This window comes from Carcharhinus amblyrhynchos, chromosome 9 (genome assembly GCF_965287045.1).
Source record: "Carcharhinus amblyrhynchos chromosome 9, sCarAmb.v2.hapA, whole genome shotgun sequence".
Taxonomy (NCBI): domain Eukaryota; kingdom Metazoa; phylum Chordata; class Chondrichthyes; order Carcharhiniformes; family Carcharhinidae; genus Carcharhinus; species Carcharhinus amblyrhynchos.
Window position 1 is genome coordinate 16,025,533 of NC_137332.1, and position 144,179 is coordinate 16,169,711.

A 144,179-nucleotide genomic window follows, 5' to 3' on the forward strand; every position below is an offset into this window, starting at 1 on the left:
TGATGGATCATCTGTGTTTCTCCCCTTCTGTGGGGAATACTTCCTGCTGGTGACACAACCAAGGAGGAAGAAGCAGCCAATGTGTGGGGGAGCCACGAGACTATATTCTTTCAGATGGTATATGCTGGAAATGCTCAGCAGATCAGGCAGCATCTGTGGGGAGATAAATTATTTCAGAAGCTGCCTGACCTATGGAGTATTTCCAGTACTTTTTGTTACATATACTTTTAGCTTGTGATGTAAAAAGTAAGTAGCTATTGTACATGACATAGGTTAGTAGCTCCTGTGGCAGCACCTTCCAAGCTCATGACTTCTACAACCTAGAACATCAAGAGCAGCATGGGAATACAAGTTTCCCTCCAAAACTGCGCGCTATCCCACTTGGAGTTATATGGCCACTCCTTCACTCTTGCTGGGTCAAAATCCTGGAACTCCCTTCTTAAAAGTACTGCGGGTGTACCTACAACATATGGATTGCACTAGTTCATAAAGGCAACTCAACACCATTTTAGAATCTTTGAGGGGAATTTTCCCATCCTACCTACCACAAGCATCATTGTGGGTGGGACATTGACCATGGATTTTCTAGTTTTGGGGCAAGTGCGGCCAGAAAATCCCACAGATAAAACTGTACAGTACAGGAAGAGGCATCTTCAGCACATCATGTCTACACTAGGCATCAAGCACCTATCTATTCTAATCTATTTTCCAGCACTTGGCCTGTAACTTTATTTGCTATGACATTTCAAGTGCTCATCTAAATCCTTTGGAAATGTTGTGAAGGTTCCCGCCTCAACCACCCTTTCAGGCAGTGAGTTCCAGATTCCCACCACCCTCTGAGCGAAAACGTTTTCCCTCAAATTCCCTCCAAATCTCCTGCATCTTACCTTAATCTATGCCCCGTGGTTGTTAAACCCTCCACGAAGGGGAAACATTTCTTACTATCTACCCTAGCTATGTCCCTCATATAACTATACCTCAATCAGATCCTCCCTGAAACTTCTCTGTTCTAAGGAAAAGAACTCCAGCCTAATCAGCCTTTCTGCATAGCTGAAATGCTCCAGCCCAGGCAACATCATGGTGAACCTCCTCTGCACCTACTCTAGTGCAATTGCATCCTCCCCATAGTTTGATGACCAGAACTGCACACCAGTATTCTAGCTGTGGCTGAACGAGTGTTTTTCAGAGAGCCATCATAATCTCACTGCTATTGAATATAAAAGTAGGGAGGTCTTGCTGCAGCTGTATAGGGCATTGGTGAGGCCGCAGCTGGAGTACTGTGTGCAGTTTTGGGCGCCGCACCTGCGCAAGGATATTTTGGCCCTGGAGGGAGTGCAGAGGAGGTTTATTAGGCTGATACCGGAGTTGAGGGGATTGAGCTATGAGGAGAGGCTGAATAAACTAGGCTTGTACTCGTTAGAGTTTAGAAGAATGAGGGGAGATCTCATTGAGACGTATAAGATGATGAATGGGATGGATAGGATAGAGGTGGAGAGACTCTTCCCGCTCAAAAAAGACAGTAGGACTAGGGGGCACAGCCTCAAGATAAAGGGGAGGCGGTTTAGAACGGAGTTGAGGAGGAACTTCTTCACTCAAAGGGTGGTGAATCTCTGGAATTCTCTGCCCGTTGAAGTGGTGGAGGCTGCCTCGCTAAATATTTTTAAGAAGCGGGTTGATGGGTTCTTGATAAGAGAGGGGATTAAGGGTTATGGGGAAAGTGGAACTGAGCCACGACAGATCAGCCATGATCTTATTGAATGGCGGGGCAGGCTCGAAGGGCTAGATGGCCTACTCCTGCTCCTATTTCTTATGTTCTTATGTTCTTATTCGTAAAGCACATCAATGATTTAAATGAGGAAACTAAATGTAATAGCTCCAAATTAGCAGATGATACAAAGCCAGGTACGAGGGTGAGCTGTGAGGAAGAACTCAAAAATGCTTCAGAGTGATTTGGACAAGGTGAGTGAATGGGCAAATATATGGCAGGTGCACCTTAATGTAGATAAATATGAGATTATCCACATTGGCAGCAAAATCAGGAAGACAGATTACTATGTGAATGGCTCTGGATTGAGAGGAGAGTGTGCAACAAGACTCCTGGTCTCCTTGTATATAGTCATTGAAAGCAAGCATACAGGTGCAGCGGGTAGTAAAGAAGGAAAATGGTATTGGCTTTCATAGCGAGAGAATTCAAATACAGGAGCAGGGATGTCTTGCTGCAGTTATACAGGACCTTGGTGAGACCACACCTGGAATACTGTGTGCAATTTTGGTCTCCTTATCTGAGGAAGAATGTTCTATGCTATGGAGAGTGTGCAACAACAGTTTATCAGACTGATTCCTAGGATGACGAGACTGATATAAGAAGAGTGATTGAGTCGGTCAGGATTATATTTGCCGAAGTTTAGAAGAATGAGGGAAGAACATAAGAACATAAGAAATAGGAGCAGGAGTAGGCCATCTAGCCCTTCGAGCCTGCCCCGCCATTCAATAAGATCATGGCTGATCTGTTGTGGCTCAGTTCCACTTTCCCGCCCTCTCCCCATAACCCTTAATCCCCTCTCTTATCAAGAACCCATCAACCCGCTTCTTAAAAATATTTAGCGAGGCAGCCTCCACCACTTCAACGGGCAGAGAATTCCAGAGATTCACCACCCTTTGAGTGAAGAAGTTCCTCCTCAACTCCGTTCTAAACCGCCTCCCCTTTATCTTGAGGCTGTGCCCCCTAGTCCTACTGTCTTTTTTGAGCGGGAAGAGTCTCTCCACCTCTATCCTATCCATCCCATTCATCATCTTATACGTCTCAATGAGATCTCCCCTCATTCTTCTAAACTCTAACGAGTACAAGCCTAGTTTATTCAGCCTCTCCTCATAGCTCAATCCCCCCAACTCCGGTATCAGCCTAGTAAACCTCCTCTGCACTCCCTCCAGGGCCAAAATATCCTTGCGCAGGTGCGGCGCCCAAAACTGCACACAGTACTCCAGCCGCGGCCTCACCAATGCCCTATACAGCTGCAGCAAGACCTCCCTACTTTTATATTCAATCCCCCTCGCTATGAAGGCCAGCATCCCATTCGCCTTCCTGACCACCTGCTGCACCTGCAAGCTGGGTTTTTGCGACTCATGCACAAGGACCCCGAGGTCCCTCTGCACCGTCGCCTGCTGCAGTTTTTCGCCACGTAAGTAATAGTCCTTCCTACCATTCTTCCTACCAAAGTGGACCACCTCACACTTGCCAACATTAAATTCCATTTGCAATTTCCTGGCCCATTCGCCCAGCCTATCTAGATCCTTCTGCAGACTCTCCACACCCTCCGCACAATTTGCCTTTCCCCCAATCTTGGTGTCATCAGCAAATTTCGACACCCTGCACTCGGTTCCCTCCTCCAGATCATCTATATAAATGGTAAATAGCTGAGGCCCCAGCACCGACCCCTGGGGCACCCCACTAGTCACCAACCGCCAATCCGAATAGCACCCATTGACCCCCACTCTCTGCCTCCTATTTGACAACCAATCCTCTATCCACGCTAACACCCTACCCCCAACTCCATGTCCCCTGACCTTCTGCAATAACCTCTTGTGAGGTACCTTGTCAAACGCCTTCTGAAAATCCAGAAAGACCACATCCACCGGCTCTCCTCTATCCACTGCCCTAGACACATCCTCATAGAGAGTTCATAGAAGCTTGTAAAATTCTAACAATACCAGCCTAGATAGATGCAGGAAAGACATTCCTGATGGCAGGGGAGTCCAGAAGCAGGGGTCACAGTTTGAGGCTACAGGGTAAACCATTTAGAACTGAGATGAGGAGAGATGTATTCACTCGGAGTGGTGAGCCTGGGAAATTCTCTACTACAGAAAGCAGTGAGGCCAAAACATTGACGTTTTCAGGAAAGAGTTAGATATAGCTACTGAGCTAAAGGGATCAAAGGATGTGAGAGGAAAGTGGGAACATGAGTTGGATAATCAGCCATGATCATAATGGACAGTGGAGCAGGTTCAAAGGACCAAATGGCTTACTCCTGCTTCTAATTTCTATGTTTCTATATTCTATTCTTAGGGTACTGGACCAGAAGCCCAAGTTACTTTAGGATGACAGACTAGACCCCAATAGTTTTTCCATTTAGGTATCAATGTGAAGGTAGGATGTTTCACTTTAGGAGTAATTACACTGACAAATTAGGGATCTTTTATAATAAAGCAAATGTTATTTAATAATACAGTTTAAATATAACTCTAACAAATTAAACAACCATGTTGTTTTTCTATGTTTAACAGTTGAGCAATATTTACTAATGAAAAGGAAACTGGAGGGTCTCAATGACATTATTGTTACTAGAGAGGCGGTGCTCGACAGACTGGAGGGACTGATTGTGGACAAGTCCCCAGGACCGGATGGAATGCATCCGAGGGTTCTGAAAGAAATGGCAGAGGTGATAGTGGATGCCTTGGTGGTTATTTTCCAAACGTCGCTGGATTCTGGGGAAGTGCCGGAAGATTGGAAAACGGCTAATGTTACGCCGTTGTTTAAGAAGGGTGCCAGGTAAAAGGCAGGGAATTATAAGCCGGTTAGTTTAACGTCAGTTGTAGGTAAAATGTTAGAATCCGTCATCAAGGGGGAAATAGCGAGGCTTCTTGAGGGGAATTGCTTGATAGAGCAGATGCAGCACGGTTTCGTTAAGGGGAAGTCGTGTCTGACAAATTTATTGGAGTTCTCTGAGGATGTGTCTAGGGCGGTGGATACAGGAGAGCCGGTGGATGTGGTCTGTCTTGATTTTCAGAAGACGTTTGACAAGGTACCTCACAAGAGGTTATTGCAGAAGGTAAGGGGGCATGGAGTTGGGGGTAGGGTGTTAGCGTGGATAGAGGATTGGTTGTCAAATAGGAGGCAGAGAATGGGGGTTAATGGGTGCTATTCGGATTGGTGGTTGGTGACTAGTGGAGGGCCCCGGGGTCAGTGCTGTGGCCTCAGCTATTTACCATTTATATAGATGATCTGGAGGCGGGAACCGAGTGTATGGTGTCGAAATTTGCTGATGACACCAAGATTGGTGGAACAGCAAATTGCGCGGAGGGTGTGGAGAGTCTGCAGAAGGATCTAGATAGGCTGGGCGAATGGGCCAGGAACTGGCAAATGGAATTTAATGTTGGCAAATGCGAAGTGGTCCACTTTGGTAGGAATAATGGTAGGAAGGACTCTTACTTACATGGCAAAAAACTGCAGCAGGCGACGGTGCAGAGGGACCTCGGGGTCCTTGTGCATGAGTCGCAAAAAACCCAGCCTGCAGGTGCAGCAAGTGGTCAGGAAGGCTAATGGGATGCTGGCCTTCATAGCGAGGGGGATTGAATATAAAAGTAGGGAGGTCTTGCTGCAGCTGTATAGGACATTGGTGAGGCCGCAGCTGGAGTACTGTGTGCAGTTTTGGTCGCCGCACTTACGCAAGGATATTTTGGCCTTGGAGGGAGTGCAGAGAAGGTTTACTAGGCTGATACCGGAATTGAGGGGGTTGAGCTATGAGGAGACTAGGCTTGTACTCGTTAGAGTTTAGAAGAATGAGGGGAGATCTCATTGAGACATATAAGATGATGAATGGGATGGATAGGATAGAGGTGGAGAGACTCTTCCCGCTCAGAAAGGACAGTAGGACTAGGGGGCACAGCCTCAAGATAAAGGGGGGGCAGTTTAGAATGGATTTGAGGAGGAACTTCTTCACTCAAAGGGTGATGAATCTCTGGAATTCTCTGCCCGTTGAGGTGGTGGATGCTGCCTTGCTAAATATTTTTAAGACATGGGTTGATGGGTTTTTGATAAGCGAGGGGATTAAGGGTTATGGGGAGAGGGCGAGAATGTGGAACTGAGCCACGACAGATCAGCCATGATCTTATTGAATGGCGGGGCAGGCTCGAAGGGCTGGATGCCTACTCCTGCTCCTATTTCTTATGTTCTTATGAAACAACTTTAATTTCTAACTTATCACTGTTTCAATTCCAAATAAGCATTATTCCTCTTACAGACCTAATGCCACTTTAATTACAGTTAACAACCATAAATATACTTGCTACAATAAGTGTAGACAGTCTTGAAGCTGTCAGAAAGAAAATCAGTCTCAGAGCAGCTTACAAAAGCCTCTGTCTTCAAACAATTCCAAAATAGAACCAACTGCTTTCTGCAAAAGTTTTTTGCTTTCTGCTACTGACCCAGGTCGGCACATAAACTACATCATCACTTTTCATTTGATTTGATTTATTATTCTCACATGAATTAGTATACAGTGGAAAGTATTGTTTCTTGCATGCTATACAGACAAAACATACCGTTCACAGAGAAGGAAAGGAAAGGGTATAGAATGTAGTGTTATAGCCATAATTATGGTGAAGAGAAAGATCAACTTATTACGAGGTAGGTGCATTTCCTTTTCTATGAACAATATGCTTTGTCTATATAGTGCACAAGAAACAATACTTTTCACTGTATACTAACACATGGAACTTAATTTAAATAAATGCAAGGTGAATCATTTTGGTAGACTGAACCAGGGCAGGACTTATTCAGTCAATGGTAGGATGGGGAGAGTTACAGAACAGAGAAATCTAGGGGTACATGTTCATACATCCTTGAAAGTGGAGTCACACGTGGACAGAGTGGCGAAGAAGGCATTCGGCATGCTTGGTTTCATTAGTCAGAACATTGAATACAGGAGTTGGGATGTCTTGTTGAAGTTGTACAAGATACTGGTAAGGCCACACTTAGAATATTGAGTATAGGTCTGGTCACCCTATTTTAGAAAGGGTATTAGAGTGCAGAAAAAAGATTTACTAGGATGCTAACAGGATTTGATAGTTTCAGTTATGAGAGGTTGGATTGACTCGGACTTTTTTTTCTCTGGAGCACAGAAGGCTGAGGGGTGATCTTATAGAGGTCTACAAAATAATGAGAGGCACAGATCAACTAGATAGTCAATATTTTTGTAGGGGAATCTAAAACTAGACAGCATAGGTTTAAGGTGAGAGGGGAGATATACAGAAGTGTCCAGAGGGGCAATTTTTTCACACAGAGAGTGGTCAGTGTTTGGAATAAGCTGCCAGAGGTAGTAGTAGAGGCGGATACAATTCTGTCTTTTAAAAAGCATTTAGACAGTTACATGGGTAAGATGGGTATGGAGGGATAAGGGCCAAATGCGGGCAATTGGGACTAAATTCGGGGTTTAATAAAAAAGGGCGGCATGGACAAGTTGGGCCAAAGGGCCTGTTTCCAGGCTGTAAACCTCTATGACTCAATGTGACAATAATAAATCAAATCAAATAAACATTAACATGTCGTCTCTTGCAGGCACTAGTTGATATTTCTCTTATTTTTAGCATTCATTAGAAATGATACCTCTTCTTCAAGCAACGTATGACTGGAAGTTTAAAACGTCCCCTAAATCAGAAATAACTGAAGGCAATCGCCAAATGCAGTGAACTGAAAAGTGAATGGAGTGAATATTGAACTGTCAACAGCTCCTTCTCTGCGGTATACAGCTTGGAGCTGGCTGCTGCCGTACGGGAGGTCAGAGGGTTGTCATGGCAACTGCCGTACGGCTGTTAGATGGCTGTCATGGCGGCTGCCGTACGGGAGGTCAGAGGTAAGTGGCGCTGTCATGGCAGCTACAGTGCAGAGGTCGGAGGTCAGTGGTACTGTCATGGCGGCGGAGCGAGAGCGGAGTGCGAGGCAATCAAAGAGCCGGCGACGGGAGGGCTCGAGCCGGACCGGCTGTCCTTCACCGGCCAGTGTCAGCGGCAAGAGCCGGGCGGCGGACACTGAATGGATCCTCCAAAGGTGAGTGTTAGTGTCCGACCCGGAGATCACGGCAGCAGAGATAGGCAGAGAGCAGGAGGCAGGATAGAGGGAGAAAGGGGAAGGATGGGGAGAGGATAGAGGGGGAGAAAAGGGGAAGGTAAAGGGAGGATGGGAACATCAATCATAACTTCATGATGAACTGCTTTGCAGAACAGTATTATTCTCACATGAATGTCGTAGTTGTTGCCGTGTACTCTAGGGAACTCGGCATGGAAGTAACACTGGATGTTCGAGCATAGGTCATTGAGATGAGTGTGCTGTACATCCATAAACCAATTCCAGTTTTTTTAAAGGTCGGCTTCTTTGGGGTTCCAAACTGTTGCTGCATTCTCCCATTTGGGTCGTGGCAGAGCCTCATATGTAACAATCTTGACCATTCTTTCACGTTTCATTAAATTTCTCCTTATAGATCCAGGAATTTTCTTTGAGCACTTACATTGTAGTTTAAGCAGTGGACCCATTCACTTGATAGGAAAGCAGCAGCAGATTAACTCTGTGTGAAAGTGAATTCTAATCATCCTGTATATGAAGGTTCCATGATGTGGAGATGCTGACATTGGACTGGAGTGGGCACTGTAAGAGCTCTCAGCACCAGGTTTATCTGGAATTATGAGCCTTTGGAATGCTGCTCCTTCCTTGATGAGTGGAGAGTTGGGTTCACAAACACATATGTAGACAGAGATGCAATTGCTAGAAGGTTGCTGCCCTAGATTTGACATGTATGTTCAAGCCATCAGGGGACACATCAATGCCAGATTCATCAGCTGCTCTCACAAGACAGCTCCACCTCACCCAAGTATAACGCAATGCTATCCGTGCTCACAAGACCAGCCACAACATTGTCTGCTGGTTTGATGACAAAGAAGGGACCACCATCATTGTGAACAGAACCGATTACTGCAAAGAAGTGCTGAACAACCAGAAACACTACAGACAGACAGTTACAGACAGATCCGACCAAAGAACACACCTGCTAATTCAACAGACTAATCAAGACCTTTGATCCGGACCTTCAGAGCACCTACATGCTCTCATTCCACGTACTCCCCACGTTGGAAATCTCCATTGCCTCCCAAAGATACACAAGGCCAACACATCCAGCTGTTCCGTTGTATCAGACAATGGGACCCTATGTGAGAACCTCTCTGGCCACGTCAAGGGCACCCTGAAACCCATCGTACAAGGAACCTCAGCTTCTGTCGTGACACTATGGGCTTCTTACAGAAACTCAGCACCCGTGGACTAGTTGAACCCTTGTCACAATGGATGTCTTGGCACTCCACACCAGCATCCCCCACGACAACGGCATTGCTGCAACAGCCTCAGTACTCAATGCCAACTGCTAATCTCCAAATGCACCTCAAAACGCCAACATCTTCATACACAAGTTCAAACAAGACTTTGTCACCGCACAGGACCTTCAACCGACGCTATGCACTCGATACGTTGATGACATTTTCTTCCTTTTGAATCACTGAAACAACTACATGATAACATCAAGTTTCAGACACACCATGGACTACTCTCCAGAATCAGTTGCATTCTTGGACACATGCATCTCCATCAAGGATGGTCACCTCAGCTCCTCACTGTACCGCAAGCCCACAGATAACCTCACGTTGTTCCATTTCTCCAGCTTCCACCCTAAAAATGTTAAAGAAGCCATTCCCTTCATATACACAGGATCTGCTCAGATGTGGAGGAATGCAACAGACACCTAGAGACACTGAAAGATGACCTTCTAAGAACGAGATATGGCACTCGAGTCATTGGTTGATAATTCCGATGCGTACAGCAAAAACCCGCACTGACCTCCTCAGAGGTCAAACATGGAACACAACCGACGGTATCCTTTGTCATCCAGTACTTCCCTTGAGCGGAGAAACTACGATACATTCTTCAGAGCTTTCAATATGTTGTCAGTGAAGACAAACATCTCGCCAAGGCCATCCCCAAGCCCCACTGACTTGCCTTCAAACAACCATGCAACCTCAAACAGACCATTGTTTGCAGCAATCTACCCAGCCTTCAAGAGAACAGTGACCCTGACTCCACACAACCCTAGTCATGGCAACCTCTGCAAGATATACCAGATCATCGACATGGATACCACCATCACACATGAGAACACCACCCATCTGATATATGGTTTATACTTATGCGATTTGGCCAAAGTTGTCTACCTTGTATGTTGCATGAAAGAGAATGTTCTGAAGCATGATACATCAGTGAGACCATGCAGATGCTATGACAACGGATGAACGAACAACACGATAATCACCAGGCAGGAGTGTTCCCTTCCTGTTGGGGAACACTTCAAGGGCATTCAGCCTCCGATCTTCGGGTAAGCACTCTCCAAGGTGGCCTTCAAGACACACAACAACACAGAATCACAAAAACTGATACCCAAGTTCTGCATGCATGAGGACGGCCTCAACCAGGATCTTGGGTTCATGTCACACGATGTGTAACCCCCACCATTTAGTCTAGGCTTGCAAAATCCTACTAACTGTCCTGGCTTGAGACAATTCACACTTTTCTAACCTGTGACTATCCCTCTTGCCACTTGCATTGTCTGTACCTGTAAAGACTTGATTACCTGTAAAGACTCGCATTCAACCATTGTCTTGCAATTGCATCTCTCTCTATTTTTGCCGTGTTTGTCAACCTAACTCTCCACTCACCTGATGAAGGCACATGATTCTAAATAACCCTGTTGGACTTTAACCTGCTGCTGTGAGACTTATTACTATGAAGGTTCCAAGCTGTCTGCATCTTCTTGCACACACAGCATGACACTTTGAGTTGAAAGTCAATTTGCTATTTGTTCAGTCCAACTAAGTTCTACAGCCGTACTCAGTCTTCCTGTCCTGTTTCCCTTATATTGGTATTCTTGCGACTTGTTGCGGATGAGATGAAAGACGTTGACAGCTTGTTTTTTCACAGAAATATTTAAATTCTTTACTAGCAAACAACAATCATATATTATGATTGAGTTTCACATGTAGTTTGAGGGAAAAAGGAGAGAATTTAAGGCTAGTGTTCTTAACTTAACCCCTGTGTCTGCATGGGTTTCCTCCAGGGGCTCCGGTTTCCTCCCACACACCAAGATGTGCAGGTTAAGTTGATTGGTTATGTTAAATTGCCCATTAGTGTCAGGGGGACTAGAAGGGTAAATTCATGAGGTTAAGGGGATAGGGCCTGGGTGGGATTGTTGTCGATGCATCCCTGATGGGCCAAATGGCCTCCTGCTGCACTGTAGGAATTCTGTGATTAAACAAGGACAATTATGAAGGCATGAAGACAGCTGGCCAAAGTGATCTGGAAAATTAGGTTAAGGATGACAGCAGTGGAGATATAGAGGCAGAAATTTAGGAAGTATTTCAGAATACACTGAAAATTTGCATTCCACTGAGGAAGAGAGAGACACTTCAGGAAACGGTCCACCATCTGTGGTTAATTAAGGAAGTTAAAAGATAATATCAAATTGGAACAAAAGTATATAATTCTACAAAAATGAGTGGTGGTCAGAACATTAGACATAATATAAAGAACAGCAAAGAATGACTAAAAGATTAATGAGGCAGAAACAAAGAGTTTCTACAACTATTAAGAAAGGAAAAGAGTAAGCAAAGTGATTGTTGATCTTCTAGCAAGTGAATCTGGGGAATTAATAATGGAAAATAACAAAATGGCACATTAATTGAATGGGTATTTTGCATCCATCTTCACCGTAAAGGAAACAAACAACATTCCACAAATAATTGGGTATCAAGAGGTGAAGAGGAGGGAAGAATTTTAAACCATTAAAACCACAGGGGAAAGGGTACTTTCTCCTCTCTCTGCTGAGCGCACCGCTCAGAGGGACTCTAAACTATCAGATAAATTAACCTGAGCTGAATGAAATTTTTTCTGTTGGACACGATTGAAAGAGCAAGGGGCACAGTTTAATGCCAAGGATCTCAAAAATAGGAAATGCAATGAATTTTAATTTTTTTCAAAGACTAATAAAATTATGGCACAGATTCCCAAGCGGAGGTGAAACAGAAAACAAGTTGTGTTTAAAAGTGGATTGAATGAATTCTTGATTAGGATGGGAAGGCAGCGTTATTAATTCTGGAATTACATCGGGAATAGATGGGAGGTTTGGAAGAGTAGACTAATTGAATCAATGATTTTTCTCCTAAAGTATTACCATGCAGCTACCATTTCTCACTGCCCCTATAATCATCATTAATACTGTGGAGAAATTTTGGAGATTCTCAATAATTTCACTGGGGACTTTGGGAGTATTGTCAGTGGATTGGTGCCCTGCGATGTCAAAGTGAACATTGGCAGCTGTCTCTAATCTATTCACCTCGAATACCCATCTCGCCAGTCACAAATCATTTTCTAAATGTCAAGTTATTGCTGCCCATTGGTTACAAATCTGACCTACCTTTGGTGAAGAATAGAGATGTACAGACACTACAGAGAAAAAAAAACTTGCATCATTCTCAGGGTAAATACACACCGGCAAATAAACATTATCCTGAAATAAGTAATTTGACTTGTTCTAACATGATTTTCCCTTTGTCTAAATATCATCTGTAGGAAAGCTACATTGCAGGCGGCTTTGAAGAAGAAACGTGAATGTGAGGCAAAAGCTCTTCATGTTGTTGAACAACTGCTTGAAACAAACATAACAGAGGAATTTCTGTTGGATTGTGTAAGTGAGTTTTTTTTCAGACTATCATATTGATGATGGAGATTTGCTTTCAAAGTTTCTAAATGTGGAAAGGTCACAAAACTATTCTGAATGTAACATCTTCCTTCACTTACAGGGTTGTACTTAGAGTTTAAGATTATATGGTGACCATACTACCCACAGGATTTTTGAAAGATCTGCACAGCCAGTGTAATCACTGTTGTTATGTAGGCCAAAAATTAAGATTCCACAAACGTCAGTTAAATGGAATTGTAGTACAAGACAGTTTGGAAGGAGACTGTTAATCTAATTGTGTCTATGCCAGCTTTTTAATTAGTTCCACTCACCATCCATTTGTAAATAGTCCTGAAAACTTTTATCTTGAAAATTATTGAATTTGGCTTCTGTTTAGGGAGTGCATTCTAGATCATGTATTGCGCGCTGAATTTTTAAAAAATCTCTGGTTCTTTTATCTTAACTCAGTGTCCTCTGAAATCCTCCTGATTTACTCTATCAAAACTCTTCATAATTTTGAACATCTCTATTAAATCTCCCTTTAACTTTTGCTCTAAGGTGGTCAACCCCAATTACTCTAGTTTCTCCACATAACTGAAGTTTCTAATCCCCAGTATCATTTTCGTAAATTTCTTCTGCATTCTCTGTAAGGCAGTGTTGCCCAAACATTTTCCCAATGTCACCCTATTTTAGTGTCAGACTTTGAGAGACTGAAAATCTGGGAGGCGGAATGGAGCTGCTAGAGAATTAGAAGTTTGTTGAAGGAATGGTGCACGGATAACCAGAGAAGCATGGGCAGTATGATGGCGCAGTGGTTAGCATTGTTGCCTGACAGCACCATGGACGTGGGTTTGATTCCCTGTGTGGGTCAATGTCTTTGTGGAATCTGCATGTTCTTACTGTGTGTGCGTGGGTTTCCCCCTACAGTCTGAAAGACGTGCTGGTTAGTTGCATTGGCCATGCTAAATTTTCCTTCTGTGTACCTGAACAGGTGCTGGAGTGTGGCAGCCAGAGGATTTTCATTGCAATGTTAATGTAAGCTGACTTGTGACTAATAAATTAACTTTAAAAACTACTGGGTTTGCTTTGAAAAAACAAAGACCTACGTTTATACAGACTATGGTTGTAGCAGCAATCAGGCCCCAGAGAGCAGTCTATTAAGCCACGCCCACTGACAACATAAGAACATAAGAAATAGGAGCAGGAGTAGGCCATGGATGCGCCTAGTTTGGGGGCGTTTAAGAGATCCGTGGATAGGTTTATGGATGGAAAGGGTTTGGTTTAGGTTAGAGGGTCATTGTTTTTTAACTGGTCAGCGCAACATCGTGGGCCGAAGGGCCTGTTCTGCACTGTAATGTTCTATGTTCTATCTAGCCCTTCGAGCCTGCCCTGCCATTCAATAAGATCATGGCTGATCTGAAGTGGATCAGTTCCATTTTCCTGCTTTCTCCCCGTAACCCTTAATTCCCTTGTCTATCAGATATCTATCTACCCATGACTTAAATATATTCAACAAGGTAGCCTCCACCACTTCAATGGGCAGAGAATTCCAGAGATTCACCACTCTTTGAGTGAAGAAGTTCCTCCTCAACTCCGTTCTAAATTGCCCCCCCTTACTTTGAGGCTGTGCCCTCTAGTTCTGTTTTCCTTTCTAAGCGGGAAGAATCTCTCTACCTCTACCCTATCCATCCCCTTCATTATCTTATACGTCTCTATAGGATCCCCCCTCAGCCTTCTAAACTCTTAACGAGTACAGGCCCAGTCTATTCAATCTCTCTTCATAAGCTAACCGCCTCATCTCCGGTATCAGCCTGGTGAACCTTCTCTGTATTCCCCCCAAGGCCAATATATCCTTTCGCAAATAAGGGGACCAAAAGAGCACACAGTATTCCAGTTGCGGCCTCACCAGTGCCCTGTACAGTTGCAGCAAGACCTCCCTGCTTTTATATATTCTATACCCCACGCTATAAAGGCCGACATTCCATTCGCCTTCTTGATCACCTGCAGACTGAGTTTTTTGCGATTTGTGCGCAAGGACCCCCAGGGCCCTCTCCACTGTAGCATGCTGCAGTTTTTCACCCTTTAAATAATAATCCCTCCTACAAGAGGGGAATTTTTTTTAAAGGGGCATTGCAGCTATCAGAACTCAGTTCAAGCTTCTCAGCTATCATGGCTGCCTTTGAGCTCAAACCCCCAGTTTGGGAACCCATGCTATGAAGTCTTGACATTTTACCTAAAATGCAATTTGTAGAATTAGAAACAATCCAACAGCAAATGGCTTATAACCAGTGATTTATAAAGGGTTTGCACAACTTCCTTACTTTTATGTTTTATGTCTTGTTTATACAACCAAGTATCCCTAGGCTTCTTTAACAGCGTTTTCAATCTATGCTTTCACCCTTAACTGTTCAAGAAGGGGGCTCATCTCTATCTTCTTGAGGGCAATTGGGGATGGGTGCTGAATACTGACCTTGCCAGCGATGCTGTCATCCCACAAGTTACTAAAAGATGTGCCCAATCCAGACCTGGTGACTTATAAGTAGTTTTTATCTGTTTTCATCTTTTCTGATTTCTGTACAACACCTTTCTTAACTGGAACATTGGCAGCACCTTCTCCTTTAGTGGTGGATGCAAAATACTCATTCTAGTGCCTCAGACATGCTACCTGCTTTTACAAGAAGATCACCCTTTTTATTCCTTTGACTACTGTTTCTCACTGTGTTTATGTCTTTGATTTAATTTAACACAGCCAATGTTATCACTATAATTTGCTTACTTCTAACTCAAATATCCCTGTGGCTTTTCTTTTTCCTTTTTCTGTTCTTGCATGAACTTAATTATTTTGCAGTCATTATTTCCTATACCACTTTGTGGTTTCCTTGATCCATTTACCAAGATTGGTGGAACGGCAAATTGCGCGGAGGGTGTGGAGAGTCTGCAGAAGGATCTAGATAGGCTGGGCGAATGGGCCAGGAACTGGCAAATGGAATTTAATGTTGGCAAGTGCGAGGTGGTCCACTTTGGTAGGAATAATGGTAGGAAGGACTATTACTTACGTGGCGAAAAACTGCAGCAGGCGACGGTGCAGAGGGACCTCAGGGTCCTTGTGCATGAGTCGCAAAAACCCAGCCTGCAGGTGCAGCAGGTGGTCAGGAAGGCGAATGGGATGCTGGCCTTCGTAGCGAGGGGGATTGAATATAAAAGTAGGGAGGTCTTGCTGCAGCTGTATAGGGCATTGGTGAGGCCGCAGCTGGAGTACTGTGTGCAGTTTTGGTCGCCGCACTTACGCAAGGATATTTTGGCCTTGGAGGGAGTGCAGAGGAGGTTTACTAGGCTGATACCGGAGTTGAGGGGGTTGAGCTATGAGGAGAGGCTGAATAAACTAGGCTTGTACTCGTTAGAGTTTAGAAGAATGAGGGGAGATCTCATTGACACATATAAGATGATGAATGGGATGGATAGGATAGAGATGGAGAGGCTCTTCCCACTCAGAAAGGACAGTAGGACTAGGGGGCACAGCCTCAAGATAAAGGGGGGGCGGTTTAGAACAGAGTTGAGGAGGAACTTCTTCACTCAAAGGGTGGTGAATCTCTGGAATTCTCTGCCTGTTGAAGTGGTGGATGCTGCCTCGCTAAATATTTTTAAGACGCGGGTTGATGGGTTTTTGATAAGCGAGGGAAATAAGGGTTATGGGGAGAGGGCGGGAATGTGGAACTGAGCCACGACAGATCAGCCATGATCTTGTTGAATGGCGGGGCAGGATCGAAGGGCTAGATGGCCTACTCCTGCTCCTATTTCTTATGTTCTTATTTATTACCCAAAACCAGGTGAGTAAAAATACACACTGAAGGAGTGCATTAGGTTTACTAAAACCACTGGGTTTGCATAGCAAAATATCTTGGGTCAGTTGTCTAAGTGAAATATTTGTTATTTGATTTAAATTGCAGATGTAAATTTTCTCCTCGTAACCTAGGATCTAACTTCCTCTAGGGCTCGCTGTAATCTGAAATTTAATAATTTTTTAATGATTGTGTTAGAAATATAATGCACTTTTTTGTATGCGTTTGCAGAAATGTTTGTGTAATTTATCCCCATTTCTGTTCCAATTAAGGTAAAGTTTATTACTCCAGTCCATTATCAGGATATTGTGGAAGAACGTTCCATAATCCAACAGTGTGGCTATCCTGTTTGCCAAAATAAACTTGAGAATGTAAGTCTGTTGTACGTCTTTTGAATTAATTCAGGGAATTGTTTGCTTTGCTCTTGTGAAGACTTATTTCACCTATTTTGTATGATCTTATCAAAAGATTAATAAATTCCACATATAGTCATTGCACTTCTGACAAAATTATGTGTTTGAGGGTCAGACACCCTGATTGGAACTGATGGCACAATTTGGGGAATAGTTTGCAAGATTAGAGACAATTGAAAAAATAAGTGGGACCTTTTGGGCTGACCAAGACACTTTTTAAAAAATTTAACTGTTAGATCAGATAGGTGTGCGTAATGCTAACTTGGAATCATTTGCTCTGGTTAAAAAGGTATAGACTACTTTTCTCTTTAGTCGAAGCACTATCATATAATTGTGCAATGCAGAGGGAGGCTGTATGGTCCATCATATAGGATCTATCAAAATTAGTCCCATTCTGCTCTATAAATAGTACATTTTTCCTACTGTATGTATTCAATTTCCTTTTGAAAGTTACAGTCGATTCTACTTCACTCCTAGGGCAGAACAGTGGCAGGGACCTGGGTTCAATTCCGAACTTGGGAGACCATCTGTGTTGCACGATTATATGATAGTGCTTTGCACATTCTCCCATGTCTGTGAGAATTTCCTCAGGTGCTCTGGTTTCCTCCCACAGTTCAAAGATGTGCAGGTTAGGTTGATTGGCCACGCTAAATTGTTCCTTGGTATTGGGGGATTAGCAGGGTAAATACATTTTGTTGAGGCTACAGGGTCTGAGTGGGATTGTTGGTGCACCTCGATGGGTCTAATGGCCTCCTTCTGCACTTGAGGAATTCTATAAATCTTTTAGGCAGTGTATTCTTACAGCTCTGTAATTTTTAAACTGAAAATTCTCATCTCCCCTCTAGTTACTGAGCCCCTTCAAGTCCAGATGGGTTCTCCTGATTTACCCTTTCAAAACCCTTTAGAATCTTGAACTGATCTAATCGATCTCCCCTGGAAGATGTAAAGTTTGTTGCAAATAGACCATTTACACCTGAACTAATCCTGCTATTATCTTACATCTGTCTGTTTCCAGTTGAAATTTCTAATTAGCAGTTGAGAATTTTTGTTGCGCTCCCCACATCTCCCTCTGCACCCCCGTCCCCCGTCCCCTGCCCCCCCCGTAATGCTGTAAAAGAACATTTACAGCATTACCTGAGGTACAGACAGAGAATTGAACCCGAGACCTCCTTGAACTCTATAACGTGGTTCTTATTTGTATTCAACAACTAAGCTATTTGGCAGTCCTATTGCTGATTTTCATGTAACACATTGAATTTTTAAAAATGTACATTTATTCCTTTATTCCTTTTAGGTACCCAAACAGCAATACAAAATATCGACCAATACCAATCGGGTTTATGACATTACTGAAAGAAAGGCAAGAATTGTTTCAATTTTTTAAAAAGTTTCATTTAAAGAATTTAATATTTGTGTTGAGGGAATGTATTTTTATACTCCGAGTTTTATGCGTGAAAGTTGAGCTTGCACCTTACCATGGAATCAACACTGCTGTGAAATTTTTTCCAGCATTGTTTCAGCTACACCAAAGTGAAAAGTAATGTATGTATTTAATACAGCTAAAAAGAAACATGTTAAATATTACCCTTCCTAAGAAAGTTAATTGTAATAAATATTGCCGTTATTGTCACAAGGGGTGGCACAGTGGTTAGCACTGCTGCCTCACAGTGCCAGGGACCCGGGTTCAATTCTCAGCTTGGGTTACTATCTGTGTGGAGGCTGCACGTTCTCCCTGTGTCTGTGTGGGTTTCCTCTAGTTGCTCCGGTTTCCTCCCACAGTCCAAAGATGTGCATTGGCCATGCTAAATTCTCCCTCCGTGTACCCGAACAGGCACTGGAGTGTGGCAACTAGGGGTTTTTCGCAGTAACTTCATTGCAGTGTTAATGTAAGCCTATTTGTGACAAATAAACTACTTTGAATACTATTATCACTGAATAAACATTTCAGCTGTTATTAATAATCCAGAGACTGAGCTGATTATTCATAAGAAGTGTGCTCAAATCCATCATGGGAGCTTGAGAATTTGAATTCAATATTAAAAAATTCTGGAAGTATAAAGTTAGTTTTTTTTTAAGCTGAACGCAAAGTTGTCATAAAACCCCAATTTGTTCACTAATTTCCTTTAACAATGGAAATCTGCTTGTTTTAGTCTGTACATGACTTCAATTCCACACAAACGTGGCTGACCCTTAACTTTCTGAAGGGCAGATAGGAAGAGTACCAATTGCTAATAGGGTATAGAATTGATCCACAACCATTCAAGTTATGTTTTCCTTTAAAAGCCGGTTGAATTAATGACTGATGTTCTTAAACACAGATAAAGATATTGGTTTTTGATCTGGGGAGTCCATATTGGATGTTTCAATGCAATCAAATTCTTTATAGTATTTGCCTATTGCAGAATTGGCTCAGTCAATAAACTACAGTAATTGTGATTGCTTTTGTCTTAAGTCTTTTGGTTTTGGCAGTCATGATTTCTAACCTCAGTTCAGTGTTGTCTTGTAATGAGTCCACAAGACATGAACCACTTGATTGTAGAGTTGAATATTCTAGAGAAAGAAATCTTAATTGTTCCCATCATTCTGCAGTTGATGACCTTTCAATTATGGTCAAACTCATGTACCAAGCTTGTTCACTGGTCTATAACTGCTGGGAAATTTTTGAATGAAGGAATAAAGGATGACAAGCCCTATTGAATGACTTTAAAATTTGTGAAGCAATAAGGCGGGACATCATGGTCAATTTTTAACCATCCACTGACTAGCAAAAAGGGTTGTTGCTTTAGGTCTGCTGCTCTCAATAACTTGCTCATACCTGGGCAAGGTCCAAGCTGAAAGTTGGTGCCTGTAAAATCATATTAAATAGCCAGTTGTGAACCAGAAAAATAACCAGAAAACCACAAATAAAGGAAGAAGTGTCATATAATTTAGAAAAGGCCTACTGTCATGTGCTTAAGTTAAGGAAAGATGATTTCTGTAAATACAAACACAATTTAAATTCTTCTACTATTTTAACAGTGTTTTTGCAGCAATTTTTGTTACAAAGCTTCCAAATATTTAGAAGCTCAGATTCCAAAGAACCCATTATGGTCACGAGAAGAAGAAAGGTGAATACTTATTCTAAATTTATGATTTATATTTACTATATATGTTTTTTTTCATTGAACTTTTAGTACAGGTTTTTAGGAAGTGTAATAATGGAAGTATGGCTAATCTGCATTTAAAATTTGCCATTTAATAATAAAGTTGTGAATGTGACTGGTCAGTAAAAAGAAGACATGGATGGCCAGGTGAGGCTGTGGATTATCTCTGTCCTTTTTTCCCTTGGAATATTGGTTGAAATCCAGCTTTAATTAAGAGAATGATGATCTTTTCTGTGGTGAGTTTGGGCATTGCTGTTATTGTAGAGGCTGAAGTGTGGCTGGTGTAAGAAATCAGAAAAATTCTGAGAATATTTATTTTATGTATGAAAATTATTGTCTTTTGTTTTGTAGATCTTCATGTCGGTTATTAAAGGAACAAGGGTAAGCAATGATTTAATTCGTTTTGTGGAAAACAGTGGATGTTTTCTTAGGTTTTGCACTTGATATGAAGAGAGTATTTTCGGGAAAGCTCTTGTACATGACCTGCTGCATTTCTTGCAGTCCATTCTTAAAATGGTTTCACTAGAGAATTTATCAACCAATAACTTGTGTCAAAATTCAATCAGTCCTTGAGCTGTGATGAAAATACATAGCAATAGCACAAGTGGTGCAACTTGTTTATCCTCTGAACATAAGAACATAAGGAATAGGAGCAGGAGTAGGCCATCTAGCCCTTTGACCCTGCCCCGCCATTCAATAAGATCATGGCTGATCTGAAGTGGATCAGTTCCACTTTCTCCCCATAACCCTTAATTCCCCCATCAAAAACCTATCTACCCGTGACTTAAATATATTTAGTGAGGTAGCCTCCACCACTTCAACGGGCAGAGAATTCCAGAGATTCACCACCCTTTGAGTGAAGAAGTTCCTCCTCAACTCTGATCTAAACTGCTCCCCCCCTTATCTTGAGGCTGTGTCCTCTAGTCCTGCTGTCCTTTCTGAGCAGGAAGAATCTCTCTACCTTTACCCTATCTATCCCCTTCATTATCTTATACGTCTCTATAAGATCCCCCTTCATCCTTCTAAACTCCAATGAGTACAGACCCAGTCTATTTAGTCTCTCTTCATAGGCCAACCCCCTCATCTCCGGTATCAGCCTAGTGAACTTCTGTTGCTCAATGTTGTTATGTTTTCATTTACCTGTACTCCATACTTTGTTATACATCGGTGGCACAGTGGTTAGCACTAATGCATCACAGCTCCAGGGACCCAGATTCAATTCCTGGCTTGGGTCACTCTCTGTGTGGAGGAGGAATCTCTTCAGCCAGAGAGTGGTGAATCTGTGGAATTCTTTGCCACAGAGGGTTGTGGAGGCCAGGTCGTTGAATGTCTTTAAGGCAGAGAAAGGTTCTTGATTAATAAGGGAATCAGGGGTTATGGGGAAAAGGCAGGAGAATGGGTGTGAGAAAATATTAGTTATGATTGAATGGCGGAGCAGATTTGATGGACCATGTGGCCTAATTCTCTGTCCTGTGTCTTATGGAGTCTGCATGGATTTCATCTCGATGCTCCAGTTTCCTCCCACAGTCCGAAAGATGTGCTGCTTAGATGCATTGGCCACAGTAAATTCTCCTTCTGTGTATCCTCAGTGAGGTGACTGGGGATTTTCACAGTAACTTCATTGCAATGTTAATGTGGCATTAATAATTAAACTTCAAAACTTTATATCTTAAAATTGATCGTTGCTAATTAATTGTGCTGCCATTTGTTTAGGAGATTTGGGCATTGATCTTGTATTTAATTTCCTACCTTTGTACCTTCTATGCATGAAAGTGAGAGATAAAACGAAAAAATGCATTTATGTGCATCTTTTTTGCAGAAAAGTGATGAGAGATACTTGCAATCCTTACCATTGACCAGGAGATGGCGCATTTGTTTGTATATTTAGAATTATTATTTTCAAATCGCTTAATCCCCTCCAGCTATACAGCCCCATGAGATATCTATGCCTCTCCAATTCGTGCCTCTTACATATCTCTAATTTAAATTATTTCATTGTGAGTAGCAATATCCTCATCTGCCAAGGCCCAAAGCTCTGGAATTCACTCCCTCACTTTCTGGCCTCTTTTTTTCAGGTGTTCTGTAAATACCTTCCTCTGAGTGCAAACCCTCTAATCCACCATGGCTCAGAGTCACATTTTCTTTGACGACTCTCCTGTGAAGCACCTTGGGATGTTTTACTACATGAAAAGCATAAATTAAGTAGTTTTTGGAGACCTTCTGGCTACTGTTTTTGGATAGAGGCCAAGAAGGTACAACTAATGCAGATGCAAGCAACTGTCTTCCTCTATTTTCAGGATCTAGTTGTTCGAGAGGTGGGGCTACAGCCAGATGAATGATTGAGGTGATACTCTGTTCAGAATCCCTCCGCATCCATCTCAAGAGAAGCTATTGGCCCAGATAGGCAATTAACCATCTTAAAGCCTCCAAAACATGTAAACCACCAGTAGATTGAGCCAGGAGTTACCATAAGGCTTCCAACAAAAGTTGGATAAGATTTATAGATAGCTTCAGAGACCTGAAGAAATGCGTGGAGATTCACAAACCAGTTGGGAAGTGGAATAAAGAGTAAACTCATTACACAACGTTATATTCAATTCAGTCAGCCTTGCTTACTTAAAGCAGAAGCTAATGTTAAAGTTGTAATTTTATGATATCGGACTGGCAAAGTATGGCCAGAAAATCTTTGCTGTAAATGTCAACGTGTAATTTGCTTTTTCTGTCATGATTTACAATAATTTATCCCCCTCTTGCAGAGGTAGTGCTGGAGAAGAGGTGAGATTTCAAAGTTCAAGCTTCCAGGTTTCAGATATTGATAATCCTGCCTTTATGGAAGATCAGCATGTGTCTACCTCCTCCTCAAGTGAAAACGATAGCAGCGACTCAGACCAAGAGTTTGTTTCTACCATCCTTTTTGATGAAAAGTGTAATTTAAAAACTACGGAGCAGAAACTGTTCAAAAAACAGCAACAAGCTACAAAACCTAAGAAAATGGTACCTGTGCCAAAACATTTAGAAATGGATCATGAAGTAGAACATATTGCACATCAGTTGAAGAAATGTCATGTTAACAATACTGAGACATCGAGTCCTGGATTGTCCCAAAGTGTGGAAACTGAACAATTGACCGTTGCGCCAAAAGAAAAGTGTTCTCTGACATCAGAGAGAAACCTGTCTCCAGTCACTGCATTGACAGAATTAAAAGATAATGAAAAAGTTGTGGCAGACAAAAACTTTACAACACAGGGTCTAAGCAAGAAGGGCGCTGAATCACTGAAGATGATGATAGAAAAAATAAAACAATCGAGCCATTCTAATTCAGGGAGATATGTTTCAGGAGCTGAACTGTCTGCTGTTAAAAGTAGTGCACTGGAATTATTAAGACAAACACTAAGTGAATGGAATACAGAAGAAACCTTAAGATTTCTTTATGGTTCTAATTTTAAATGCACAGAGGTACCAACTAATTGGCCAAGTCAAGCGTCTTGCGTAACTGAGCAAGAAGAACTTGATGAAGATGATCTGGACAGCGTGGAAGTGGTTGAAATCTCCAACTCTAATGAAAGTGTTGGAAACAATAAAAATGGCTTGAGCAAAGTTGTTCAAGTTGGAAGGCCAGAGGCCCCTGCAAGACCTTTACCAAATTTTGAAGAAATAAATCAGGAATCTGAATTTCTTCATTTGAAGGTCAGAGAGTTTTATAAGGGGCAGTATGTTTTGCCTGAGGAAGTTGAAAGCAAGTGTGATGAAAATTCTCAATCCATAAGTTATGTGCAGGTACGTCTCACACTCTGAAGTTGGTAATATTTTTGTATAAAATGACACTGCCTGAAATTATCAGTTTTTTTTGGCTAAGCTATCCTTACTTTTCTCTTAAGAGCCCATTGCTGTGGAAGCCTGAAATCCTCGTTCTGGTTGCCTGCAGAAACCTTCTGGCCTTCTCACAGCTTCCAAGCTAACTCTGCTGTCTCCTTTCTGCCACAAGACTCAGTGAGGACCATTGTAGATATCTTCCTCTGGCTGCAAAACAGCTGCTTTTTTCTCCTCAAAATACAAACTGAGCTGCAGCCTTGCCTTCATTCCACGCAGTGGACAATTAAAATTAATATTTTCTCTGCTAAAGTGCGGACCTGGTTAACAGTGATCTCCTGTCAGTTCTCTCAAACCAAAACCGAGAGAATTAAACAAAATAACTTCATACCTTCATGGCGAAAAACCTTACATGGTGAAAAACTGCAGCATGCGATGGTGCAGAGGGACCTCGGGGTCCTTGTGCGTGAGTCGCAAAAACCCACCCTGCAGGTGCAGCAGGTGGTCAGGAAGGCAAATGGGATGCTGGCCTTCATAGCGAGGGGGATTGAATATAAAAGTAGGGAGGTCTTGCTGCAACTGTACCAGGCACTGGTGAGGCCGCAGCTGGAGTACCGTGTGCAGTTTTGGTTGCCGCACTTACACAAGGATATTTTGGCCTTGGAGGGAGTGCAGAGGAGGTTTACTAGGCTGATACCGGAGTTGAGGGGGTTGAACTCTGAGGAGAGGCTAAATAAACTAGGCTTGTACTCGTTAGAGTTTAGAAGAATGAGGGGAGATCTCATTGAGACATATAAGATGATGAATGGGATGGATAGGATAGAGGTGGAGACACTCTTCCCGCTCAGAAAGGACAGTAGGACTAGAGGGCACAGCCTCAAGATAAAGGGGGGGGGGGCGGTTTAGAACGGAGTTGAGGAAGAACTTCTTCACTCAAAGGGTGGTGAATCTCTGGAATTCTCTGCCCGTTGAAGTGGTGGAGGCTGCCTCGCTAAATATATTTAAGACGCGGGTTGATAGGTTTTTGATGGGCAAGGGGATTAAGGGTTATGGGGAGAGGGCGGGAATGTGGAACTGAGACACGACAGATCAGCCATGATCTTATTGAATGGCGGGGCAGGCTCGAGGGGCTAGATGGCCTACTCCTGCTCCTATTTCTTATGTTTGCAACTCATCTATGTGACAATGTGGCATCCATGATGTGGAGCTGCTGGCATTGGACTAGGGCGGGCATAGTAAGAAGTCTAGACAAATGGAATGACATCCGATGAAGGGGCAGCACTTAAAGTTCGTGATTCCAAATAAACCTGTTGGGCTTCTGACAATGTGGCATGCTTTGAACATAAGAAATAGGAGCAGGAGTAGGCCATCTAGCCCCTCGAGCCTGCCCCGCCATTCAATAAGATCATGGCTGATCTGAAGTGGATCAGTTCCACTTTCCCGCTTTCTCCCCATAACCCTTAATTCCCTTGTCTGTCAAAAACCTATCTACCCGTGACTTAAATACATTTAGCGAGGTAGCCTCCACCAGTTCAACGGGCAGAGAATTCCAGAGATTCACCGCCCTTTGGGTGAAGAAGTTCCTCCTCAACTCCAATCTAAACCGTACCTCCCCCCTGCCCTTATCTTGATGCTGTGCCCTCTAGTCCTGCCATCCTTTCTAAGCGGGAAGACTCTCTCTACCTCTACCCTATCTATCCCCTTCATTATCTTATATGTCTCTATAAGATCCCCCCCTCATCCTACTAAACTCCAACGAGCACAGGCCCAGTCTATTCAGTCTGTCTTCATAGGCTAACCCCCTCATCTCCAGTATCAGCCTAGTGAATCTTCTCTGCACTCCCTCCAAGGCCAATATACCCTTCCGCAAGTGCGGCGACCAAAACTGCACACAGTACTCCAGCTGCCGCCTCAGCAGTACATAAGAACATAAGAAATAGGAGCAGGAGTAGGCCATCTAGCCCTTCGAGCCTGCCCCGCCATTCAATAAGATCATGGCTGATCTGTCATGGCTCAGTTCCACTTTCCCGCCCTCTCCCCATAATCCCCTCTCTTATCAAGAACCCATCAACCCGCTTCTTAAAAATATTTAGCGAGGCAGCCTCCACCACTTCAACGGGCAGAGAATTCCAGAGATTCACCACCCTTTGAGTGAAGAAGTTCCTCCTCAACTCTGTTCTAAACCGCCTCCCCTTTATCTTGAGGCTGTGCCCCCTAGTCCTACTGTCTTTTTTGAGCGGGAAGAGTGTCTCCACCTCTATCCTATCCATCCCATTCATCATCTTATACGTCTCAATGAGATCTCCCCTCATTCTTCTAAACTCTAACGAGTACAAGCCTAGTTTATTCAGCCTCTCCTCATAGCTCAACCCCCTCAACTCCGGTATCAGCCTAGTAAACCTCCTCTGCACTCCCTCCAAGGCCAAAATATCCTTGCGCAGGTGCGGCGCCCAAAACTGCACACAGTACTCCAGCTGTGGCCTCACCAATGCCCTATACAGCTGCAGCAAGACCTCCCTACTTTTATATTCAATCCCCCTCGCTATGAAGGCCAGCATCCCATTCGCCTTCCTGACCACCTGCTGCACCTGCAAGCTGGGTTTTTGCGACTCATGCACAAGGACCCCGAGGTCCCTCTGCACCGTCGCCTGCTGCAGTTTTTCGCCACTTAAGTAATAATCCTTCCTACCATTATTCCTACCAAAGTGGACCACCTCACACTTGCCAACATTAAATTCCATTTGCCATTTCCTGGCCCATTCGCCCAGCCTATCTAGATCCTTCTGCAGACTCTCCACACCCTCCGCACAATTTGCCTTTCCCCCAATCTTGGTGTCATCAGCAAATTTCGACACCCTACACTCGGTTCCCTCCTCCAGATCATCTATATAAATGGTAAATAGCTGAGGCCCCAGCACCGACCCCTGGGGCACCCCACTAGTCACCAACCGCCAATCCGAATAGCACCCATTGACCCCCACTCTCTGCCTCCTATTTGACAACCAATCCTCTATCCACGCTAACACCCTACCCCCAACTCCATGTCCCCTGACCTTCTGCAATAACCTCTTGTGAGGTACCTTGTCAAACGCCTTCTGAAAATCCAGAAAGACCACATCCGCCGGCTCTCCTCTATCCACTGCCCTAGACACATCCTCATAGAACTCCAGTAAATTTGTCAGACACGACTTCCCTTTAATGAAACCGTGTTGCATCTGCCCTATCAAGCAATTCCCTTCAAAATGCCTCGCAATTTCCTCCTTAATGACGGATTCTAACATTTTACCTACCACAGACGTTAAACTAACCGGCCTATAGTACCCTGTCCGGTTGCAGCAAGACCTCCCTGCTTTTATATTCTATCCCCCTCGCTATAACGGCCAACATTCCATTCACCTTCTTGATCATAAGAACATAAGAAATAGGAGCAGGAGTAGGCCATCTGGCCCTTCGAGCCTGCCCCGCCATTCAATAAGATCATGGCTGATCTGTCGTGGCTCAGTTCCACATTCCCACCCTCTCCACCTGCTGCACCTGCAGACTGGGCTTTTGTGATTCGTGCTCAAGGACCCCCAGGTCTCTCTGCACCATAGCACGCTGCAGCTTTTCGCCTTTTAAATAATAATTGGATGGTCTCAAGTAGAAATGCAAAGCAATTATTTTACCTTCACCACAACCCTCTGATTCTGTGACACAATTTATGTCTTTAATGAGGTTTTGCAACCCTCTTTCCAAGAATTTCAGGATTTTGGTTACTTCTGTGGAGATCATGACGCACTCTGTCTCTACCAAGAGGCCCAGAAATGGGTCATTCATTGTCAGTATTCACATTTCTAACACTCTGATCCTGAAAATAAACATAGGTTAGCTTTTAACCATAATTCACTCCAGCTTATTTGAGTTGCATTTATAATAGAGTTGTGTTTACTAGTTTCTCAAACAGATCCCCCAATTTATCTACAGTTAAAGCTTTTAATTCCCAAAGCTAAAAGTTATATTCTAAAACATGAATTGTGCAGTAGGTATTTGTGACAACTGTTTCTATTTGTGGTCCAGTAGCCCACATTTGATCACATTTTCTTCTGAACATCCAAACCTAATTTTGAGTTACACCTTCCTCTAACATTGGTATAATTATGAATAGCTATGCAGTGCAGAAAAGTTTGAACATATAATTGAGCCTTTAAGTTTTTTTAAAAAGTCATTCCATTTATCTAGACTGGATTTGAAATCTGATTTCAAAAGTGGAAGAGCGTGTGTTGATTTGATTTGTTATTGTCACATGTATTAACATACAGTGAAAAGTATTGTTTCTTGCGCTCTATACAGACAGAGCATACCATTCATAGAGAAGGAAACGAGAGAGTGGAGAATGTAATGATACAGTCATAGCTAGGGTGTAGAGAAAGATCAACTTAATGCAAGGTAAGTCCATTCAAAAGTCTGACAGCAGTAGGGAAGAAGCTGTTTTTGAGTTGGTTGGTACGTGACCTCAGACTTTTGTATCTTTTTCCCGACGGAAGAAGGCGGAAGAGAGAATGTCCGGGGTGCGTGGGGTCAACTGATTTGTCGGAACTTTGACTAAATTAATTCAACACTAAAATAGACTAAGTGATATTTTTATTTGGAATCTAGGGAAATGAAGAGAAGGATCCAGTTCTTCCATTGTTGGATTTTGCCGCACAGCATCAGATCCGCAAACGGATTGTGTTGGACAGGCTTAAAAAAATGTAAGTACAATATTATTGGTAGATGTTTATTAATATCCACCTAGATTCCTCTTCTTATTAGCTACATTAACATAAAATAGTTATTTGCAAGTTAACATTCTAATCTCGTATTTTTCGGAAAGTTACTTTTTGGGGGGGGAAACACAGGCTGGATGTGAATGAAAATACATCAGTGAATAACATTTAATACTTGTCACTTGAGTTTTCTATTTGAATCTCTACATATAAATTTTCAAGATTCTATTGCATCACTTGACTGGTGTTTTCACAGGCACATCATACAATATTGAACTTTTTATATGCACTAAAATGAATAATATGCATAAATGTGTCACTTAATAAAAAGTTTACATTAAATCTTAGATCTTTCCTATAACAGATCCTAACCTGCAAATTTTCTTTCATAAGAACATCTTATGTTCTTTTTGTCTGAACACTCTTCTGAAATTCATGGCTTTCCTGTGTATAAAGGTGCAAAAGCCTGGAATTGCTTCTTGTTGATGCTGTTTTTTCAGTATGATAAGGCAGAAGTTCATATAAAGATGTGAAAGATCATTAATATTTTAAGCATCTTTTCCAGGCAAGTTACGTTCAATGTGATTCATGTTTTCATGTTTCCACAACCTTTTGAGCTTGTTTATTTTTAACATGTGGACTGCAGTGGTTGAAGAAGGTAGCCCACCACCACCTTCTGAAGGACAACTGGAGATGGGCAATAAATGCCTTAGTCACTGATGCCCACATCCCAAGAATTAATTTTTAAAAATGATCGTGAATTAAAGGAGACAGTTTTAAACAATATTATCTTCTAAATCCTAGCAATCCTAACAAATTGTCCAGGTGGTCTTGCTCTCTTCTCATTCAGTCTATGCATAGTAACCTAATGGCAAGCTGCTTGTGCTCTCTTTACTGTTGCTTCCTACAAATTCAGGGTCCATTGCTTTGTGCTTTCTCAAGATGATCAGGTTACCACATCGCTAAAGATAAGAAAGCAAATTTTAGCATTCAAAGTGTTTTGTTTTCTGTTTTAGTTGCCTGCATTCTACCACAGTCAGAAAATGATTGAAAATTGTGAATTTTAGATTCTACCACCGCAGTTTGGTTTCTTTGGACAGGCAGCATTCCCTGCCAGGTTAAAATTAGATGCAACTTTTGAAGTAAAACTATGCACAAACACGATTGTGGTTATCATTCCCAAAGTAGAGATAACGTCTTCCGTCCCAAAGATGAGTTACATTGATTGGACTTGAAACATTTGCAGGGGGGTTTTATGGCCTCGCTTGAGCGAGACCAAAACTACCCGCTCGTGGTCGGACGTTTCTGTTGTTCGTACCTCACCTGCTCTGATTCTGTGGCAGGCGAGGCGGTAGAATTTCGGTGATTCATTCTGTTTCTCTCTCCACAGATGCTGAGTGTTACCATCATGCATTGTAGTAAAATCAGTTGCATTAATCTGGATCATCCAAAGAAAATGGTTAATATATTCTAAAAGCTTAATGTATTTTTAATTCCTAGTTTACCTGAATTACTGGGCCCTTTTCAACTTGGGATGTCTGATATATCTTCTGATCTAAGTAGTCTTGTAAAAACATTCAGGTGAGTGATTCAACTTGCAAATTGTTTTTGTGTGTGTCTGATGTATGCGTTCTGTCTTGCCAACCATTGTCAGATCTGACTCGATCACAAAAAGCGTGGGCCTTGCTCGCCTCTGTCAAAAGCAGTCACAATTCCAAAGATGTGGAAGGCCCTCATCTTCACTACTAGTTTCTCCTTGGATTTGTCCCTCTAAAAACAATTAAACTAGTTTATGGGCTTTTATATCACTAAGACTAAGACCAAAGCAGTTGTCTCAGGCTCCTACCGCAGACTCCTTATTCTTATTAATTCCATCCCCCACGTTCCCAGAGCCATTGCCTCAAACCATATGGTTTGCAATCTCAGTGCTCTATTTGACATCAAGTTGTTTCCTACCCCAAGCCCTCTTCTTCACAATGGTTGCCTAATTCCACCTCCTTGTGTTGCCCATCTCCATCCCTGTCTTGCACACCTGCTTCAAAATGCTATCTACGCATTTGTCCTCTCTGGACTCTACTGCCAGCATCCTCCTAGCCAGGCTTCAATCCTCCACTGTTTGTAAACGTGAGCTGTGAAATGTTGGTGCTATTGTTGTCATATCTCAGCTCCCATCTCCTGGTTGCCTAATGTCTTGAATTTGAAATGTTTATTCTCAATTTGAATCCCATCATATCTTCACTTCTTTCCCTACGTCTGTAACCTTCTCTGTTCTGAATTATTCCTGCATTTCTTCAGTTTTTTTTTCCCTTTGCATTTCCCTAGCCCTTTGTCCCATCATTGGTGACAATTCCTGCAGCCAAATAAACTATATTTCTTTCCCATGATCTTCTGTCTCCTTACCTTTTTCAACTTTTAAATGCAGCTTAGAACCCCAAGCTCAAACCAAGTTTTTGGTCACAAATCTAATAATCTTTATGGCTGTCTATTTTTGTCTGATTATGTTTCTATGAAGCACTTTGAGTTTTTTGTTCTTACACTGAAGATGCTATTTGGTTGCATTGTTGTTGAAGGAATTAATCTTGGACGTTTCTTGGAGGATTGCAAGCTGTAAGAATTAGAAGTAATTATAGTAATTACCACTAAGAAATAATTTCTATCTCCAAAATAGAAACTTACCATGTCTGTTAAAATAAAATTATTCAGTGCATTTCATTGGGCACACTATTGACTAAGATGTTTTGGCTTAATTATGAGAACTTATAAAATGTAGCAACAAATGCACTAATTGCATTTGCATGTGTCACTGTGTTTTTGTGTATTTCTATGTCCAAGACATAGAAATCATTTGACCCCGTATTAGTTCTTCCAACGCGAAGCACTTGGGGATCAACCCTCTCCCTCATTGTGACATCTAAATTGTTTCTGAAACGTATCGATGTTTGCCTCTGTCACTCTTCCAGCAAGTCAATTTCATACGGATTAGGAGCAGGAGTGGGGCAATCGGCCCATTGAGCCTGCTGCACCATTCAGTATGACCCTGGTTGATCTGATTGTGGTCTCAACTCCACGTTTCGCCTGTCCCCGAGACTCTTTCACTCCCTTGTTAGTCAAGAATTTATTTCCCTCTGCCTTAAAAATATTTGATGACCCTGCCTCCACCCTACCTATCGTTGTGTCATTAGCAATTTAGCAACCATACATTTGGCTCCTTAATCCAAGTCATTGATACAAATTGTAAAAAATAAAAGCAAGTTATTGCGGGTGCTGGAATCTGTAACCAAAAGAGAAAATGCTGGAAAATTTTAACAGGTCTGGCAGCATCTGTAAGGAGAGAAAAGAGCTGATGTTTTGAGTCCAGGTGGCACTTTGTCAAAGCTAAAAAGCAGAGAAGCTGTAATCAGAGGGTAAGCTGTGACAGTTGAAGATGTAGGGGGAGGGGTGAGAGATGGTTAGGAGAGAGATAAAATTGAGAGAAAGTGGGAGCAAAAGGGGAGAAAAAGTAAGGATAGGAGGAAAGACTAGGGGGGAGAAGAAAAATAAAGGTAGAGAATAGTTACAAATGAAAAGAAATAAAAACAAGGAGGTCGAGGTGGGGTAGAGTCAGTCATCTGAAGTTGTTAAATTCGATGTTGAGAGCAGAAAGCTGTAAAGGTGAGATGCTGTTCCTCCAGTTTGTGTTGCGCTTCACTGGAACATTGCAGCACGCCAAGGACAGACAGCTGGGCATGGCAGCAGGATTGTGTGTTTAAAATGGCAAGTTGTACAAATTGTACATATTGTAATACAATACAAATTGTAAATATTTGAGGTGTCAGCACTGATCCTTGTGGCACTCCACTCGTCACGTCTTACCAACCTAGAAAAGTCCCATTTATGCCCAGTGTTTGAAGGGCCGAAGGGCGTATTCCTGTGCTGTGCTGTTCTTTGTCTGTTTTCTGTTGGCTAATTAATCTCTATCCATGCTTATATGTTAGCCCCTCCACTGTCAGTTCTTTTATGTAGTAACCTTGGATGTGGCACTTTGTCAAATGCCTGCTGAAAATCTAAATGCAGCACATCCACAGGTTCCCCTTTATCCACATTGTTACTTTCTCAAAAAATTCCAACAAATTAATCAAGCATGATTTGCCTTTCACAAAACAGTGTTGAGTCTCTTCAAGTGTTGATTGTGTGAAAAATAATTTATCGATACCCAGTCATTTTCTTCTGGAACATGAAAACTGAGAGCATGGTTTGTACTATGGGTGTTTAGTGGCACACTGGTAATGTACCTACATTGGAGCCAGAAGCTCAAGGTTCAATTCGCACTCTGAGATTTGATAGCCTGGTGCATTCATAAGGTAGTCAAACAGATTGATTACCAACCAGCAAGTCCTTCTAATATTTTGTGTCAGGCGGTAAGAGGAGGGGAGTGTCTGTACCTGCAGAAGGCGGCAACAACAAACTACTGCAATACTTGCCAAACCATAGACCAACACATGATTGACAATGCCCTCTCAGGGAGGAGAGAGAGTTTGTAGTCCAAGAAAGTTCAATGAATTGACTAGATTTAATTTTAGGCAGCCATGTCAATCAGTTGTGTACTTTTTTTAGTTTAATAATGTCGATTCCTTGGTTATATACAGTTAACAAGAGCACGTTAACAATTCACTTTTTTCAACAACATCAAACCTACATTTTTTATTATTCTTTCATGGTAAGCAAGCATTGCTGGCAAGGCCAGCATTAATTACTCTTGAGAAGGTGGAGGTGAGCCGCCATCTTGGACTGCAACCATCAGTGGGGTTTTGTATATCTGGGTGCTCTTGGGTAGAAAGTTCAAAGATTTTACCCCAATGGCAGTATATCTCTATGTCAAAATGATGTGTGGAGGTTAGCCTCCAGGCCTTTGTGTGGCTTTGCCTTTGCCCTTTTTGGTAGTAGAGGATCATGGGTTTGGAAGATGTTGTCAAAGAAACCTTGGTGAGTTGCTGCAGTGCATTTTATAGTGATTAGGCAGTACAGTGGTTCACATTACTGCCTCACAGCGCCAGGCACCTGGGTTTGATTCCCAGCTTGGGTCATTCTGTGCGGAGTCTGCACATTCTCCCCATGTCTGCATGGGTTTCCTCCAGGTGGTCCGGTTTCCTCCCACATTCTGAAAGACGTGTTGGTTAGGTGCATTGACCCGAATAGGCGCTGGAATGTGGCGGCTCGGGGAATTTCACAGTAACTTTATTGCCATGGATTAATGTAAGCCTTGTGACTAATAAATAAACTTTAACTTCATGCACAACTGCAGCCAGTGGTGGAAAGTGAATATTTGAAGTGGAGAATGGGGTGTTAATCTAACAAATGCCTCACTTGTAGCTTTGGGGGTTCAGGAGGTGAGTTACTTGCTGCAGAATACACAGTCTCTGACCATTTGTAGCCAGTGTATTTGTGACTCACCCAGTTAAGTTTCTAATTATATCCATGAGTAAATTAACAGTTCACGATCTTCCAGTGTGGTTGGCCAATTTATTTGAGGAAATCAGCATGGGTTCATTTTTAGTGTAAATTTATTTTTATGAAATACTTTTTTTTAGAACAATGTAGCCTTTTGAACCACTGTTCAGCCAAATACTGTTTAAAAATTAAGGTAATTAACAGCGACAACTGTTTCTCTCCAGGAAATACTCTCTTATCCTTTTGGTAGAAAATAATTTCCACGGCTTTAATGGGCTTATTTAAACAAAATAAAAACTCACCAGATGGTTTCACCAATTTTCTTCTTCACTGCTTTGGAAAGAAGCGCACACAATCCAACTGTTTTCAGTTAACAGTTTTCAGTCAGTGCAGCTGAGAAATGGACTGGAGATACTCTGGAGACCCCTGTACAGCAACAAATCTTTATCAAGAAAATCTCCAGGTGTCTGCTAGCAGTTGTTAAGAAATACTGAAATGTTGAGTTATTCTCCAGAGTTAGCAGAGATCAAGAGCTGGGGGTTAGTGAATGGCCATCAGGCTGAATTTAATTTAAAGTGGATTTTGAAAATTAGACTATGATAAGGAAGTCACAATAGAAATTGTATTCAAGAGTTTGATGTAAATTACATGACGATTAAGTACATCATCAACATTGGAACAGTGTTTAAATATCTGTGCAATCAGTGTTGTCAAAATCTTCCCAAACTCCCTTAGTTTATTTGTAAAAATAAAATTAATGTGCTGCTTACAAAATTCAAGTTTTCAGGTCTAATACTTTAAAGGTTAATTGATGCTGGTGAGTGATGTAAGTTAACATGCAAGATAATTGAAATAATTGCAGAGTAGGATGTGAGGGTTAGGTTGATTGCTAAATTGACGCTAGTATCAGGGGGATTAGCAGGGTGAACGTGTGGGGCTACGGGAATCGGGCCTGGGTGGGATTGTGGTCAGTGCAGACTTGATGGGCCAAATGGCCGCCTCCTGCGCCACAGGGATCGTGTGATTCTATGAAGCAGATTAATTTGTCCATTGTGCCTGTTGTAATCCTATTCATCTCACCGCTGGCATTCAGCTCTTTTATCTATGTTTAAACCAAGGCTCTAAAGAGGCAGGAGCTGAGTGACCCTGGCAAAACCCAAACTGAGGGTCCGTGACCTGGTTACTGCTGAGTATGTGATAGCGCTGTTGATGATCCCTTCCATAACTTTGCTTATGATTGAGAGTAGATTGATAGGGTGATATTTGGCTGGGTTGAAGTTGTCTTATTTCTTGTGCTCGGGACTTACCTGGGTAATTTTTCACCTTGCCGAGCAGGTGCCAGTGTTGTAGCTGTACTGGAATAGCTTGGCTAAGGGCTTAGTCTTCAGGGCTACTGCCAGAATATTGTCAGGGGCCAAAGCTGTTGCAGTATCCAGTGCCTTCAGCATTTTCTTGATGTCGTGCAGAATCGAATTGGCTGAAGACTGACATTTGTGATGCTGGAGACCACTGGAGGAGGCTAGTATAGATCATCCACTCAGCACTTCTGGCTGAAAATTGTTGCTAATGCTTCCGCCTAATCTTTTGCACAAATGTGCTGGGCTCATCTCATCTGTCATTGAGAATGGGGATATTTGTGGAGTCACCACCTCCAGTGAATTGTTCAATTTTGATTTTATTTATTATCAGTGTGGATTGGGATACAGTGAAAAGTATTGGTTCTTGCACAGTATACAAAGCAGACCATTCAGTGAGTAGAGAAGGAAAGCAGAGGGTGCAGAATGTAATGTTACAGTCATAGCTAGGGTGTAGAGAAAGATCAACTTAACATAAGGTGGGTCTATTCTAAAGTCTGATGGCAGCAGAGGAGAAGCTGTTCTTGAGTCAATTGGTACATGACCTCAGACTTTTGTTTCTTTTCCCCGACGGAAGAAGGTGGAAGAAAAATGTCTGGGTTGTGTGGGGTCCTTAATTATGCTGACTGTTTTTCTGAGGCAGTAGCAAGTGTAGACAGAGTCAGTGGATGGGAGGCTAGTTTGCACGATGGATTGAGCTATATTCACAACGCTTTGTAGTTTCTTGCGGCCTTGGTCGGAGCAGGAGCCATAGTAAGCTATGATACATCCAGATAGGATGCTTTCTATGGTGCATCTGGAGAAGTTGGGGAGAGTCATAGCTTACATGCCAAATTTCTTTAGTCTCTTGAGAAAGTAGAGGCATTGGTGGGCTTTCTTAACTAGTGTCGGTGCAGAGGGACCAGGACAGGTTGTTGGTGATCTGGACACCTAGAAACTTGAAGCTTTCAACCATTTCCACTTCACCTCTGTTGATATAGACAGGCGCATGTCCTCTATTATGGTTGCTGAAGTCGGTGACTATATCCCTCATCTTACTGACATTGTGGGAGAGATTATTGTCGTCGCACCATTTCACCAGATTCTCTATCTCTTTCCTGTACTCTGTCTTGTCATTGCTTGCAATGCATCCCACTATGGTGGTGTCATCAGCAAACTTGAAAATAGGGTCAGAGCAGGAGTTTGGTGTCACGATCATGAGTGTGTAAGGAGTATAGTAAGAGGCTGAGGACACAGTGTTGCGAGGCACTGGCGTTGAGGATAGTAGTGGAGGTGGCGTTGTTTGTCCAGCACTATTCACGACTGAATGTGGTCGAACTGCAGGGCTTAGTGCTGATCCATTGATCACATAACCTTTCCCAGAGTGCTTCCGTTCTTGCCTTTGCCAGTTTCTGACTTGTGGCCTTAATCTCTGAGATCTGTTAGTCAGCCACTTCTCTTCTGGCCCTGGCTCCTGTTTTGAACTCAATTATGTCCTGGCCTCCATCTAGTGGCAGAAAATGGTCAGTGCAGATAGTCCTGAGATTTTAGCTGCCACCTGCATTGGCCAGTGTCTGCCACTAGATGGAAGCTGGTTGATTTTATTGTCCTGAAGGAAGGAATAATTTTTAAACACAATTTACATTGTTTTATGTACTATATTCAGTGATGTACTTTATTTTGCAAGTTTTTATTGCTAGGAATGTACAAATGTATTTGCAAATGTATTTTAAGTTTGTTAGTGTCACAAGTTGGCTTACGTTAACACTGCAATGAAGTTACTGTGAAAATCCAATAGTTGCCACACTCTGGTGCCTGTTCAGGTACACTGAGGGAGAACTTAGCATGACTAATGCACCTAGCCGGCACGTCTTTCGGACTGTGGGAGGAAACAGGAGCACCCAGAGGAAAGTTATGCAGACACGGGGAGAACATGCAGACTCCGCACAGTCACACAAGCAAATAATCGAACCTGAGTCCCTGGAGCTGTTAGGCAGCAGTGCTAACCACTGTGCCATATTCCAACGTGCAGTGTTTTTTCTCAGCAGGAAATGTCTGAAGGAACCTTTAAAATTTAAGGCATTAATATTGATTCCAGTGGCAACCTATGATTCATTTAAACTCATTTACTTAAAGTTGTGATTTTTCTGGATCATAATTGCAACTTTAAATCAGGAATATTTTGCATTATTTGATATAATGTGATCCTTAAGACTATTACTGCCTTAACATGAAGAATATCATTGGTAGTTTTGCCATGTTAAAAATGGTGTGTCCAAATGCATGCAGACATATCACTTGTTGCAAATATGAAACAGTCTTACAATTGTTTCTCAGCTGCAGTCTAGAAGTGATCCTGAAGCGAAAAACAATCATGCCCTGGATCACCTGGACTATTGCTTAATGACTAGACTTCTTCAGCCAGTCTTACCAAAAAGATCAGCCTTCTACCACGTAATGTGCAACAGACCCTACAAATATCACCCGATTTGCCAAGAGCATGACAATGAAAGACCTGCTAAAATTAAATCTAGTGCACAAGCAAATTCTACAAAACTTTCAAAAGGGAATTGGAAAATACTTGAAGGCAAAAAAGATAGTGCTCTGAGACAAGCAGGGGAGTAGGGCTAATTGGATATTTGTGGGAGTGGCTGGAATGAGACACGATGAGCTGCTGTGTCATTCTTAGAATGTGTTGTCATTTTGCTGAAGATTAGCAAACTTCACGTCATGAATTTCAAAACATTTATGGAAAACTAACTGATGGAAGCAAGTTTAGATTAATGCGATTAAAAATAGAAATGCAGGGAAGACTCAACAGGTCTGGCAGCATCTGTGAAGAGAAACCGAGTTAACGTTTTGAATCTGTTTGACTTCTTCAGAGCTTTTATTTAGATTATTGAGGTTCTGCCGCCGCCCCCCCCCCTCCCCCGCCATGTTGCACAAGCATTTTAACAAGACACTTGAAGTGAAAGGTAATGGAATTTTGTGATGGTATTTTTAATATAAGCCACCAGGGTGATTATCATCTCAATAAGCACATAATAATGCTTGTCTCATGATTGCCTTCACTTTTTCTACATTAATGTTGGCCTTTTCTTCAGGTGACAACTTTAATACTTTCATTGCTAACCACAGCTGAAAACTAGAATTAATGGACCACTTTTGCTCATGATTCTGTGCTTGTCCCTGAATTGAAAGCTTTGTTCATCTGAGGACCTGGCCCTGGGGTGCAGCTTGCTTTAAAAGTGATTGGCCTTTGTCTGCTCCTGCGTACATAAATGTGCCACACCTATAGGTTGTGTGCTTTCAGCCCTCCTTTTAATATAGTCACAATAAGATGATTACACTGTGGAATGTGGTTTCTTTGGGACTGGTGATTGAGCAAAAGGTTTTTGTTTGGAGAAGCTTGACTGCATAATCATTGAGCAGCCTGGTGATAATGCACCAAGAGACCAAAAGAATGTACTTGAGCAAGTCACCAACTCCCTCACACTGCTTGATTTGAACACTGCTTCTTGATAGTGATGTATTGGGTGTTAGGTTGCTGCCAATCCATATGGAGAGAGATTCAATTAATTTAGGTGTGTATCTACATCCTTTTGTTATGAGGCTCCCTGAAACTGACCAACAAAAGATCCTTGTAGCGTACAAGAATAAAGATTCTTTGACTAGTATTTTGCATAATTACCCCAGTTGAATTTAAGCTGTCTTTTCCACTGTATCTCGTGGCAGATTAGCTAGGATGTTACATTTGAGCAGTCTTGTCAAGATGATTCCATCATCCATCTGGCTTAAGGTTACCAGTGGAGCCTCAGACTGGGCTGAGAACCAAATACTTGTTTTGATTTGAAATTTCCATCAAAAACACCCAAATGTCATGGAAGTAGCGTGAAATTCAAGTGTTACCCAAACCAGGAAGATTTAAAGTTTCAATTAACATTCTGCATTTGGTATTCTTGGATTCTCATTGTTGTTAGGTCATGACATATGACCAGTTACATATATGAAGGGAGGCGTCACCTACATCTGTATGTTGTTAAATTCTTAAAGGCGCAGTGCCCTTGCACCAGATTGATCATGAATGAAATTACGAATCATGCTTTGAAGGTGAAAGTTAGCATGATGATAAAACCCATACCAATAATGCAAAAAATTGACATTTTTTGTCTAGAACATTATTGACTTCTTGCCGCTTGCATCTCCTAAATTATTTTCTGTTAACTGTGTTTTTTTGCTTTATAATCCACCGGTCATTTACTCTAGAATAATTCATGATTCCATGATGGTTTTTTGCATCCACACATCCAATGTAATCAGAGACACCAAACTGAATAAGCTACTCCCTTTAATTTGTGGGGTTTTTTTAAAAGAAAATATTTGTGTGGGAGGCTATAACTTAATATGGCATTTGGATCAGTTCACTGTTAATGTTTTTGACGTTCTTTTAAGCCTCAATCAGTTTTTTAATTGAATTTAAGGTCTTTACTTTCTACGCTGATTTATTAAATTGTTAAAGAATAAGAGACTTTATTCATTGTCCATTGGATGAAATTCATTCTCCCTTCAATCGCAGTAGTCAAGTTTGTTAGTTGGTGTGAGAGCTATCCATGATTTGGTAATCTGATGAGACATATAATGTGCTGTATGGGAAATTTAAATGTTATACTGTCAGTAAGCAATTAATTTCTGAAATTGGAGTTAAGCTAAATTAATGCAGTTTAGAGAGATATTTTGCTTGCCAGTGATTCATTTTACAGCTGTAATAAGAGTGATGATAGTAAGTGTAGTTTGCATTTCAGCACCTATTCGTAGCATCTACAATCTCAGTATCAGAGCTTAATCCATCTGAAGCACTTCAGAAAAAGTAGTAATTGTCCCTGAAATCTGGACAGCTACAAAACAAGAATGCTGTGGTCCACCTAAAGAGAATGCAGAAGAAAAATTAACAGGGAATAAATTCCCTCTCTAAGTACACTATTTCCTCTCCCTTTCCCACCTGTCTTGACGTTATATTCTTTTTAAACTATAAGCCAACTTGTTTGTGGGGAAAGAATCTGGTCAGGTGCTGAGTAGATTGAGGTCTTTTGGGCAAGGGCAGAAGGTCAGCAGCAGCTGAATCCTGGTGGGAGAGGGCTAGAGGGATTTTATCTGTCAAGGGCTATCGAGCAGCTTTTGAATCACTGCTTGGATATGGGAATAGATCTGCTCAGAGCCAAAGGCTGACGAGGAAAATATTGTAGGGGTTGTGCATAGTGGCACCTTTTTTTAGGAGGACCTTGAACCTTAAAAACTAATACCCAAAAGTCAAGTAGCTTGGAATTCAGCTATGACATCAGGAAGATTTAAATGTTTTAATGTATTTACAAACCAGATTCCAGGATTCTTGTGGTTGCTTCTGAGGTTGGAGAATGTGACTATTTAGGTCTGGGAAGGGCAAAGCAGCATGAGTGTGTACATTATGAAATTCTTCAAAGGATAATGTACCTAGTTCTCAAGTAAAAATTGTGAATGATCTTTTGGATGTAGAAGTTAGTATTATAATGAAGCAATAAGATTCTCAGACAGTAATTTGACATTTTAAGAGTAAGCTACTTATTAGTTATTCTAATAGTAGCAATCCAATGCAGTAATGTCAGATTTCATAATCCGAAAGCTTATGATTTGAGCCTAGCTTCTGCAGAAGGGAAAATACTTACTCAAAGGTTCATCCTTTAGCAGAACTTGGTTTTATATCGTTCGAGTGATTCTAATTAACTTTTAATTTTGTGTTGGGTGCAGAGGATTGCTGAATGGAATTAGGGTAATATTTGAATACAGAACAAGCTTCTTTTTAATGGATAAAGAAACTATAATAGGATTCTTATTTTTGGTTATAATGTAATTTTGCTTCCTATGTGGTATTTTTGATATTAATGAAATGAAATATGATACTAGTTTGCTCAGCTCTTGTTCAGGTTTGTGGTTCCTGGTAGTATTCATTACTTTTTTTTAGAAATAAGGAGTAGTGTTGATGAGATGACACTTTGCAGCGTTTTGGCAAAACATTACACTAAGCTATCAAATGGTAGGATGTTACTTTATTGCTGCAATGTTCCAAATCTTAAGGTGGTAGAGATAAACATCTTATTAACCACCCTAAGATGCCCTCATGCACCTGTAGGCAGTTAGAGGACAATGTAGGCAGTGAGTGTTAACCTGGCTACAACCATGTGTCCATGCTTAGTCTTGGTCAGGGATCATGTGGTGTACAGGCTCTTAAAAATTCAAAAAATTAAAAACTTAAGTGTTTACTGGATAATGGAAGCTAAAAAAAATGAGTGTGAGATGCCTTTGAACTCCACCTCTTCTAGCTGATGACTTATTCTCTCCAATTATGTTTTTCAGGCTAACTAACACAAATATCATTCACAAAACTCCAGAATGGACCTTAATTGCAGTTGTGCTTCTTTCAGTGTAAGTATTGTAACTTTATTTTTGCTCAGAGATTAAAATAACTGATACTGGGTAAATTAGGAGACTGTGATTAGTAAATCAAAATACTTGCCAAGAAAATGGACAATGACATGAATAAGGAAGTTGAGAGGTAACTGTTTGAGGCGCTGGAAAAGAAGAATGAGTCTTGATCTCAACAGTAGGAATTTAGAAGAAAGAATGTACTTGGGGAAAATGTGGTCAGGGAGGGAAATGCACAAACACAAAGTACTTCTTTAATAGGTAGTTTTACAATATATATTTTTCAGTCACGATTAATTGCTAGATTATACCTGCTTTACTCTCGTTGCCTCACATTTGTTCAAAGAACAGGATCATTCTTGTGATGCAGTTCTATAGTGCTAACATGAAGCATCATAGGATTATTTAATCATGGGTATTGTAGCCAAACATGACCTTGTCCTCATCTGGTATTAACCCCAACATCTATTTTACAGCAAAGACACTTGTTTGTTATTAGCTATACGTCATAGGGGAAAGTTGCAAATCCTTAGTTCTTTTCTGTGTCGTTCAATGTAAGCGTGCTCTCATAACTCTATTCTCCACGAAAATTTGCAGCAAGACTTGGTTGAACAAACGTCTTACCCAATATGCCTTTAATTTCTTTAACCTTAGGGCAGCACGGTGGCACAGTGGTTAGCGCTGCTGCCTCACAGTGCCAGAGACGTGGGTTCAATTCCCAGCTTGGCTCACTGTCTATGTGGAGTCTGCACGTTCTCCCTGTGTCTGCGTAGGTTTCCTCTTGGTGCTGCAGCTCCCCCCCATAGTCCGAGAGATGTGTCGGTTAGGTGCGTTGACCATACTAAATTTTCCCTCAGTGTACCCGAACAGGTGCCAGATTGTGGCGACTAGGGGATTTTCACAGTAACTTAGTTGCATAATTGTCAACTTAATGTAAGCCTACTTGTGACACAAATAAATAAATAAACAAACATGATCTTGGTCAGGGATCATGTGGTGTACAGACCCTTAAAAATTCAAAAAATTAAAAACTTGCTTGTTTACTGGACAATGGAAGTCCAATTCTAGGAGTTATGTGTTGGATACAAGTTCTTTTTCAAAAAATATGTTGTTCACAATGCCGGCAGTAGTGATACTTGTGAGTTTTGTAAATACATAAAGAATATGAGGGAAAACTAAGGAAAGAGAAAAGTTGATTGGAGACAAAGGTAAATTGCATGTGGAAGCAGATGTATGGCATAATTCTCAATGAATACTTTTTATCTGTCTTCACAAAAGGGGGATGGTGCAGATATTATAGTTAAGAAGAAGGAATGGGATAAACCGTAGAAACAGAAGATAGGAGCTGGAGGAGGCCTTTTGGCCCTTCAAGCATGCTCCGCCATTCATCACTATCATCCAACTCAATAGCCCAGTCGTGCTTTTTCCTCATAACCTTTGATCCCGTTTGCCCCAAGTGCTATATCCACCTGCCTGTTGAATACATTCAATGTTTTGGCATCAACTACTTCCTGTGGCAATGAATTCCATAGGCTCACCACTCTTTGGGTGATGAAATGTCCCCTCACCTCCGTCCTAAGTGGTCTACCCTGAATTCTCAGACTGACCCCTGGTTCTGGACTCCCCCACCATTGGGAACATCCACCCTGCATCTACCCTGTCTAGTCCTGTTAGAATTTTATAAGTTTCTATGAGATCCCCCCCCCTCATTTGTCCAAACTCAGTGAAAACAATCCTAACCTAGTCAATTTCTCTTCATACATCGGTCCCACCAGCCCCGGAATCAGCCTGATAAACCTATGCTGTACTCCCTCGAGAGCAAAAACATCCTTCCTCAGAAAAGGAGACCAAAACTGCTTACAATATTCTAAGTGTGGCCTCACCAAGGCCCTGTATAATTGTAATAACACATTTCTGCTCCTGTACTCGAAATCTTTTGCCTTCTTTACCACCTGCTGCGCCTGCATGCTTATCTTCAGTGGCAAGGACAACCAGGTCTCATTGTTCTCTCTCCTCTAGTAGTAATCTTTCTTGTTTTTGTTTCCAAAGTAAATAATGTCACACTTATCCAAACTTCACAGTAACTTCATTGCAGTGTTAATGTAAGCCTTATCTGTGACTAATAAATAAATAAAATTAATCTACATGTGCCATTGATTAACCCATTCACCCAACCTGCCTAGATCATTCTGAAGAGTCTCTGCATCCTTGTCACAGTTCACCCTCCCACCCAACTTGGTATCATCTGCAAAATTTGAGACGTTACATTTTGTTCCTTTATCAAATCATTAAAAGATATTGTGAAAAACTGGAGTCCCAGCATCGATGCCTGTGGCACCCCACTAGTTACTGTCTGCCAATTTGAAAAGCACCCAATCCCATGTGCTTTAACCTTGCACGATAATCTCTTGTGTGGAACTTTGTCAAAAGCTTTCGGGAAGTCCAAATAAATCGACTGGGTCCCTTCGTCAACTCTACTAGTTACATCTTCAAAGAATTCCAACAGATTTGTCAAGCGTGATTTCTCCTTCATAAGTCCATGTTGACTCTGATCCTGCCACTGCTTTCTAAATGCTCTGCTATAAAGTCCTTGATAATGGATTTGAGAATTTTCCCCACTACTGACACTAAGCTTACTGATCTATAATTCCCTGTTTTCTTTCTATCTCCCTTTTTGAATGTTGGAGTGACATTCGCTACCCTCCAATCTACAGGGACACAGTGAGAGAAGAAATGTTAGCTGGATGAAATGTATCTCACCTGCAAAGAAAGCAAGGGTGGAAATAGATAAGCTGCTGATCATCATCTTCTCTGGCTACAAAGGACTACTAGCATAGCATTGATGCTTGCGAGGAAGGGAATTACAAGCCAGCCTAATCTTGGTGGTAGACAAATTGTTTGAAAACTTTAAAGGAGAATGTAAGTCATCATTTTAGAAAGGCATGGATTAATCAGAGGAAGTCAGGCATGGATCTGTAATGTGAAAATCATGTGTGGCTAATTTTGAGGAGGAATAATAGCAGCTGGCAGGTTTGATGTAGTTTATGTAGATTTTGACCAGTTTCTAGATGATAGGAAGACTGATCAAACATTTAAGAGCTCATAGGATCCCAGGACAAATGGTAAATTTGATTTGTTTCTCGAAGGCTGTTTGCAGTGGGGGTTCTGAAAGGCTCAGTATTAGGCTTCCTGCTTTTTGTGGTTTATATCCATGATTTAGACTTAAATGTCGGGTGTATGATTATGACATTTTCAGATGATACAAAATTTGGCTGTGTGGTTGATGATTAGGAAGAAAGCTATAGACTGTGGGAATGCGGCGAGAGATACCTTCTAAATGTTAGAGTTCTGAGAAATTTAGAGGTACAGAGGAATCTTGAAATGCTCTGAGCCAAAATCTCAGCTGTCTGATGCCCTTATCACCCCATTATTGGTTTGCAGTTCCACTAAATTATGGTACAGAAATGTTAATGCTGAAGGGTGCAGAAAAATGTCTAATGGTGTATGTGGAATGCCCCAGTCCAACATCCAGCCCAATTTATACACCATAATGACATTGTTCTTGAACTAGTTAGATCACATGGAGTATGCTGTTTTGATTTGGTCACTGCACAAAATAAAGATGCATGTGTTAAGGGTTTAAGGAAGGATTCAGGAGATTGAACCAACTGTAAGGAGAATGAACCATGAGGAAAGATTTTAGAAACTCAAGTTCTGCAGAAGACAGTACGAGTGAGCATTAATAGCAAGTCCCTTTGATGTTAAAACAAATTATTCTGCATTATCATTTTGAGGCACAAATGGAAACTGGCACCAGCAAAATCTGAATTATATTGTGAACCATGAATCGCCTTCTCTAATGAAAATGCTCTCTAACCGTCTAAAGTCTGTGTGCACAGTTCCATGTTTTTTTAAAGTTGAAAGAGCATGGGTAACATTGGCTTGCTTTTTCGTGCATTTCATGTATACACTACAAATGTTAAATTAGTAATAGCAGTATATGTGCAGTCTTAGACCATTGCTTCAGAGTTTGAAGTTTTAACAGTGCTACCTACCATCTAATTGAAGGAAAATATCTACAAATATAATTTTTAAGCAAATTTTCAATTTTAAGTTTTTGTACTACATGAAGCATTCAACTTGAAACTTTTGCCTTTTAGAGAAATCACTGGTGGTTCAGTGTAGTGTCACAGTAATAAGTTCCATCAGGGTTGAAGTCATCAACAATCCTATTTCGCGTTTTCAGCTTCAATTGTAATATTTTAGAATTCTTACGACAAGCTGTTCAGCTGCAAATGCTTTTCTTTCGGCCTGCCAGGTCAGTGGGACCTCTGGGGCAGAGAAGTACTTACTAGACATTTGCAGGTCAAATATGCCACAGGCTAACTTCATAGCACCCTCAGCATTATGTACCCTTATCTTGATATTGCTTCAGTCTGACACATTGTTTTAGCTTTACTGTCCCAGGGAAGTGTACACAAGCAAGTATTAGTGAAGGCTTCAGTGAGCCTTATGTCTGCGTCATAAAGTCAGCTAGTGCTCAAATGTTTCATTAAATCAGAACACAGAAAGTAACTTTAGTTGAATGCTTTGGTATAAATTTTTAATCAACTGTAAGAACAAATCTTTTGTCATTTCTACTACTTAGTCATATGGGTGACCGACTAATTTGTGAAACAGATCTTATGAATTTTTTAGAAAGTTTCCTGGCATAAATCTCTGAGTTAAGAGATAACCATTTATTGTAATTAAACAATGACATTTTAATTTCAATGTTTGTTGTATTGAATGTCTTTATAAATTTTGTATAGATTTTATAACACATCAGCTAATAGAAGTTTGGTCACCTTGGTGTTTGTCTTCACTGCTCGGATTTCAGCCATGATTAATCACAAAATAATGTTAATAAATTTATCCACAAGCTTCAAAAACATACAGTCCCTTGTACTTTCCAATTTTTTCACATTGATTTTTTTATGATGTTACCTCTTGATGCCTACAGACTTTAGTTATGAACTTATATGTTGTGCTGGGTAATTCTCAATTATCTGAATCAATGTAGCTTAGACTTCACAATCCCCATGGAATTTGCACTTGTGTTTAAGATGGCTGAGCAATAGATGATACTAAATGATACAGATAAACACATCTTTAAATATGCTGGTAGTATGAAATGCATGCTTGTTTTTTATTTAGGTGCTCAGTATTACTGGGACTCTTGCCACTTATGAATGATATACCCTGGGTGAAAACTAATGGAAAGCTTTCAGTGCTTATGTTAGAAAAATGTCTTGGCTAATGTTTTGTCTGAACTGGCTGATGGTACTGCATTGTGGTCAATTTTGCCAACAGACCTTGGGTTTAATCCTCTAAGATTTTCACCTAAAAGCTTGAGCGTAGTTTTGCTGTTCTGGGAGTAGAGTGTTAGCTTTGGGACACACCATTTAAACATACTTCAACTGATGTGGATCACAGGACAAAAACCATCAGTCATTTCAGTTAACTCTGCTGTTGAGAGATATACACAAGAGGCTACATTTAGCTGACATTCACAGCTTCAGAATAGATTCCAAGTGGTCTCAGTCCCAGTATGTTCTTCATTTAATGTAATTATTTTCTATATGACATGTAAGATGAAAGTTAAATAATTTTGAGAAGGAAAGTTTAACTATGATTTGGTTTGAAGAAATGGAAGACTTATCCTCATTGGATATTTTTGAAGTAGCTGTTTTTTTGTATATACTAGCAGACCATTTAATACACTGACCCATGCTTTCCAGGAACGATGGGATCAGTGGCTGACACTGTAAATTTTACCATCCAGCATGCCTGTCTAACTGTTGATAACTTATTCCATAAATTCCTGAATTTCTAATTTGAATGCACGTACAGCGGGCATGGTCATATGTCAGGAGCGACAAGGCATTTTTTTTTCCCAGCAATTTGATGAATGCATTCGATGTGAAATATTTCAAATTTGTTTGGAGGGGGTAGGGAGTGCAGTGATATTTAGGGTTGGTGCAGTGTGACAAGAATAGCGGTTGGCCACTGGAAGTAGTGCCAGAAATCTTCAAAATCATAATTTTCACAATGATTAATCCAAAAAAGGTTAGAACTGAAACAGGTTGATGTTACAGTTTCTCATGTCTCCATTCCTTCTTTTGCCAGTTACCTTAAATCTGTGCTGTCTCAGATTCTTGATCCTTCCACCAAGGGGAACAGTTTCTCCCTTATCTACTCTGACTCTGTCCACCTCCCGCCCCTTTGATTTGAACATCTCTGCATTATCAAATTTCCTTCCAAACTCTTCGTCAGGAAGATTCTCTAGTCTGTCTACATAACTGAAGTTCCTCACCTCTGGAACCATTCTTGTGAATCTTCTCTGGACTTCCTCCAATTCCTTCAAACCCTTTCTAAATACCCAGAAATGGATGCAATGCTCCAGTTGAGGCCAAACAAATTTTTTACAAGTTTAACATAACCTCGTCCTTGTAGTTTTTGCCCCAATCGATAAACCTACAGTATTCTTTATGTTAATTTCATGGCAACATCTGACCAATTGTCATTGTATGATTTTATTAGAAATCATCTGCTTTCTTTTAAAGATGGCAATCTGAACAGTAAATAGTGTGTTTTCTAAAGCCTGATATTTGTATAATTGAAGTGGATGTATTGTCGTGATCTTATCCTTGCTATTTATGGATGTCGTATCTGTCCGTGACAGTATAGAAACAGAGGCAGGAGGCCATTCAGCCCTTCGAGCCTGCTCCGCAATTCATTTTGATCATGGCTGATCATCAAATTCAACATCCTGATTCCCTCTCCCCCATATCCCTTGATCCCTAAGAGCTGTACCTAATTTCATCTTGAAATCAGACAGTGTTTTGGACTCAACTACATTCTGTGGTAGTGAATTCCACACATTCACCACTCTCTGGATGAAGAAATTTCTCCTCACCTCAGTTCTAAAAGGTTTATTCCTTATTCTCAAACTATGACCTGTAGCTGTGGACTCCCCCATCATTGGAAACATTAGATTCAGAAAGAATGTTTCCAATGATGGGGGAGTCCAGAGCTACAGGTCATAGTTTGAGATGGGGAGTAAAAATACTGGTTTGGTCAACAACACCCATATCCTGTGAAATAATTTTTTAATATGTAATGTATGGCCTAATATGAAAATTCAGGATGAATTCTGCAAACTCGTTTGATCTATGAGTTGTAATTTATTTATAGAATCCCTATAGTACAGAAGGAAGCCATTCAGCCCAGAGAGCCTGTCCTGCCCAGGCCCTTTTCCCATAGTCCCACACATTTTAGCCTGTTAATCCCCCTGACACTAGGGTCAATTTGTGTGGGTCAGGTTGATTGGCCATGCTAAATTGACCCTAGTGTCAGGGGGATTAACAGGCTAAAATGTGTGGGACTATGGGAGAAGGGCCTGGGTGGGATTGTGGTCAGGACAGGCTGTCTGGGCTGAATGGCTTCCTTCTGTAGTATAGGGATTCTATAATAAATTACAACTCATAGATCAAACTAGTTTGCAGGATTCATCCTGAATTTTCATATTAGGCCATACATTACATTTTAAAAAATTATTTCACAGGCTACGGGTGTTAACTGTGTGGGTTAGGTTGATTGGCCATGCTAGTCTTTGGACTGTAGGAGGAAACCGGAGCACTTGGAGGAAACCCACGCAGACATGGGGAGAATGTGCAAGTTCCACGCAGACAGTGATCCGAGGCCAGAATTGAACCTGGAATCCTGGTGCTGTGAGACAACAGTGCTAACTACTACTTTCCTTCTGTCATGTGGAATATTTGACAAATGTCAATTTCTAATTGCAGTATTAATCACACCTATAGATGATTGATTCTCATTGTAAATGGGTCACTGACTTTAGATAGTAGATGGTTCTTGCAAAGTTAAAATCATTTTAATTGTAATCATCTGTACTCTATCTGTATTCTATCACACTGACCACTTGATGGCTCTGCAAAAGCAATATAAAACATGAAACCCTAAAACTATATGTAAGTCACATTGTTCCTCTGAAATGAGGCAAATTTGGTGTTTTGCTCCTTCTTATTAGTCAGTCTAACATAGCTTTCTACCCTGATTGAAATCAACATTCAATTTTTCCACCTGAACTAGCTATACTCTTCCTTGTAAAGGCTTAAATCCAGCACCATCTTACTTGATACAGAGACCTTTGTACAAAATAAAGTTAATAACCACTGCAGCCACACATGGAAAATCACACATTTTCATGTGGACAAGAAACTAGACTTTACAGCCCCAGTAAGACAAAAATAGAAAATAAATACTTGCATTTATGTAGTGCCTTTCATGATCGCAGGATGTTCCAAAAAGCATTCATTTTGAAGTGCATTCACTGTTGTAGTGCAGGAGATGTGGCATCTAATTTGCATACAACAAGCTCCCACAAAACAGCAATGGGGCAATGACCAGATTTATTTTTAATTGTATTGGTGAGGTAAAAATTTTGCACAAGATATCTGGAGACCAGCACCCCACTCTTCAGAATAATGCCATGAGACATTTTACATCTATCCAAGAGGGAAGATGGGGCCTTCTCATGAAAAAACAGCACCTCTGATAGTGCAACAGTCTCTCGTACCTGTACTGGCGTTGAAATAAGAGGCAAGAATGTTGGTGCCACGTGTTGAGAGTGCTATGTCGATATTGTAGAGGAATGCCAGCTAAGAAACCTTCCCCTTAGCGCTTGCAACCTGATAACCTTTAATTGACCAAAGTCATCCATGGCTCAGTTGGCAGCACACTTGTCTCTAAATCACTAAGATTCCAGGTTCATGTTCCACCTCAGGACTTTAGCACAAAAATCAAGGCTGACATTCCAGTGCAGTATCCTGTCGGAGGTGCCAAATTTAGCATGAGACGCCAAACCAAGGCCCCAGATGAGTGATTGTGTGAACGGTAAAAATTCCATGACACTATTTCGAACAAGAACGGGGGTTGCGTGGGGGTGGGGGCAGGACATTTGTCCTGCAATCAACAGCACAGTAAATAGATCACCTGGTCATTATTGCTTCACTGTTTGTGGGAGTTTCCTGAGTGCAAAGCTGGTTGCCTTGTTTTCTGCAGTGTAACAATTATTATAGTTTCAAATTATAATAGACTGGAAGCCTTAAAGTGTTAGCTGATCTGAGAGAGCCAGAATGGATTTGTAAAGGGTAAGCTGACGAACCTGATTTAATTTTATTTGGGAAAGGTGGCTGAAGTACCATACATAGATTTTTATCTCTAGGGACTTCCAGAAGACATTTGATCAAGTCTCGTAAGAAACTGCTAGCTAAAGTTGAAGCCCGTGGAATTGAAAGCAAATTATTGACCGGGTTAGGAAATTGGCAGAATGACAGGAGTCAGAGTAGAGATAATTGGCAGGCACTCTTAATTGGCAAGGTGTGACTAGTGGTGTCCTGCACCAATCTGCATTGGTCTCCAATTATTCACCGTATTTCTTAACCCTTAGGTGATCAGGGTAAGAAGTGGTGTAGTGTTATTATTGCTAGTAATCCAGAGATCCAAGGTAATGCACTGGAGATACGGGTTTGATGATAGTGAAATTTGAATTCAATAAAAAAAATCTGGAATTAAAAGTCCAATGATGAGTGTGAAACTATTTTTGATTGTTGTAAAAACCCATCTGGTTCATTAATGCTCTTTAGGGAAGGGAATCTGCCACCCTTACCTGGTCTAACCTAAATATGTCTCCAGATCCACAGCAATGTGGTTGCCTCTTAAGTGCCATCAGGGATGGATAATAAATGCTGGCCCACGTCCCATGAACGAATAAAAAAAAAGATAAAGAGCCACATATCCAAACTTGCTACTGACAAGAACAGTGGCGTTGTAAACATTGTAAATGGAAGTATAGAATTACAGAACTAATGGTAGGAAGTTTCTGGACAGAACTTTGGCAAATGGATTTCATTGTAGGCAAGTGTGAGGTCATCTACTGTGGACCTAATCAGGATAGATCAGCAAATAAAAGTTAAATATTGCGGATGTGGGAAACCTGAAATAAAAACTGAAAATGCTGGAAAAACTCAGCAGGTCTGACAGCATCTGTGGAGAGAGGAACAGAGTCAATGTTTCAAGTCCATATGACTCTTCAGAACCTTTTTTCCTCAACTCTTCTCTTTCAACTCCAAATTCTTTTCCAACTCCAGGAATATGTCCTTAACCCTGCAAAGCCTTTGGGCATCTCACTCTCACCTCTGAAGTTTTCCTCTTCTCTTTCTCTCTCCCCTGCCCTGACCCTCGTTCATTTGTTTGTTGTCCTTGACCTTAGAACATGCATTTTAAATTCAACTTGTATTTTTTGTGATCTCCTAGCAAATAAACGTAGCAGATATATTTAACCTAGAATGGATGAGGGGAACTTTGGTACATGTTTGGAGTGAGAGAGGATTTGAAAGCTGATGTACGATGTGAGTATTAGGAGGGCACAAATGCATGGTTTAAAAAGGTGCCACAATTTGAAGCAGTTTGCTTGTTTTGTTTTTGAACTATTTAAGCTGCTGATATAGTGACAATAAATGGAGCTTAAACAGCAATAAAATGTTGTTGATCATTTATAGCATTTTTTGAAGTGGGCACTCTTTCAGGAGTGAAGATGTGAGTGCGTTATCAAGCAATAATAGCTCATATTACAATCTTGTTGTACTGTCCTAGCCAGCCATATTATCCACTTATCTGCCTGTTCAGTTTGTTAGTTTCAAGGGTTAGCCTTCATCCAGCTGCTGAGAGAAAGCGCATGTGTTTATGTAGCTAAATATTATTCACTTGATTATTGCACGGGAAAGTATTAAAACTACAATCAATTTTATGAACATTATCTTGAGTAGTTTGTACAGGTGAGTATCTTTTCACAGGTGAAACGAGCTAGTTATCACTGGCTGCAGTTGATTCTCACCTGTCATTGTATAGTCGTCAGCTCTGAAAATGCAAATTTCAAAGTTGTTGCCACTATACTGCCAAATGGACATGGATTATTTATCAACTTGGACATCAACGGTGGAAGAGAAAATGTAGTTTGTTTATTTGATTATGCTTGACAAACTTTCCATAAGTATGTAATCTTTATTCATCATTAGTTTTGGTTTTTCATTCATGTCTGAGACATTTACAGAATATTTTTCTGTACTTTTATTTTGATGTTTTCTTTTCAGTAATGGAGCAAATTTAAGAAAAGTTCAATTCCAGGCTGCAATGCCATTGTTCACAGAAGGATTACATTGCAAGTTTACTTGGGCAGTTTGCATTTTAAAAATGCAGGCAATTGATCAGTATAAAACAAATATAAAAATAAGAATTGAAATTCCTTTGGAATAGAGGCTGAATAATGTCTGCATCCGCGGTCCCTAATTTCACTTCATCCGAAGACCACACTTGGTCTTGACTTACCATAGGAGATGGAGTACTTACCTTTATAAATTTGTTAAAATCCTGGATTAGAAATAAATACAAGAATACAGAAAGCTGAAATAATTCTAATATTGTACTCTTACTAGGATTAGACTTAAATTCATGGGTAAGCCTGTATCTGACTTGGGAGATGTTTCCAATAAAAGAAGGGGGGATTCCCAATGGAGTTTGTTGTAGTAAGCCGTGTCTCATTGCAAAGATGAACGAAAAGTAAAGAATCTATGAAACAGCATAAATCTTTTAAAGTTTCATTGAGTTGATCATTAAAATTCTTAGTTCAGTGTTTGCAAGCGCTCAGGGTGTTCGGCTATCAGTGGTTTATAGGTCAGTGATGATGTTGAAATTGTATGAGACTATACTGAGACCACATCTTGAGTGGTCTCAACTAAACTCTGTTTAGTTTCTGGTTCTTTGCAGAAAAAGCATACAGTTATAGTAAGGAGTCCAGATGATAACTGCAATGTTGTTCTGAGCTTAGCGGGCTCTCTAGAGAAGGTGATGACTTGATAGCGGTGTTTTAAGTTTTTTTGTGGGTCTGGAGAATTTGATCCAGGGAAGTTCTTCTGCCAGGATCAGAAATACGAAACATTTTTAAAGTTCATCGTGTTGAAGGATTTTTTTAACAACATAACAAAAGAAACTACTTGAATCTTTTGAGGAATATAATTGTGCATAGAATCTTAGAATAATTACAGCACAGAAGGTGGCCTGTTGGACCCAATGAGTTTGTGCCAGCACTCTGCAAGAATAATTTGATTTGATTTATTATTGTCATATCTATTAACATACAATTAAAAGTATTGTTTCTTGAGTGCTATAAAAACAAAATATACTGTTCATATAAAAGGGAACAAGAGAGTGCAGAATGTTGTGTTATAGTCATAGCTAGGATGTAGAGAAAGATCAACTTAATGCAAGGAAGCCCATTCAAAAATCTAAAAGCAACAGGGAAGAAGCTGTTCTTGAGTCAGTTGATACGTGACCTCAGACTTTTGTATCTTTTTCCCGAAGGAAGAAGGTGGAAGAGAGAATATCCGGAGTGCATAGGGTCCTTAATTATGCTGGCTGTTTTGCCAAGGCAGCGGGAAGTGTAGACAGAGTCAAGGGATGGGACGCCGGTTTGCATGATGGATTGGGCTCTATTCATGACCTTTTGTAGTTCCTTGCGGTCTTGGGCAGAGCAGGAGCCATACCAAGCTGTGAATGCTTTATATGGTGCATCTGTAAAAGTTGGTGAGAATCCTAGCTGACATGCCAAATTTCCTCAGTAACTTATTACTAAATTAGTAATTTAGCTGACTCAGCCTTTTCCCACAACAGTGTACTTCCTCCCACACCACCTTCAGGTGCTATCAATTCCCCTCAGAAAGCCACACTTGAGTCTGCCTCCATCACACTCTCAGTACCTTCTAGATCTTGTTTTAACAGAAGTTTTTCCTCACATTTCTAATGGATTGCCTGTTGAATGGAATATCATGACATTATTTTGAAAAGATCTACATGAATGCTGACTGGAGCTATTAATTCTAATATGATGCTGAAAATCTAATGGAAGATTAGGAAAGACAAGGCAGATGATCTTACATGCCTTCTGACCAAATTATCTCTTCTATAGAACTGGAGGGATAAAAGCTGAAATCCTGTCCATCAGAACTGGTTACTCATCACTTGAGTAAGCTGAATCTGTCAGTATTTGGAAAATCATGGGTCAGGAGTTGCTTGATTTCTTATGAGACTATATGTAATCTTAGTATGTTCTTTATAAAAGGTAAATCACATTTCAAGTTTCAGTAAAGGAAAATATTAGCTCTGCAATAAAATTGGGAAGGCTGCTAATCAGAGGCAGCAAAGTGACGCAAGACAACATCATCCCGGTCAATGTAAGAGGACATGGAGAGGTAAACATAGGAGGAAAGTTTTAAAGTTACTTTTAATTTTGGTTAGGATTCTGCAGGAAAATTGGATACAGAACAAAGAACAACCCAGCATGGGAAACAGGCCCTTCGGCCCAACGAGCCCACGCCGCCGCATCTTCCTACACCTACCCTGCCCTGTGTGTATGTGAGTGGAACCCCTAATGTAGCCAGATTCAGGGGAGAATAGTGTCAATTTGGTACACCAATCAGCCTAAGAGCACATCTTTGGGGTGTGGGAGGAAACCGGAGCACCCGGAGGAAACCCACGCAACCACAGGGAGAATGCGCAAACTCCCACAGACACAGGCCCAAATCCATGTATCTGCACAGCTAGCAGTGCTAGTCACTGAGCTGTTGTGGTGCCCATCTGCTGGTCCAGGATTAAGCACACACAACGACACGAAGTACTAGGCCACTCCCGGAACCTCCGAGAGCAGCCCACGCATGACCCACCCCGTGTGCATGCCCCTCATTTGACAACAAGGTGGACCGACACCTGTGGAATAAAAAGACAAAACGTTAACATGTAATACTACATTTCTGGTGTCGTCCCAAGGCTCTGACCCTATTTAATACCCTCTACTATAACCCTCCATCCTTGTTTCGCTCATGTGTCTATCTAAGTAAACCTTAAACAAGTCCAACGTGCCTGCCTCCACCACCCTACTCAGTAGCGCGTTCCATACCCCCATGACCCTCTGTGTGAAAAACCTTCCTCTCGTATCCAAATTATACTTCTCCCCCCTCACCCTTAGATCGTGACCTCTCGTAATTGTCCCCAGTCTAGGGAAAAGCCTACCACTGTTGACTCTATCTATTCCCTTCAGTATTTTATACACCTCTATCATATCCCCCCTTAATCTCCGTCTTTCTAAGGAGAAGAGCCCCAGTTTCTCCAACCTTTCCTCGTAACTCAGTCCCTCCATGCCAGGCAACATCCTGGTAAACCTCCTCTGCATCCTCTCCAGGGTCTCCATGTCCTTCCGGTAGTAAGGCGACCAGAACTGGACGCAGTACTCCTAATGCGGTCTAACCAACGTTCTGTACAACTGAAGCATTAGACGGCAGCTCTTATACTCTATACCCCTTCCTATAAAGGCTAGCATTCCATAAGCTTTCTTCACAACCTTCTCTACTTGTGTTGACACCTTCAGAGACTTGTGCACCTGCACTCCCAGGTCCCTCTGTATTTCTATACTCTTAATCGGTCTACCTTTTATCACGTAACTTCTCCCTGCATTATTCCTTCCAAAATGCATCACCTCGCATTTGTCAGGATTAAATTCCATCTGCCATCTATCTGCCCAATATACCAACCTATCTATATCCTGTTGTGTCACCTGATAGTCCTCCTCGGTATCTGCCAATCCTGCCATCTTGGTGTCATCCGCAAACTTGCTGATCACACCACGTACGCCCTCTTCCAAGTCATTTATATATACTACAAAGAGGAAAGGTCCCAGTACTGAGCCCTGCGGCACACCACTGGTGACTGACCTCCTGCCAGAAAAGGACCCCTCAACAACTACTCTCTGTCTCCTATTGCCCAGCCAGTTTTCGATCCACCTAGCTACCTGTCCTTGTATCCCATGTGCCTTAACCCTTTCTACCAGCCTACCGCGAGGGACTTTGTCAAACACCTTACTGAAATCCATATAGATGACATCAACGGCTCGCCCATCGTCAACCGTTTTTGTCACCTCCTCGCAAAATTCTACCAGATTCGTAAGGCAAGACCTCCCCCGAACAAAGCCATGCTGCGTATCCCTAATTAGATCGCAACGCTCCAAATGCTCATACATCCTATCCCTAAGAGTTTTTTCCAATAATTTTCCTACCACCGATGTCAAACTCACTGGTCTATAATTACAAGGGTTATCCGTACTACCCCTTTTAAACAGCGGTACCACATTAGCTACCTTCCAGTCTTCTGGGACCTCACCTGTGTCCAAAGAAGAGACAAAGATTTGTGTCAGAGGCCCAGCAATTTCATCTTTCACCTCCCTAAGCAGCCTGGGATAAATACCATCAGGCCCCGGAGCTTTATCCGTTTTTATGCTACCTAAAAGCCTTAGCACTTCCTCCCTCGTAATGGCTATTTCCTTCCACTGATCTACAGCTCCCTCCAAGACATTACACGACACCAAACCCCTCCCCTTCGTGAATACCGACGCAAAGTATCCATTCCCTCAGACTCGATACATAGCTCCCCTCCTTTGTCCCTAAGAGGACCAATTTTCCCTCTAACCACTCTCTTGCTCCTAATATAAGAGTAAAATGCTTTTGGATTTTCCTTAATCCTATCAGCCAAAGCCATTTCATGCCCTCTTTTCGCCCTTGTAACTCCCCTTTTTTAGCTCCCTCCTACTCTCTCTATATTCCCCCAGCGCACTCTCCGTTCCTAGTTGTTTCGACCTAACATATGCCTCCCTCTTCTTCCTGACCAAGTCTTCGATACCCCCTGTAATCCACGGCTCTCTAATCCTGCCTTTCCCATCCTTCCTCTTTACCGGCACATGCCTTTCCTGCAACATTTTCGGTTTGCCCTTAAAAGCCTCCCACTTACCAACCGTGGACTTGCCAGCTAACAACCCCTCCCAATCAGTGTCCTTCAGCTCCCTCCTAATCCGGCTATAGCTCGCATTCCCCCAGTTCAGAACCCTCCCCTTCGGACGGCACTCATCCCTTTCCATTTTAATCCTAAAGTAGATGGACTTGTGGTCACTGTTAGCCACATGTTCGCCTACCTCAACCTCAACCACCTGCCCTGGCTCATTTCCCAACACTAAATCCAGTGTAGCCCCCTCCCTAGTCGGGCTAGTTACATACTGCTCCAGGGACCCTTCCAACACACATTTTACAAACTCCTCCCCATCCGTACCCCCAGCTCTAGGCACCTTCCAATCCACTCCAGGAAGATTAAAGTCACCCACTACAACCACCTTATTCTTTCTGCACCTATCTAAAATGCCTCTGCAAATACCTTCCTCCACTGACCTCGGGCTGTTGGGTGGCCTATAGTATACCCCTAGCATCGTAATCTCTCCCTTTTTATTCTTCAACTCCACCCACAGCAACTCAATCCCTAACTCCTCCATATTGTCCTCCCTCTGCACTGCTGTGATGTGCTCCTTTACTAACAACACCACCCCACCACTCTCTTCAACCCTCCTCTGTCACACCTAAAACACTTATACCCAGGAACATTATGTAATGCGCGTTCTTTAGCGTTATTCTTGAAAGCCTCTGTTTTCAGTCCTTAATGGCCACTTGAACCATTATAATCTTCTGTTTTTATTTGGAAAGCCAGCTTTAAAATATTAGTGTTCTTGTGAAAGTTAAATTCATATTTTATAAATTTCTATCTGCTGTGCATGACTAATTTTCAATGGATTAATGTAACAGTTGTACAAAGTTAAATTAGTACTACTTTCTTTCCAATTTTTTTCTCCGTTTCCACAGTTGCAATTTTTCTGTTGTTTAGGATTTTAAGCATTTATTTTGCTCAAAGTTCATGCAGCTTGAAAAACATATTCCTGAAAAGGAAATACTAAAAAAAAGCTTTGCAATGCAACTTAAATCATTAATAGTAGAAATATTGAATTCCTTGCTTTTAAGTTTGTTAATTTTCTTATGTTGACTTTTTTATATTTCTTAGTCATTAGTGAGTTATACAATGCTATGTCTACAGATTATTTGCACTTCCTTATCTATGATGGTTAGCAGCTGACAATCAGACATAAAACTTTTATTAATTGGAAAAGCAGAGCCAGCTGCTGAGAATGTTCCTCATGGTCTGACTATAATCAGATTTTGTACCTTCGTTTGATCATAATAAATCTAACTTATTTGCACAAAGTATTATGGAGACTTTATTAGTACAAAGGTTAGTAAAGTCTCATGAAGTGTTTGAGGTGTAAAATATAATCTTTCACGTTTCTGATGTAATTACAGCATATGTTAAACATCTGAATCTTTTGCATTTTGTGTTAAATTGTAAACCAAATGATTGGAACTACGGTTATAGTATGTATTGGCCAAGAGTTTCCAGATGGGGTCCAATCGGTCCACCAAGGCACAAATGCACTAATTTTGCAAAATGAATTTAATGCTCAAAAGGTTTTGTAGAAACTCATTGCATAGCACAGAAGATAAAATTTTCTATGAACCAATGTGATCAGGCAATTCCTTGCAGTTTTATAAATTGGATTAAAATAATTTTCAGTATTAATTTGAAGAGTGGCATCCCGGTGTTGTTTTAATACTACCCTTAAAAATGGGTATATCATAAAAGTTAGTATTTCTAATTGATGTCTAGTCTACCTTCTTTGGGTAACATGATTTCAGATGAGGCTTTTCAAAAAGAAATATACAGAACTATTTACTAGTTACATTGATGGACAGTAGTTAGTTTTTCAGTGCCTTTAAGCACAGAATGCTAAGAGCCACTCTGAAGGCGCACAATCATAGAAACTCAGCATGGTGATTCATTTGAAAGTGGGTGCGTGACCATAGGTGGGTATAGGTATCTCCCAATGTGATGTTTTGTAAACTAGCACAAAAGTCATAGAGTCATAGAGATTTACAGCATGGAAACAGGCCCGTGGGCCCAATTTGACCATGCCACCTTTTTTTTAAAACCCCTGAGCTAATCCCAATTGCCTGCATTTGACCCATATCCCTCTATACCCATCATAGCCATGTAACTAACTAAATGCTTTTTAAAAGACAAAAATTATAAATTTAAGATTGCTTAAAACTTGCACTGACGTAATTTTCACTTAAAATTTTCTTAATGGGTTTGACTTTTTTTGGCCGAGTTGTGTTTAAAATATCAGGAAACCTGAAGACAACATTTTTTGAGAATTTGAGGAGAGCTCACAGCATTAATGAAAACTCATCTTGAGGTAGAATGTGTCCAACTGCAAAAGAAGCACATCATGCTTCTTCATAGCGGGAGCCATCTTGCTTGATTTGAAGAAGATAGCTTGAAATTCTCAACCAGAATTTCCTTCCTTTTTCGCCATCGCATTTTTTTGATTCTTTTAGGGGAAAGTTAATTGCTCTAACTGTTCTTTTTTCATGTATAGTGTATTTGTGTAAATTACATTAAAATATAAAGGTAAGATGCTTATGATTTAGCTTTGGTTCTTTTGAGCGTGAAAGTTTGTTTCTGATACTTAAAAAAATGATGCAGAAGCACTGAAGAAAATGCAGAAAGATTTACTATGATTGTTCCAGCAGATGCAGTACACTCATCGGGAAAGACTTAAAGGCAAAGCTAAATAAATGCATGACAGCACGAGTAAGAGATATTGATGGGGTGAGATGGAGTAAAGTGGGAAGTTCATGTGGAGCATAGACATCAGTTTTGATAAAAGTGGCCATTCATCTATCTAGCTTTTTACCAAATATAATGCTTCCATCACATCTAATCACCTTTTTGAATTGATCCAACCTTGTCTGGAAAACCATTACAATTGAAGAGCAAATGCTGGAAAATCTCAGCAGGTCTGTCAGCATCTGTGTGCAGTTTTGGTCCCCTTATTTGCGTAAGGATATATTGGCTTTGGAGGGAGTACAGAGAAGGTTCACCAGGCTGATACCGGAGATGAGGGGGTTAGCTTATGAGGAGAGACTAAATAGACTGGGCCTGTACTCGTTGGAGTTTAGAAGGCTGAGGGGGGATCTTACAGAGACTTACAAGATAATGAAGGGACTAGATAGGGTAGAGGTAGAGATTCTTTCCACTTAGAAAGGAAAATAACTAGAGGGCACAGCCTCAAAATAAGGGGAGTGCAGTTTAGAACAGTGTTGAGGAGGAACTTCTTCACTCAAATGGTGGTGAATCTCTGGAATTCTCTACCCATTGAAGTGGTGGAGGCTACCTCGCTGAATATATTTAAGTCACGGGTAGATAGATTTATGATAGACAAGGGATTTAAGGGTTATGAGGAGAAAGCGGGAAAGTGGAACTGATCCACTGCAGATCAGCCATGATCTTATTGAATGGCGGGGCAGGCTCCAAGGGCTAGATAGCCTACTCCTGCTCCTATTTCTTATGTTCTTATATAAGGAGAGAAAAGAGCTGATGTTTCAAGTCCAGATGACCCAGCTTTGACAAAGGGTCATCTGGACTCGAAACATCAGCTCTTTTCTCTCTTTACTGATGCTGCCAGACTCTGCTGAGATTTTCCATCTTGCTAGAAGAAAAGCCATATTATGGAGTGATGGTCAAGAAAACATGCCAGAAATCTAAAATCCAGCTAATTGGGGAAACTAAAGAAATGAAAAGAAGTTTCCAAAAAGCCTGGAGTGAACAGAACAGCGGAAACTGGGAACCAGAACAGAACACTGTTCCATAAAGCCACAGAGTTGAAAAGACATTAGAACATGAGAGGCCAGAAATATATATGTAGTGGTGCTGAGATTTGTGAGATAGATAAGGGGACACCATTTGAAATAATTGTGGAAATAGTTGGCTGGACCTCTGAGTTGTGTAAAAGCTTTAAGACAAAGGAAACCTGAAGAAGAAACCTTGATGGAAGCAGCGGAGGAAAAGCTTAATTTAAATGAAGTTTGAAAATGTTACCTTTGAAAGCAGAATTTGAAGTCACTTGTGTGAAAGACGGAGTTCAATGAGTCAAAGTGGCTCACAGTGTAAGAATCACCTGGAGGATTTTGAGGCGCAATCCACAGACATTCACTTGGACTCAAAAAGGAGTGTGTCTGACCACAGTCATCCTGTATGCATAAAAGTGCCTGTGTGTGTTAATGAGCACATAAGGTGTTATAATCTATGATCCCTAACAACAGTGGATTTTGTGTTTCTTCTATTGTTTTGTTACCAAAACTAAGTAAAGATTCAAGTTGCAGTCTGTCTAAGTAACTACGCGATTTTAGCGTGAGTTGTTCTGGCTTGAAATCAACTGACCTAACAATATAATTTTGCCTTTTTTGTTTATCACTACTTCATAGTGTTATTATTTGTTAGGTGCTGAAACTATTATTGTTCCAGGTTCCTCTGCACTTCAACATTTTAGATCTGGCTAGACCAAGTCCTACTCTTGTCTAATAAGACTATTCATTATTCCAAGGTTATCCCCAAATTTTTTCCCAACTGCAGACTGTCATCTTAAATTCTTATAACCGTCCCCTTTGCCATCAGCTGTCCCTCGATTCAAGGGTGAGGACAATGAGCTTCTGCCGTGAATCTTCCTGAGACCTTTGGCCAAATATGTGACAGAAAGCAGGATTTGTTTATTTTCCTTCTCTGCCACCTTACTGCTTCATTGTTAAGATGGTGTGATTCTTGGAAGTGTGATTTGGCTTGATGGGCAAGTTGCCACCATTTTGAACAGTTGGGTGCAACCTTCTCCCAGTCATTATCAATGTTTCTGCACTTAAAGGAGAGCTTCAGAGCGTCATTGAAGTGTTTTCTATGTCCTCCTCTGAATTGTTGGGCATTTGGAAGTTGAAAAATCAGGACCTGATGGGGGAGACACCTTTTGACAATCCAGACAGTGTCTGGTCCATCAAAGTTGATTTTCCAGGAGTTTTGTCTGAATGATTGTGGAGCTGCCTTCAAGATGGGTGCTAAAATTTGTCCATGGATTCAGAGGGTGCAGCGGAGTTATTACTGATGGAATTTCTCTAATGTTGTTGTGCACTGCTATTGCTCAATCCAGCTCTTAACGGCAATGCAGGAATGTGGTGACAACAACTGTTCTGTACACTAGGACTTGTTAACATGTGGAGGTCACTGTTTCCGAACATATGTTGCCATAGTTTGCAGAGGGCTGAACTGATGCAGCTGATCTGGTGTTCCATCTCCTCATTGATGAGGGGTGGTTACCAAGATATGGTGAGTTCTCAGCATGTTCCAAATTCTCTCCTTCAACAAAGGTGGAATATTTGGCTAACCAGATGTGGGTCAATTTGAGTTTTGTGTTAGCAATATTCAAGAACAGACCAGGTTTTTTGTATGCGTAATTGATGAGATCGGAAATGGTTGGCAAATCTAATACATAGTAGACAATGACACTGCAATCACCCATAAATTGATCATTTACATCTGATGGTCAGTATATTTTTGGCACAGATGCAACCCCTATAATCTCATTTCCAACAAGAAGTGTGTTACAAACAGGAGGGGTTAACTTAAACAGCCCTGATTTCTCCTCTCATTACCCATTAATAAACTGAACGGTGTTTTTAATTTCCCTCTAAGTGGTGGCGTACTTTGCCCAACCCTCCAGTGTGGAGTGATCCAATCCTTTGTTAACCCAACAGCAAATTCAAGATGAGATGAAATTTAGATGGTTAGTTGCCTGCCCCTTTTGCATTGGTAAAATAAAAGAGGGACAAAGGAAAGAAAGAGGTCAAGGGCAAGACCACAATAAAAATCAGTAATGGTTTCACATAAATCTAGAGTCTGAAATCAGGAGTCCAATGGTGCATTCCTTCAGAGGATAACAGGTTGAAATTGTTGCAGAAGCAAGGACTTCCATGATGGAGGAAGGCACACAGGATTAATTAGTCTTCACTACACCGATGCAGGATTTCTGATGTTTCCAGTAATACATATTGTAGATCAGGGCCAGGCAATTTACCTGGACAGAGCTCTTCCTGCTGCTACCCATTGGGTGATAAAATTGTAGACCACCTGAGCTCAGTTTCACCTGGCACTATTACAGGTGCGAGTAGCTTTAGGAAGGCATGTTACATACTGCCACCATGTCTCTGGAGGTTTTCAACAAAGGATGTATTTTTCCAGCTCTGGAGCCTGGAGGTGTTCAAGGTATGAGTAGGATCTCTTGTGTCCTTGCAGCCATACCACCTCTTTAGCCAGAGCTCTGCTGTAGAAATGTAAAAGGTGTTAGTACATTTCTTTGGAATTTGATTTCCTGCACTCACCTGGGGCATTTGACCTCTTTAGCATTAATGAGATGCCTATTGGCTTCTGTGGGTTAGAAATTCCTCTGGTATGAGTTATGGCTAGTTGGACATGTCAGGGTAAAGCTTTTGTCCATTTTAAAAATTAAATGATTTAAGAAAGTAGTCAGATTGACATGGATATATATTTTTCCTTCCTGCCTTCTGTATGGGACAAGTGCAAGAAGTTAATGATGCTTTGTCATTGAGATTGTGATAATCAAACTGTCATGTGCTCACCCCTCCCAATAATCCACCTGGCCAAACTTCCTTTAATGCTTTAGCCTTTGACCTTTTCCTGGTTTCTTTCCTGTTGCCTTGTGCCCACTCTGAGCTCATCTTGTTAGTGAAATGCATCTCTTGTCTCTTTGATCCTATTTCCACTGAACCATTGATCATTCTACTTCACTTCCCTGTCCATATGTTAGCCTGTGTTCTAAATGGTTCTCTATTCGGGTGTTGTCTCCTCTCTTTTAAATCTGTTGTCATCATCCCACTTTTCAAAAACCAATCCTCAACCCTTCTTTCCTTGCAAACTATGGATTATTCTGCAGTTGCTAAATTATCACACAGCTTATCCTACAACTAGCATGGATGAACAGAAATTTTCTCCAAACAAATATTGGGAAGACTAAGCCATTTTGGTCCCCATCCCCAACACTGTTCCCTAGCTACCCATTACATTCCTGTGAGCAGTTTTATTGGTGAGTGGTGATGAGTAGAATACATGGATTGGAAACTGGTCCACAGCTTGCTTGGAAAAGGAAAATCAGTAAGTCAAGTAGGCCTGAATATTTGTTTTTATTATCAGTTGATCAGGGCATTTTGAGTATCTGAATTTATGACTACTAGTTTGTTTTAAACTGGAGAAAGCTTTCACTCATCCATGACAGCACAGCAAAAATTATGATGCTGAGGTTGGTAGCAAAGAGGTGAAGCTAGGCATTAATAATATACATCGGTTTCCATAAGTCAATGCCTTTAGGAGATGCTGCAAGGGGAAAATTTGAGGAAAGGTTTGGGGGTGAGAGTGCCATCTGGTTTGGCCAACTTATTGTTTTACAGTAACCCCTGTTTAGAATTGGAGTTCACCTAACTTCTGGCACTGAATGTCATTTAGTACATTGAATCAAAGTTATATTGAAGTTTTTTTTATAAATTCTGATGGACAGATTTTTGTTTATATGCAGTAAATAGCTTTCCTTTTAAGTAATAAAACCAAACATTAAAATGTAACCTATAATAAATACTAGCCCAAAAGTTACTTTTTTTGAAACTTAAACCAAGTTCTCTTGTTAGATGTGCCCTCACAGGCAGCTTCTATTTCACCACTAGCTTATAGTGTAGTGTATTTTTGAGATGCAGCATAGTCACAATTGGGAACCTTGCACTTAAGCTTAAGGTTTTTAACCACCAGTAGTGGGAGTAATTGTCCAACTGACGCTGAGGTTCAATTTCATTTGGAAAACACATTTGTTCAAAATGTGAATCTCAAATTGAATTTGCCATTAATTGGGGTTTACGTGAATTAATACTGATATCCTGAAACGTTAGACTTAATATTTTGATAAATGCATACTTTGGATGAGCTTTTTATTAAAACATTAGCAGTTGTGCAGTAAACGCAATGTGATACACCATCACCTATATTAAGTTTAGCACTTCCTGGAAAGAGTGAGGGTAAATGCTGTTGGGGTTTAGAACCCCAGAGCTCTGAGTAAGGAGCAGGTGTTTAGGACTGAGATGAGGAGTTTCTTCACTCAGACAGTGGTCGTGGTGAATCTTTGGAATTCTCTGTCCAAGATGAATGTGGAGGCTTACTTGTTGAGCATGTTCGCATATCAGAAACATCAAGGGGAATGGGGTTAGTGCAGGAAAATGGTGTTGAAGTAGAAACCTACCATGATCTCAGTGAAAGATGGAACGGGCTCAAAGGACTGATTGGCCTATTCCTGCTCCTATTCCTTATGTTCTTATGATCATTTGAAATATTTAATCTGTATGATGCAAAATGAGTTGGAAGATGGAAATCATTTGTTTGGTTCCCATAACAATTTAAACCAAGTGAGCAAAGCTTATTTGAAGTCATCAGAGCACCAAGATCAATCATTATTGCCTTAAATTCAGTAATCAGTTACAAGATATTCAACCCTGCTTATTGTTTGTATCTTTTTAAGGTTTGAATTTTTACATGCTGCCATTATGCAGCACACGGAGTTTGGTAGTAATGTCATTAAGAGGAGCAGAAGGTTAACACGTGAACATAGTTTGAGCTGCAGGTACATGTAATGGCAAGAGGTTAGCAGAAAGTGAAATACTGACCATAATAATCATTGAAAGAGGCCATTCGGCCCATCGAGTCTGCACCAACCACAATCCCACCCAGGGCCTACCCCCATATCCCTACATATTTTACCCACTAATCTCTCTAACCTACACGTCTCAGGACACTAAGAGGCATTTTTTAGCATGGCCAATCAACCTAACCCGTACATCTTTGGACTAATATCTTCCATAATATTACTTTTTCCCCTTCTGTTCTGCTCTTTCGCTTTTGCCTTCCCTCTTCCTTTTTTTAATCCTAGCACCCCCTTCTCATCCTATTACTTGTAGAAATTTACAGCACAGAAGAATGCCTTGCAGCCTACTGTGTTCGTGCAGCTGATAAACGGTCATCCAGCCGAATTTGATTCCTTTTTGCCCTTCCTCTCTGCCCTTTCTTCGTTTTTAGGGTCTCTTTGACTTATACCCCATTCAGACACTCTCTGCTTCTCTTAGCCCTCTCCACTTTTCTCAGTCTCATGGTGTGATCATGCTCATCCCAATCTGTTTCCTTTTTGATTTTTTTTTCAGCGTTAAACTGGGCAACTGACTTTTTTAAAAGTTCCCGTTACACTTAATGTATTTATGAATGGTAGGGAGGAATTTCCCAGTGGGGTATGTGTGAAGACAATTCAGCAAACCAATGCAGGACGGGGGAAGCTGAACAGATGACATCCAAAGGGTAAGTAGGAAATGAAGTGGTGGCGGAGCAAAGCAAGAGGCCATGAGCAGTTGACAGTATAAGTGACTAAAGCCCTGAGGAGCTGCAGGTAGATAAGAAAATTAGAAATTGGAGCAAGAGTGGACAGATAGATGGCAGATGAAGTTCAGTGTGGGGAGGTGATGCATTTGGATAGGATAGAGGTGGAAAGACTCTTCCCGCTCAAAAAGACAGTAGGACTAGGGGGCACAGCCTCAAGATAAAGGGGGGGCGGTTCAGAACGGAGTTGAGGAGGAACTTCTTCACTCAAAGGGTGGTGAATCTCTGGAATTCTCTGCCCGTTGAAGTGGTGGAGGCTGCCTCGCTAAATATTTTTAAGAAGCGGGTTGATGGGTTTTTGATAAGAGAGGGGATTAAGGGTTATGGGGAGAGGGCGGGAAAGTGGAACTGAGCCACGACAGATCAGCCATGATCTTATTGAATGGCGGGGCAGGCTCGAAGGGCCAGATGGCCTACTCCTGCTCCTATTTCTTATGTTCTTATGTTCTTAAGAACAGAATTCCACCCTTCAAACCTGCTCCACCATTCAATAAGATTATGGCTGATCATCTCCTTCATTGGCACTTTCCTGCAATATTCCGGTCTCCTTTGATGAATTTTCACACCTTAAAAATATCAATCTCAGTCTTGAACATACTCGATAACTGAGCCTCCGCAGCCCTCTGGGGGATTCCAAAAATTCATGACTGAGTGAAGAAACTCCTCATCTTTGTCCTAAATAACTTGTCCCTCAATCTGAGACTGTGTTCCCTGGTTCTAGACTTCCCCTTGCTCCTTCCACCTTCAAAGATTACACATACACCAAGGTCCCTCAAGAATCCTACCCCTTATTTAATAATGTCTCTCCATGTTCTTCCTACCAAAATGCATCATCCCCACATTGAACTTCATCTGCCACCTATTTGCCCACTCCACCAACTTGTCTCTGACCTTTGAACTTTTACATTGTTCTTGTCACAGTTTACACACATGCTTCTGAGCTTTGTGTCATCTGCAAATTTTGAAATTTTCCCCTGCACGTCAAAATCTAGATCATTAGTAGATATAAGGGAAAGCAAGGGTCCCAATACCAACCCCTGGAAAACACTACTGTAAACCTTCCTCCAGCCCAAAAATATCCAGTGACCATTACTCTCCGCTTTCTATTATTCAGCTAATTTTGAAACCAGATTGCTACTGTCGCTTTTATTCCATGAGCTGTAACCTTTCTCACAAGTCAATTGTGTGGCTGTATATGTAACATCTTCTGAAAGTTCATATACATGACATCAACAGTATTGACAGTCTATTCAACACTTATTCATTATCAATTTTGAAACCTTCTAAGGACAGAGTTTCTTTACCAAGGGGATGGATGCTACCCAGGACATTGTGACAGATAAAGACAAATGTAAAGTATTGATTTAGTAATTCAATCATGCCCCAGCCTTCATGTGTAAATTCCCTTTTAGGTCCCTAATCAGCCCTACTCTTCCTTTCACCACCCCTTTTACCATAGATATGCCTGTGGAAGATTTTGGGATTCCCCTTTACATTAACTGCCAGTATTTTCTCTGATGTGGACTTGCTGATGTTGGACTGAGGTGGGCACAGGAAGAAGTCTCACAGCATCAGATTAAAGTAGAACAGGTTTTTTTGGTATCATGAGCTTTCGGAGTGCTACTCCATCAGGTGAGTATTTTTTCATAATCCCTCTTTGCTCCTCTACTGTGCTTTTTCACCTCCCTTCTGAACCTTCGGTGTTCCTCTTGGTTCTCAAGCATACTTGTTACCCCACATCTGTCATAACTACACTTTTTCATGACTCATGATTAAGAACACCCAAGTCTGTTTGAAGTTCAATACTTTCTAGCTTCTCATCATTTAGGATTTCTGTTTTTCCTACCAAAGTGAATCACTTAGCATTCACCACATTGTCCTCCATGATGTGAAGAATTATGCTGTGGCAGCACCTAAGTTCAGAAGTTCAAAAGCTAAGTATAATGGTAAATATGTTGAACTTTAAGCAAACACAGTTGTAATGAAAATAGTATAATATTTTCCAGTAATCTCACACTGTGCATTCTGCATTGCACTTTTTACAATGTATCTCCTGTATTACTAATAGTAAGTTGGAGGAAATATTATTTTATAAGGAAGTGGGCATGCTGTGGTAGCTGTGACGGTAAGGTATGAGGATATAATATTTCAGAAGAGTTGGTGTGTGACAACTTGGGATTGGTGTAAGAGAAGGTTGGAGGATTGAGGAAGTGAGATGTATAAAATATGCAGAGTTGAAGCAGTTTGGAAAGAGTAGTGTGTAGTAATTGAAAAAAAGAATTGAGGATTTGGGGTTTGAATGGTAATTCAGGTAGAGTCACTAAGTAGTGAAAGTGATTTGATAGGGTAATGAGTAACAGCAGGGAGGGAGTACTATAGATGGTATATCAGAGGTGCTAAGAATTCAGTTGTGGAAGCATACATTTGCAGAGGGAGTAGTTAATATGTAGAGAAGGGTAATAAGTACGGGAATGATGAGGAGTTGAGGGGGTTATGTCAGTTTGCACTGAACCTTGTTTTATAGCTGAAGATGTTAGAGGTAGTGTGTGAGATTTGGGATGAGAGGTGGCAGAGAGTAGGGGCTGCAATCTGAAATAAATATAGATGAGAAGTTGAGCTGGAAAAATGGATAGATTGCACTTTAGGGAAGGCAGATAATGAAAAACCAGCGGGAGAATATTGAATACAGGTGTTATCAGCAGAACGTGCTGAACTAGGATGATTACAGATGATTGTAAAGGTGGAAGTAAGCAGACTTGGTGATGGGAGAAGATGTTACATTATAGTTTCTTGGTGAGCCTAAGAAAGCAACAATGATGGTATCATGGGGGTGTATTTGCCAGGCACCAAAAACCCTGGCTTCAGCCTTACTGTTGTACATGTGAAGGACAATTTGTGTCATCTAAAACTCATTTGGAGAGGCAACATAGCAGCATCGATGTGGTCGTGAAGTTGAGATGTGGTGGAAAGATAAAGGTTGCTGTCATCAGCACACATACAAACTATGTCACCAAGGCGTAGCATATGACGTAAAAAAGGACAGGGTGCAACTGAGACATCCTTGATGGACTCTGAAAGTGCAAGTTTAGGGGAGGGAAGAGAAGCCATCTCTGAACATGCTCTGGATTCTTGCAGTCAGGTAGAAATGCCACTGGGCAATGGAGGAAAGCCAGTGGAGGAAGATGGTGTTAAAAGCAGTCAAATGCCACAGAGAGGATGATTTTGATCAATGCAGCTAGAGCTGTTTTGGTGCTGTGAGATGAGTGGAAACCAAACTGAAGAGATTTGAGTAAGGGGTTGCAGCAGAGATGGACACAGCTGAAATGTAACATATGTTCAAGGAAGTTATGGAGGAAAGAAAAGTTCATTTTTTAATGAGTAGTAATGATGGTCTTTGAAAGAAGAACAAAATTGTCAGAGGAAAGTGAATTGTTAACAGTGTTGGTTGCTGTGAAGGCAAGGACTAGTGGCTGATTGATCAGGATTGGGGATGAGCTCAAGGGAGCAGGAGGCTGTTCCATTTAAAAATGTGATTATAGAAAGAGTAATAACAGGAGAGAAGCTAAAGTGGTTTCAATTCAGGGCTGAGGGGATTGGAAGATGATGGAAGGAAAGAGGTGAACGCAGAGGTAACTGTATGGTAGCCATGATCGTAGCAATTAACAAATCTAGGGGTTTAAGTCTATAGCAAAGTGTGAATAAGAGAAGCTTATGATCTAGGAATAATATACAGTTTTGTATGAGGAAAGTGAAGCATAATAGAGTTTGTATCCCGGCTTGTTCTGTGAATCACTTGTGATGTGACCACTGATTAGAGGATATGAAGATAAATGTTATTCTGGAAGAGCAAGGAAGGGAGATTGTGGGAAAAAGAACCTCAAAGTTTGGAAAATTAGCAAATGTAAATGAGATTGGGTTCAGGTGAACACTCCAAAAAAAATCTGTCAGTTACTGACCTCCCACATGGTGGATGTCTATTTGGGTGAGACACTGAAGTTGTACAGGCACCTCAACATCTCTGTAACAGAAAGGAGTAACCACCTTGAGAAGGAAGGGACAGATGAAAAAAATCCTCCAGAAACAATTCAACTTCTGGGAAAGCAAGCTTCCCTGATAACTTAGTGGATAATTGAAATATATAATGCAGGTTTGAGCCAAACAGAGGTTCTGGAATCAGCTTCCCTTTTTGTGTTTGTTTCATCTTGGGCAACAGTCACTGGCTTCTGTAGACCTTATAATCCCAGAATTCGGGGAGAATAAAATGACTTTCCCTAACCTGATTGCTGTAAGATTGAAATATGGTAAATTTGATTCCTAAGTGCTCAAGCTTGATATGTTGCAGTGTACAACATGAAAATACTCGATATATTTATTGTCTTCTGTACAACTGGGGGTTAATGTCACTTCTGTTGATTACTAACATCAAACTACAAAATGTTGACACTAATTTGAATAAGTGGAGAATGGTGAAAATTATTTGAATGCACGGCAAGTCTTCAATCAAAGTTATTGTTTCAGTTTAGGGAATAACAAATGCAGTCAAATATCGATCTGTGTCACATGACATATGCTCTGGGTCAGGTTTTAATGTTTAGATTCAAAGTTTAAAAATATATTCAGAAATGTGACCAGTATTACAATGTTTTTCCTTGGTGCTGCCTGCAAGAACTTATACTGGTTGCCTTTGAGTGTTTTTGAGCTGGTGACGTACCTAATTCCATAAAGGATGCCTGGTTTGTACTTCATATTTGCCTTAAAGCACTGTATGTTTGAACTTGCCCTGTTTCACTGTGGTAAATATGTATTGCATGCAGTTAAAACTCAGTGATTTGATTTCCAAATGTGTCATCTGTATTTTACCTGGAGGACACAAACTAACTGAGACTTGCCTTCATTTTTGAATTGCTGCCTCCATTTGTGATATTCTGTTTTGTGTGCCAAATGATAACATTGTTATTTTTCTACTAAGTGCTTGTTCTTTGTCCCCTTAAAGCAGAGGACAAGTACTTTGGCAAAAGCAATACATACAAACTACAAAGCATCCTTGTTTTAAACAATATTTATTTTTTCCAATCAATCTTCTGTTGCACTTTTATTATATAAAATACACATTTTGAAGAACAGATTATGATGTGAAAATTCCTTCAACTTTGTTTTATGCAGTGTTTTTATTTATTCTTGTATCAAAAAGAGATTTTTATCAATTTGAAATTGTAGTAAGAAAGTTAACATGGATTTGTGAAAGGTAAGTCATGTCTGATTAATCTGGTTGAATATTCTGAGAGATCTTTTTGTCCATGGCCTACTAGTGTTCCAGTGAAGTTCATCACAAGCTTGAGGAACAGCACCGTATCTTTAAACTCAGCACTCTATAATCTCCTGAATCCAACACTGAATTAACAACTTTAGATCATAACCTAATGCTTTTTTTTGTTCTGCTGGAAGGATCTTGTTTCTTTATCTCTTTGTGTTGTATTCAAATGGTTTTTAAGTAGCCGTTCACACCTCATTTGGACACAATTCTTGTTTACTATACCCGTTACTACTCTCTTTGACAACACCAAGTTAAAGTCCAACAGGTTTATTTGGAATCATGAGCTCGTAATTCCAAATAAACCTGTTGGACTTTAACCTGGTGTTGTGAGACATCTTACTGTCCCCACCCCAGTTCAATGCCGGCATCTCCACATCATACACTCTTTGACAGTTGCAATTTAAAATCTTTCTTGTTTAATCGCCACCACCCTCCACCCTATCACAGAGCATCCCTTTTGCCCTTCCTTCTTCTCCCTCCTTGCACGAAAAAATGTATACATTTCTTAACTATCTTCAGTTCCTTGAATCAGTCATAGTGTCATACAGCATAGAACAAGGCCCTTTGTCCCATTGTGTCTGCATCAGCCATCAAGCACCTATCTATTCTAAGAGTCAGCGGGACTCAAAATGTTGCCTCTATTCTCTCTCCACAAATGCTATTAGACCTGCTGAGATTTTCCAGCATTTTCTGTTTTTGTTTCAGCTTCCAGCATCTGCAGTATTTTGTCTTTATTCCTGCACTTGGTCCATAGCCTTGTATGCTATGGCATTTCAAGTACTCATCTGAAAGGTTACTTGACCTGAAATGTAACAGAACATTCTGTTTCTCCCTGCAGAATGGTGCCTGACCTGCTGATTTTTTTTCCAGCAGTTTTTATTTTTATTTCAGAGTTCCAGCATCTGCAGTATTTTGCATTTGAGTAAAGGAAGTGTACTGTTGTTGGTGGGATGCGATGACTGTTCCCTGTGAATCTATATTAGGATCTCAGTTTTCCACCATTCTGTCAATTACCTGGATGATTAAATGTCTAAGTTTCCAGTTGACTCTAAATTAGGAGGCAAAGTGAGTTGTGCAGATGGAAGTTGAAAGTTACAAAGCAGATTATGTGAATGGGGCAAACTGGCAGATGGAGTTAACATAGGGGGAGTGATGTCATTTATTTGGAATCCCCAAGAAAGACCAATCAAAATTTTTGTTATTGGTGACAAATCAGAAATAATGAAGGAACAAAACAATTTATCAGCCCTGTGCATAAATTATTAGAACCTAAAGCACTGACACAAAAAGTAATCAAACATAGTTACAATAATTATTGCAAGGGGACTGGAAGAGAAAGAGGAGGAATGTATGCCTCATCTATATGGATCAGTCCTCATCTGGAGTGCTTTGTTCAATCCTGGTTACTGCATCTCAGGAAATATACCTTGGTCTTGGATTGAGTCATCACAGGTTTGCCAGAATGGTAAAAAGGGCATAAAAAGTTATGTTGTGTGAACTTGAGTTTATTCGTTAAGTTTAGAAAGTTGGAAGGATCTAATCAAGGTTTTACAAATTAAGAAATTTCACAGATTGAACCCAGAGAAACTATTTTTTCCACTGAGAGAATCTGAAATGCGATTTGGGACAAAGTGGCAGTTGGAATCCAATGTGGGAAAGTGCAAGATGATGCACTTTGATAGGAAGGATAGAGGTGTAGATTATTTACTAAATGGGGAGAGTATTCAGAAATCAGAAGCGCAATCCTAGTTGAGGATTCTCTTAGGATTAACTTGCAGGTTGACTTGGTGGTTAGGAAACGAAATGCAATGTTAGCATTCATTTTGAGAGGATTAAAATGCAAAAGCAGGGATGTACTGCTAGGGCTTTATAAAACTCTGGTGAGGCCACATTTAGAATCTTGTGAACAATTTTGGGCCCCGTTTCTAAGGAAGGATGTGTTGGCCTTGGAGAGGGTCCAGAGGAGCTTCACCAGAATGATCCTAGGAATGAGAAGTTTGGCATATGACGAACATCTGAGAACCCTGGGTCTGCATCCGATGGAATTTAGAAGAATAAGAAAGGATCTCAGTCAAATGTACATAATAATGAAAGGCCTGGATGTAGCAAAGATGTTTCCATTAGTAGGAGAGACAAGGATCAGAGGGCGCAGCCTTAGAGTAAAGGGATGACCCTTTAAAACTGAGATGAGGAGGAATTTCTTCAGCCAGAGAGTGGTGAATCTATGGAACTCATTGCCACAGAAAGCTGTGGAGGCCAGGTCATTGAGTGTTTTTAAGAGAGATGGATAGGTTCTTGATTGGTAAACGGATCAAAGGTTACAGGGAAGAAGCGAGAGAATGAGGTTGAGAAACTTATCCACCATGACTGAAGATAAGAACATAAGAAATAGGAGCAGGAGTAGGCCATCTAGCCCTTCGATTGAATGGCAGAGCAGACTCAATGGGCTGAATGACCTAAATCTGTTCCTATATCTTATAGTTTTATAATCTTCAAATTAGATAGAAACCTTTTAGGAGTGAAACTAAGAAGGATTTTTGCACACAAAGATAGTGGAAATCTGTCTCCAAAAATGTATTTGGTTTGATGATTGAGACTGTGTTAGTTTTGTTCTGTCAGGTGAATATGCCAAGGAAGATGAAATAAAGACAATTAAATGGAGTTGAGGCATAGATTGGCCATAATCTCATAGAATGGCTGGCCAGGGTTGAGGGGCTGAATGGCTTACTGCTTCCTGTTCCTAATTTGCCAATTACTTCCCAAGAACTAAGATTATATAATTGAGCAACACATTTATGTTTTTTGTAAATTATCCATGTTTGTTTAGGGTAATAAGACCTGACTTCTGCCTTTTTTGAGTATTGCAGTGTCAGATTTAATACAAATCAGAAATCGGTGCTGTTTACTATATAAAATTGGGATTTTTATTTGTAAATATGACTGTTTTTAGACTTGCTGGCCTTGAACTTCAAAAGTGTTTAAATTGGTCACTAGATAGATACTAGCTTTTCAGGAGCTTCTATCAAATATTAATCACTTCTAATGGAAACTCTACCCTGGAGGCTACATTCAGCAAAGCCTCCTTGCTAGATTTTATATTAGCTTTATTTTGGATGCAGCATGGGACTGAGCATGTGATGATTTGAGTGATGAGAGATCTTTGACACTAGGCTGCTCTGTAATAGAAGGAACTGGTTTGAATTGTTTGTGGCTATTTTTATTTACAGTATTCAATGCTTGTTTTGACCTCATACAATTTTCTGCTGGTTGTTCTTTTCCTTACAGCAATATGTATTAAAAACACATGAAAATGATGGACAGGGAAAGACCTGCAGGGCCACCCAATCTGCCCCGCACACATGATGTCTGGATGCTTCCTACCACTAACCGCAATTTACATTCTTCAGATTACAGGAACCCAGCTCTTTAAGCATAAACTGAGATTATTTTTTAAACAAAAGAAAGACTTGCATTAATGTACTTCCTTTCACAACCACTGGATATTCCAGGGTACTTTTGAGATTCAGTTGCTGTTATAAAGTAGGAAATATGGCAGATAGTTTGCTCTGTTATGAAGCGGAGATGATTCACCCCCTCTTCCGAGAACTAACACCTAAGCACTCAGAGGAAGTGTCTTGCCTCGTGATCTGTAAAAGGGAGTGTGACGTGGTACGATCTATCCTTCAGAAAGTTTGTGACCAAAATAACTCTGACACACTCACTCAAGTCAACAAGTAACAATTTCTTTAACAGTGAACAAGTTAACTAGACTATTAACAAACCGAATAAAAATATGATTCTAACGAAATGCTGTTCCCACTTATTAACAAAAAAATAGAACTTTAGTCACTCTCTAAGTTACAACCAGGTTTTGTCTCTTCCAGAATATTCCGGACTTTCTTCTTTGCAATCTAGATAAGATTTTGAGCTAAAAGCTACAAGCTATGGCAGGTGGCAGTTGCTCTCTGTTTTTGTCCCACTGCCCTCTACTTTTTATACCTGTGATGACATATCAATAAGCCCCACAACATGATTGGTCCTAAATTTGCAAAACCATCAGATTTAAATTTAATAGGTTCTTGGTATCTAACTGCCTAATCAAATTGATAGGCTTAATTCGAAAGCCTGTTGCCTGGCTAACTCTGTTGCTTAGCCTTTTGATACAAATGTTTCATTTTGGGCACTCTATCTGCACTTGCATTTTTTTTAACTTTCTAAGCACGGAAGTAGCACCAACTTTTTAAAGGGATCATGCAATGCTTTTTCTCTTGCATTTTACAAGCACCCATCTACAATTGCTCAGCTCAACTTCTCAACACTCACCACAAACTCACATAAACAGCAATGTGAAAATGACAAGATTATTCCCCATTGTGATGTTGCTGCAGGCCTAAATACTGACCAATGCACTGGGGAGAGCTTCCCTACTCTCCTTCAAAATATTTTCATGGTATCTCGTGCAATCACCTGTGAAGGCAGATGGAGTTTCACTTCAGTATCTCATCTAAAAGATGTCACCTCTGACAGTGCGGTACTTATTCAGTACTTTGACTTTTGTACTTCAGTCTCTGGAGCAGCATTTGAACCCATAGCCTCCTTTTTCAGAAACTACAGTGCTACCAACTAAGCATGCCTAGTGCATCTTTAAACTAGGGGTCATTCTTGAACCTTGCCCCTGAACATTTTCCATGGTGACTTTATCATTTGTTTTGAGATCCACTATCACACCTATCATGTTGAAGAGTACCATGAAAAAGTCTTTCATGAGCAAAACTAAATTGTGTTTGTTGATGCACATCTCTGGCCACAGGACTAGGAAGGTAGAGTAGAAGTTAGCCAATGACAAGATCATTTGTAGCTCTCACTGAAAACTCAAGCCCTTAGAATGAGATTGTACAGATTTCATCATGTTGATTTCACCTCATATTACAGGAAAGATTTTGTAATGTTAGAACAACTATTCACACACCATTGCTGAAAACATGATGAATTTAAAGAAACTATACTCATATAAATTATCTGTACTTGTGATCTTTTGTTGTTCTGGCTGTAGACTTTCCTCAGAATCACCTCAAAGCACCTGACTTGGAGTTGATTCCTTTTTTGTTATCCTGTCATTGAACAAGATAACAAGATAGTTGGGGCTTCAACTATTTACAATCTATAGCAATGACTTAGATGAAAGGGTCAAATGGCTGATAACTAAATTGGCCAGTGTCAGCAAGATGGGTAGAACAGTAAGTAATCAAGAGGCGGTAAAGTGTCCTCAAAGAGATATAGATAGGTTAAGTGAGTGGACAAAAATTTGGCAGATGGAATATAATGTGGAAAAATCTGAAATTATCCATTTTGGTAGGAAAAATGGCAAAGCAATATGTTATTTAAATGGATAGCAATTGCAGAACTCAGTGGTGCAGAGGGTGTGTCCTGATTCATGAATCACAAAGTTAGTATGCAGGTGCAACAAGTAATTAAGTAGGAAGATAGAATGTTGGTTTATTGCGAGAATGGAATACAGAAGTGGAAAGTTTTACTGAAGTTGTACAGGGCCTTGGTTAAACCACATTTTTAAAAATATGTATATAATTGCATAAAAAGCAGTTCAGAGAGGGGCACACTTTATTCATTTATGGGATGAAAAGCATATTTTAAAGGTTGTTGAACAAGTTGGGCCTATACTCTACTGACAAATCCTTAATCTAATTTCCCTGTTCACTTTAACCAGCTCTGTCTTTGTATCCTCATAAATGACCTTATTTAAATTTAATACGCAAATCTTAAAACCACTCATCTCGCCCTCAAACCGAATGCAAAATTCAATCATGGTAAGATTGATTTTATTTCATCACCATGTGAACCGGCTGAAAAGTGGAGTCCTACACACTGCAGATGTGCAGGCGATTGTGACTGTTTAGTTAGCATACATATGTAGTACTTCAGTCATGTTTATGCTACAACAAATTTGTACACATACGTTGATGTCAGTGCCAAAACAGCATGATATTTATTTCTCTGGTGTTAAAATTTATATTTGGGAGATAATTTCTATTCTAGAAGAAATAATTGATTATTAAGATAATCTTGCTTCTGTGACCACTTTCTCGAGCAACTTTTCCTTTTGCATATTTACATTTATAATGGAATTGTCTGTAATTACAGCCTCCCACCAATAGTGATGCTGTAACACTCTATGGTACAATACTGTATGGCAACCAGCCCCTATTCTTGCTTCATAAATTCTTAAGTTTTGTCTAATTATTTTATAAAAGTTAAAGCAAATTTATGACTGTAAAATGGGGTCCCCGCATGCCCTGATCTAATTATCATTTTTGTCTCATCCATTTAATCTGAAGATGCACTTGGTGTTCCCAACATACAAAGACACAGATGATTGACTTCTAAATACAAGATTACACTCTTTTTGTATAGCAGTTACCTTTAACTGTATATATTTTGTATAAGCTTGTTACTGAACTGTAGGGACTGGATGGAGGTGAGAATCAAATATTTAGACTCCTGTATGTTCTTTCTAAATGTGTGTTTCCACTTCAGAAAGGCAATCTGAAGGTCAGTTTTAATGTTTTTTAAACTGGCGACTTTAGCTTATGGTAGTTGCCATGTTGGCGACCAGCAGCACTAAAATAATGCAGAAGTAGCTAAAGATGTATTCTTTAAATATATACCACACTTACCTGCTGGCAGCTTCTCTGGACTGAGCAGTCTCCATAATGGTATAATGGTCCTTAAAATATATAATGTTCAGTTAGTTTTTATTTTTAAGTGAGCTTCTTAAAACGATCCCTTCTGTTAGGCTATTCATTGTCTCCTAAACATTTGCTGTCCTTGTGTCATTGCCTCTGTAGCTCAACATATGCTGAGTATAGTCACATTGGGCCATCCATATATAATGTGCACTGGGAAAGATCCACCCAAACACCCAGTTCATTAAATTGCCTGTGCAAAATATGTCCAGTTAAGGATGACTGCTCACCAAGGAAGAATGCAATTTTCTACTGGTGATCTAATTTTTAAGCATAAAATATAATTTTTAAGAACAAAATATACCCCAGCCCCTGAATTTTCTGAACCAAAGTCCCTTTCTTATTAAATCAAATCTTTGAAATAGATTTTTGGAATGATAAAAATAATTGAGATTTTTCCCTTTTTATGCTGAAATTGAGTTTGACATTGTGCCTGCACAGTAACATTGCAATGCTAGCTTTTGTTTTATTTTGGTATTTGGGTGTAACCTTGATATGCCTGTATACTGCTTTCAGGACAGTGTAATTGTGTGACCACAGTCTTCAAATGCCTCAGTATATAAATTAGGTGTTGCCCCTCACTGATACACTCTTGTCTCTATATCTTGTATTTATTCACTTTGTTATGTTTGTGCAACTTGTAAGCTACCAAAGCATTTATGTGTTTTTAACGTTGCTGGAAGATGAAGCATTTAAATTTCTGCACAAAAAACCTTTGATAATTTTGTCTTTAAATTAGTCAGTGAAGGTTGTTTCTAATATTTTCATGTCTACAATTGCAGCTCCCTATCTCTTTTTAAGCTTCTTAAATAATTCAAAATTCTTTTCACTAAATTGCACTGTGGTTGTCAACAGATGTCAAATGAGCCTTATTCTCTCAGCATCATGTGACTAAATGTTTCTGAAATCATTGACAGTCCATATGAATTTTTAATTCGTAGGGGAAATCAGAGGAATCAAATATTAGTGTGCAGTAGCAGAGTTTGGCTTAGAAAACATACTGTCTTACAAAAGTCTGTGGTTTTATTAATTTGGAAGTTGATTGGGTGTGGGTAGCCTTTGATACAATGCATTGCTAAGAAATCCTGTTCAAGGTTATATTGTATAAAAAGAGGAACTCTTTTGTGATTGGAAAATGTAATCTTTAGTATTGCTTGGTTCAACTTGCTCTATAAAGTATTTACTTAGATTCTTGATGGCATGATTCCCCAAATTGTGTCTTGTGTTTGCAGCTCTGAGTCTTCATTACATATTCTAGTTACCCTCCTGTTAAATTTCTTATTTAAAAGGTGTGCATTTATGTCTGTTTATATAACCTCAGCTTGTTTACAGAAAATTGCAGGTAGATTAAAAAATCTGCATTACCCATATGTTGCGAGCTATTTCAGATAATAACACTGATTGTCTGGTAAATAGTGTTTAACTCAACATCTTGCAAGCCTGAATTTTTGAAGCACAAGATTTCTATAGTTCGTTGTATCAAGCCAAAACTTGCTGAAGTCATATGCTGTGAAATTTATTTACATCTATAAAGTGAATAATGGAAATCATTTTTCGCAATATAGTGTTGCTTTACAGCAGAAATCTAAGGTTCAAAGATCTGAAAGCCCTCTCTGTCCTGTTTTTAAAACTATCTACACTATAGAACCAAAATGAAAGATAAAGAAAATTAAAACCGGAAAAGTGGCATCACACAAAGTTTCTTGCATGCTTCACAGTTCTGTAGATGCCTAATGATTTCCTGGCAGCTAATATTGTGGTCATTTGGTTTTGTTTTCCACCCTCCATAACTCCCCGAAATCTCAACTGTTTCCCACCAAGTCCTGTTCACCTTTCATCCATGTGCTTGCTGACCTGTATTAGCTCAGAATCTGGAAATGCTTTGATCTTAAAATTCCCTTCCTTGTTTTCAAACTTACCCATAGCCTTGCCTCTCGCCATCTCTGAAACTTGTGCCGCTCTGCTCCTCCCTTTGATCTCTGAACTCTTCCAGTTTTGGCTTCTTGATTCTGATCCTGCTAACTTCAGCTGCCTGGGCCCTAAATTCTATAATTTTTCCTCCCTAAACCTCTTTGCATCTCCAACTCCTCCTTTAAGTCATTGCTTAAAAGCTTGCTTCCTTGACCAAGTTTTTGTAACTTGTCCTAACATTTCCTTACAAGGCACAGTATCACGTTTTGTTTGACACTTCTGTGAAGCACTTTGAGACGTTTTACTATGTTAAGCGTTCTAAATAAATGCAAGCTGCAATCTGTAGCTTCACATGGTGAAATGAGAGCTACTGTTACAAATAAAATGTGACTACACTTCAAAAGTAATTCACAACTGATATGTAATAGGCTAAATAAATACAAACTTTTCTAGGTGTTGTAAAAAAATTTCAACAAATACATGATGCATTTTCTAAGAAGAATCACAATATCATAGAATCCCTACAGTGCAAGAGGGGGCCATTTGGCCCATCAAGTCTGCACCGACCACAATCCCACCCTGGCCCTATTCCTGTACATCTACTCTGCTAATCCCTCTGACACTAGGGTTAATTTTAGCATGGCCAATCAACCTAACTCGCACATCTTTAGGCATCGCACCAATAGATTGTAAATGAGGAATCCTCATCTACTTTTGGAAGTCAATCATTTAGTAGACAGACAGCATCATAGTGAGAAAGTTGATATGGAATCCTACAGTGCAGAAAGAGGCCATTCGGCTCATCGAGCCTATACTGATCTCAATCCCACCCAAGCCCTACAGCTAATAAATTAGCTTTAGTTAGAAGTCTTTGCAAGATGGATTTTGTAAGCTGAAGATTTTCATATATAAAAGTGAAAAAAATCTGCCCTTATTTGTGCACATTGCTTTGAGGTTTAAATAGTTAATTTTAAAATTTCTTGCAAGTTGATTGTGCCTCTTTCCCAAGTTGCACAAGACCAGCAACCACAGAGGGTATGTTTTCTGTTGGAAAATAATGTAGAGAAATGAGTTGCTTAATCTTGTGTCCCAATTTCGTAGTCTAAATGTACTGATCTGATTAGTTAGTAACTAATTAATCTTTAACTATTGACTTTTTAGCTTTTCAGATTTTGTGCTCATTGGTAGGTGTGTAAAAATTGATACTTTTATATAAAATGTGTAGTATATTTTTAAAGGAGACTGTTTGAATATTGAGAAAATTCAAACCTGTTTTTAAATATTTTCTTACAATTGGAATGTCTGTTTTGATGCAGGCTGGCTGTGAAGATTTCACTATTACAGGAATCTCTGCAAAGGCTCACCTCTGAATTGTTCGTATCTACAATCATGAAAGAACTTCATATCCAGAGTGAAGACCTGAAAAACTTGAGGAACATTTTCAAATGTCCTGACAACGATTGTGAATGATGAGGTCAGGAACCAATGTTTTGTAACATTGTAAAGACCACCATAGTTTGAATAATAAAATCCCTAAGTGCAGAGGAGGCCATTCGGCCCTTCGCGTCTGCACCAACCACAATCCCATCTAGCCCCTATTCCCATAGCCCCATGTAATTACACTGCTAATGCCCCTGACAGTAACGGACAATTTAGCATGGCCAGTCAACCTAATCCACACATCTTTTGGATTGTGGGAGGAAACCGGAGCACTCAGAGGAAACCCACCCAGACATGGGGGAGAATGTGCAAGCTCCACACAGACAGTGATCCAAGGAGAGAATCGATCCCAGGTCCCTAGCACAGTGAGGCATCAGTGCTAATCACTGTGCCACCGTGCCACCCGAATAATAGAAAGCAAATGTTAAATCATTGCTTATTAGTCCTCCACTGGTGTCGTCATTTTGTTTATTGATGGACAGTACATATTTATATTTCTGGCAATTTGTTCTTAATTTTAGACTTTAAAGACCAGGAGGAAGAATTCTGTTGTGAGCACTATATTTTTGCTTAGCCATGAGCATTTATTTGTCATTTCAATAACTCTAGAAGAACATTTTATTTCTCCTGGTTTGGTATCCTCATTTTGGAGTAATCATAAATTACCAATGTTGATAATCAATACACCTGCAGTTCCTGCAGCTTATTTGGTGGACAGTGACACGGTGGTTAGCACTGCTGCCTCTCAGTGCTGGGGACCCAGGTTCTATTCCAGCCTTTGGTGACTGTGTAGAGTCTGCACATTCTCCCCATGTCTGTGTGGGTTTCCTCCAAGTGCTCCAGTTTCTTCCCACACTCCAAAAATGTATGTGGGTTAGATGGATTGACCATGCTAAATTTCTGTGTGGAACTCTTTGTTACAGTTTTGATCACTCAATCTGTCAAGATCTCTCTAATTTTATGCTCCCATCTACACTACTTATTGTACCAGCAGTCCTTGTGTCATCAACAAACTTGGATTTATGGCTTGCTATTGTATTAACTAATCATTAATAAATTTGGTGAATAATTGAGCCCCACCATAGATCCATAGTACTTTATTGAATAAAATATATGGTTTTTCAGAAAATTCTCAACACTTGTGAAATCCAGCTGTAGCAAATTATAAAATGTAGCAATTGTAGTTTTTCACATACAGGTTATTGTTTAGTTTGGGAATAGGATCTCTGTTGTAACGAGGGATGGACAAAAGGTCATTTCTGTAAAAATTTCTTCCTATGTTTGCCTGCTTGTGCATGAAACTTGATTGAGCCTGGAGAGTTGGTGAACTGCAGCTGCTTGTGTTTGGCCGACCATCCTGTATTTGCAGCAGCCACACTCAGATTGGATAGTTCTCATTTAAGGTTTCTGCCTAGAATAGTTTGAAATTTCATTGAGAGGATTGAACAATTCAAACAAAAAACTCCAGCACCAGCTTTGTGAGGTAAACAACAGATTTTCTACTATATTGATAGGCAGTGGTTAGCCCTTAAGATGCTTTTGTTTATACCATGAAGACGATCACCATTTAGGTGAAGATATCAACAGTGCTGCTGCACAGTGCCATCATTTCACTTTTGTTGCATTCTCTCCTGGCTATTGTATAATTTATTGCCATGGTCTCATTTAACCTGAGGGACTGTATTGTACAATCAGCACTGAGGGAATTGTTTTAACTGAAAATGAGTTATTTACTATGAACCGATGGTATCAGCCATCTTTCTCTGTGTCCTGCTGAGGTAGGATCTTGTATGCGCAGGTCTCTAGACAAGGAATAAATTAACATTCTGTAAACATTCTTGTAAAGCATTTATCATTCTTCAATTGAATGGATTATCTGTATACCAAACTTTATCCCATCAGACTTATTACTTTTTATAGAACTTAATTTGCATTTCATTATGCTGTTTCCATATTTAGTAAAGGACTTGGTGTGGGAATGAGGTCAAGCAAGTGCCAATCCAAAGTCAACTCATAAGTGAAGAAGCACTAGTTTGATAATAGCCACCATTGACTGGGAGCTGTAACCTTGTTTGATTCAGTGTGTAAAACTAAGCCAGGTTAGGGGAGAATATCAGAGGGAAAGTGGAGTGGAAAGAGGAACTAAGCATGTTGATTCTTCTCATTGGTAAGCTAGACCTTCTTTAGCATTTTGAGTACAATGTTGTTTAAAAAGTGCCATATATCTTACAAGTTAACAGTTAAGAAAAACTTGGATGGGTACATAGATGAGAGGGGTGTGGAGGGATATGGTCCAAGTGCAGATCAGTGGGACTAAGCAAAAAATGGTTCAGCACAGACAAGAAGGGCCAAAAGGCCTGTTTCTGAGCTGCAATTTTTCTATTGTTCTATGGTTGTGTTTTGATTTATTGCCATGACACACACCCCTCTCCCTCCCCTCCCACACGCCCACCAAGATGGCGCCAGAGCGAGGCAACTTCTTGCAAGCTGTGCCCAGTATACCTTGTAATTCTATCTCTTACTCTTGTTTTATGCTTCTAAAACTTCACTCTAACTCTTTTCACTACATTCTGCACTCTTGTTTCCTTCTCTTATGAACGGTATGTTTTTTGTCTGTATTGTGCACAAGAAACAATACTTTTTTTCACTATATGTTGATATATGTGATGATAATAATTCAAATCATTCTCCCATCCTATTTGCTTCACCAGAACTGATGACAGAAAGAAATGAGAGCAGGTGGAGACCATTCACCTCCTAAGCCTGCTGTCCCATTCAGTAAAACCACGGTCTTGATCAACTCCACTTTTCTGCCTGTTCCCCACAACTCTTGATTTCCTCATAGTTTAAAACTAATCTTATAATTTATTTGAAGGTGTTTCCTACAGGGGACAAAACTGACACATTTTCTTAAATAACCAACCCTTTCAGATACAGTGAAGCCTTGAGTATCTGTGATTTTTATTGAGGCCAGAGCCAGTGGACTTTTCTGTAGCATCCTCACAATGAATTAACTGTAGTACAGGTGTCAGCCATTGTTCCCAATATTCTGCTTTCTCTGCTATCTTTTGTATTCATATAGAGCTATTTTCAGGGCCTTCTATCCCCTTAACTATTTTGAGTATTTGTGTGACAATTCAATACATCATTGATGTTGGACTTTGTTTAGAATTATTTGACTCGCTACTTAAATGTATTTGCTTTTCTGTAGCATGTTTGCTCAGGTGAATAGTGTTTAATTGTACCTTGGTTTTACTCTAGGTTTACAAGAAGATTGATCCTATTTGATATTTTGTTCCGGTGGACACCCAGATTCAATCCAACTGTGTAATAGAATCAGCAAGGATCATTTCTTGAAATGGATCCACCACATGATGCATTTCTATGATGCAAAACTTATAATTTAACTTTAACTTACTGGTCATGATTAAGATACTTTTTTTGAAAATAAATATAAATCATGTTGGAACACAAGACCGAAATAAACATATTCCTACCTGCTCTTTGTGATTTATTTTAACCAATTATCGATGGGAAAAGTAACAGCAGCAACACAAGAGGCTAGTAGGTAAGGTATACATGTAACAGCTCAAATGTTAAGATTCTGTAATACTTTATACATATCCATCCTCAAGTTTCAGTTGTGATTTGGCTTGTCAGTTCTGGATTGCTACAAAGGAGCACAACACCAACACACATCTCAACTATCAAAGGAAAAGTTACCAGCTATGCTAACAATCATGAGAAGACATGTATGGAATGCCTCAGTAACGTAAAGTCGTCGTGGTGACTTTCCTCTTACCCCCCCCGTTATGCATTTGTTCTGACCTTAAGTCAATTACTTCTCTTCAGCTGTATCTCTCACCATAAGTTAGCCTAGTTGTCAGACAGTAGTTAGTTAACTTAACTGTCGATTTATAATTGAGAGAGTCTAACAAGCCCCTATTTATTCAGTCAAGGCTAAAAAAGTCTCAAACTCCGTTTTATCACTGCAAATTGCCCAGGAAGACAATATTTCACAATTCTCATGATTTATGACTAGTTTACTAAAATCAAGTGTTAATTATGTGTAGTTATAAAACAGTAGAAACTTTGAGTTACAGGTTATATTACCAATCTTACTAATACATCTTTTGATTAATTGCTTATTCTTTAATTGTCTCACTTTAAGGCTTTTTATTAGACTGGTCTGGCTGGTTGCCAATAATGCAGTAACTGATCTAGCTTTTAAAATGTCATCTTATCTCAGTATTATCATTAAAAAAAAGTGTTTTAACATTTCATTACAATGAATATAACTTAAATCAACCTGAAAATGGTAGAGTTGCACTTAAACTTTTGATTTTGAAACTACCAACAGGTATATCATGAAATTATTATTGCAGTAAAACACATTATCGTGATCTGCATATCTCCCTAATTCTGTTTAACCCATTGTACTTTCATGGCCGTATGTGTTCCAACAAGGTTTTAAAGATTAAGACCCTAGTATTCAACCTTAAATGCAAGGGTAATTGAACTAACTGACTTCTCTTTCACCTTTATCATGAATCAGTGTATTTGTTCAGCTTGTGAATTTAGGCAACGCCACCAAGTGTTTCCAAGGTTGTCAGTTTGGAAATGCCACTGACTGTAATATAAAACTATTGTTATGTTCAGTACGTCACAGATGTTTCTCTGTAAATATTGTACTGTTGTAGTTTGACAATTCCACTTTACCACGGTGACGGACATGATATCCAACTAACAGAAAAAAATATTTATTTAGAGTTTCTGCACCAAGTTGCCCATTGCCCTTTCCAAATAACTATTAATCTTTCACCCTTTTTTCCCCTCATCTTTCATCCTTTTTTGGTTAAGAACACGGACTTTATAAATCTGGTTAGTATTTGAAACTTCAAAATGATTTTGCATTTGATGCTTTATGCTATTCTAATTTATTGGTATTTTACCAATATTTGCAGTGAACTAACCCAAAAGTATGGGAAAAAAAATGAGAAGTCTTCATGCCATCTCACTGAAAAACAAAATGTATAGGATTATATGAGTAAAATAACCCTAATTTCTTTCAGAAATTAAAAGCCTGATAATTTATGAACCATTTACAAAGTTGTGAGAAAGTGGGATTATTGAAATTTGCTGTTGTTGAAAATGTGTTATGAGAGGTGAGGAAAAGCAAGCAATCAATTCTGATGCTGTTCCTATAATCCTTGGAAGCTTTTTAAGCAACTAATGAACCATTTAGCTGCTCATTAAAGCAGCCTGGGCATTGGTTGAATAGAACATAGAAAACTACAGCACAAACAGGCCCTTCGGCCCACAAGTTGCACTGACCGTATCCCTAGGCCTATCTATAACCCTCAATCCCATTAAATCCCATGTACTCACCCAGAAGTCTCTTAAAAGACCCCAATGAGTTTGCCTCCACCACCACCGACGGCAGCCAATTCCACTCATCCAGTACCCTCTGAGTGAAAAACTTACCCCGACATCTCCTCTGTACCTACTCCCCAGCACCTTAAACCTGTGTCCTCTTGTAGCGACCATTTCAGCCCTGGGAAATAACCTCTGAGAGTCCACGTGATCTATACCTCTCAACGTCTTATAAACCTGTATCAGGTCACCTCTCATCCTTCATCCCTCCAAGGAGAAAAGACCTAGCTCCCTCAACCTATCCTTTGCGAATGGGATGCTGGCCTTCATAGCGAGGGGGATTGAATATAAAAGTAGGGAGGTCTTGCTGCAGCTGTATAGGGCATTGGTGAGGCCGCAACTGGAGTACTGTGTGCATTTTTGGGCGCTGCACCTGCGCAAAGATATTTTGGCCTTGGAGGGAGTGCAAAGGAGGTTTACTAGACTGATACCGGAGTTGAGGGGGTTGAGCTATGAGGAGAGGCTGAATAAACTGGGCTTGTACTCGTTAGAGTTTAGAAGAATGAGGGGAGATCTCATTGAGACGTATAAGATGATGAATGGGATGGATAGGATAGAGGTGGAAAGACTCTTCCCGCTCAAAAAAGACAGTAGGACTAGGCACAGCCTCAAGATAAAAGGGGGGCGGTTTAGAACGGAGTTGAGGAGGAACTTCTTCACTCAAAGGGTGGTGAATCTCTGGAATTCTCTGCCCGTTGAAGTGGTGGAGGCTGCCTCGCTAAATATTTTTAAGACGCGGGTTGATGGGTTTTTGATAGGAGAGGGGATTAAGGGTTATGGGGAGAGGGCGGGAAAGTGGAACTGAGCAGCGACAGATCAGCCATGATCTTATTGAATGGCGGGGCAGGCTCGAAGGGCTGGATGGCCTACTCCTGCTCCTATTTCTTATGTTCTTATAAGGCATACCACCCAATCCAGGCAACATCCTTGTAAATCTCCCCTGCACCCCCTCAATAGCTTCCACATCTTTCTTATAATGAGGCAACCAGAACTGTGCACATTACTCCAAGTGGGGTCTGACCAGGGTCTTATAAAGCTGCAGCATTACTTCCCGACTCCTAAACTCAATCCCTCGATTAATGAAGGCTAGTACACCATACACCTTCTTGACCACATCCTCCACCTGCGAGGCCAATTTAAGAGTCCTATGGACCCGGACCCCAAGGTCCTTCTGATCCTGTACACTGCTAATGAGTCCACAAAAATTGAAGCAAAGACACCATAGCCTGCAAAACCTGGTGGCACTGATAATAAGAACATAAGAACATAAGAAATAGGAGCAGGAGTAGGCCATCTGGCCCTTCGAGCCTGCCCCGCCATTCAATAAGATCATGGCTGATCTGTCGTGGCTCAGTTCCACTTTCCCGCCCTCTCCCCATAACCCTTAATCCCCTCTCTTATCAAAAACCCATCAACCCGCTTCTTAAAAATATTTAGCGAGGCAGCCTCCACCACTTCAACGGGCAGAGAATTCCAGAGATTCACCACCCTTTGAGTGAAGAAGTTCCTCCTCAACTCCGTTCTGAACTGCCCCCCCTTTATCTTGAGGCTGTGCCCCCTAGTCCTACTGTCTTTTTTGAGCGGGAAGAGTCTTTCCACCTCTATCCTATCCATCCCATTCATCATCTTATACGTCTCAATGAGATCTCCCCTCATTCTTCTAAACTCTAACGAGTACAAGCCTAGTTTATTCAGCCTCTCCTCATAGCTCAACCCCCTCAACTCCGGTATCAGCCTAGTAAACCTCCTCTGCACTCCCTCCAAGGCCAAAATATCCTTGCGCAGGTGCGGCGCCCAAAACTGCACACAGTACTCCAGCTGATTGCCCATCTCATCAGGTTCAATGTGAGAATTCGTCATTTAAAAAGTATCATAATGTTAAAAACCTACAGATACTTCAGAATGTGGGTGTGCAACTTGGTAAGCAATTGCACAAAACATGAATAATATCATAAAAGATATGTAAAAAAATTGACTCAAAATGTTAGTAAGATTATAATGATAAAGAAATAGTGCAGAAATAGAATATAAATTGCATTATCTATATTATATCATACACTAGGCTAGATCAGTTATCTTAGTAGAAGCAGGACATTGTGTGGGACAGATGTGAATCTCATGAACAGACACAAATTCTGAGTAAAAGAATAAGTGAAACATTTAGAAGGAAAGGTCTTAAAAGGTGTTGTCAACAGTTAATATTGTGCAGTGAAGAATTTACTTCTGCCAAATTAATCATATATTAAATGCTTTGGATGATATGCATACAATGTCCACAAGGGCATAATAATGCCTGGAATGCAGTTTGCAAACAGATGTGTCCATTTCTTCTCTCAACATTCCTTCCGATCTTGTGAAATAGTACACAAATCCCAGTGGTCTACCGCTGAAAAGCATAAATCATCTAAACTCCAAGGTCCACTACCCCAACTTGAATCATGCACCAACGCAGATATGCAAGGGATAACTAGAATGAAGTTGAGCAGAAGGTACAAAATGGTGGAGAAGTAGAACTAGTGGGATTGAAGAGGGATCAGTTGGCAACAGATAGAGCTATCTGTATGCCAACTGCTACTCCAACAAAAGCTTGAATAGTCCTTTTAACAAAGTAAGTTGCCCCAAGGCATGACACCGAGCCATGTAGAAGCTTGATGGTGGAATGGACATGCAGTTGGAAACTCATTTTGGGGTCAACCCAGATACCAAGGCTGTAAAAGATCATACATCAATTCAGTGACCAATGTGACTGTTACAAAAGCATAAGATGTTTAATTGTCAGTGTACTATCTCAGTGCATATTAAAATGCTTCATGTCAGAATGTTAGACCTTCTTATTTGATATCCTCATTACTTATTGGATGTTATCGATCAACATGACAATCTCTTTACAGCCTCTAAAAGCTTTGTTCCCTGCTAATAACAAAATCACTGTTTAGAATATAAACTGTAGATGGAAAAGTAATGAATGAGATTTTAATTCACTTAAAAACCAAGCTTACATCGAATTAATATTGAGTTCCAAAAGCAAAAATGCTGGAAAATCTCAGCAGGTCTGACAGCATCTGTAAAGAGAGAAAAGAGCTGACGTTGAGTCCAGACTACTCTTTGTCAAAGCTAGAAGGCCTAGAAAGTGGAAGATAATTATACTGCAGGGTGTGAGAATGAAAGATGAGTCAAAGCCACAGAAACCAGGGGAAAAGACTGCTAATGGCTGTCCACAGAGAGAATAGAAGGGGTGAATGGCCAAACAGCAGAGACGCTAAAATTGTATCCTTTGCAAACTTGAGTTCATAGAAGAAACAAATTGCATTTATGTAACACTTCATGACGACAGGACATTCCAAAATCTTCACAACAAATGAAATATTTTTGAAATACAGTCATGACGATGCAGGAAATGTGGCAACAAATTATGCACAACAAGCTCCCACAGACAGGAATTTGATAATGACTGAATTTCTTTTATGATGTCAGTTGAGGGATGAACATTGACCAGGACATTGTAAATAAACCCTGCTCTTTTCTAAATTAGTGTCTTTTCTGTCTGCTCAAAAGTTACAGACTAGGTCTGGATTTGCATCTGCAAGACTGAACCTCTAGCAGTGCAATGCTCCAACGTCCAAAATTCAGCTGACTTGTACCAAACGAAAAGCTTTATTGAGCAAGATTAATTGCCTCAAAAAAGATTGAAGCTTTAATGTTGCTATGCTAGAGCCCCCTGACCCACTGACCAGATCTTATCTTTCAGAGGCAGTAATGTGCCATAGATTGTTTATAATCTACAAAAGAGTGCTGGGTGGTGCAATGGTTAGCACTGCTGCCTCATAGCACCAGAGACCCGGGTTTGATTCCTGGCTTGTCACTGTGCGGAGTCTGCATGTTTTCCCTGTGTCTGCATGGGTTTCCTCCAGGTGCTCTGGTTTCCTCCTGCAGTCTGAAAGATGTGCAGATTAGGTACATTGGCCATGCTAAATTGCTGTCAGTGTACCCAAACAGGCAGTGGAGTGTGGCAACTAGAATTTTCACAGTAACTTCATTGTAGTTTTAATGTAAGCCCACTTGTGACACTGGTAACAAAAATTTTTCATAGGAATGCTTGTCCATTTGTCATTAATTGCAAGATACTTGTTCTTCAAAGTCTCTGCCAACTTATTTGCAGGTTGTATGGCTAAACCTCTGTGGATTCAGAACAATAAATAAATGACAAGAAAGCTTAATGGGAATGACTTCCATCCTCAGTATTGGAGGTCTGGTCGTTTTCTGGTACTCTACAAAGTATGTTTACTACAGGCACACAGGTGCTGCCTGAAACCACACATCAGCCCACCAAGTATGCACAGATTGTACTTCATGCTCTTGCCTTAATGCCAAATGTGCCACTACTGTTGAACTTGTGTTGCTAGCAGAATGGAAAAGCTGTCACTTATCCACTGGTACCCGACATAGTTTTGCTAAGTCATTTTGCCTGCTCCCAAAGAAATAAACTTACTGAACAGTTTTGTCTTGTCAGTTATTTGCAGTTATGGTTTCCTATCATGCCCCCAAATTTTCTTCTTTCACTCATTCACGGGGCCTAAGTGTTGCTGGCTGGCCAACATTTATTGCCTGTCCTTAACTGATCTTGAGAAGGCGATGGTGAGCTGCCTTCTTGAACCGTCCCTGGGATGCAGGTACACCCACAGGGCTGCCAGGAGTTTGACACAACAGCAATGGCAATATATTTCCAAGCCAGGATGGTGAATAATTTGGAGGGGAACTTTCAGCTACTGGTGTTCACAGGAATGTCCTTGTCCTTCTCGATGGTAGCTATTGAGGGTTGCCAAAAGATCTTTGGTGAGTTGCTGCAGTGCATCAGTACGCAGTACACACTACTGCCACTGTTCATCAGTGGTGGACGGAGTGAACGTTTGTGGAAGGGGTATCAATCAACCAGGTTACTTTTCCTGGATGTGTTGAGCTTCTTGAACATTGTTGGAGCTGCACTCATCCAAGCAAGTGAAGAGTATTCCGACTTGTGACTTGTAGGTGGTGGACAGGCTTTCGGAAATCAGGAGGTGAGTTAACTCGCTGCAGGATACCTAGCCTGTGATCCGCTCTTGTAGCCACAGTATTAGTATGGCTATTCCAGTTAATTTCCTGGCCAGTGGTAACCCACAAGATGTCGATTGTGGGGAATTCAGTGGTGGTCATGCCATTGAATGACAAGGGGTCATGGTTAGATTCTCTGTCATCGGAGATGGTCATTGCCTAGCATTTGAGTGGCACAAATGTTACTTGTCAGTTGTCAGCCCAAGTCTGGATATTGTCCAAATCTTGCTGCATTTGGGCATTAGCTCCTTTAGTACCTGAGGAGTCATGAATGGTACTGAACATTGCGTAGTCATCAGAGAACATCACTACTTCTGACCTTATGATGGTCAGAAGTAGCATTGATGAAGGAGCTAAAGATGGTTGGGTCTAGAATCCCTGAGGAACTCCTGCAGAGATGGCCTCCAAACACCTCAGCCACCTTCCGTTGTGCCTGATATGACTCCAACCAGCAAAGGGTTCCTCTGATTCCTTTAACCCAGTTTTGTTAGGGGCTTTTGATGCCATAATCAGTCAAATGCTGCCTTTGATGTAAGGTTCAGTTCTTTTGTCGATGTGTGAACCAAGGCTGTATGTAATGAGGTCAGGAGCTGAATGACCCTGGCGGAACCCAAATTGACCAGTGAGCAGGTTATTGCTGGGTGAGTATCCCTTGATAACACAGTTAATGACCCCTCCATCACTTTACTAATGATGGGGCAGTAATTGGGTGGGTTCAATCTGTCCTGTTTCCTGTGTAAAGGACATACCTGCACAATTGTCCATATTGCTGGGTAGATGCCAGTGTTGTGGCTGTACTCAAACAACTTTTCAGCAAGTTCTAGAGCACAAGTCTTCAGTAGTATTGCAGGAATATTGTCAGGGCACACTGCAATATCCAGAGCCTTCAGCCATTTCCTGGTATCACATGGCTGAATTGGCTGAAACTGCCATCTGTGATGCTGGGGACCTCCGGAGGAGGCTGACATGAATCATACACTCGGCACATATGACTGAAGATGATTGCAAATAATTCCGCCTTTTCTTTTGCACTGAAATGCTGGTCCCTGCCATTGAGGATGGGAATATTTGTGGAGCCTCCACCTCCAGTGAGTTGTTTAATTCTCCTCCACCATTCACAACTGGATGTGACAGGTCTGCTGAGCTTAGCTCTGTCTAACATTTGTTGCTTATGGGGACATAAATAGTCCTATGTTGTAACTTCACTAGGTTGACACCTCATTTTTTTTTTGGTGTGCCTGGTGTTGCTCCTGGCATGCCCTTCTGCACTCTTCATTGAACCTCTGCCTTGATAATAATGACAATAAGAAGTCTCACAACACCAGGTTAAGGTCCAACCAGTTTATGTGTTAGTAAACCCACAACTTGTGGGTTTAACCATCAAATAAACTGGTTGGACTTTAATCTGGTGTGTGAGATTTCTTATTGTGTTTACCCCAGTCCAACGCCGGCATCCCCACATCTTTGGTAATAATGAGACAGTTTGATTTGATTTGATTTATTATTGTCACCTATATTGGGATACGGTGAAAAGTATTGTTTCTTGCACACTATTCAGACAAAACATACCATTCATAGAGTACAGAGGGGAGAAGGAAAGGCGAGGGTGCAGAATATAATATTAGTCACAGACAGGGTGTAGAGAAAGATCAGCTTAATATGGCAATGGTAGAGTGGGGGATATGCCAGGCCATGAGGTTACAGACTGTGACTGAGTACAATTCTGCTGCTGATGGCTCACAGCACCTCATGGATGCCCAGTCCTGAGTTGCCAGTTCTGCTCGAAGTCTATGTCATTTATCAGGGTGGCAGTGCCTCACAACATGATGGAGAGTTTCCTGAGTGTGAAGAATAAAGTAATTTTTCAAAAACTATGTTAAAAAGCTCACTTTGGATTGCTGAACGGGAAGACAAAATAGTAGCAAATATGCCATAATGCCTAAATAATAGAGGTTTAAATCCATTAATGTTCATGGTGGCACTGCTGCTTCACAGCATCAGGGATGTGGGTTCGATTCCTGGCTTCGGTCACTGTGCGTGTGGAGTTTCTCCCATGCCTGCGTAGGTTTCCTTCCACAGTCTGAAAGATGTGCTGGTTGGGTGCATTGATCCGAACAGGCACCAGAATATGGCAATTAGGGGAATGTCACAGTAATCACAGTAACAGAGAGGGCGGGAAAGTGGAACTGAGCCACGACAGATCAGCCATGATCTTATTGAATGGCAGGGCAGGCTCGAAGGGCTAGATGGCCTACTCCGGCTCCTATTTCTTATGTTCTTATGTTCTTAACTTAATTGAGTTGTTAATGTAAGCCTTACTTGTGACTGATAAATAAACTTTTTACTTTAATGTTCATCAGCACCAATTAATCCTGAACTAATGAGCAGTGGATTATCTTTTGATTTTGAACTGTGAAAAAACAAACTTTGAGAATGGCTTCCTTTTTGGGTGGGGTAGTGTACATCCGGCAGAGAGTGTGTGATTAATTTATCAAAACCCATGTTGTTTAGTTAACAATTCAGTTTTATGAGCATCTTCCATATAGCGGGAGGGTGTGTGCCACAAACCAAATCTAAGAAGTGAACTTGTGCACTTTGACCAATACTTCCTTAGTACTGTCGAGACTGTATTGCAAGGTACCTGAATGCAGCTTATTATGTAGTGTTCAGAAGTGATTTCAAAACAATTTTTTTCACACCATGTAGAGATTCAGTGGCAGTGCGTTTTTGAACGCTGCCCTTTTACCTCTGGTTAACCACATCAGACACACAGACCCCTCTGAAAAGAAATGCAGCATCCCAACAGAAACAAGATACAGCAACACGGCTTTCATTTGTACATTGCTTCTTCTTGTGTGTTTTTGCTATGTTATTCACTCTGTTTTTCCGACACCATTTCATAGACCGACTGAGATGACGTCTGGGTTAACAACCAACACATTTCACCTCTTTTTGCCTTTCAAAGATGTGCAGGTGTAATGACTTTAATCAGGCAATTGAGGTTGGCCTGTTCGAATATGAATTCTCTGATTAAGGGCCAAGCTGACGGGTCAATCAGGAAGCCGCTTGCTACATATTTAACCAGGAGTGTTGGGTCCTCTGGGACCCCTAGTGTAGATCACTAACTGAAAACACTCTGCTGTTGTCAGGCTTGTAAATATTTGGTGGGGTCTTCTGCTTCCAAGGACTTATTACAGCAGGATATAGTAGATTGGCCATGTTAAATTGCGCCTTAGTGTCAGGAGGACTAGCAGGATAATTATGTGGGGTTACAGAGATAGGGCCTGGGTGGTATTGTGGTCAGTGCAGACTGAATGGACCAAATGGCCTCCTTCTGCACTGTAGTGATTCTATGATTCTATTATGTGAAAAGAATCCATTTGCCAAATTCATGTTGTCAAATTTGACAAATATCTTTTAATTTTACTCTCAAATCTTAATTTTATTTAAGATTAAATAAAGCTTCTTCGTCCATTTTCTTGTTCCAGCAAAAGGTCTCCAAATATATTACCCATTTCCTTCTTGTTTCAGCTACAAACAGATCTGTTGTGTATTTTTAGCACTCTCTACTCTTATTTCAAAGTTAACTTCTCTGATTTATTAACACAAACCTCTTTTAAGTGTAAATGTTATTTCAATTCTCTTCCTGCATCTAGTGGTGCAGTAGGACAGACCTTTGACTATTTCTATAACTAGTGATTCCCGGAACAGCTCACTAGTCTAGTATCAGGGGCTTGTAGTTTGAGGAAGGAGCCACTCCTCATCAAGTATGGCTGACCAGGGGTCTCTCCTGCTCTGACTGCCAGCCATTGGTGTGTTTGGAAGGAATTGTAAGTTGACCCGCAACTGTTTGACCACGTTATGAATGCACCTTCCTTGGTCATCAAGTCCTGGGGTGGGACTTGAAATTGCAGCTTCAGGCTCAGAGGCATTCAACCTGGTATGGAAATGTTATGCCTCAGCCTAAGTATCTGGTCACACTACTTATTAGCTAATAGAATTTTAACAAGTATTCTGAGATAAATTTAATACTGGGCGGCACGGTGGCACAGTGGTTAGTACTGCTGCCTCACAGCGCCAAGGGCCTGGGTTCAGTTCCTGGCTTGGGTCACTCCATGTGGGGTTTGCATGTTCTTCCCGTATCTGCATTCCTCCAGGTGCTCCAATTTCCTCCCACAGTCCAAAGATGTGCTGGTTAGGGGGAGTGGCCATGCTAAATTGCTCCTTAGTGCCAGGGGGACTAGCTAGGGTAAATGGTTATGGGGATAGGGCCTGGGTGGGATTGTGGTCGGTGCAGACTCGATGGGCTAAATGGCCTCCTTCTTCAATAATAGTTATCTGTTAGCATTATTAAACTAGCACTTGTTGAATTGATTTATTAAATTCTTCATTAACCAATTGTTAATCTTAACTTTTTAAGATATCACAAAGTGAAGGTTGGTTCTATAGAGTTTCTTCTCAGATTAAAACAGAAGCCTGTTCTTTCAGTTCAGTTCTACCAACTGTCTACCAATTTCAGTCTACCAACTGTAAGACGGTAACATCATATTAATAGAAGCAAATCTGTGTTGAAGGCCATGCTCACACTAATACTGGAAACTGCTAATTAATGCAACAGGAGAGATCAACTAGTTTCCATGCTCGGTGTAGTCCTGAAGATTTTACATATTTTGAAGCCACATTTTAAAAATGGACACCACAGGTTCTAAGATGGCTGCCAACATGAACATAAGAACATAAGAAATAGGAGCAGGAGTAGGCCATCTGGCCCTTCGAGCCTGCCCCGCCATTCAATAAGATCATGGCTGATCTGTCGTGGCTCAGTTCCACTTTCCCGCCCTCTCCCCATAACCCTTAATCCCCTCTCTTATCAAAAACCCATCAACCCGCTTCTTAAAAATATTTAGCGAGGCAGCCTCCACCACTTCAACGGGCAGAGAATTCCAGATATTCACCACCCTTTGAGTGAAGAAGTTCCTCCTCAACTCTGTTCTAAACCGCCCCCCCTTTATCTTGAGGCTGTGCCCCCTAGTCCTACTGTCCTTTTTTGAGCGGGAAGAGTCTCTCCACCTCTATCCCATCCATCCCATTCATCATCTTATACGTCTCAATGAGATCTCCCCTCATTCTTCTAAACTCTAACGAGTACAAGCCTAGTTTATTCAGCCTCTCCTCATAGCTCAACCCCCTCAACTCCGGTATCAGCCTAGTAAACCTCCTCTGCACTCCCTCCAAGGCCAAAATATCCTTTGGCAATATCAATCAAATACCTAATTAAGGATGCAAATGTAACAAGACTACCAAATATAAACTGACCTGCCTTTCTACTTCATCTGTTACGTCTTCAGGTTCACCTGAGAGCCAACCCCACCTGGCAAATGTAACGACAAGAGGCCTCGCAGCTTACTGAAAACATTATGCTGTACAAACCTCTACTCCAGTCAAACAATAAATTGCCCTAAGAAACAAGAGACTGCTAGAAAAGAGACTGATGTAATAAGTATTTGTAATTGTATTGCTTTTTTTTCTGAATTATGTCCTCTCTTTGTGGAGATGGTAATATGTGAGATGTCATGTTTAAAACCTCTGGGGCAGATATGTGAAAGTAAATAATCTTCTGTATTTTTAAACCCACAAAAGCTTGCTGCTGGAAATTATTTAAATTAAGACGAACTACTCTAGCATACACGAACCTCACTCACAAACGTACATCAATCATGGACAATAAGAAAACATGTAAACTCTGTCCATGACACAGTGTTAGTAACAACTCCAGGATTCAATTATATACTATTTGAAAGCCCATTAATAGCAAAGTTTAATAGCCTGTAGCAGCATACAGAGCACAAATCACATTTTAATTTCTAATTATTAAACTGCATGAGTTGCAATATTCTCTGATGGAAAGCAACAAGAACATCAGCCCAGACCCATCAAGTTAACTGAATCCTATTTCAGGTGCCCTCACGTTTTGGTCATTTTGACCTCTGCCATATTCTCAGAATAATTTTTAAATAAGAACTTAAGGAAATGTGAAGTGAGAAAAGCCATTCAGCTTTACTGTCCCCAGAAGCTACATGCATTAAAACACAGAAACTGGAAGCAGGAGCAGGCCATTTGGCCCTTCGAGCCTGCTCCACCATTCACCTTGACCTTGGCTGATCATCAAATTTCCTGATCCCCCAACCTCCCATATCCCTTGATCCCTTTAGCCCCAAGGGCAACATCTAATTTCTTCTTGAAATCAGACAACATTTTGGCCTCAATTACATTCTGTGGTAGTGAATGCCACACATTCACCACCCTCTGGGTGAAGAAATTTCTCCCCACCTCAGTTCTAAAAGCTTTATCCCTACCCCTCAAATTATAACACCTAGTCCTGAACTCCCCCACTATTGGGAACACTCTTTCTGAATCTACCCTGCCTAACCCTGTTAGAATTTTATAAGTTTTTATGAGATCCCCTCTCACTCTTCTAAACTTCAGTGAAAATAACTCTAACCAACTTAGTCTCTCCTCATATAACAAACCTGACATCCAGGAATTAGCCTGGTAAACCTTCACTGCACTCCCTCTATAGCAAGGACATCCTTCCTCAGATAAGGACACCAAAACTGCACACAATGGTCCAGGTGTGGCCTCACGAACTCCCTATACAATTGCAGCAACACATCCGTACTCTTACTTGGACTCTTTTCAGCCAATGTAATTTCCTGAGGCAGATTTTCCCCTATCCTTTGACAGTAAATTCAGCAATACTCCAAAATGCCCCTGGAAGTCTTGCTTCATCGATTGTTGCCCTTCTTGACATGACAACTCTGTCATAATCGCACCTTACAGATTGGCCATTCAACATTCTGTTTTGTAATTCTACAAACACAAAAAGTTTTGATTACACTTAATAAAAATATTTTGCTTTCCCAATTTTGAATCCAGTTGGTTAAGGGAATTCTTCTTCCTGTTCTTCATCCAAGATTTTACTTTGCAGTTGCTTAGCCTTAGTGCGCTCAGCCATTACTTGCTGCGTTTAATAATTGTCTTCCCTAGAGATAACTTAAGCATCAGATCCGTTAAATATCTGTACTTTAAAGAAATCAACTTGCAGTATGGCAGAGGCATGTTGCATTAACATCTCAATATATCAAATCACAGAACTGTTAAAGGCATTTTTGCAATTCACTACATGGTAAGTTTATCTTCTCCACTGTAATGCCAAGGGACTTGCCAAACACTTACCTTATGGCTCGCTGTCACCAGTTTCACCTGGCCTCCTTACGCCACATTTCAAGAGATCTAGCAGAGTTCTGAATATGGTACAGATAGGAAGTTTTTTTAAGAGGGTAGAATGGAAAGGTTGGGACTGTTCTCCTTGGAGAGAAGAAGGATATCTGAAAGACATGTTCAAAATGATGAGGGGGCAGCATAGTGTAGACAGGCGGAAACTGTCCTGCCCTGCCCAGTCTCTGAAAGCTCCTCCCCCAGGAGTGATTTCCTAGTTTGAGTCCCGATTGGTTACCCAGGCCAGGTGACCCTTACTCAGCTGTGTTGCCCTTAAAGATGTCTACTTGAATAGAAACAATCTGCAGGGGTATGGGGAAAAAGCAGGGGAATGGCACTAAGTCAGGATGCTTATTTGGAGAGCTAGCGCAGACATGATGAGCCAAATGGCCTCCATCTGCAAAGTAATAACTCTGATTGTGTCATAACAGAGGAAAAGAATAAGATTGTTTTTTAAAAGTGCTGGAAATAGAAAATAAAACAGAAAGCATTGGACAGGATGTTGATAAGGGGAGATTGAAGATTGACAGTTGACCTTTAACTATCCCTGGCTGCTGTGTCTTCTACATTCCAACAATGATTATATTTCAAATGGTTTCATTGGCTGTAAAGTGTTTGGGACATCTGTTGGTCATGAAAGGCAAAATAAAAACACAAGTAGGGCGAGTACGTTTGTTTTATTATAAAGTTTCTTAAAAAGAAAGAGGAAATGGGCCTCCCATTAATCCAGAAAACTAGCATAATTTAAGCAACTGCTTCAGAAAACATTTATACTCAACGCATCTTCAAAGAGGATGTGCATGTCTCAACGAAACAACCTGAGCAGTGAAATACAATAAATGGGTGAATAGAAAATGCAATTTGTGTACATCAGTCAGAGGGGCAGTATCAGTCTGCAAATTAGGAATTGAGCTAAGAACTGGCTTATTATTTCTTGATGTATATAACAGCTAACTTTCCTTGGCAATAAGAAGACTTATTGTCTTCTATGTCACTGACCCTGTCCTTTATGAATAAACTATCATTGTATCACAGTTCGATCGTTAATCAGCTTATGCACTCTCTGCATCCCTCAGTCAAATTCAGCAACTTTAGATATGCATAATCATCATCATGAGAAGTTGGAATTATTCTGTGATTCCATGAGAGTACTTGGATCTTGAAAGTCCTAACTGTGTTTCTAATGTTTCCATATTTGAATCTTAATTTGTACTACTGGTAGGTTTTGATGTTTTTTTCTTCAAATATCTGCAACTTCCTCTCCTTTTATCTCAGTCTCATTTCCTTTCACCTTTGTTCTAGTTGTCACCTGCACTCATTCAAGTCCCCCGCAATCTCCATATTCATCCATCTCCAGATATACCTTTCTCCCTCAGACACTCCTGCAGTCCATTCAGTCCAATTTCAGAAGTATCCCAGGCTCTCCCATTAACCCAGAAAACTAGCATAATTTAAGCAACAGCTTCAGAAAACATTTTATGTTGCTGAAACTATCTTGGCAAAGGGCCTTGCAAAGCAAAAACAAAAGGTTAGATCAATGTTAGATCAAAAGGTTAGAAGCAAATGCTTATCGCAATTTGAGTTGCTGGTACAACCAACGTTCAATCACTGGGGAGGGTGGCACAGTGGTCAGTACTGCTGCCTCACGGCTCCAGGGATCCGAGTTCAATTCCTGGCTTGGGTCATTGTCTGTGTGGAGTCTGCACATTCTCCCTGTGTCTGCATGGGTTTCCTCTGGGTGCTCTGGTTTCCTCCCACACTCCAAAGATGAGCGGGTTTGGTTGATTGGCCATGCTAAATTGCCCCTTAGTGTCCCGGGGTATGTAGGTTAGAGGGATTAGTGGGGTAAGTATGTGGGGTTGCAGGGATGGGGCCTGGGTGGGATTGTTGTGGGTGCAGACTCGATGAGCGAATGGCCTCCTTCTGCACTGTAGGGATTCTATGATTTGTATCTAAGAAAGAATCAAAACATCACAAAGTTAAGCGTGCTGCATTTGGAAAATCACAAAAGGAATGAAAACGTGGAAGTTGCAAGGTGTATGGTATTACAGTGACAAGGGTAACCATCAAACTATATTATCTTTTAACTAGATACTGAGCAGTAAAGATACAGTAGATGCAAGGTCCGTTGAAAAGAGTCACTTGTGACATTGAACCTGAGTTTAAAGTTTATTTATTAGTATCATAAGTGAGCTTACATTAATGCTGCAATGAATATCTGTGAAAATCCCCTAGTCGCCACACTCTGGCACCTGTTTGGGTACACTGAGGGAGCATGGCCAATGCATCTAACCAGCACATCTTTTGGACTGTGGGAGGAAACTGGAACACCCGGAGGAAGCTCACGCAGATATGTGGGGGAACGTGCAGACTCCACACAGACAGTGACCCAAGCCAGGAATCGAACCCAGGCCCCTGGCGCTGTGAGGCACTGTGAGGTACTATGCCACCGCGCTGCCCTGAGGAATATCTAGTACAGACGTCTCTAATGGAGTCTACCTATTGGCAGCCAAGTCCCAGGCGTTGTTGTCAGCAATATCCTTGCAACAGAGCCTTAACCTCACCCCTCAGAATGGGCAGCCTTTCTTCAATGCAAGATCATCAACTCGGCAAAGACAGCGAAGGGCTACCCTCTGAATGAAGTAGATAACTGGCCAGTCGTCTGATGTTTCACAGGCACACGATTGTTGAGCTGAAAGAAAAGAAATAGCACACCCCTTCTGGCGGGACTTGAGTTAACCTCGAAGCTGCAATGCCTGATGTATTCTAATCAGCTGTAAGGAACGATGGGCAGTCAGCCAGTGAGATTAGGATGTCCTCATAACCTCGTGATTGTAATCCTGGGAATCGAATCCATCACACTTTGATTGATTGAAAGCTTGCTGTTGTCTCCTTTTAGATAAGCTCTTCCAAAGCTGATATAATGTTACACGGAGCAGGATTGTTAAAACGGGACACACATTATTACTCACTTTATGAAATTAAAATTAATTATAAATGAGGAGTGACATAAATCCAGGCTCACGCACACCACTTGTGTTCTTGTGTGTCCCATCTTGATAAGAAAAGAATGGATCTTATGTGTTATGTTAAAATGACAAGGATGATAAAGCTTGTGCAGTAATGATAAAATTTAATGACTATTTCAGTTGGTAGGTGACATTTAGTTGTTGCCTCTTACTAGGTGGCGTCCCGTTACAAAATAATTCTTGTCTGGTTTTACAAATGGAGAATAATGTTTTTTAAAATGTATTCTCCCCTATGAGTTGACTTGACACAATGTTAAATGCTTTAAAAAAAACTCAAGTTTACCTGTTCTTGCTTTTCTTTTGGGCAGGGCGGCAATAATTTAAAATTCACAGTGAATCCAGTGACATGATTAGGACTAATTATCCAAGTATATAACTTAACATTAGGGAGGGGACAGGGAAATGCACAACAGATGGCTATCGAGTGAAATGCAAGTCACAGCCCAGTCAACAACTGGCAAAGGGAGATTGTTTTGGCTTTCATCTGTTTTTTTTTAACTCACGTATACTCTCCATATAAACACAGCAGTGCTGCAGAGCAGCCTGATTTTAGCCACTCCTAAATATCAAGGATTTAAGTGATTGAACTTCAGACTAAAATGGGACAGTCCAAGGCTGCAACAGACCAGTTGAAATGAAAGTCATGTAAATAAGACAAGATAGAGAGCTTTTATACTCTGGTTCTTCTTGCTGCAAAGTGAATAGTTCAAACAGTCATTATAGAATCTCTCCAGTGGAGAAACAGGCCATTCAACAGATCACAACTGCACCAACTCTCTGAAAGAGCAATTTACCCAGATCCCATCCCGTAACCTTATGTATTTACCCTGCCAATCCCCCTAAACTACACATCTTGGGACACTAAGGGGCAAATTAACATGGCCAATCCACCTAATCTGTACATCTTTGGAGTGAGGGAAGGAACTGGAGCACCTGGAGGAAACCCACGCAGACATAGACAGTGACCCAAAGCTACAACTGATACTGCTATGCTACATTGGCTGCTCAAGTTGCAGGGTGTAGAGCTGTACTTGCAAAGGGACAATATTCTAATATGATAATCATGAGCGGCATATCATAATCATGGGCAACACATTGGTACAGTGGTTAACGCTGCTGCCAGGTCCCTGGCGCTGCAAGGCAGCAGCGTTAACCACTGTGCCCATGTGTTCCCCATGATTATGATATGCCGCTCATGATTATCATATCAGAATATCGTCCCTTTGCAAGTACAACTCTGCATGCATTTATCCTGCAACTTGAGCAGCCAATGTAGCATAGCAGTATGAATCAATTGTCAGGATCTGACAGGAATCCAGAGAGTAGCAGTGCCATAACCCTGGTGGAGATAATCTCACACCACCCCTGGAACAGTGGCGCTGTAGTGTCAAATTTGTTTTGGAATCCCTACAGGGCAAAAGGAGGCCATTCAACTCCTTGAGTTTCCACCGATCACAATCCTACTCAGGCCCCTATTCCCCAAATCTTTACTCTGCTAATTTACCTGACTAGGGTCAATTTACCAATCAACCTAACCCACATATATTTTTGGACTGTGGGAGGAAACTGGAGCACCCCAAGGACACCCACAAAGACACGGGGAGAATGTGCAAATTCCACACACACACAGATCCGAGGCTGGAATTGAACCCAAGTCCCTGGCACTGTGAGGCAGCAGTGCTAACTGTGCTGCCCCTAAATGCAGCTTTGTAAATATCCCGAAGGATTCCATTCTCATCCTGAATGCATTTTAGAACTTTACATTAATAGAACATTACAGCGCAGTACAGGCCCTTCGGCCCTCGATGTTGCGCCGACCAGTGGAACCAATCTAATGACCATCTAACCTAAACTATTCCAATATTATCCATATGCCTATCCACAGACATGGACCATATGCCTATCCACAGACCTGTTTAAGAGAGTGGGGACTCTCTCAACTGTACTCTTGAAACATTTAAATTCTAACCATTGGATGAAGAAATGTGGAATGAATCCCACAGCTCTCTTTGGAAAGGGTCTGGCAGTTTCAGATAGGCAGTGTAAGTAAGGGAATGTTTCCTTGGAAATGATTCTGCAGTCACTATTCTAAGACCTATTGTTTCTCTACAAAAAAATTTTTAGTTTAAAAAATACTTACATAGCAATCTCATTCCAGACTTTGATACTGGTCAATAACGTATCCAATATATATTATTTTCCACATGGGAAAGTTTCTTCCCTTGTTAGCTACTTAGTACCTCTGACTGCACTGCAGCTGGGTGAAAGACATGGAGGCCAGGAACTTGCCTGATTTGGCTTATATACAGGGGATATTCCACCAGTGAGTTCTGCCCCAGCTGAACAGGAGATCATTCTCCCTTCTGAATGTGAGTGCCCTCCTGGTGCATCTGGACCTCCATCCCCCTGAAATCCTAATCACCCCCTTCATGACTCTTCAGGCCTTACCTACCTTCCCCATCTGGACCCCTGGCACTTTTGCCACCAGTTCCCTGGACTTTGATCAGGGAGCTTCTTGCAGTACCTCTTCTGGCCACTGGAGCACTGTTCCTGGAGTAGAGAGCTGCCAGCTGGTGTGACTGGCCTGCAGCTTTCCAAGGCCAGACTTCTCTGGAGGAAGTGGTGGAGGTCCTACCTACTGCCAGTCAATGCTCATTAGAAAGAAAAATGGCAGCAGGGCTCTAGGAGTCTGTTTGGAAGTGTTCTGGCAATGGCCACATTTAGAGCAGTTTCCATTGTTACCCACTACCATTTATTGAAAAAGATGAAATAATAGTGAACTGCTGCCAGTATTGTTTATGGTAACTTGGAGGATAGCCTGATTTATAAAGCAAGTATCCTCCTTAATGCAAAGGCAGGAAATTTGTTTCCCTCTCCCCACCCCCCACCTTCACTACCTTACATAGAATTTCTCATCCTCATCACCTACACCAATGGTCCTTCTTCATTCTACAACTTCTCCCACCGCTCAGTTAAACATATTAAAAGTACAAGAAAAAGATCATTGGACCCATAAAACCTGCTCTATCCATGTGACAAGTACAATCTTGTGCCTTTGGTTACCCACCTGACTCTTTACATTCTGTTTTCACTGCAGTGAAAGGACTAGAAAATTGCTTCATTATTTCATGGGCATTTATAACTATTCGTAAATTATATCTTTTTCTGATTTATGTTATATAATCTTGTAAAATCCTGCTCTGTTTGTCCAATTCTAACCTCTTACACATCCCCAATTTTACTCACTCCAACATTGGTGGCAGTGACTTCAGCTACCTGGACCCTACCCTCTTAAATGTCTACCCTATATCTCTAGGGCACTCTACTCCTTCTTGGATAAGCTTCTTAAAATGGAATCAGAGAAGGTGTGACTATCTTTTCAGAATTTGTATTTCTGTTTATTGGGGTGTACAGTGAGTTTAGTTGATTTACATGCATTTTCTTTTAGTGCAGGAAGGCCAGTGTGGTGTAAGCAGCTGCATGATATGACATTGTGGCGCGTTGTGTGGCTTGGCTTTTGGTCACTGTTCCGATTAAGTGTTGGGGACTATTGTGCTGTGAAATATGTTATAAATTGATGCAAATTACTGTTATTGATGACTAACAAAATAAACAGTCAGGGAGAAAATTGACTGACAGATTTGCTGTACATTTTTAAAAAATTATTTGTGGGACATTTGCACTGCTGGCTGGCACCAATTTATTGTTCATCCCTAGGCCAAGGGCAGTTGAGAGTCAACTATGTTCCTGTGGCTCTGGAGTCACATTTAGGCCAGACCAGGTAAGGACAGCAGATTTCCCTCCTAAAGGACATTAGTGAACCAGATGGGTTTTTCCAACAATCAACATCGGTTGTCAACAGTAGAGTCTTAATTCCAGATATTTTTTATTGAATTCAAATTCCACCATCTGCCATGGCAGGATTCAAACCTGGGTCCCCAGAACATTAGCTGAGTTTCTGGATTAAAAGTCTAGCGATAATATGACTAGACCGTCACCTCCCCGTGATGATGGGGGTTTTCAGAAATTAGGATTTCTACTTTAGAGTCTTTCTTGCTGGATGGATTTAAATGAGTTGATTGGCCTTCTTTATCCATTATTGTCTTGTGACTTTGTATGTGCTCTGTAACCAGCGAGGAGGAGATATGGACATAAACCCTTAGGATCTCTTTTCCAGGGCCTGAGAACAGCTCTCCAGCTGATCTTTGTAGCCAGGTCAGAGACAAAGGCACATGGAGGTTTCAGGGGACAAAATAAATGGCAAAAATATATTTTTTAAATGGATCAAATCTGTCTGCATGAAAAAGTTGCAACTACAGCCATCCCTTCTCAAGAGATCCTGTGGTTCAATACACAGCGAACCTTCCTCTGAGTCAGAAGATCAGTGTTTAGCGGTCAGCACTGCTGCCTCACAGCAAGAAGTCTCACAACACCAGGTCAAAGTGAGACTTCTTACTGCGTTTACCCCAGTCCAACGCCGGCATCTACACATCATGACTACCATCGACGCCTCACAGCGCTGGGAACCAGGTTCAATTCCCGGCTTGGGTGACTATCTAGGTGGAGTTTGCACATTCTCCTTGTGTATGTGTGGATTTTCTCCGAGTGCTCTGGTTTCCTCTCACAGTTCGAAAGGCGGGCTGGTTAGGTGCATTTACCAGCCATGCTAAATTTTCCCTCAATGTACCTGAACAGGCGTTGGAGCGTAGTGACTAGGGGTTTTTCACAGTAACTTTGTTGCAGTGTTAATGTAAGCCTACTCGTGAAACTGATAAATAAACTTAAAAGTCCCTCTCCAGGACTTACCATAGAAGCCTATTTATTACAGTGACTTTATTGATAACTTTAACATGAACCCTTTTGAAATAATAAGTAACACATCACACCAATTTCTGTCAAGTATCTTCAATAGCACCTTCTCAAGATTTGTTTTACAACCAAATTGACTGACAAACATAAAACCAATCCAAATGAACTCTGGCCCAAATATGAAGTACTCACTTCACAATGCTACAGTTCCATGGTGTATAGCATTCCTATGGCTCTCTCACTGAACTGATATTTAATGCTTAGCACATTAAATGTAGTTAAGCCCCTGCCAATTTTCACATCAACAATCAATCCAATAATTAGTGTTATCAAAAGTGAAGGCTTATGTAAATTTATTTTTCACTTATGTTTAGACTTAGTTTCGAAGTTAATGAATGAGATGGGATGTACTCATCTACAAACTGGCTTTTTTTTAAGGGTTTGTAGAAATTTTGCTGCGAGCCTGATATTTCTTTGCAAATTACAGTGGTTGAGACTACATTGAGATTAAGCTATTCCCTTCTCAGTCATGTGTTCATTGTTATATCACGCAGCTGCTTACACCACACTGGCCTTCCCGCAGTAAAAGAAAATGCATGTAAATCAACTAAAACTCACTGTACGCCCCAATAACCAGAAATACAAACTTTGTAAAAGATAGTCACATCTTCTCTGATTCCAGCAATCTATTTAAAGCTCGGTTTGTGTGGTTTGTGACATCAATTGTGTGAGTATCTTGGACTCACTTTTAGCTATCCATTATTAAACCCTGAGTGAAACATTTCTCATGTTTCAGTCACGTAAAGTATAAACTTTCCTACATTGGCGGTTAAAGACTGACCGAGCACATTTATTTCCGAAACGCCGATTTGGTTTGGAAATCTGAATGGTGCAGTAGTTGTCAGGGAACTGAGTTTACCTTATTCTACTTTGGAGGTGCCATTCATTGTACTAGACTGTCTCCTTCACTGTGAATAGCTACCTCAACAGTGAAGAGCCTCGGGCATCCTCCCTTTATCTAGGCTGTTGGGAGAATCTTAAGCCTATAGGGCCACTCATGGTGAATAGGTCAGAGGGAGGTGTCAGAGAAAGTTCAGTCCAAAAACATCCCAAACGGCAGAACAGCTGATGATAGCCCTCATGTTCACGGAGGTGGTTTTGCCCATCTCAATGGCTGCAAAGACAAAAGGTGGCTGTGGTCTTGATTATTGTGGTTTGACAGGTCATTAAAAAATGACCCCCAAGATCATGTGGACAACAATGGCACCCCAAGGTATCCATGTTAAATCAAATCATGTGTAGGCTTCTACCAGGGTTCATCTGCCAGATCGTGTGGTGATGCAGGATTGGTGACAGAGGGACACGGGTGATAGATGTATGAAAATCGCTGCACACATGTGTTCGGACAGGGATGCCTTGGGGCAGCAGCGCCTGCTCTTCAGAAGTTCTCCACAGAGTTCTCTATGCTTAACCCAAAAGGGGAAAAGTTGCCCTAAAAATAGGCTGTCCTGCTTTCTCCTGCCTGTGAAACCACACTCTGCAGGATCATGCTGATCATCTATGGGGTGACAGTGGCCTAGCGGTATTATCGCTAGGCTATTAATCCAGAAAAACAGCTAATGTTCTGGAGACTTGGGTTTGAATCTTGCCACGGCAGATGGTGGGATTTGAATTCAATTTTAAAAATCTAGAATTACGAATCTACTGACGAAACCATGAAACGATTGTTGGAAAAACCCATCTGGTTCACTAATGTCCTTTAGGGAAGGAAATCTGCCATCCTTATCTGGTCTGGCCTACGTGTGACTCCAGAGTCACAGCAATGTGGTTGATTCTCAATTGTCTTCAGGCAATTAGGGATGGGCAATAAATGCTGGTCAGCCAGCGACACCCATGCCCCACAAATTAATGAAGAAAATATTATCTCTGTGATCAAATGAAAAAAAGCTCAAAATTTTGGAGCTTGGAATATTAGAACACTCGTGGACAATCTCAAGAATGACCATCAGAAAGTAGAACTGCAATCAATATCAGGTAAACTACCAAGACTTCAAATTGACATCACTCCTCTCAGTGAGACCCACCTTCCTGGGGATGGGCAGCTGAAGGACCTTCTGCTGGAAAAGGGGTGGCACGGCAGCACAGTGGTTAGCACTGCTGCTTCACAGCTCCAGGGTCCCGGGTTCGATTCCCGGCTCAGGTCACTGTCTGTGTGGAGTTTGCACATTCTCCTCGTGTCTACGTGGGTTTCCTCTGGGTGCTCCGGTTTCCTCCCACAGTCCAAAGATGTGCGGGTTAGGTTGATTGGCTATGCTAAGAAATTGCCCCTTAGTGTCCAGGGATGCGTAGGTTAGAGGGATTAGTGGGTATAATATGGAGGGATATGGGGGTAGGGCCTGGGTGGGATTGTGGTCGGTGCAGACTCGATGGGCCGAAGGGCCTCTTTCTGTACTGTAGGATTCTATGAGTCTATAAAAGAACAGCTGAATGTAGCTCTCATGTTTACGGAGTTGGTTTTGCCATCCTGAACAGGATCCTGGACGCAGCAGCGACAGAAAAGAAATTCCATTAGCGATGCCCCTGCTGCATTTCCAGACCCAACAGGAAGACTTGTTGAACAGAAGTTAATGTCCTTCTTGAAGCCAGCTCCACAAGCATTCAGGCAAAACTCCTGCAAACTCAGCTTTGATGGACGGGGTACTGTGTCCGCACAACTGAAAACCATTTTCAAAACTCTGAAATGGGCACTGGGTGGCACAGTAGCACAGTGGTTAGCACTGCTGCCTCACAGTGCCAGGGACCCGGGTTTAATTCCCAACTTGGGTCACTATCAGTGCGGAGTCTGCAAGTTCTGCGAGGGTTTCCTCCGGGTGCTCTGGTTTTCTTCCTGCATCTTGAAAGGCCAGCTGGTTAGACGCACTGACCCAAACAGGCGTCCGGACTATGGCGACGAGGGGAATTCCACAGTAACTTCATTGCAGTATGAATGTAAGCCTTAGTTGTGACTGATAAATAAACTTTACTTCCGGGGAGGGTGGAGAAAACATTTCAAAGGCACTGAAACTTTCCTGGGAGCCTAGAAGCACCGATATTAATAACTGGAAGGAGTTTGCTCCCAATCGTTCAGTGTAGCCACATTGGAGCACATCATACTTGGAGTCACAACACCTAAATGATGCCGCAGAGAAGGCAAAAGAAAAGGAATCAAAGCCTGCACTCTGAATTACACTACCTCATGGGACATCCTACTCCATGTGCCCTGACCTGAGGGTTGAGAATCGGCCAGTTCAGTCGCATGAAGATCCACGGCAGAAACTCACTCAGCCTCGTTACCGAGTTGAGGCACAGCCAGCGACTGTACTAGGCAGCCGACCTCATTGGACGTAGAACCGGAAACTTACCGTCAAACGGCATATATAAAAGACAAACGCAAAACACTGCGGATGCTGGAATCTGAAACAAAAACAGGAAAATGCTGGATAATCTCAGCAGAGCTGACAGCATCTGTGGAGGGGGAATAGGGTCAATGTTTCGAGTCAGGGCTAAGAGGAAAGATAGTCAGCAGGGATTGATGGTATGAGGGCGGTGGAATTGGACAAAGGGAATGTAAATGAGCTTGCAGGAGGCTGGGAAGGTTGATGAAAGTGATCAGAATGTATGAATCAGCATATATAAAAGAATTATGTTCTCCAGAAAATTATCCAATAAGAAAATACTTGGTCGGGATACAAAGGTAGAAGCAAATAATTAATTCAGATTTGTTATCACATCTTATCAATTCACCAGGATTTCCCAAAGTATTTTACCCCAGTTGCTGCATCACCAAATGTTGAAGATCACAACAGCAAGATCCAACAAACTGCAAATAACTGAGAACCCACATCATTTATTTTCACTGGTGATGGTTGATGGAGGAATGACAGACAACTCTTGGGTGTGAAGTGATTCATTTTGGTAGAAAGGATGCAGAGGAACAATGGCTGGAATTCTCCGACCTCGCCCACGACTGGGATTCTCCAGTCCCGCTGCTGTGAAGGGAGATTTGACCGAGTGCCAAATTCTCCATTCTCGCTGGCAGCAGCGGCAGGGCCGTGCGAGACTGGAGAATTCCGGCCAATATAAAATAAAGGGAATTTCTTGGAGTGAAACTTGAGAGCCTGGAATGCACAACACTTCCCTTAAAACCGCCATGTCTTTGTAAAATCCTTACCTGAGAGTGAAATCTGGAGGTGGAGCACCTCTTCTCGAGGCTTACTGCAATATTACAGGCTTTTGCTGACACAGGATGATCACCCAGCCTCCAATCACACAGTGGGCAGCACTGCTGTCTCACGGCGCCAGGAACCCAGGTTTGAATCCCGGCTTGGGTCAGTGTCTGCGCATTCTCCCCGTGTCTGAGTGGGTTTCCTCCAGGTGCTCTGGTTTCCTCCCACAGTCTGAAAGACTTGCAGGTGAGGTGCATTGGCCACGCTGAACTCTCTCTCAGTGTACCCGAACAGGCGCCAGAGTGTGACGACTAGGGGATTTTCAAAGTAACTTCATTACAGTGTTAATGTAAGCCTATTTGTGACTAATAAATGAACAAACAAATCTCCAAATCATCCAAGCTCCCCATCAGCATCCTTTACATGGACTTCCCATTCCCTGCAGCTTTCCTTCCACTTTAAGCACTTGCCTGAGGCCTAAAGGAACAGGTTTCATGACTAGTGAGCTGCCTGGAGAGGAACAGGAGCTGTCTACAGCTCACTGGTCTAATTTAAATGAGGCTTCAGACCCAATATTGGATGCTCCTCAGACCTACATGTTCAGGCAGAAGGATTCTACCCCAGAGCTCAGTGGTTAACGATTGATAATATGAGTGTTGCGCAGACACTATCAGAGGGCCCACATTAGAAAATGTGTATTTTTCATTCCAAGACTGGAAGTGGAAAGGTCCCACTGATGGGGCCCAAACAACCTGGATCCCTAGAGATGATTACTGATTGGCTCTGATGCAAGGGTAGCTGCCTGGCCATTGGAGATTTGCCCGGCTGCTACATCTTGGTCAACTTTGAAGGGCTGAATCACCAAGTTACTGCAAAGATTGAGATGTTAGGGCTGGAGTCTGCAATATTCAGAGCATTATCAGCAACAACAGGCAACTCTCTTGTAGGAAGTGGTGAGCACCACTTCAGAATAATTCACTATTTCGTTCCCTGAGATTAGCAGAAGAGGTGGATCAGTGTTAGTTGGTAGCTGCATTTATTATATTGAAAGTACTGTTCTTCCCTTATCTTCCATGAGCCGAAATATACATTTATATCTTCATAGTAAGCTAAAACTGATTGAAGTCAGAACAGCTTCCCAACACACCAGGGAGAGAGAGAGACTCAAGACAAGTCAACCACCGACAGCAGACTGTCTATTCTGAGGAGGCCTGGAACCTTACTTCCAGCTAAAGACAGAATTTCCAAAACCAGGGAGAGAGGGAGCCCTTCTAAACTAAAACGGAAAATGATTTTTTTTTCTGGGGAGGAACCACCTGATTTTGACTTGTCAATCACTCTTCCCCCTCACAATGCAAAGTCATTAAAGATCTCAGAGTGAAAATAAACAAAACCCCATTTAAACTATTGAAGTAGCAATAAAGGGACTTTCAGCAGACGGCCCAGTAACAATGAAAAAAAAACTGAAAAGGTCAGCCTACAACTGCAGAGAACATGATTAAAAAAAACACTTCACAGCTTCACACTATGTAGGTAAATACAGCTAACTTTCGCAGCAAGGTTCTGCAGAAAGAAATTGAAGTAGAAGTGCAGTCAATCTGTTACAATTAAGTAGGTCAAAGGGCAAGTGTTAGTCAGGACATCAAGAGAATTCTCTCATCTTCTAGAGTCAGAGGAACATTTACTTGGTTCCCTCCTCCAGATCATCTATATAAATGGTAAATAGCTGAGGCCCCAGCACCGATCCCTGGGGCACTCCACTCGTCACCATCCGCCAATCCGAATAGCACCCGTTGACCCCCACTCTCTGCCTCCTATTTGACAACCAATCCTCTATCCACGCTAACACCCTACCCCCAACTCCATGTCCCTCGACCTTCTGCAATAACCTCTTGTGAGGTACTTTGTCAAACGCCTTCTGAAAATCAAGAAAGACCACATCCACCGGCTCTCCTCTATCCACCGCCCTAGACACATCCTCATAGAACTCCAGTAAATTTGTCAGACACGACTTCCCTTTAATGAAACCGTGCTGCGTCTGCTCTATCAAGCAATTCCCTTCAAGATGCCTCGCAATTTCCTCCTCAATGACAGATTCTAACATTTTACCCACCACAGACGTTAAACTAACCGGCCTATAATTCCCCGCCTTTTGCCTGGCACCCTTCTTAAACAACGGTGTAACATTAGCCGTTTTCCAATCATCCGGCACTTCCCCGGAATCCAGCAACGTCTGGAAAATAACCACCAAGGCATCCACTATCACCTCCGCCATTTCTTTCAGAACCCTCGGATGCATTCCATCCGGTCCTGGGGACTTGTCCACAATCAGCCCCTCCAGTCTGTCGAGCACCGCCTCTCTAGTAACAGTAATGTCATTAAGACCCTCCAGTCCTACCACCTTTCCATCGCTAACACCCGGCGAATTATTCACGTCCTCCTCCGTGAAGACAGAAACGAAAAAGTTATTCAATACCTTAGCCATATCCCCATCCCCTACCACTAGGTCCCCTTTCTCATCCTCTAAAGGACCAACATTCACCCTAGCCAGCCTCTTCCTTTTTATATATTTATAAAAGCTCTTGCTATCCTTTTTTATATTAAGTGCTAGCCCAGCTTCATAGTTTCTCCTACCCTTCTTTATCAACTTCTTTGTCAATCTTTGTTGACATTTAAACCTCTCCCAATCCTCTTCTCGCCCACTACTCTTAGCTACTCTAAATTCCTTCGCTTTTAACACTTTCCTTCACCTCCTTCGTTATCCACGGCTTATTACCTCTCCTCCTACTATCCTTTTTGACCATCGGAATAAATTTCTGCTGAGCACCAAGAAAGATCTCCTTAAAGATCCTCCACTGCTCCTCAGCAGACCCTCCCTCCAACGCACTCCCCCAGTCCACATTCGCCAATTCTTCTCTCATCCTACCGTACTCCCCTCTATTCAAACAAAGGACGCGTGTCCGGGAACCCACTTTGTCCTCCTCCATCTGCACCAGAAACTCCACCATACAATGATCACTCTCCCCAAGAGGATCCTTCACCACAAGGTCCCTAATTCTACCCGCCTCATTACATAGCACCAGATCCAAGATAGCTCGCTCCCTCGTCGGCTCCAACACACACTGTTCGAGGAAACTATCCCGGCAGCATTCCAAGAACTCTTCCTCGAGCCCCCTGCGTCCAACATGGGTCGACCAATCAATATGCAGATTGAAATCCCCCATAACTACGGCCGTCCCCTTCCTGCACGCCGCACTTATTTGCGCGTTAACAGCCCGCCCGAGTGTAGGGTGTCGAAATTTGCTGATGACACCAAGATTGGGGGAACGGCAAATTGTGCGGAGGGTGTGGAGAGTCTGCAGAAGGATCTAGATAGGCTGGGCGAATGGGCCAGGAAATGGCAAATGGAATTTAATGTTGGCAAGTGTGAGGTGGTCCACTTTGGTAGGAAGAATGGTAGGAAGGACTATTACTTACGGGGCGAAAAACTGCAGCAGGCGACGGTGCAGAGGGACCTCGGGGTCCTTGTGCATGAGTCGCAAAAACCCAGCCTGCAGGTGCAGCAGGTGGTCAGGAAGGCGAATGGGATGCTGGCCTTCATAGCGAGGGGGATTGAATATAAAAGTAGGGAGGTCTTGCTGCAGCTGTATAGGGCATTGGTGAGGCCGCAGCTGGAGTACTGTGTGCAGTTTTGGGCACCGCACCTGCGCAAAGATATTTTGGCCTTGGAGGGAGTGCAGAGGAGGTTTACTAGGCTGATACCGGAGTTGAGGGGGTTGAGCTATGAGGAGAGGCTGAATAAACTGGGCTTGTACTCGTTAGAGTTTAGAAGAATGAGGGGAGATCTCATTGAGACGTATAAGATGATGAATGGGATGGATAGGATAGAGGTGGAGAGACTCTTCCCGCTCAAAAAAGACAGTAGGACTAGGGGGCACAGCCTCAAGATAAAAGGGGGGTGGTTTAGAACGGAGTTGAGGAGGAACTTCTTCACTCAAAGGGTGGTGAATCTCTGGAATTCTCTGCCCGTTGAAGTGGTGGAGGCTGCCTCGCTAAATATTTTTAAGACGCGGGTTGATGGGTTTTTGATAAGAGAGGGAATTAAGGGTTATGGGGAGAGGGCGGGAAAGTGGAACTGAGCCAAGACAGATCAGCCATGATCTTATTGAATGGCGGGGCAGGCTCGAAGGGCTGGATGGCCTACTCCTGCTCCTATTTCTTATGTTCTTATGTTCTTATGTTAACGTCCACTTCACACTCCTTTATCTCCATTTGATCAGTTTGACAACATGTGGTCAAAAGTGTTTCTCTGGACTGCTCTCTTCATGAGGGACAGGAGATATAGCATGGCCGAGCAACAACAACTTGGTCAAAATCATCCTTCACAACACTGGGGACAGGTAGAACCTGAAGTCCCATCTCCATTTATTTTGTTTCTTAAAGTTACAAAGCCAATGTGTAGAGTGGAAAGGGAAAGCCTTTAGTCTATCCCCGTGCTTGCTTCAAAATCCAATTCAATTTGAATCCAATTTATGGTCCCCACAGAAGGTACGTACTAGATCCAAGCTGACAAGAAAAGACGAAGCACCTGATCTTAGGCTTGATCTGATGTTTGATTTTAGCCAAAAGGCCAGGAAGCCTTCCTGATCACTGACTCTCCCCCGTCAGAATCCCATCTCCATTTGTACCGCCAGCACCAATCCATGAGCGCAAGACTGTCAAATAATTGGTCCCTGAGTGGGCGAAAGGGAGGCAATTCCTTCTCTTTATTGGTCCTGCTAGCTTTGAATGCAGTGATTCCAAATGATTTTGCTGCCACTTATCGCAATTGAAAAATTTGCGAATGATTCTGTCTTGAGATTAGAAGTGGGCGAATGTTTTAGAATGGGAAATCCCAAGGTTTATTATGAAGCCAAACCAGACCCCAATAATGTTTCTATTTTGGTATAAATGTGAGGAAAGAATGCCTTTACTTCAAGAGTAATTCCACTGACAAATTAGGGTTCTTTTTAACAAAACAACCTTTATTCATAACACACTAACAAAATGAAAAAGTTTAACTATTAACCATTGAACAATCTTTAAACATAAAAAGAAACAGCTCTTAATTTCGAACTTATTACTATTCAGTTTCAAGTAAGCAATATTTCTCTTATAGACTTAAACTCCATTTAAAAAATAGTTAGCAAATCCAGGCATACTTGCTTTAACCTTTGTTAACAGTTCTGGAGCTTCTAGAGAGATTTTGTGGAGACACGGATGCTTGTAGGCCGCCATCTTTAAACAGTCCTCTCCAGTAACTGAAACCAGAAAGCTGTTTTCTCAGCTACAAACCTAGATCCTTGCATTTCTAGAATCACATGACTATACAACCCTGTAAACATAACTCACTTTTCCATCACCTTAATCAAGAGAACACCCCAAGGGCCGTTTTCTTTGGTAAACAAAAGCTCATTAAGCCTTCTCCAAAGTAAATACTTACATGGCCAAAAGGGAATAATTATCCTGCTTTCCAGCATCTGCTGTATTCCTTCCAGACCAACCAACTACTTATAACAAAACATTGCATCTTAAAAGCAGTCCCCCTTTAAACATAAAATATATTAATAGCACAGAATCATCACATACAGAATATATTGATATATATCTAACTATAAAACGATTACTGTTAACTTTATAACAATTTCTATCCAGAGGAGAGGCAAAATACGAGGAAAGGAACACAAAGCATGAAGGAGGCAGTCATGTCAGCATAATAAGCAAATATGGGCAAGCAGACAGCCCCTCACCCAATATCTTGAAAGTTTTTCTTTATTCTTTCATGGGAACTGAGTGTTGTTGGCAAGGCCAGCATTTGTTTTCAATCCCTAATTGCTGTTGAACTGAGTGGCTTACTGCATCATTTCAGAGGGGCAGTTAAAAGTCAAACACACTGCTGTGGCTCTGGGGTCACATGTAGGCCAGACCTGGTCAGGACGGCAGACTTCCTTCCCCAAAGGATTAGTGAACTAAATGGACTGTTATGGCAATTGACGATGGTTTACTGAAATTAGTTTCCAGTTCCAGATTCTATTAATTGGATTTAAAACCCTTATCCTCAGGACATTAGCCTGGGCCGCTGGATTAGCAGTCCAGTGATATTATGCTACTATTTCCCTAGACAAGTTCCATCACTCTACTGAAGAATGAAGAAGTTTGGTTGTGCTGGTCTCCACTATTGTTGGGTGTTTCCACTAAACCTTGTCACTTCTTACAGGCAAATATTATTCAAGAGTGGGACCAGGGGGAGGGGGGTCTTCCAGTTTCTTAGTTTTTTTATTGATTTGTGGGACATAGGCTGGCCAGCATTTATTGCCCATCCCTAGTTGCCCTTGAACTGAGTGGCTTGCTCGGCCATTTCAAAGGGCAGTTAAGAGTCAACCACATTGCTGTGGCTGTGGAGTCACATATAGGCCAGACTAGGTCAGAATGGCAGATTTCCTTCCCCAAAGGACATTAGTGAACCAGATTGGTTTTTCCGACAATTGACAAGGGTTTCAAGGTCATCAGTAAATTCTTAATTCCAGATTTTTTTTTAAGTGAATTCAAATCCCATCATCCGTTTGAACATGGGTCCCTAGAACATTGGCTGAGTTTCTGGAGTGAAAGTCTAGTGAGTCTAAGAGGCGACAATCACGAGGCGTCACAGGCTCAAGGTGAGGGGGCGAGGTATAACTCAGATGTCAGAGGGACGTTTTTTACACAGAGGGTGGTGAGGGCCTGGAATGCACTGCCAAGTAAGGTTTTGGAGGCAGATACGCTAGGGTTGTTTAAGACTTACCTGGGTAGTCACATGAGCAGACTGGAGATGGAGGGATACAAAAGAATGTTCTAGTTGAAGATCAAGAGCCTCAGGACGTTCCTGGGAATTAATAGATTCCAATCAGTTGTCCAACAAATTTTAAGGCTCAGCTTGTCACTTACATTGAGCTACTGGGGATCTTCCATCACTGTCTGTATAGCCTGTTGTATGTCTATTTATGCTTACTGATGTCTCCTTTTACATCCACAGGTGATTCGGGCCACCTTGTTGGCCAACAAGGGGCATACACGCAGTGGGTTGTGCGAGGGCTGCTCTTGGATGTTGCTTCGAGAGTTGCCTAGTGCTTCATGTCCATTAGTGTACACTTAAACTGGACCAATCGACGGGCAAGACGACAGCTCAGTGACTATCACTGTCTGCTGTGCAGTTACAGGGACCCGGGTCGGATCTCTGGCTCGAGTCGGTGTCTGTGGGAGTTTGCACATTCTCCCCGTGCTTGCGAGGGTTTTCTCCGGGTGCTCCGGTTTCCTCCCACGTCCCAAAAATGTGCTTTTTAGGCTGATTGGTATCAATAAATTGTCCCTGAATTGGATCTTCCTTAATCTGACATACATATAATTCCCTAAATTTGCACCCCCTTTATTGTGGAGTTCCACTAGAGGTAGACAAAAACATTGATGAGCGATGAAAGACTTGAATAAGGCACTCGCTGAGTGTTAAAATGGGCGGCGCGGGCTTGTAGGGCCAAAGGGCCTGTTTCCTGTGCTGTGCTGTTCTTTGTTCTTTGACAATACCACTAGGCCAACACCTCCCCCTTTCTGGAGGCCAGCATGTTCTGTAACCTGTGTGTAAAAACAGAGGCTCCTAAAACCAGGGTCCTGATGAAGACTCAACTATTGACATTGTGCAGAACCCCAAAGCTTCCTTGAGACAACCCTGTGGCATAAAAACTGAGTTCAGATGTGACCATCACATCTGCAAATAAAGCTGCCATGGTGGAAGACAGAGCCTCTCGCCAAGAACTGGACTAGGCCATTATGGCCGAGAATGGTAAATATTCAGGGGATTTTGAGTCTGAGCTGTGCTGAAACCTGAGTTTCAGGAGCCAGGAAAAGTCTTTAGAAGTGTTTCTCTAAGAAACCACTGAACTTGCCTCTGAGAGAATGAGATCCCAATGATTGTTTGTTAAGGAGAGTTCCAGAGGACAGAAATGGGATTCTCAATGGACATTTTTTATTATGGAAAGGAAGGACATGATGAAAGGAGAAAGAGTAAGAAAACATGACCTTCCTAAGGATGCATCCTTCCATGTTACCCTCTCCTCCCAAAATAATCTACAACTGATTCTGACAACCAGCAACTCTTTCCAAACTTGTTTAAAATGATGCCTAATGCAACTTTCTAGAAACTCGTTGTCCTGCCTCTCAGCTGCTAATGGCTGCGCAGGGATTGTGTTGGCAGTTCACAGGAAGGCCCAAAATCAAACCAGAAATTTGAACACACGGTGAAGTGGGGGACCCCCAGGAATTGCCAGTTTTCAGGCCATAAGAACATAACTAGGAGCCATCTGGCTCCTCGAGCCTGCTCCGCCATTCAATAAGATCACGGCTGATCTTTTTGTGGACTCAGCTCCACTTACCCACCCACTCACCATAACCCTTAATTCCTTTACTGTTCAAAAATATATCTATCTTTGCCTTAAAAACATTCAATGAGGTAGCCTCAACTGCTTCACTGGGCAGGGAATTCCACAGATTCACAATCCTTTGTGTGAAGAAGTTCCTCCTCAACTCAGTCCGAAATCTGCTCCCCCTTATTTTGAGGGCATGACCCCTAGTTCTAGTTTCAGTGGAAACAATCTCCCTGCTTCTATCTTGTCTATTCCCTTTATAATCTTATATCTTTCTATAAGATCCTCCCTCATTCCTCTAAATTCCAATGAGTATAGCCCCAGTCTCAGCTGCCCTGATTTGGTGACCCAAAAAGGCAAATTTTAGATTTTGAACAAAGACACCACATTATTAATTAGTTCGTGTTGACTTTCTCTGTCTGTTGAAAGAAGAAGGAAAGTAAGCGGAGGTTGCCTGTCAACATGGCTTCCGGCAACATCCATATGATTGAACAATCAATAATAAAAACAACATGGAATCTTACTCTAATCCTGCACGGGGCTGGAGACCCTTGAGTACAGTGCTTCTGACAGACTGCTTATTCTGCAGTCTGCTCTAGCCCAGATTTCCATTAATATAGCCATGGGCAAAAAAGGCCCTTTGTAGAAGAAGTACATTAGTTCTGAGTTTATGATAACCTGTTCTTGATGCTCTTAATCGTAGTCCAGATTGTCAGTACCCAGTGGTGAGGAGGGGGAGAGCAGAGTTCTGAGTACGGTTTTACAGTTACTTTGAATGCTAATTTCTCTTTTACAGTTAGCAGTTTGGATGATAAGGAACTTTGCGGTGTAACACTGTAAATGTTTCCCAATTCGAGTGAGGTAATCATGTTTCAAAACTCTTGCTCCGAATGAGATCCGGCAATTGTAAAATTCCTGCGCCAGCCTGAGCTAAACCTCAGCTACCCTTCGGGACTGGCATTTGAGGAACTGAACAAAACTTCCCTTTTGTTAGGACATCTCATCCCGGAGATAAGAACATCAGAAATAGGAGCAGGAGTAGGCCACCTAGCCCCTTGAACCTGCCCCGCCATTCAATAAGGTCATGGCTGATCTTGTAGTGGTTCAGTTCCCCTTACTCGCCTGCTCCCCGTAACCCTTAATTCCCTTAATGTGGCCTTTGCCTCTCTTTTAGCTCCATTTTCTCCCCTCTTCTCTCCTGAAGCTGTTGTCCTGCCGTAGGTCACGGTTCACCCTCTGCCCCATGTTAGTTCTCTCAAACACCCGTGTTTAGACATGAAGGCAGTGAGAAAGCTGTTCGACACTGGTCAACCGCCTCACCTGCCTAGGCTCGTAAGATCCCGCCCGAGGCCAACGGAGAATGTGAACCTTGCCACTTCTGAGGTGAGCATGCCGGTAAAATTCCAGCAAACACACCATTCACCATCAGGACTAACCCTGCCCTCTCTGAGTCAATACCCACACACACACACACACACACATTTCCAGCAGGGATTCATGGGTAATGTTGAGGAATGGAGACATTGACCAATTTCCCCTTTAATTGTGGATTGGGTAAAGGGGAAATGGAATGGTATTAAAGGGTAATGGTATTAATTCTGGATTGGGTAATACCATTCCTTCACTGGCTATGGTTAGTTCAACACAGCCTGGGTGCTAACTTGGGGTTAATTACGCATTCCTTTTGAGTAGAATATTAATGCAAAGGAATGGAATTCTTCCTGCTTGGGACATCTGATGTCAGTACTGTGCACTCCGAGGTTTGGTATAGCATACCCAGAGGTAGCTCCCTCTGTTCTCACCCAATAATGTGCATCAGTCCCAGAAGAACCACCTAACTGCACCAACAACAAGAATTTACATTTAGGTAGTATCTTTAATACAGCAAAAATATCCCAAGTTGCTTCACAGGAGAGATAATAAATGCAATCAAATGAGTGAGATGTTGTTTTCCATTTCTCACACCAGCCACCCTACCACCCTATTTGAGCAATATTGCCAATTAATATTTGAATTAAGGATTTTCCCAATAATGAACAAATTGAAAACTGCTAAAGGTGTCTCACAATCAACATGTAAGTTGAACCTGCAATGGAGCAGGGAGCCAATATCCGACATAATCGTTTCAGAGACACAGGAACAAAAGTAGGCCATTCAATCCATCAAGCCTGTTTCGTCGTTTAATGAGATCATAGCCTAACTCCATGTACCTGCCTCTGGCCCATATCCATTAATCCTTTGCTGAACAAAAATTTATCTGTCTCAGATTTAAAGATAGCAACTGATCCAGCATCAACTACCGTTTATGGAAAAGAGTTCCAAAACTCGACCACCCTTTGTGTAGAAATGCTTCCTAATATCTCTCCTGAATGGTCTGGCCCTAGTTTTTAGACTATGCCCTCTAGTTTTAGACTCTCCAACCAGTGGAAATAATTTATCTTTATCTACTTATCTTTATCTATCTGTTCTTTCCTGTTACTATCCCAAAGACTTTGATCAGGTCTAGATTTAGACTAGGAGCTAAAGCACCATTGGAGACTTTTTGGGGACAAAGTCATGAAGGGATTTGAAAAAAATTGCAGTGTTTATGAAATCAATTTGCTATGACACGGAATTGATTAAGAACAGAGACAGTGGGTATGTGATACTTTGTGTTTGAGAGGACTCAAACCACTCAGAGTATGTGGTAAGAAAGGCAATGGGAAATACTGTGCAGATTTGGCAGCATCTATGGAGAGAGAAGCAGATATTTCAGGCCTGTGACTTTTCATCAGGGCCAGAGAGATACAAGTGAATGTTGATTCTTTCTTGTAGATACTGTCACTGAAGGTGATGAATAGGAGAGAACCATAGATAGAGCAAAGAACAGGCAATAGGTAGATATAGAAGGAGAAGACATAGATAGTGAATCAGTTTGGAAAGATAGGAATGGAACTAAAGTGAGTAGTACCACAGAAGGGAACCACTAATGGTCAATGGTCAATGGTATGAAAAGCAGTGGGAAAATAGTGGGCCATAGTTACAACCACTGATGAGTTTGAGTAGGACAGTGTCCCTGCTTTGGGTTCTTTGGAAATCAGAGCTGATGCATAATAATTAAGAACATACAAATGCACAAAATAGGATCATTTGGCCTCTCAAGGCTGTACCACATTCAATAAGATCATGGCTGATCTGTTTGTGTTGAGTTCCACATTCCTCATCTGCCCTTGTATCATTCAATTCCCTTGCCTAACAAGAATCTATCGCCCGCCACCTTAAACGTGTTCAGTGACCCTGCATTGACCGCCTTTTGAGGCAGAAAGTTCCAAAGTCGCACAACCCTCTGAGAGAAAACTTTCTCCTCATCTCTGTCCTATGAGTGCATCCCCTCATTATAAAACAGTGTTCCCTACTTCTGGACTCACCCACAAAAGGAAACATCCTTTCCACATCCACCTTGTCATTACCATTCAGGATTTTACATATTTACATACTTTTCGTGGAAACAAGCCCAGCCTTTCCAATCTATCTTCATAAGACAACTCACTCATTCCATGTATCAATCTAATAAACCTCCTCTGAACTGCCTCCAACAGAGTTACATCCTTCATAGAACATAGAACACTACAGCACAAACAGGCCCTTTGGCCCACGAGTTGCGCCGATCACATCAACACCTACCAATCTATTGACCTATCTATAACCCCCAATCCCATAAAACCCCATATACTCATCCAGAAGTCTTTTAAAAGACCCCAGCGAGTTTGCCTCCACCACCACTGACGGCAGCCGATTCCATTCACTCACCACCCTCTGAGTGAAAAACTTACCCCTAACATCACTTCTGTACTTTCCTCCCCGCACCTTAAACCTGTGTCCTCTCGTAGCGACCATTTCAACCCGGGGAAGTAGCCTCTGAGAATCCACCCTATCCATTCCTCTCAACATTTTATAAACTTCTATCAGGTCGCCTCTCAACCTTCGTCTCTCCAGGGAAAAGAGTCCCAGCTCCCTCAACCTAACTTCATAAGGCATCCTAACTTCATTTGATCCTTAAATAAGGATCAAAACTGCACACAGTATTTGAGATGTGGTCTCACCAATGTAACTGAAGTATAACATCCTTCCTTTAAAACTCCATTTTGCTTGTAATGAAGAATAACACTCCATTAGCCTTCCTGATGACATGCTGCACCTGCATACTAACTTATTGTGATCCACGCGTAAGAGCAACTAAATCCCTCTGTACCTTGGCATTCTGCTGTTGTTTTCCATTTAATTAATAATCTGTCTTTTTATTCTTCCTGACAAAGTGAACAGCTTCACATTTTCCACATGGTATTCCATTTGCCAGATCTCTGCCCACTCACTCAACCTATTTATATCCATCTGCAAACTCCACAAGCCTTCTTCGTGACATATTTTCCTACCTATTTTTGTCCCATCTACAAACATAGCTATGATGTCTTCATTCCCTTCATCTAAGTCATTGATGCAAATTATATGAGAGGTATAGATCAGGTGGATTCTCAGAGGCTATTTCCCCAGGGCTGAAATGGTCGCTACGAGAGGTTTAAGGTGCTGGGGAGCTGGTACGGAGGAGGTGTCAGGGGTAAGTTTTTAACTCAGAGGCTGGTGGGTGAGTGGAACCGGCTGCCGTCGGTGGTGGTGGAGGCGAGCTCATTGGGGTTTTTTAAGAGACTTCTGGATGAGTACATGGGATTTAATGCGATTGAGGGTTATAGATAGGCCAAGTAGGTAGGGATATGATCGGTGCAACTTGTGGGCCAAAGGGCCTGTTTGTGCTGTAGTGTTCTATGTTCTATATAAAATTGAGGTCCCAGCATAGACCCCTGCAGGACTCCACTCATCACATCAGGTCAATCAGGCAAAAACCAATTTATGCATACTCTCCGTTTTCAGCCAGCCAGCCAATCTGCAGCTAACTTGTTATCCTCTATACCATGAGCTTTTATTTTGTGCAATAACCTTTGATGTGACACCTTATCAAATGCTTTCTGGAAATCCGAGTGCAGTAAATCTAAAGGCTCCTCTCCAGGCCACAGCACATGTTACTCCTTCAAAGAATTCTAGTAAATTGGTAAACATGATTTGCCTTTCATAAAGCCATGCTGACTTTTCCCAATTGCCCTGAGCCTGTCTCAGTGCCCAGCAATAACCTCTTTAATGATCGATTTTAACACATTCCCCACGACAGATGTCAAGTTAACTGGCCTATAATTTCTTGTTTACTGCCTTCCTTCATTTTTAACCGGAAGGGTTGTATTTGCTCTTCTCCACTCAGATGGAACCTTGCCAGAATCTAATGAATTTTTGGAAATTAACACCAAACATCTATTATCTCACTTGCCACCTGTCTTGAAATCTCTGAGATCCCCAGGGCAAACATTCAGCCTTCTGATACCCCCACCCACCCAGCCCTACTCCCTCACAACTAACTTTCAAAAATAAATGCTGTGCATTAGTATGAATAAAAATGCTGCATTTATATTCACAGATAAATTTCACATGAGAAAAGGAAACACAATAATATTGATTATACATTTTCATTGTTCTGCACTTTTCACAGGGGAGGGAAAGAGGTGAAACACGCATTTAAATGTGTAACATTGCTCACATGATGTAATACCGTGTGTTTCTGCAACAGTGACTAGATGATTTCATGTGTAATTTACACAATCAATCATCATTACAATAGATTAAATAATGTTGTTTGATATTTACTGGTTCGCAGTTTTGGAATAGTCATGTAGATGTACAAATTTGTACAACTGTCATATCAACAGAAAGAGGAATATAGTATGTGAATATATATAATGTACAGGAATATAGAATCCTTACAGTGCAGAAGGAGGCCATTCAGCCCATCGAGTCTGCACGGACAACAATCCCACCCAGGCCCCATCCCCGTAATATTTACCCTCCTAGACCCCCTGCCATTAGGGTCAATTTAGCATGGCCAATCCACCTAATCTGCACATCATCGGAGTGTGGGAAGAAACAGCAGCACCTGGAGGAAACCCACGCAGACACAGGGACAATATGCAAACACGGCACTGACATTTACCCAAGGTCGCAATTCAACCCGGATCCGGAATTGAACCGGGGTCCCTGGCACAGCGAGGCAGGCTAACCGCTGTGCTACTGTGCCACCCTATATAATATCTGATATTTTGGGAAAGACTACAATGTAAATGTGTGGAAATCTATATGTATGTCAGTAGATGTAAAGAAACGTAGAAAATAGGTGCAGGACTAGGCCATTTGGCCCTTTGAGTCTGCACCACCATTCAATATGATCATGACTGATCATGCACCTTCAGTATCTCACTCCCATTTTCTCTCCAAATCTCTTGATCCCTTTAGCCACAAAGGCCACCACCAGCTCCCTCTTGAACATATCTAACAAATTGGCCCTAATGGCTTTCTGTGGTAGAGAATTCTACAGGTTCACAACTCTCTGAGTGAAGAAGTTCTTCCTCATCTCACCCCTGAATGATTTATCCCTTATTCTTAGACTTCCTCAACATCAGGAACATTCTTTCCACATCTAGCCTGTCCAGTCCCATAAGGATTTTTATGTGTTTCAATGAGGTCCCCTCTCATTCTTCTCAATTCCAGAGAGTGCAAGCCCAGTTGATTCAGTCTCTCTTCATGTGTCAGTGCTGCCTTCCAGGAATCAGTCTGGTGAACCTTCGCTGGACTCCCTCAATAGCAAGAATGTCCTTCCTCAGGCCAGGAGACCAAAACAGCACACAATACCCAAGGTGTGGCCTCACCAAGGCCCTGTATAACTGCAGCAAGACATCCCTACACTCAAATCCTCTTGCTATGAAGGCCAGCATGCCATTAGCTTTCCTCACCACCTGCTGACCCTGCATGCCGAACTTTAAGTGACTGTTTCACCATGATACCCAGGTCACACTGCACTTCCCCTTTCCCTAAACTGCCATCATTCAGATAATAACATTCCTTCCTGTTTTTGCCATTAAAGTGGATAACCTCACATTTATCCACATTCTAATGCATTTGCCAAGTATTTGCCCACTCAATTGGCCTCTCCAAGTCGTCCTTCAACCTTTTAGCATCCTCCTCACAGCACACACTGCCAACCAGATTAGTGTCATCTGCAAATTTGGAGATTTGCATTCAATCCCTTCATCTAAATATGAATATGTATTTTGCATAGCTGAGGTCTCAGCACTGAACGCTGCAGCTACATGTCACTGCCTCCCACTCTGAAAAGAACCCATTTGTTCCAACTCTCTACTTTCTGTCTGCCAATGAGTTCTTTCTCCAAGTCAATATATTACCCCCAATACCATGAATTTTAATTTTGCTCATTAATCTCTTGTGTGGGACCTTGTCAAAAGCCTTTTGAAAGTCCAGATACACAACATCCACTGCTTTACCCTTGTCCACTCTACTGGTCACATCCTCAAAAATTTCCAGAAGATTTGTCAAGCACAATTTCCCTTTAGTGAATCGATGACGACTTGTACCGATCCTGCTACCACTTTCCGAATGCTCAGTTATTACATCCTTAATAACTGACTCCAGCATTTTCCCCACCACCAGTCTATAATTCCCATTTTCTCTCTCCTTTTTTAAAAAGTGGGGTTACATGAGCTACCCTCCAATCCATTGGAACTCTTTTAGAGTCTATAGAAATGATATCTGGAAAATGATCACCAGTGCATCCACTATTTCTAGGGCCACTTTCTTAAGTACTCTGGGGACAGAACATCAGACCCTGGTAATTTAGCAGGTTTTAATCCCAGCAATTTCCCCAATACAATTTTCTGATCAATAAGGATTTTCTTCAGTTCCTCCTTCGTGCTGCCCTCTGTCCCCTAGTATTTCTGGAAGGTTATTTATGTCCTTCTTAATGAAGACAGATCCTTTGTTCAGCTAGTCTGCCATCTCTTTGTTGCCCATTATGAATTCTAATTGTAAGGGACCTACATTTGTCTTCACCAGTCTTGTTCTCTCCACATATCTATGGAAGCTTTGGCAGTCAGTTTTAATGTCTTCTGAAAGCTTACTCTCATACTCTATTTTCCCTTTCTGAATTAAACCCTTTGTCCTCCTCTGCTGGATTTTAAATTTCTCCCAGTTCTCAGGCTTGCTGCTTTTTCTGGCCAATTTATATACCTCCTCTTTGGCTTTAACACTATCTCTGATATCCCTTGTTAGCCATGATTGAATCATGTGGATGTATATCAGTAAATCTAGACCTTATATTCCCCCTGCTGTAAACTGTTTCTTTACTGTTTCATGAATAGTTCATTATTGCTCCCCCAAATTTTGCTGCTGTAAGCGACTGCCGAGTTTGCCTCATGGCTGCACCAGCCCTGTTGGAAACTGTGTGGAAAGGATACTAATATGAATGGTGAAAGAACTGAACTGCAGCTGTGTGACTGACTTAAAACTTAAACCTTTCTGAAACGTATGTTCAGAAATGTTACAGCCCATCAACTTTCTCTCAATTATTAACAATGATTTTCTTGTTAAGTTCTGTAACACACACCTTAAAAGTTAAAATGTTAACACTCTGGTGTGTCATTGAAGTGATTTTATGGAAACAAGAGCTTGTATTAATATGGCATCTTTCATGACCATCAAACATCTGCTTTGCAGCCAATGAAGTGCTTTTCAAGCACAGTTGTTATAACTTTTAAAAATTCTTTCATAGGATAGGTTAGGTCTTTATTCCCTGGAGCGTAGAAGAATGAGGGGAGATTTGATAGAGGTGTATAAGATTCTGATGGGTATAGACAGAGTGAATGCAAGCAGGCTTTTTCCACTGAGGCTAGGGGAGAAAAAAAAAACAGAGGGCATGGGTTAAGGGTGAAAGGAGAAAAGTTTAAAGGGAAAATTAGGGGGAGGCTTCTTCACACAGAGAATGGTGGGAGTGTGGAATGAGCTGCCGGATAAAGTGGTAAATGCAGGGTCACTTTTAACATTTAAGAAAAACTTGGACAGGTCCACAGATGAGAGGGGTGTGGAGGGATATGGTCCAAGTGCAGGTCAGTGGGACTAGGCAAAAAATGGTTCAGCACAGGCAAGAAGGGCCAAAAGGCCTGTTTCTGAGCTGTAATTTTCTATGGTTCTATGGGATGTGGGCTTCGCTGATTACAGCAACAATGATTGCGCATCCTCATTACCCCTTGAGAAGGCAGTGATGAGTTGCCATCTTGAACCACTGCAGTCCATGTCATGTAGGTACACCCACAGTGCTGTTAAGAAGGGAGTTCCAGAATTCTGACTCAGTGACAATGCAGGACCAGTGATATAGTTCCAAGTCAGGATGGTATGTGGCTTGGAGGGGAACTTTCAGATGGTAGTATTTCCATGCATCTTGCTGCACTCGTCCTTCTTGGTAATAGAGGTCACGATTGGAGGGGCCTTGATGAGTTGCCACCGTGCATCCTGTAGGTGGCACACAATGCTGCCATTATGAATCAGTGGTGGAGGGACTGGATGTTAAAGGTGGTGGATGGAGTACCAATCAAGTGGACTGCTTTTTCCTAGGTGGTGTTGCGTTTGTGTTTTACTGGAACTGTACTCCTACAGGCAAGTGGAGAGTATTCCATCACACTCCTGACTTGTGCCTTGTAGACGGTAGACAGGCTTTGAGGAGTCAGGAGGTGAGTTACTCATTAGCCTTTGAGCTGCTCTTATATTCGCTGTATTTAAATGACTAATCCTAGTCAATGGCCATCCCAGGATGTTGGTAATGGGGGATTCAGTGAACATTCTGCCATTGAATGTCAAGGGGAGATGTTTGGATGCTCACTTATTGGAGATGGTCATTACCTGGTACTTGTTGACATGAATGTTGCTTGCCACTTACCAGCCCATGCCTGAATATTGCCCAGATCTTGCTGCATAAAGGCATGGATTGCTGCAGTATCTGAGGAGGCACGAATGGTGCTGAACATTGTGCAGTCATCAGCAAACATCACCACTTCTGACCTTATGAGAGAGGGAAGATCATTGATGATACAATTAAAGGTGTTTGGGCCTAGAACACTAACTTGAGGAACCTCTGCAGTGATGTCCTGGAGCTGAGATGATTGACCTTCAACAACCACAACCATCTTCCTTTGTGTTAGGTATGACTCCATCCAACAGAGAGTTTTCCCCTGATTCCCATTGACTCCGGTTTTGCTCAGGAACGTTGATGTCAAACTCAGTCAGATGCTGCCTTGGGCAGTCACTCTCACCTCACAGCTGGAGTTCAGCCTTTTTGTCCATTTTTAGATTAAAACAGTAACAAAGTCAGGAGCTGAGCGTCAGTGAGCAGGTTCTGCTTGATAGCACTGAAGATGACCGCTATCATCAATCTATCAGTGATCAAGAGTGGACTGATAGGGTGATAATTGGCTGGGTTGGATTTGTCCTGCTTTTTGTGTACTGGACGTACCCAGGTCATTTTCCACATTGTCACATAGATGCCAGTGTCGCAGCTTTACTGGAACAGCTTGGCCAAGAGTGCAGTAGGTTCTGGTCTACGAAATACTATCTGAGGAATATTGACAGGATTCATGACTGGATGTGCAAGACTGAAGATCTTAGATCTGATCCATTGGTTTTGGACTCACCCTGTCTCTGTCAGTCACTTGTTGCTTTCACTGTTCGGCAAACAGGTATTCCTGTGTTGTACCAAGGTGACACTTCATTTTTAGATGTGCCTGGTGCTGCTCCTGGTTTACCCTCCTACGCTCTTCATTAAACCAGGGTTGGTCTTGAGAAGGATAGGGGATGTGGAAGGTCTTGAGGTTATAGATTGAGCACAATTCTACTGATGCTGATGCTCACAGTGCCTCATAGTTACCCCAGTTTTGAGTTATAGAGTCATTGAGTCATGGAGGTTTACAGCATGGAAACAGGCCCTTCAGCCCAATTGTCCATGCTGCCCCTTTTATTCACCCCTAGGCTAATTGCTAGGTCTGTACAAAATCAATCCCATTTAGCGGAGTGGTAGTGCCATACACCATGATGGAGGGTATAGTCAATGTGAAGACAGGACATCATCATGGACAGATACATCTGTGACAGGTAGGTTGGTGAAGACAAGATCAAGTCAGTTTTTCCTTCATAGAATCATAGAATTCTCACAGTGCAGAAGGAGGCCATTTGGCCCATTGAGTCTGCACTGACCATAATCCCACCCAGGCCCTATTCCCGTAACCCTGCATATTTATCCTGCTAATCCCCCCCGAAACCAGGGTCAATTTAGCACGACCGGTCAACCTAATCTTTGGATTTTCTAGTTGCTTGCCTCACCACCTGGTACAGACCACTCGAGGTCTGTGCCAGGTGGTGAGGACTCAGTTAGTAGCGGCACTTCTAAGCCATTCTTGGTGATGGACAGTGATCCCCTCTCTCCCCATGTTCTGTGCCCTTGCCAACCCCTCAACACTTCCTCCACCTTGTGTTCAGCATGGGGATGTACTGATTCATCAGCTGAGGGGGGCAACAGGTTGGTCAAGGCTGAATGCTTGCCTGGTTTCATTTTTTGATTTGATTTGATTTGATTTAATATTATCACATGTATTTGTATGCAGTGAAAAGTATTGTTTCTTGTGCTATACAGACAAAGCATACCATTCATAGAGAAGGAAATGAGAGTGCAGAATGTAGTGTTACAGTCATACCAAGGGTGTGGAGAAAGATCAACTTAGTGCAAGGTAGGTCCATTCAAAAGTCTGACAGCAGCAGGGTAGAAGCTGTTCTTGAATTGGTTGGTATGTGTCCTCAGACTTTTGTATCTTTTTCCTGACGGAAGAAGGTGGAAGAGAGAATGTGGGGTCCTTAATTATGTTGGCTGCTTTGCCAATGCAGTGGGAAGTATTGACAGAGTCAATGGATGGGAGGCTGGTCTGAGTGATGGACTGGGCTTCATTCACGACCCTTGGTTTCTTGCAGCCTTGGACAAAGCAGGAGCCATACCGCACTGTGATACAACTAGAAAGAATGCTTTCTATGGTGCATCTGTAAAAGTTGGTGAGAATTGTAGCAGACATGCCAAATTTCCTTAGTCTTCTGAGAAAGTAGAGGCGTTGGTGGGCTTTCTTAACTATAGTGTCGGCATGGGGGGACCAGGACAGGTTGTTAGTGATCTGGGTACCTAAAAACTTGAAGTTCTCAACCATTTCTACTTTGGCCCCGTTGATGTAGATAGGGGCATGTTCTCTACTATGCTCCCTGAAGTTGATGACTATCTTCTTCATTTTGTTGACATTGAGGGAGAAATTATTGTCACCAAAGCAGTTCACGAGATTTTCTTTTTCCTGCACTCTGTCTCGTCATTGTTTGAGATCCGACACACTACGGTGGCGTCATCAGCAAACTTGGAAATTGAGTTGGAGGGGAATTTGGCAACACAGGTATAGGTGTGTAAGGAGTATTGTAGGGGGCTGAGGACACAGCTTTGTGGGGCGCAGGTGTTGAAGATGATCGTAGAGGAGATATTGTTTCCTGTCCTTACTGATTGCGGTCTGTGGGTTAGGAAGTTCAGGATCCAGGCACAGAGGGAGGAGCCGAGCCACAGGCCACAGAGTTTAGAGGTGAGTTTCATGGGAATAATGGTGTTGAAGGCTGAGTTGTAATCGATAAATCGGAGTCTGACATAGGTGTCCTTGTTATGTAGGTGTTCCAGGGTTGAGTGCAAGGCCAGGGAAATGGCGTCTGCTGTGCACTTGTTGCGGTTGTAGGTGAACTGTGATGGATCCAGGCAATCTGGGAGGCTGGAATTGATGTGTGCCATGACTAACCGTTCGAAACACTTCATAATGATGGATGTCAGAGCCACTGAATGATAGTCATTAAGGCACAGTGCTTGGCTTTTCTTTGGTTCTGGGATGATGGTGGTCTTTTTGAAACAGACAGGGACCTCAGATTGTGGTTGAAGATGTCTACAAATACCCCCAGCACCTGGTCCGTGCAGGATCTGAGTGTTCGTACCTCAACCGGGCTAGTTGTTTTCTGTGAGTTGGCCTGCGAGAAGGCTGCTCTAACATCTGCTATGGTGACCTTGGATACAGCTTTGGGATGGAGGGTTTGTTCTTGCTGACCTCTTACTCAAAACAGGTATAGAATGCGTTGAGTTCATCAGGGAGGGGTGCATTGGTGACAACGATTTTACATGCCTTCATCTTGTAGCCTATTATGTCTTGCAGCCCTTGCCAGCGGGGTCCATGTGGCTAGCCTGGGGCTCCAGCTTGGTCTGGTACTGTCGGGTGTTTGGGCCTCTGGTGGAACTGGAGAAGTGCTGTGGGTAGCTTGGTTGGATGCTGTTGAACTTGGCCTGATTTTTGTCAGATTTGTAGCGTTTTGATACAACTGAGTGGTTTGCCAGGTGATTTCAGTGGACATTTAAGAGTCAATTACTTTGTTGTGGATCTGGAGTCCCATGTAGACGAGACCAGGTAAGGACAACAGATTTCCTTCCCTAAAGGAGATGAGTGAACCAGATGGGTTTCTTTTATATAACAATCAACAATGGTTTCATTGTCACTACTATCAAGACTTGTTTTTAATTCCAGATTTATTAACTGGCATGGTGAGATTCAAAGAGCAATAGCCTCTGGATCAGTAGCCCAGTGACATCACTATTACACCCAGAAATGGAGGAATGTTTGGACTTGTACTGGGCAAATACCCATGAACAGCAATGTGATAATGAGCAGATAATTCCTCTTTGTGATGGTGATTGAAGGATGTATGTTGGCCAGGACACCAATCAGAAATTTCCTGCTCATCTTCAAATGGGGTCTTTCAGATTGCCTTCCCCTGAAGACAGCCAAAGCCTTGATTTAATATCACATCTGAACACAGCTCCTCTGTCAATGCAGCACTGGTACTCGAGTCCTGGGATGTGACTTGAACCCTCAACCTTCTGACTCAGGGGTGGCGTGGTGGCACAGTGGTTAGCACTGCTGCCTCACAGCACCAGGGACCCGGGTTCAATTCTGATTTGGGTCACTGTCTGTGTGGATTTTGTACATCCTCCCCATGTCTGTGTGGGTTTCCTCCAGGTGTTCCAGTTTCCTCCCACAATCCAAAGATGGGCAGGTTAAGTCGATTGGCAACGCTAATTTGCCCCTTGGTGTGTCAGGGGGATTAGGAGGGTTATGGCGATAGGAACTGGGTGGGATTGTTGTCGGTGCAGGCACGATGGCCTCCTTCTGCACTGTAGATTCTATGATTCAAAGACAAAACTGCTACAAACTTTGTGGTAGATTGGCCGCGAAATGTTAACTCTGTTTCTCTCTCCACAGATGCTGCCAGACCTGCTGAGATTTTTCAATAGTTTCTGTTTTATTACAAACTGAGCCATAGCTGACACACATTTAATAACAGCTGTACAGCAATGATTGTGTTTGAAGCCCAGGGCAGCATTCTCTGAGTTCATCTGCACCCAGCCCTGCTGCCTGTGAACTTGGCACTCAGTCAAAATGCCACTCACTGCAGTGGCACTGGAGGATCCCAGCTAAGGACAAGGTCAGAGGTTTCCAGCCCACAAATCTGAGAAGATGACAAAAATTTACAAATGTACAGTATCCACAAGTAATTCAGTAAAATATCACATCTGCTTTGAGCTGGGGGGTGCATTTTAATGTAAAATTTTACCATATAATTGTTTAATTTAAAGTCACTAATAAGAATTACTATTTGTTCTGTTTTCTCCCTAAAATCTAACCACAATTTCACCAAGATTATGCGCTATGTATTAGACACTTAGCTAGTTATTTTATCAGTCCTTCCCTGTTCTATAAAATGTCATCTTCAGTTTATTAGCTTTGATCTGAGATAGATCGTAATCCCGAATCGGTTGGTATTTTTTCATAGCACTGCAGTCCCAGGCTCAGGATAATCTGATGCCACATTCAATAGAAGCCAGCAAAAACCAAAATAACTCCTGTTAAAACAAAAATACCAAATTAACATCTCCCATCTCACAGCCTTGCCAGCCACTGGTACAGTTTTCAGTTTGCATCATTTAATTTTGTCACTCAATTTAAAGAAAAATAGGAACTCAGATGAAATGACCAAAGACATGCTGTAATTTTACAATTCTTTCAAAACCAGGAGAATTGTATTGCATTATCTGACAGGCTGCACTAAAGTAAACTTTAACTGTTAGATTACCAAAACAAAATCTCCCCTTTCATTTCAAAATGCCACAGCGTATAGAAATACAATATTAACCATATTATTTGGGGTTTGAAATATTTTGTCGACATTACAGAAGTCACTAAAAGAGCACAGCAAATAGGCCATTCGGTCCCTTGCGCTTGCTCTGCTATTCAATGATATCATGGCAGATCTGACTGTGGCCTCAACTCCACTTTCCTGCCTGCCCCCGATAGCCATTGACTCCCTTGCTAATCGACAGTTTTTTTTAGTTAAGCATGGGCTGGCCATCATTTGTTGCCCATCCCTAGTTGCTCTTGTCTAAATCAGCCTTGAATATATTTAATGACCCAGCCTCCACTCCTCTGGAGAAGAGAACGCCAGCATCAATGACCCACTGAGAAGAAAAGAACAAAGAACAAAAACAGCCCGGGAAACAGGCCCCTCAGCCCAACGAGCCCGCGCCGCAATCCCAACACTACCAGTCACCCCCTCCACCCATGACCCTTATCTAATGTTTTATGGCCATCCACATTGAGGGAAGCTAATTTAGGGACAATTTATTACTGCCAATCAGCCTAATAGCACATCTTTGGGGTGTGGGAGGAAACCGGAGCACCCGGAGAAAACCCACGCAAGCACGGGGAGAATGCGCAAATTCCCACAGACACTGGCCCAAATCCATGTGTCTGCACAGCAATCAGCGATAGTCACTGAGCTGTCGTGTTGCCCAGCATCTGGTCCAGTTTAAGCACACACTAACGACATGAAGCACTAGGCCAATCTCGAACAATCAAGAGCAGCCCAAGTACGACCCATCGCGTGTGTGCCCCTCGTTGGACAACAAGGCGGACCGACTTAAAACCTGTGAATGAAAGGAGAAAAAACATTATTATCATACCATATCCATTTATGTCTCCTTTTCTCTGTATTCTCTGCAAATCCCTTATTTTTAAGTAGTGTCTCCTGTTTTAGTCTCCCTGACAAGGAGAGACACTATCCTAGTAATAATAGTTGCCGTAATCCCAGATGTCATAGGCCCTTTGAGGGGGAGAGCTGATTGGGGGTGATTTAACCTGAGGGTGACCGTTGAGAAGGTGAACCTTCATGAATGGCCTCAGCCAGTACGGGAATTGAACCCACGCTGTTGGCATCGCTCTTCATCATGAACCAGCCATCCAGCCAACTGAGCTAACCAACTCCCAAATCCACCTGGCATTCACCCTATCAAGTCCCCTTTGGATCTTATACATTTCATTCTTCTAAACTCCATCAGTTATAGGGCCAACCTGTTCAACCTTTCCTCATAAAAGAATCCCTTCACCTCAGGCATCAGTCCAGTGAACCTTCTCTGAACTGCTTCTAATATTTACATCCTTCCTTAAAATTGCATATTGCAACCCAGATGCAGTCCATGGCTGCTGCAACACTTACTTATTTTTTAGAGTCAATTCCATTTCAGTTGCCTTCCTAATCACTCACTGCCCCTGCACACTAACATTTTGTGATTGATGCACCAGGACACCCAGATCCCTCTGCAGCTCAGAGTTCTGTACCAAATGAAATTCTCCCTTTCTATTCTTCCTGCCAAAGCCAACATTATAACTCCATGAAACCACACTTCCAAGGTAACTCTTTGGCCCTTCCACATGTTTCTGAGAGACACCACAAACTATTTTTATTTATTATTATCATAACTAGGCTAACATTAACACTGTAATGAGGTTACTGTGAAAATCCACTAGTCACCACACTTCAGCACCTGTTTTGGTACACTGAGAGAGAATTTAGCATGGCCAATGCACCTAATCAGCATATCTTGGGAGCACCCGGAGGAAACCCACGCAGACACGGGGAGAACGTGCAGACTCGCACAGACAGTGACCCAAGCCGGAGAATTGAACCCAGATCCCTGGCGCATGTGAGACGGCAGTGCTAACCACTGTGCCACTGTGCGGCCCCGATTTCACTGTGAATGCTTATTTGCAATGAAACATCCTTGAATGTCGAAAGGGCGTGGCCTGCTCAGGTTTAATGTCCAGCTCCTTGGGTAAATATTTGTTTTGCAGAACAACCGATCAAAAATATTTGGTTTGCGCCAGATGTGGTGCGTGTAGGGTTTGAAACCGCCGCGTGGAGGAGAGTTTAGGAGCCTGAAATTCCGCATTGTTTGCTTATTACAATCTCACTGCTCAACTGACACAACTTGCTAGACAGTTTGATTTGATTTGGAGGCGCTGTGTAATGAAGAGAGTAGTCACTTTGGACCTCAGAGTTGCACAAGTGTTCAGTTTCTCTCTGACTGAAATGGTCGGTGGATTGGAAACACTTCTTTACCTTTACATCAGGGGTTCTCTGCGCCCGTTGTCAAATGAAGAAATCGATCAAACGAAAATCCACTCTAAGTGTCTGAATCTTGATATCTGTGCACACTTGATATGTAATTTGATGAGCACTGAAGTGTACGCAGACAAACTAAAAGTATCTCTAAAGCGCTTGAAAGGTTTCTCTTTCCATAACAGAGTCCTGGGTTTCCACTTTTGTGCATTGAGTTTTGACTCACCAAATGGCTAGCTAGAGGTGCTATTAAAAATTTAAAAACCGCAACAAAGGTGTGCTCGGCGTCTCCGCTTACACAGTGTACTCTTACCCCCCAGCACACAAAAGGTAGGACCTCTACCCCATGAATAATGTGAAAGGCAATCTGCATAATGCATTTTTAATAGGGTTCCAGTAACCGCGTCGAGGAATATATTTATAAACGTCAAATTTCGCAAGATGATAAGCAGCAGTCACATGCCCCAGCCCTTGTCGTTTTAATTTTACCTCTTCCGAGACATCCACGTTTAGAAATTGCATTGCATTCAATTTCTTGCGATGCTTCCTTTTCCCCCGCGTTTGGGCTTTGGTTTTAAAGCAAATAATGTAGCAACTTGTCTCTAATGTAGCGAAACCTGCCCCTTGGTTAGTGTTTGGGTGAGGTCCACCAGGGTGACAGACGGAAGACAAGTTTTATTAAATTTCTCAATTTATTTCATGTCTCGTGAATAAATAAAGTAGAATAGATTATAATATCACACACGTTAAAGTCTGAGCAGAAAAATACAAATATTGAAATACGCTTTTAATAGTCTGTCCGCTTTGTACCCGCACTCGGGTTATTACCAAATCATTCCAGCCACCTTTAGTCTCACTGCACTCAATGGAAAAATGACAAAAAGTGATCCCAGTCCTGGCTTAAAGCATGCAGATGTTGTCTAAACTATTCTAATATCGCGTCCTGTCTGATCTCCGCAACCAACTGGGTTTTTAAATGACAGCGCGGTTTCTATTATTACTTTCGCCTAAAAGTAATAATTTACTTTTTTGTTGTTGTCAACGGTTCGGATCCGCGTTGCTGTTTAACGCCAGGCGGACGGCCCGATTTTAACTGGGCTTCTGAAATGAGTTCAAAAATCTGAGTCCCAACCCACCAGCTCCGGGTACAAGACCCAAAAATACAACATCGAGGGAAGGGGAATGAGTTGTCGATTTATTCAAATGATTTGTTAAATCTATTTACCTTCTCGAACCTCAATTAAGTCGATATCTGCGCGGAGAGCGCAGTTCCTGGGAACTCGGAAGTAAATATTGGATTGAACTATTTACAAAAGTACGTTTCTCCCGCTGTATTCAGTTGTAAGGACATTTTCCCTCCCAGAGCTGGAAGTTGGGGGGCGGGGGTGAAATTGCCAAGTTCTTGTTACACACACAAGAATCAAACGGCGAGAGCTTCCTAACTCACTGGTTGGATGTTTGAGGTGGCTTTTGCTACCAAATAAACCTGTTGAACTTTAACCTGGTGTTGTGAGACTTCTTACTGGAGATTTGAAGCCTTTTGTTTTAAACCATCCTCGGCAAACCCTTGTCGGAAAACCCGGTCAATGCAGAAAGCTGAACCGGTGTTTGCCATGTTTTGTTTTCGTTTAAAAAAAACAATTTATTTTTCTCCCTTTTGGAAGGAAATGAGGATTGAACGATTAAAGTTTCTATTCAATAAGTGAAAATTTCACCTATTTAAGAATGTCGAACAGTTTGTTTTTAAAAGTAAAAGTTGTAAGTAGGATTTAAAGTAAAATTTACCGAGGCAGATAACTGCCTTTATCTGACAGCAGTGTTTCTAGAAAGGCACATTTCTACACATGGAGAATTCCCCTGGAACTCAGTCTGCATCTTAATAACATGAAGATAACCGAGGCCACATAGAGGTGGAGGTGTGGGTTTCACACGTGTGGTCCCCAGTCACATCACTGGGACATCCTGGCGGGGGGGTTTTTGGAAAGCTGGTTCCTGCAACCCAGCTGTCGAGGCTATTTGCTTTCCCGTGTGTTCTCGGCTGCCCTATTTTAAATCGTGCTGTGTCTCACGGTGCCTCCGCAGGTCCACTTTCCTCTGGAACCCTTTGCCGCACAGGTCACAGCCGAAGGGCTTGAAGCCGGTGTGCTTGCGACTGTGTGTGATCAGATTGGAGCTCTGGCTGAACGCTTTGCCACACACCTGGCATTTGTGGGGTTTCTCGCCTGCAAAGTAACGGGGAACAAATCATTACCGAGGAACCCGCACTGTATTCTCCCATATACAGGGATGGTATAGGGACATCCCTTCATTTATATAAACAGCAGCAGTCTCATTGTGATATACTTCACCGGGAACATTATCTTACAATTATATAGTGCAAGAAGTGGCCCATCGAGTCTGTACCGACGCGCGAGAAACACCTGAACTCCCACCTAATCCCATTTCCCAGCACTAAGCCCATTTCCCAACATGTAGTCACCTATCTATGTGTCTTATATAGATGTAATTAATCAAAACACAAACGAAATAGCTGCTTTCATGGCGAAAACTCCTTGTGTAAGTGAAACAAAAAATAGTTTCGTACGGAAAATGCTGATTCTGAGGGGGGGGGGGGTGCTCTTCCCCGCCCAATATTTGAGTGATGTGGATTTTACGACTGGGGCTGGGACGAGACTGTAAAATCCCGCTCGGGGAATTCCGTTCTGCGAACCTCGCCCGCCCCGGAATCGGTAAAATGGCTCTTGTTGGTTATAATAAACTTGATGTGGAGATTCCGGCGTTGGACTGGGATAAACACAGTGAGAAGTTTTAACCTGGTGTTGTGAGACTTCTTACTGTAATAAACTGGTCAGGAATTGTGTCCCAGTGACCGCACAGGGACGCTGAATATTATGGTCAAAAATATTAGGAGAGAGAATATTTCAATAAGAAGATAAAGGATGTGAAACATTAACCCGAAACCCAATAAAAACACGGTTCCACCCCCCCCAAAAAAAAATCTTTCTATTGCTATCAGGTTAATGCAGACCAGCTGTATATTTCCACAGCGGCGTCAGGGGTTCAATTCCTCTTGCAATTAGCACAATGTGAAGTAAAGAAAACTGTTGAGACTTTTAAATAAAACAAGACCTGAAAGTGACCTATTCGGGTTTAAATAGTACAAGCAGAACGTAAATATAGCGGCCTGATCACTTTCCCTGCCCGTGTTAGCAGCTCATTCGCCTTCATGGTGTGTTCTCAGAGGCTTCAGCTAAATCGGGAGATGCAGAAACCCAGCTGACTGGAAACTTTGCGGCTCCCCCAGTTTGTTTTGAATGTTGTGCCGAATGTTTATTTTCGGGATGAGCGGTCTGACAATTCATACCCTGAGAATATTCCACCAGCAGCACTGAGACTGACACAAAGCAGTGATCTCCCTTTGCTCCCGCAGTTACAATTCATTATAATCTACACTCAGCTGGATTGTACTCGCTCGCGGATATTTCTAAATCCTTTCACTATTGACCGCTCCTGTATGAAAAGTAAATTGGTCACAATTTCGTTGGAATTGCTATGTGTGTGTGTGTTTTATTTTAGTTAGGGTTGATGCTAAGTTTCTTCCTCCCCCGAGTTCACTTTGAAACTGCTCCGCCCGCCAGTTTCATTCTCAGTAAGTTAGCCTTCCTTTCACAGGAGCATGGAATAGTCTAGTAGAAAAGAAAAAGTGGAAATCTCTACAGTGCAGAAGGAGGCCATTCGGCCCATCGAGTCTGCACCAACCACAATCCCACCCAGGCCCTATCCCCATGCGTTTACCCTAGCTAGCTCCCCCTGAAGCTAAGGAACAATTTAGCATGGCCAATCCACCTAACCAGCACATCTTCGGACCGTGGGAGGAAACCGGAGTACCCGGAGGGAACCCACGCAGACACGGGGAGAATGTGCAAACTCCGCACAGGCAGTGACCCGAGCCGGGAATCGAACCCGGGTCCCTGGCACGGTGAGGCAGCAGTGCTAACCACTGTGCCACCATGCCACCCCCTGGGCTATTTCAAGAGATATCAAATTACACCGAGCTTAAACCGCCTCCAGTTTTCTGAATTAAGAGATTAAAAATTAAAAAAAAACTGGAACTTCAAATGCTGGAAATGGTCGCTACAAGAGGACACAGGTTTAGGGTGTTGGGGGAGTAGGGGCAGAGGAGATGTCAGGGGTAAGTTTTTCACTCAGAGGGTGGTGGGTGAGTGGAATCGACTGCTGGCAGTGGTGGTGGAAGTGGATTCGATAGGGTCTTTTAAGAGATTTTTGGATAAATACATGGAACTTAGTAAGATAGTGGATTATAGGTAAGCCTAGTAGGTAGGGACATGTTCGGCGCAACTTGTGGGCCGAAGGGCCTGTTTTGTGCTGTAGTTTTTTTCTATGTTTCTATATTTCTGTGTTCCAGACTGCCCATCATTTGCAGAGGGACCAGACTGTTGCGGGGGACAGGGAATGGCTGCTTTGGCTAAGGGACATGAAAGATGCTGACAGATTTGCTGTGATCCCAGTTCCAGGTTCTATCTTGTTTTCTTTGAGACAGTTTTTGTGTGGATAACAGTAACCCATATACAATGGGATGAACTGTGAAACAGGAGTGTGTACAGAGTGTACTGATTGAAGGCTCCTGACAGATCTCACTGTGTTCTCAACTCTCTGGATGTTGAATGTGAAAGCCCCGCTCACTCTGCCTGTGGAAACTCGGCTATTGTCACCTGGGCAGGCGCTGTGAGCACCCAGCACAAGGCTGGTAACTATTCACCTGTCATCTCCCCCCTCCCCGGCCGCTAAATCAAGGCCAGGCTAATAATCCCCGGGGAATCATCTTACAGTGAGCCGCTCTGAATAAACAGCGGCCGGGATCATATTAAGCTACACTGATTGGATTGCTACCATTCAATTATTGAACAGGGGGTCATTAATGAAACCATCGCCAAGCTCCAGCTCTTCCGTCAGGCATTGTTCACAGAGGGATGCAATATTGCGCCGGCATTGAGTTGCAGTGCAAACTCTGGAGAATGAAATGCACACAAAACCCAATCGGGAAATTGGGCTGCTGTGAAAGCTGGTTAAAAAGGGGGAGGGGGAGGGGTGGAAGGAGGAATGAGGGGGAGGGGGAGGTGGCAATGGGGCGTGCAAAGGGCAGTGGAAATCTGGAAAATAAAAACAGAAAATGCTGGAAATACTCAACAGGTCTGACAGCATCTGTGGAGAAAGAAACCATTCACACCCCACTCCAGCAAGAATGGAGATTCGCTGCAGCGGGACTGGAGAATTCCCGCCATGGTTAACCGGCGGGATTTTCTGCCCCCACCACGGTGTGTTTTGTGGCTGCGGGAGGCAGCACACTACTGGTGGGATTTTATGGTCCCACCATTGCCAACAGGGTTTCCTTGTTGTACCCGCCCCTTGGCGTTGAGAAACCCGCAGTTGAGGTGTGTCATTGACGGGGCCATAAGATCCCACCGGTGGAAATGGCAGCATGTTTCACCTTCCATCAGAATGTTCCCCCATTCATGCTGGTGGGATCTTCCGGTCCTGCCGATGGCACATACCCGCTGTGGGTTTCATGAAGGTGAGGGGGGCATTCAACAGGATACCCCGTTGGCCAGAAGATCCTGGGCCACAGGGTGGCACAGTGATTAGCGCTGCTGCCTCACGGCTCCAGGGACCTGGGTTCAATTCCCGGCTTGGGTCTGTGTGGAGTTTGCATGTTCTCCCCGTGTCTGTGTGGGTTTCCTCCAGGTGCTCCAATTTCCATCCACAGTCTGAAAGATGTGCTGGTTAGATGGATTGACCCAATCAGGTGCCTGAGTGTGGCAATTAGGGGAATTTCACAGCAACTTCATTGCAGTGTTAAT

The 144,179-nt window shown here is 41.8% G+C and overlaps 2 protein-coding genes across 2 annotated transcripts in view; one reads left to right on the plus strand and one right to left on the minus strand.

Moving 5' to 3' along the window:
* Nucleotides 1-7,679: 7,679 nt before the first annotated feature.
* Nucleotides 7,680-86,245, plus strand: rpap2 (RNA polymerase II associated protein 2). The gene is made up of 12 exons (XM_080195213.1): nt 7,680-7,822; nt 12,437-12,551; nt 16,657-16,755; nt 18,092-18,157; nt 19,816-19,904; nt 20,292-20,321; nt 22,697-23,717; nt 28,386-28,480; nt 29,996-30,076; nt 41,644-41,712; nt 82,419-82,576; nt 85,804-86,245. The coding sequence occupies exons 1-11, from the start codon at nt 7,686-7,688 to the stop codon at nt 82,570-82,572; spliced, it is 1,956 nt and encodes a 651-aa protein (XP_080051339.1). The 5' UTR covers nt 7,680-7,685; the 3' UTR covers nt 82,573-82,576; nt 85,804-86,245.
* Nucleotides 86,246-139,987: 53,742 nt separating this feature from the next.
* LOC145347608 (zinc finger protein Gfi-1-like) overlaps nt 139,988-144,179 on the minus strand; it is an 18,066-nt gene continuing 13,874 nt past the window's right edge. The window contains exon 7 of the mRNA XM_080195225.1: nt 139,988-140,522. Within this exon, the coding sequence (XP_080051351.1) occupies nt 140,344-140,522 (179 nt within the window). The 3' untranslated portion in view covers nt 139,988-140,343. The remainder of the gene's footprint in view (nt 140,523-144,179) is intronic.

Excerpts from the sequence above, each read along its gene's own strand:
- rpap2 (XM_080195213.1), top strand. The coding sequence starts at position 7,686 with ATGGCGGCGGAGCGAGAGCGGAGTGCGAGGCAATCAAAGAGCCGGCGA. Across the intron at positions 7,823-12,436 it reads ACTGAATGGATCCTCCAAAG|GAAAGCTACATTGCAGGCGG; the intron begins GTGAGTGTTAGT and ends TATCATCTGTAG. Across the intron at positions 23,718-28,385 it reads AATCCATAAGTTATGTGCAG|GGAAATGAAGAGAAGGATCC; the intron begins GTACGTCTCACA and ends TTTGGAATCTAG.